Here is a 144,179-nt window from a genome sequence, read left to right on the forward strand (position 1 = left end):
TACATTTATTTTATCGATCCCTTTTTAAAATTTTCTATACCCCAATTAGATCCCCTCACCTTTCTAACCTCCAGTGAGTGTAAGCCCAAACAAACTATTAAATCTCTCCTCATACGTCAACTCTTTCAAGTCTAAAATCAATCTGGTGAACCTCCTCTGAACTACCTTTAGTGACACCACATCCTTCCTCAAATGAGATCAAAACTAGACACAATACTCGAGAACTGATCTCACCAACACCCTGTACAATAGCAATAACACTTGTCTACTTTTATGTTCCAAAAACACTTCTCCACTTTTAGCTCCATGATGGTCACTGGGAGTGGGAGAAGACCGAAGGTGGGGTTCCACTGAGCTGTGTCTTCTCATGCCCTTTGAGGAGCGAGCACTGGAGCTATCAGGAGGCCAAGGACAGAGCTATCTCTGATATCCAGGTCAACATGCGCCATGGAAATGAGGATCCACAGAACCTTTGTTCATATAACATATCTCTACTACTTGCCCCTTCCTTGCACAGAACCATGTGTCTTTTGTTGCAGGAAATGACCCCAAAGAGGCTGGCCCATGAGGAGTCGCTGCCATTCCCCTGCTGTTCCTGCAGTGACACCCAACAACAGCACTGATGACACCTTAGAGGAAGGCTCGAGGAAATCTGAGGAAAGCATGTTGCATTCAACACACGCTTCCAGCACCCAATCCATTAGCACAGTCACAGTCATCTCGGTGGCATATGTTAGCGGTGAAGCTTCTGGGTCAGTTCCTGGTGTGCACAACACAGTCTTAAATGCACATTGGGTAGAGGCTGGAACTTCTGAGGTCCCAGGCACACGGAGGTCTGCCAGAACTGAGGAATCAATTGGCCCCCAGCCAAGTGCCAGATCACTGGGATTAGTTCTCCTGAAGCTGCTGCAGACGCAGCAACAGTGCTGGGGATTGCAGGAGGAGCTGTCGGTAACGCTGCAGCAACTGCGAGGCAGTTTGGAGGTGCAGGAGGTGGTGCTGGCATTGTGTGGCATTCAGGCCAACACTATGAGGGTGTGCAATGGAAAGCCTGGGGCTGGATATAATTGTCATGGGTAGCAGGGTCCAAGGCATGGTGAGCCTCTGAGGACCATGCTGAGGCTGTTGGGGACTCTAGATTCAGTGGGCCATGGCTGTGTCCCTCGAGAGCTTGTCCCGGCCTCAGAGCATGGAGAGCATCCAGACCTTTGTCTAAACTCCAGAGGGCCATTGCTGAGAGCTCGCACACCATGCGACAGTTGCAATTGGGCCTCCAGGACTGGCAGAGCCACGTGATGCTGAGGCTTTTGGAGCTCACTCCAGCTGCCCTGCCATCCCATGAAGGGAGGGAAGAAGGGCTGGAGCCTATGCTAGAGCTTTCCATCCGGGAGACCCTGCCAGACCTTCCGATTTCCACCCCACCTTCCAGACACTGGAGCATCTTTCAGGCAGTGGGATGAACCATGACTACATCCGTGTCATCCTAAAATTGGCCAGGGCTCTTGAGGTTCCAACCATCCTAGGAGACATCCACCAAGGACATCACAGGCCATGAGTTGTGGAACGCAGCTGATCCCCTCCACTTCTGTTGTGCATCCTGGGGGGATACCTAGACAAAGTGATAGGCCACACCCAAAGATGTGCAGGTTAGATGAATTGGCCAAGCTAAATTGCCCCTTAGTGCCAGGGGGACTAGTTAGGGTAAACACATGGAATTATGGGGATAGGGCCTAGGTGGGATTGTGGTTGATGCAGAACCAATGGGCTGAATGGCTCCTTCTGCACTGTAGGGATTCCGTGAATCTATGTAAAATTAAGAAGGCGTCTGCTATTTGGGGTTAGGATAATATGCAGTGTTAAAAATCACCAGTAAATGTTACTGCACCCACAGCTGTGACTTCTGTGTCTGTCATCTGCCTCCTACAGGGATGACTGTACCCCAATTAGACTCAGAGAGGCTGAGACACCATTCTGTGTGAGAGAGGCCCATCAGCCCTCCAAGTATGCAATCCCCAGTTCAAGTCAGGGATTTTGCCAAATCCCTGACTCTGTGATACTCCAAGCACACAGCCCTAGCAGTGGAGGGAGGGGGGGAGGGAAGGATGCTCTGTAGGTCCACAGTGACAAACAGCCTGGAATGGCATCTCCAGCACCCACTAGACCCTGGGGATTGGCCTCACCCCAAGCCCTTCAACCACAATTCCCAAGGTATTGGACTGCATGGTGGTACCCCCAATCCTCTTGCAGACATAGTCATGCCCTGACATACAGAGGGCTTCTGTCTCTTCATGAACGCACTTGCGCAGGGGAGGACTGACAGATGGCACAGAGACCTGGAAGGACTTTGCGGTGTAAGGTTGAGGGCTGCCATGACCTTCACTGCCACCAGGAACGAGGTGCCAGATACACAAGGACCTGGCCCAGGTGCTGCACTGTCTTCTTGCTGAGACACAGTCTGCAGTGGCACACAGCACCCATCAAAGGAAATAAAGGTCCAGTACACCCAGGGTGTCCATCTCCTCCATCCCTTGCTGCCCCCACGAGCAAATGGGCAGCCACGTGCTGACCCGACCATGAGGGCTGTCTATCTTCCTGCTGCAGTCTCTGACCTGAACTGCCCTTACTTTGAGCGAGATGTTTTCCTCCTCCTTCTCAACAGCTGCAAGGATGACCACCAAGGATGGCCCCAAATCCGACATTCATATTCGCCAGGGTTATCCATCCTGGGCTCCTTTGTCCCTCCCAGCAACTTGTGTCATCATGAGTCTGGACACTGGCAAGCCCACACCATGTGCTACCTCAATGTGCACATCCTCACCATTGGCAGGCATGGAGAGCAAATAGGTGGCTGTGAGGGGATCCCCATTGGGAACCATTGAAGCAGAAGCATGGCTGCACCCATCTGGATATCTGGTCCAGTGACTTCCAGGAATGGCTTGCAGTTCAAGGAGACAGTGGAGAGGCAACCTCATGACTATTACGAGATGGCTTCCTATCTGTAAGGGGAAGAAATCCCAATAGTTTAGTAGATTTTTAAATGATTAGATATTAAGATACCGACAAAACTACCAGCATTGAGTCAAATGATTTTAAAATAGACTTATAAACAAAGAAGCAGCTTATACACATGAAATGCAGTAAGAGATTTAAGCAAGTGATTATGATTATTTAAAAAACATATGCTGATATTTCGAATGTGTTAATGTATTTTTAAGAATCATCATTCACTTTAGCCAAAGGCAGATTGCTGCAAAGCATCATGACAAAGGGCATTAGAACAAGGCCATATTCCAAGGGAATACTGAAACCTTGGAAATGTGCAAGTATTATCAGCAAAGTTTCTAGTGGTAAGAACATTCAGAATACTTCATGAATAACGTTTATTCACTATCCAGATAAGATGGATGCATGCCCAGACATGGAACCATGTGTTAGTCTGACTTGACAGTGACCTGGAGGTAAATTTGTGAGAATGAACTTATTGGCCAGGCACCTGTGCTAAGAGATACAGGATACTGGGTTAGCCAATATGGGTGGAAGCGTTTGGATTCCAAGGATGAATGAAATGCTATTATGCCAGAAGGTAAGATGCAATTGGCTAAAAGATATGACAGGGAGAACATAAGAACATAAGAAATAGGAGCAGGAGTAGGCCATCTGGCCCTTCGAGCCTGCCCCGCCATTCAATAAGATCATGGCTGATCTGTCGTGGCTCAGTTCCACTTTCCCGCCCTCTCCCCATAACCCTTAATCCCCTCTCTTATCAAAAACCCATCAACCCGCTTCTTAAAAATATTTAGCGAGGCAGCCTCCACCACTTCAACGGGCAGAGAATTCCAGAGATTCACCACCCTTTGAGTGAAGAAGTTCCTCCTCAACTCCGTTCTGAACCGCCCCCCCTTTATCTTGAGGCTGTGCCCCCTAGTCCTACTGTCTTTTTTGAGCGGGAAGAGTCTTTCCACCTCTATCCTATCCATCCCATTCATCATCTTATACGTATTGTTGATTAAAGTGAATGGAAGGCGGGAGTAATTGATAAGAAAATCTATAATTGATTTGTTTTGAATTATAGACATTAGAATTCATTGGCGAGGTCTAGCTGCTCCGCCTCGGGAGTTGCTCTCACCCTTTGATGGTTCTCCTTGTGGCTGCTGGTCAAAATAAAGGTTACATGTTTAAACTGAGACACTGGCTTTGTGTGTTTTGTATTGTGTGATGGTACCCAGCCACTTTGAAAGCCCCACCTACACCATCGAAGGCAGCACTGCAGAGTTCATGCAGTGTGAGGAGACGTGTTACCACCTGCTAAGCTCCCCTGATTGGAGCAGCTGATGACGACAGGGCTGCTACTTGTTACTGTTAGCGGGGCTGGGAAAGAAATCTGCGATGAACCACAGAGCCTGTCCAGCAGACAGATGGCGGGGCAACCAGAGCAATATTCATGGGGTCGGAAGTCGACCTCATGTGAAACCCCTCGGGGGTCACTCAGCAGCCAGGGAGCGTGAGCGCAATGCGAGTCCCAAGCCAGCAGTGACCGCTAAGCTGAGGTCTTCCAGACCGGTATGAGCCCCTCACCAACCCCACCCCCCCCACCACCACACTACAGAAGTTGGTGCTCAGTAACACTGACCTCCACATTCCTCTTCATTACTGCTGAGCCCGAACCAGACTTTTATCGAGTAGTTGTGAATCACGCTTGCGTGACGTCACGGCAACGAGGTGGGGAACATCCAGGAGGAGAGGAAGCAGCTGTGCCAATCTCGCTAATGGTATTGAATTCCATTCAAATACATGCTAATAAATTTCGTGCCCATTTTGGATGCGTGGTTGTTCACACCAGTAAAATGTTGCTGAGAAGATACCAAACCATTTGATGCTGGGTGCGAGTCTGATTTTTTTTAGCATCGCGTGCTATTTTCTGGCCTCGCCATGCTAATCGACAGATGGGACAGAGTGGTAAGATCATGCCCTTAGAATTGTTTTGAGAAGATTCCACTCTAAAGCTTTAGGTTTAGTATTCATTCTAACTTTCCATCTAGAAAAGTGCTGTAGGTTAATACAGATTGCACTAAACCACCCATCCTTAGCAACAATTAGAATAATTACTTTACCAGGGTAACAATAACCTCAAAACTTACAGCTGGAATACAGATTTACAGGAACATTAATAGATATTTCTTGGGCTTAAGTTGTTTAAATAATTCATACCACATTTCAGTTAATAAGATCAGTCTTGCAAACATTCACAGCACCATTGTAATTCCGGCTCGGTCAATACAAATACATTATAATGACAGAAAAGTGCAGTCAACACTCAAGGGCTGACTTTTCATTGAAGGAACTTTTAGATGGTGGGTGGAATTCTGATGTGGAAGCCCCCCAACACATCCCACCACCCCCATATCTCGCTATACCCATCTTACTCACCATTTAACTGGGTAAATGCTTCTTAAAAGACAAAATTGTACCCGCCTCTTCTACTATCTCAGGCATCTTGTTCTAGACACTCACCACCCTTTGTGTGAACAAGCTGCCCCTCTGGACCCTTTTGTATCTCTCCTCTCTCACTTTAAACCTATACCCTCAAGTTTTAGACTCCCCTACCTTTGGGAAAAGATATGGACTATCCCTCTGATCTGTGCCCCTCATTATTTTACAGACCTCTATAAGATCACCCCTCAACCTCCTACGTTCCAGAGAAAAAAGTCCCAGTCTGTCAAGCCTCTTCTTATAACTCAAACCATCAAGTCCCAGTAGTAAATTTCTTCTGCACTCTTTGTAGGATGCAGTGTGTGATGTGAAATAGAGGCAGCATGAACACATTTGCTGTTTACTTGATTCAGAGATGAATATTATTGTAGAATCACAGAATCCTTACAATACTGAAGGAGGCCATTCAGACCATCGAGTCTGCGCTGTCAACACCCCCCTAATTTGTATCTGTAACCCCATGTATTTACCCTGCTATTCCCCCGAAACTAGGATCAATTTAGCCATGCCAATTAACCTTAGCCGCACATCTTTGGACTGTGGGAGGAAATTGGAACACCCAGAGGAAACGCACGCAGACATGGGGTGAATGTGCAGACTCTGCATAGACAGCAACCCAAGCCGGGAATTGAATTCAGGTCCCTGGCGCTGTGAGGGAGCAGTGCTAACCACAGTGCTGCCCAAGCGATCAAGTTTTTCATGAAGTTGAAAAATACAAAGGGAGACCAGATTGAATTATAGAGTCATAGAGGTTTACAGCATGGAAACAGGCCCTTCAGCCCAACTTGTCTATGCCTCTTTTTTTTAAAACCCCTAAACTAATCCCAGTTGCCTGCATTTGGCCCATATCCCTCTATACCCATTGTACCCATGCAACTATCTAAATGCTTTTTAAAAGATAAAATTGTACCTGCCTCTACTACTATCTCTGGCAGCTTGTTTCAGACACTCACCACTCTGTGTGAAAAAATTGCTTCTTTGAACACTTTTGTATCTCTCCCCTCTCACCTTAAAACCATGCCCTCTAATTTTAGACTCCCCTGCCTTTGGGAAAAGATATTGACTATCTACCTTGTCTATGCCCCTCATTATTTTGTAGGCCTCTATAAGGTCACCCCTAAGCCTCCTATGTTCCAGAGAAAAAAGTCCCAGTCTATTCAGCTTCTCCTTGTAACTCAATCCATCAAGTCCTGGTAGCATTCTAAAAAATCTTTTTTGTACTCTTTCTAGTTTAACAATATCCCTTCTATAATAGGGTGACCAGAATTGCACACAGTATTCCAAGTGTGGCCTTACCAATGTATTGTACAGCTTCAACAAGATGTCCCAAGTCCTGTATTCAATGTCCTGACCAATGAAACCAAGCATGCTGAATCCTTCACCACTCTGTCCACTTGTGACTCCACTTTCAAGGTGCTATGAACATGTACCCCTAGATCTCTTTGTTCTTTAACTCTCTCCAACGTCCTACCATTAACTGAGTAAGTCCTGCCCTGGTTCAATCTACCAAAATGCATTACCTGGCATTTGTCTAAATTAAACTTCATTTGCCATTTGTCAGCCCACTGGCCCAATTGATCAAAGTCCTGCTGCAATTGGAGATAACCTTCCTCGCTGTCCACCATGCCACCATTCTTGGTGTCATCTGCAAACTTACTGACCATGCCCCCTATATGCTCATCCAAATCATTAATATAAATGACAAATGACATTGGGCCCTGCTCTGATCCCTGAGGCACACTGCTGGTCACAGGCCTCCAGTTTGAAAAACAACTCTCTACAACCAGCCTCTGGCTTCTGTCAAGAAGAATTGAATGGGAAGAGGTGCTAGAGACTGGTGGTCTGTGAAGGCTCTGTAATGGAAGGTTAAGAAAATTAGACTTTCCCCATTTGTAATGATCTGTGAAGAATGTGTAAGAACTCAGGTAGGTTACGGATGACGGTCAGAGAAAAAAAGTGTTTTCGGATATTCAGACTTTCATTGTTTCTCAAGGAAGGTACAGCATGAGGTTAAATACAGAGTAAAGCTCTCCCTACATTGTCCCCATCAAACACTCACAGGACAAGTACAGTATGGGGTTAGATACAGACATAAGCTCCCTCTAAACTGTCACACAGCAAACATTCCCAGGACAGATCCAGCACAGGGTTGGATACAGAGCAAAGCTCCCTGTACACTGTTTCCATCAAACACTCCCAGGACAGGTACAGCACGGGGTTAGATGCTGAGTAAAGCTCCCTCCAAACTGGCCCCCTCAAACACTTCCAGGACAGGTAGAGCACGGGGTTAAATACGGAGACCAGCGTTTTACTTACAGAATTCAGAACTTGTCCCAGTTACATTCAGCACAGCAGTGTCATGGATCAGACACTGACAGCTGCCTAGTCTGGGCTGTGTTCCTCACAGCCAACACAAGGCCATGCAAACTACTCATGGGACATGAGTACATACGGTGAAGGTGAGCTCAGCGACAGATCTATCACATGGCCAGAATAGTTTCTGTGACATTGCGATTGTGTCAGCATTTGTGTTGATTCTCACATCTGTTTCAGATTCCAACCTGTGACATTGCGATTTCTTTAAAATAGAAAACAAAACAGGCCCCAAATGACTATAAATGAAGTTGGTATTTTGATTCATTCTTCAGTGGTGGCTCCTGTCAATGGGTTTGAAGATCAGGCTAGCTGCCTACTTGCTCCCCATCAGTGAGCCAATCTAGGCCCTTAAGTGGGAAGTTAACCAACTGCCGCTGAGATTTAACCAGCGGCACGTGAGGTCCCACACCGACTGGGCAGCCTGGTAGATGTCCCTGTATAGGCTAGTGGCGGCAGGTATGTTCCCTCTTTACTGGACCCATCAGAGATTCTCCCCCCACCAAGATTTCATCCCACACAGTTTTATCCCACCCAGGTTGCTCTCCCCCCATTGACCTCTCAAAACCCCACCCACTTATGGTGCACAAGGAGGGTGTCAACCGGACACCTGGTGGGACCATTGTATATTTGCCTAAATCCTGGTTCAATACTGCAAACCTGTGTTGAAAGTGATTTCAAAGAAACCTTTGCAGAATTGTCTTGGCAGTTTCTCCTTTTGCTTGTGGATTCATTATTTCTCTTCAAGCTCCTTTTTCTCCCAATAATCTACCATTGGGAGAGAAAAAAACATCTTTTTGGTTTGCATTTGGTTTGCTACTGATCGTGAGATCATTCAAGTTCAGCCTGGAGGTCATAAAAATGGAACTATGCACATGAATTACCCATATGTGTCTCAACCTATGATGATGTGCACAACATTTACAAGTGGTGCATTCTTCTTAATTTTAAAACTTATTTGTTTAGAATTTATAGATTCTGATCTTGCAAAGGAAAACTTTGGGGTTTCAGAGTATGTACTTCAAAAGTATCAATTCCCATATGCCCCTTGCCATCTTCCTCCCCGACCTTGGCAATGGTCAGCCACTCTGTATTCCCCTAAAGTTAAAGTTTATTTATTAGTCATAAGTAGGCTTACATTAACACTGAAATGAAATTACTGTGAAAATATCCTAGTTGTCACACTCTGGCGCCTTTTCAGGGTAGAATTTAGCATGGCCAATTCACCTAACATGCACGTATTTGGACTGTGGGAGGAAACCGGAGCACCTAGAGGAAACCCATGCAGGCACAGGGAGAACATACAAACTCCATGCAGGCAGTGACTCAAGCCAGTAATCGAACCTGCATCTTTGGCACTGTGAGGAACAGTGCTAACCACAAGATGTGTCCTCCAGATACCCAATCTTTCCTCCAAAACTCACAGAATTTGCACTCTTCTTTCCTGCCAATCCAGTTCAAGGAATGTTTATCATTGGGTAATGAATTTGTCTTTAATCCTTTTTAGAGAATTAGGTTGGTTTTTATTTTATATTCATTAAGGGGCGGTGGGTGGGCATCAATGGCTGGGCCAGCATTTATTGCCCATCCCAAATTGCCCTTAGTCTGAGTGGCGTTCTCTGCCATTTCAGAGGGCAGTTAACAGTCAACCACATTGCTGTGGATCGGGAATCACCTTATGGCCAGACCAAGTACGGATGGCAGATTTCCTTCCCTAAAGGACATTAGTGAACGAGGTGGGTTTTTACAACAGTCGATAATGGCTTCATGGTCATCATTAGACTTTCAATTCCAGATTTTTATTGAATCCAAATTTCACCATCTGCCATGGTGGGATTCGAATCTGGGACCCTAGAGCATTACCCTGGGTCTTTGGATTATTATTCCGATGACTGGCTACTGCCTCCCCATTTTCTTATGATGCCCAAGGTTCATAAATTGCCAAAACTTAATTCACATTTTAACTTATTATATAACCTAATATAAAAGTATATTCACAGCTACATAAACCAAACCAATCACAACAGGGACATGGATATGGGCGGCATAGTGGCAAAGTGGTTAGCACTGCTGCCTCACGGCACCAGGGACTCAGGTTTGATTTCCGATTTGGGTCACTGTCTGTGTGGAGTTTGCACATTCTTCCCATGTCGGCGAGGGTTTCCACCCTGAAAGATTTGCTGGTTAGGTACATTGGGTACACTGAAGGAGAATTTAGCACGGCCAAACAGGCACCACAGCTAGGGGATATTCACAGTAACTGTATTGCAGTGTAATGTAAGCCTACGTGTGACACAAATAAATAAATAAAATGAATAATATGCCACTGAGTTAAGCATAATATTATTTAACAGTGATGCATTAAGTATTTTACTACTTTGTAAGCACAGTTATAACAAAATGACTACCACAAGGTTAAGCATCAAGAATTAGAAGCCAAAATTCTCACAGCAAACTCCAGAAGCAGCAGCCAGTTTCAAAGGTATAAAGTTGGCACATGCTTGCCACAACACTATCACAACACGGTAATTGTTTTTTTTTCTTCTTTCCCTCACTCCTTCTCAAACTGTAATATTCTCAGGTTGTGGCGAAGTTATAACCCTGATGCCTTAATATTTTTCTTTTTACAGATGCTGCCTGACTACACGAACAAGAGTTTCCTTCTCAGATTTCCAACATCTGCAGCAATTTTGTAATCAGTGCCTCGTCACATCCCAGATACATCCTCTCATTCTTTTAGTTTAATATATAATCACTCCAGAATTCTGAGGAAAAAAACTTGTTAAATATCTTCTAATATTTGTATTTAAATGTTTAAATAAATGTAATCATTGCAAAACATTAAGTTAAATTACAAAAAGGCGCAGGTGCTGGTTCTTGAACTGGAATCATTTATTGTAATTCCATAACTGAATATTTTCTTTTGCAGTCTATTTTAAATTGTAAGTGTCTGTCTCAAGAATGCTAATAATTTAGGGGAGGCAATGGCCTAGTGGTATTATTACTAGGCTATTAATCCAGAAACTCAGATAAAGTTCTGAGGACCCAGGTTTGAATCCTGCTACGGCAGATGGTGGAATTTGAATTTGATTTTTTTGAAAATTTGTAATTAAGAATCTATTGATGACCATGAAATCATTGTCGATTGTCAGAAAAAAAACGTCTAGTTCACTAATGTCCTTTAGAGAAGGATATCTGTTGTCCTGGTCTAGCCTACGTGTGACTCCAGAGCCACAGCAAAGTGATTGACTCTCAGTTGCCCTCCGAAGTGACCAAGCAAGCCTCATTGTTCAAGGGCAACTAGGGATGGGCAATAAATGCTGGCCAGCCGGCGATGCCCATGTCCCACAAACAAATTAAAAAAAAAACATTTTAGGTTCTAATAACTCTGTTCCATTTACTGAGCCTGGTCAGTAACCTGACTAATTTAGTCTTAAGATCATGGAACTTTAGAAGAGTTACAGCACAGAAGGAAGCCATTCAGCCCCTCTTGTCCATGCAGCCAGAGGACACCCAGGTGCCCTTTTTAATTGCACCTTCCTGCACTGGGCCTATAGCCCTGTAGTTCACAGTACTTAAGGTGCAGATCCAGGTAATTTTCAAAAGAGTTTAGGGTCTTTGCCTCCACCACCAACTCGGGTATTAAATTCCAGACAGCCACCACTCTTTGTGTAAAGTTCTTTCTCATGTCCCCTCCATACCTTCTGCCACTTATCTTGAATCTATGTCCCCTGGTTCTAGAATTCTCTGTAAGAAGTCTCACAACAGCAGGTTACAATCCAACTGGTTTATTTGGTAGCGCAAGCTTTAGGAGCACTGCCCCTTCATCACCTGATCTTTTCATGAAGAACTGCAGAATTGATATTGGCTGCCTCAATTTTTCTGCCCCTTTCAATCACAGTGACTAATCTGCATGAAGGATTTGACGGCGAGGACCCTTCTCATCATCAGCCAAGCTATATCTGAAAATTCTGGTGATGAGGCATTCTGCTAATCACTTGGGCGGGATGCACACACAAGCATGTGACCAGATTCACTTTCTCCTTTCCTACAGAGCTTCAAAGACACTACATGCAGATTACTGCCTATTGGACTTGTGGTCAAACTTGATCCACAGACACTTCCAACTGGAACATGTGATAGGGCACAGTCTAACTGAATGGAGCATTCTGTGGCAATCTGGCTAGACCCATCCTTTTCGACATTGGCATTTATTCACACAGAAGTCTCGCAACACCAGGTAAAGTCCAACAGGTTTATTTGGAATCATGAGCTTTTGGAGCGCTCCTCCTTCATCACTAGTGTTTTGAAAGCTCGTGATTCCAAATAAACCTATTGGACTTTAACCTGGTGTTGTGAGACTTGCTACTGCACCTGCCTCAGTCTAACGCCAGCATCTCCACATCATGGCTATCATTTGTTCACACAGCATTGGTCATTTCCTCAGCTCAGAAAGTGCCATGCCCAGAGAAACAGCAGACCTTCATTAATCACCCGGGGTTATTTTCTTAGCTTTATTATGCGTTATTATTGTCTCAGACGGTATATTTCCTTGCAAACCTCTTTAAAGTGCAACTCTCAAGTAGATTGAAAAGAGAAAACTGAGTGAAATTCTGCAGCAAATGAATGGGGAAGGAGGGAATTATAAAATCTAAGTTGCAAATTGAGGGGAACCAAAGAACATTACAAAGACCCAGTGGTGTGTTCCTCGCATTGATAACCTCAACACTTGAGTGCATGTGACAGCAGTTCCCAACTCCTGGGTTAGTGTGTGTGTGTGTGTGTGTGTGTTGGGCTGTCACTCCGGGAGGTGATGGTTGGCCATCAGGAGCGGGTCAAACCCTGAGTAAGGAGCTGCTCGGCCCCCCTCCCTCTCCCGGTCGCCGGGACAATGGCGGATGTGAATGAGGAGCAAATCCGTCTGAAGAGCCTCAGATATGAAGGGAGCTTCACCGTGCCGCCCGAGGACAAGGTAGCCGCGCTGGGGAAAGGGCAGGGAGAGATAACACTCAATCTGCAGCCCAAAACTGTCTGAACCATTCACTAATTCCCCCCCCCCCCCGCATTGCCTGGTCAGCCCCCTGACATACAGTCCAGCCTTCTCCATGGGGACATGTTTACTTGCATCTCCCTGTTGAATGTCTGCTGCTGTTTGTTCTATAACTGAAGCATAATATATTTACTTCTATGTTCATAACAAAGACTAGCATTCCAAAACTCTCAAGTAGTCATTTCCAGTCTACCGGAAAGACAAGACTTTTTAAGGTCCTGGATCCCTGTCCAAGTTCCTTTGGCTTGTTTGACCTCCCTAAATCCATTGTTTTTTTTTAAAGTTTACTTATTTATTAGTCACAATTAGGCTTACGTTAACACTGCAACGAAGTTACCGCGAAAATCCCCCAGTCGCCACACTCTGGCGCCTGTTTGGGTACACTGAGGGAGAATTTTAGCATGGGCCATGGGGCGGCACAGTGCCCCTCAGCGCCAGAGTCCTGAGTTTGATTCCTGGCTTGAGTCACTGTCCGTGTGGAGTTTGCACGTTCTCCTGGTGTCTATGTGGGTTTCCTCCGGGTGACCCGATTTCTTCTCCCAGTCCAAAGACGTTCGAGTTAAGTGGATTGCCAGACTAAATTGCTCTTTGGTGTAAGGGAGTCTAGCTAGGGTAAATGCATGGGATAATGGGGATAGGGCCTGGGTGGAGGCTCAATGGACCGAATGGCCTCCTTCTGCACTGCAGGATTCAATGATTCAATGCACCTAACCAGCACATCTTTCGGACTGTGGGACGAAATCAGAGCACCGGAGGAAACCACGTAGACACGAGGAGAACGTGCAGACTACGCACAGACAGTGGCCAAGCTGGGAATCGAACCTCGGTCCCAGATGCTCTGAGGCAACAGTGCTAACCACTGTGCCGCCCCACACCTCTCTTGGTTGAACTCCAATTTGCCACTCTTCTGCCCATCTGACTAGTCCACTGATATCTTCCCGGCAATCTACAGCTGTTGTCCACACAATCAACCATGGCCATTTTCTGTGTCATCTGCAAACTTCTTGAGATTTTCCCCCACTGACATCCAAATCATTAATATATTATTACAAAAAGCAGGAAACCTTGTATGACCCTGTGGATTCCTACTGGAAATAGCCCTCCAGTCACAAAAACGTACAACGATTTCCCTTTTTTCCAACCATTGAGCTAAATTTGTATCAAGCTTGCTGTGTTTTCCATGGGCTTTTTTTAACCAGTCTGCTACATGGCATCTTGTCAAAAGCCTTGCTAAAATCCTCAAACAGCATCTTCCAAAACTACAACCACTGCCATCTTGAAAGACAAGGGCAGCAGATTTGTGGGAGCATCACCACCTGGAAGTTCTCCGCCAAACCACTCACCATCCTGACTTGGAAATACATTGCCATTCCTTCACAGTCCTTGAGTCAAAACTGTGGAACTCCTTCCCGAGCAGCATGTACACCACGTGGACTGCAGCAGTTCGAGAAGACAGCTCACCACCACCTTCTCAAGGGCAATTAGGGGTGAGCAATAAATGCTGGCCTAGCCAGAGAAGCCCACATCCCATGAATGAATAAAAATGCGTGCCACATCAACCGCACTGCCATCATCAGTCTTCCTTGTTACTACCATAGAAAATTTGATCAAGCTTGTCTGACATGACTTGCCCTTAACTGAGCCATGCTGATTATACTCAGTCTGGGGTTGGAACAAAAAATACATAGGAGCATGCAAGTTGATTGTATCGTCTCCAACGTTCACGCAACAGGGAGGAATAGAATTCATGAGATACAATCTTTACAGTTTAGCACTCATATACTTTGCTACAAGTAGCAGGGGTACGGAGGCACCATGGCTAGCATTGCTGCCTCACAGCACCAGGGATCTGGGTTTGATTGGGTCACTGTCTGTGTGGAATCTCCCTGTGTCTGCATGGGTTTCCTCCAGGTACTCCTGTTTCCTCCCGCAGTCCAAAAGATGTGCTTGTTAGGTTGACCATGCTAAATTCTCCATCAGTGTACCTGAACCGGTGCCAGAGTGTGGCGACTAGGGAATTTTCACAGTAACCTCATTGCAATGTTAATGTAAGCCTACTTGTGACACTAATAAATAAACTTTATGCTTTAAAACTTAGTGGCTTCTTCTTAGATTTTCCTCTGTTATTGTACAGTCACCCTTGGATACTTTGTGCAATATTTCAGTGTAGAAATCAGAGCTATTTACTTGGAATTGATGTATGTATGTCTTTTGGGTTTTGATATTTGTAGAATATCAATAGCTTCCAGAGGAATTGATCAATTTAAGATACCTGAACAATTCTTGGCTTTGTTCGTTTGCTGCAGGAAGTATCTTTTAGGATGGAAGAAATTATGTCCACGTGTAATACAAAACCCTGGACTGAAATGCATTGTTTGAAATTAATTTTTGATGTTTTTATTTGCAGTTGGGAAGAGGCAGAAGTGTGAAAGAATTTGTAAAATTAAATCGCATTGGTGAAGGGACCTACGGTATTGTGTGTATGTCCAGTTTAATATTTTATGATTGTCTCCAAGCGTGCAGTAATATTTAAATGTGCAGAAAAGATAGTATGTTCTAAGTATATTTTTTTGAGGTGGGGAGGGCGATTTGTTTAAGTGCATGCTCCTTTAAGCTTTTTTAAAGGTGATCATTTGAAGCAGCCAGCCCACGCGTGGCTGGTGCGGGATCTTTACGGTCGCAACCATATAGCTTAAGGAACATTGCTTACAATCATGCATGATGTTTGGGGACTCAGTGCAATAGAATTCCGAACTGAGTATTCTTGGTCACATCAAACCGTTCCAAATCAAAATAGTCATTTCAGTTGGAGACTCTTTTTATACATTTCTCTCACCCAACTGTGATAATTTTACACACTCCTGCATTAACTGATTACATCAAAGGTTAAATTAAGAGGATAATCTAATTCCATCTTTAGTTTCACAATAACTTAAGTTATAACTTTACCACAAGCTACATTTCTGTTGGGATAGCGAGAGCAGTGCAACTCTAATATCTTATCAGTTATTTAACTTGTGTTGGTACAATTGCTATTCTCTCTCGCTATACATTTATTTTCTCATTGAGACTCATTGTGGCAACCTGTCTACTACCATCACCATGAGAATCCAGCTAAACAATTCCAGGAGTATATATCTCTTAATTAAATTAGAAAGCGATTTTGGGCTGCTCCAACATTGAATGAAAAGAAAACAACTAAATGGTCCCCTTTTCACAGGGCTAAGACTAATTAAAAAAACTTACCAAAGACGAAGAAAACTTCTGAATTAAATAATATCTGCACTACACCCTCCACTCCCTGTAGTGCTCTGTGGTCGCTGAAGACTCCAATGTACCGTTAGACATCACATACTCTTTCTGTAGGATCACTTGGATAAGGGTGTGGAAGAGGTGGGGGCAGCCAGAGCAGCCACTCCCATGGGGTGTATCCAGAATTATTTGTGTCTCTGCCTTGCCATGGTATATAAATATTAGACAGATGGTCTGTAAAGTCTTTCCCATTTGCAGAAAACAGCTAACAGTAACTGTTCTTAACCATGTGTTAAGTTTAAGTTTATTTATTGATGTCACAAGTAGGCTTACATCAACACCCCAATGAAAGCACTGTGAAAATCTCCTAGTCACTGCGCCCCGGCGCCTGTTCAGGCACATTGAGGGAGAATTTAGCATGGCCAGTACACCTAACCAGCAGATCTTTTGGGCTGTGGGAGGAAACCGGAGCACCTGGAGGAAAACCAGGCACTGGGAAAACATGCAGACTCCACACAGACAGTGACCCAAGCCGGGAATCAAACTTTGCTCTCTGGCACTGTGAGGCAGCAGTGCTAACCACTGTGCCACTGCTTGGGTCACTGTGCGGAGTCTGCATGTTCTCCCTGTCTGTGTGTGTTTTTACAAATAACAGAAGTAAAATTAATAGTTTTGATGAGATTTTTTTCCACATTTCAACAAAACTAGAACTAAAATGGTAGTGTCATTCAAATGAGTCGCATTTCTAATCAGCAATATGATCTTAGTTAACATAAATGGCAAAAGTTCATAAGAAGGGTTGTTGTGTTAATCAATTTGTTCATACTGGTGAAAGTCTTCAAAGATTTGAATTAAGCACTTTATTGGAGATTTACGTACTTGACTTGCTTTATATGTTTATACCTGTCGTGGGAGTATTCATTGTTGTTACAAAGTATGAACAATAGAGAAAGTCCTTCATTAAGGATTCTGCCCTTCCAACAGTACCAAAACTGCTTTTGTAAAAGTTACCAACATCACACATGACTGTAACTTCACCTCATTGTCCCTCCCTGATCTGTCTGCTGCCTTTGAAATTGTCAACCTTTCTGTGCTCCACAAATGTCTTTTCTCCATAGTCCACCTCCTTAGTATCGCTTCAGTTAGTTTCCCCCTACTGTACCAGCATGGGTTCTGCCTTTGACCTTTTTGCTGTTTTCCTGTTACTGTTAATTATGTAGAAGTTTGGGCCAGATTTCACATGTACGTTCTTATCATTGAGCTTCATGCTGTCTCCATAAATCCCATAGCTGTTGCCACTAGACTTTGTGCCATTGTACTTGGATGAACCCAAACCACCTCCAGCTTAATGTTGGCAGAAACAAAGCTATCTTCTTTGACTTTATATGTATTATTTGAACTTCATCTCTCTCCTCAAGCTTAACCTGGAAGTGTGGAACCTTAAGATTTCATTCAACCCTCAGTTTGGCTTCCTCCATCAAATGCAATCTGCCACCGGCAGCACGGTGGCACAAGGGTTAGCACTGTTGCCTCACAGCGCCAGGAACTCTGGTTCAGTTCCTGCCTTGGGTGGCTGTCTGTGTGGAGTTTGCACGTTCTTTCTTTGTCTGTGTGGGTTTCCTCCGGGTGCTCCAGTTTTTTACCACACTCCATAGATATACAGGTTAACAATGGATTGGTCATGCTAAAATGGTCAACTGGTCAACACTAAATCCCCCTTAGTGTCGGGGGGATTAGCAGAGTAAATACATGGGGTTACGGGGATAGGATCTGGGTGGGATTGTTGTCAGTGCAGGCTCGATGGGCAGAATGGCCTCTTTCTGTACTGTAGGGATTCTGTGATTCTATGACTCTGTGACTATGAAAACTGCTGTCATTTACTTTCAGACTCTTGCTCACCTTCACCTTAACTCTGTTCCTTTGCTGCTGAAACACTAACCCACACCTTCATCATTTTTCAACTACTCTACCATCCTCTTCTAATTGACCTTTCACTTTTACAATTCACCAATTACTAGATACCCTTATCCCCTTCCACACAAAAGCATGCATCCCCATCACTCTTCTACTTGTCAAACTCCACTAACCACTTAGACAAGGTCTGAGAGTGCTAATCACACGTTTCCTATCTTCAACTTCAGCAGTCTCCAGAACTTCATGCTGTGCTACTTTTATAGTCCCCTCCAGCCTCATGTCACAATGTAAATCTTCTATCTCCAGCTTCCCCTTTCCTTCCACCTGCTTCCTAAGTTGACTTTCCTCAGTCCTTCATGGGGATGAACCCCTCCCTCAGAATTTCAACCACACCAGTCTCCAATTTGACTTCAAGATTCTCTTTAAGACTCTTTTTCTTCACTGTGTTTCTGACATCTCCTGATTCTCTTCCCAATACCCCAGCCCACCCCACACTGAATGTCCATTGCATTGTAAACATTTTGAGTTGTCTCTGTATGTATAATGAGCGGTTTGAAAACCTTTGTTGTTGAGTTCTTAACTCTAGCGCCTAGGAGTTGGTGGACAACAAAATTTAAGTAAGACTTGCATTTATTTAGTGCCTTTCAGGATCACCAAATGTCTCCAGGTGCTTTGCAGCCAGTGCAGTACTGTCACTGCAATGTAGAAAAAGTAGCAGACAATTTTCACACAGCAAACTTATACATAGTAGTGATAAGCTACAAGGTAGTAGTTTCTGCATTAACATTTTATGTTGCTTTAGACCGAGCCCATGACACAAAAAGCGATGAAATTGTTGCCCTGAAGAAAGTTCGAATGGATAAGGAGAGGGATGGTAAGTCAGAAATATTATAGTTAATATAAGTGCTTATTTAAGTTGTTATAGCTAAGTAAATTCATGTTTTTAAAGCTTGCTAAATCTTTAGCAATAATGTTTGAAACCAATTGCACATCAAATGTATATTTTGAAATCTGTACTACTTTGATATGTTGAATTTACCAGGAGCCTCTAAAAGAAAAAGAAAGACTTGCATTAACATAGCATCTTTCTTGACCTTGTGACTTCAACCTTCTGACCCACTGAGACATGGTTGACATTATGTTCTTGCTGGGACCAAAAGGCAGCTTGTTCATTTCAGTAAGGGAAACATAAATTGGGATGGGGGTGCAAGTGTGCACAATGTCTTGTTGTGTAATTTTAAAATTGACCTAATTATTTTCATTTGAAGTTGTGAAAATAATAAATGAAAATGCTACTAGACTCTAATAATCTCTAGTTGAGTGTGTACTAAAGTAAAATTGAGATCACTTTCTGTGATGACACAAGTGCCAAGCGCATGAAGGGTTATAGTGGTGTCCTTGAAATGATAACTTGTAGCTAAAATGGCTATTACTTATTCTATTAAGCTTTAGATTTATCATTGATAATGTCTGTTCACTCATCATAGTTAATAATGTTGCATCACTCTGCAAGCTGGAATGCTAATGTGAATTAATAATTATTAAAACAAAAGTTTCTGATCTTGAACTATTGTTTGTCACAAAGTCTTGGAGCCTGCATCTAAAATTTGAATCAATCTTCCTCAACCTCAATTTGCTGTTATTAGTAGATCTTGGACTTGCAATTTTGGATCTTTCAAAATTCTTCCATCGGATGTAGGCATCTTTGGCTAGACCAGCATTTACTGCCCATTCCTAATTGTCCTTGAGAAAGTAGTAGTGAACATCAGGGGGCCATGTGGTATAGTATACCCAAAGTGCTGTTAGGAAGGGAATTCCAGGATTTTGACTCAGTAACAGTGAGGGAACAGTGATGTAGTTTTAAGTCAGGATGGTATGTGGCTTGGAGAGGAACTTGCAGGTTGTGGCCTCCCCATGCATTTGCTGTCCTGTTCTTCAAGATGGATGATGCTGTTGAAGGTTCCTTTGTGCATTGCTGCAGTCTACCTTGTAGGTAGCAGTCACTGCTGTCAGTTTGCAGCAGGGATGGAGGAAGTGAATGTTTTAAGGTAGTGAATGGAGTGCCATTCCTGTGGGTTATTTGCCCTGGATGGTGTCAAGCTTCTTGCTTGTTGTGGGAACTGCACTCATTGAGGAAAATGGAGAGTATAGCATCACATTCGTGACTTGTGCCTTGTAGATAGTGGACAGACTTTGGGGAGTCAGAAGGTGAATTACTCCGCAGAATTTCCAGCCGCTGGCCTGCTCTGGTTAGCTTTGGTTTTAATTTGGATGGTCTATTTATCCATCAGTTAGGTAACAGCATTAAAAAGGCTCTTTCGAATCCTCCCAGTCCACTGTTGTGGAAAAAAAATGTAGAAAGTAAGTATAAGTGTAAATGGGTGCAATAATTGTTTTTTAACTTGTTGAAGGGGAGTTACTGTTGTAATTTAATAATGTAATGTAATAATAAGCACAAATAGAATTGGGTGAAATAAAATCCAATCTGCTACAAGTATAAGCTTCTGTGTTTGTTTTGTTCATTTGCAGGTATTCCCATCAGTAGTTTAAGAGAGATTAATCTGCTCCTGAAACTGCGGCACCCAAATATTGTGGAGTTGAAAGAAGTAGTGGTTGGAAACCATTTAGACAGGTCAGTGATTTGATTCACAGCACAAACATGCCGACTTTTCATCTGCAGCCAGGAAGATTTAAACAAAAGTTTGAAAGATTAAATTTGAAGATTTCCAGGTTAACTCGTTATTCCTTGGCTTCCTTTTCTTTTTCATAGAATCCTTACAGTACAGAAAGAGGCCAGTCGGCCCATCGAACCTGCACCAAAAACAATCCCACCCAGGCCCCATCTCCGTAACCCTATGTATTTACCCTGCTAATCCCCCTGACACTAGGCGGCAATTTAGCATGGCCAATCAACCTAACCTGCACTTCTTTGGACTGTGGGACGAAACAATAGCACCTGGAGGAAACCCACGCAGATGTGGGGAGAATGTGCAAACTCCACATAGACAGTGACCCAAGGCCAGAATTGAACTTGGGTCCCTGGTGCTGTGAGGCAGCAGTGCTAACCACTGTTCTGCCCAAGGAGGAAAAATAACTGTTACCACTTTGAGATTGCCCTACTTCATTTACTATCCTTGATGTAGAGGATAGCAAATTTTGTGATGGGGAATTTATAGCTGTAATATACAGTACATTAATTGTCAGTACATTTTAGGAATCTCTCTTTTTCCTAAAGGCCTACAGAATCAGACTGACAATTCGGGACTTGTGCTATTACTTACCAGTGGTAGAAATTATATGTATTATGTAATAATAACCTACAACGAGTGAATGTTGCATTGTAACTGTCTTTTTTATGTTGTTGCTTTTAACCTCCTTTAGCTGGTCTGGCCTTTGCTTTGCTACCCTTGAGCAGTAGTTCTCGAACTAGGATTCACAAAACCAAGGGACTTCCCAGGGTTTTGCAAAATAAGGTGAACGAGACTTGTTGCCGAGATGGCAGAGGTTGACATTCCCCCCTCTGCTTCAGCTGTACAGTGCAGCTGAGAGCTCACTCATGAGGAAGTTCTATGTCTCACACACAGGGAGACACTGATCGGTTATTGCTGGGCGGGCACTGCGGCTGAGACAACTCTGGAAACCAAAATATAACTGTGTTACAGGGGCCTTGGACTGAACAGGAGACAATTGGCTCCACACACACAGAGAATTTATTTTAAAAAAACACTCCGAGTTTTTGTGCAACAAATGTTTATTTTATTCCATTAGCAATTTATAAAATTATAGAATCCCTACAGTGCAGAAGGAGGCCATTTGGCCCATTGAGCCTGCACTGACAACAGTCCCATCCAGGTTCCATCCCTGTAACCCCACATATTTGCCCTTCTAGTCCCCCTGACACTAAGAGGCAATTTACCATGATTAATCCACCTAACCTGCACATTTTTGGACTGTGGAAGAAAACCGGTGCACCTGGAGGAAACTCACACGAGCACAGGGAGTGTGTGCAAACTCCACACAGACCCGAAGCCAAAATTGAACCTGGGTCCCAGGCGCTGTGAGGCAGCAGTACTAACCACTGTGTCACCCTGCCACCCAATTTAAAACCATAAATTCCACAGATTCACCACCCTTTGAGAGAAGTAGTTTCTCCTTATCTCTGTTTTAAATCAGATACCTTTTATCCTGAAGTTATGACCTTTTGTTCTAGATTGCTTCCTCTTGTGGGGCATCTGATCTACATATACGTTGTCAATACCTTTTAACATCTTGTATACTTCTATTAGATCTCCCCTCATTCTTCCAAACTCTAGAGAGCCCGGACCTAAAGTGCTCAATCTCTCTTCATAAGACAAACCCCCTCATTTCTGGAATCAATCTAGTGAATCTCCTCTGAACTGCCTGTATTGCAACTACATCCCTCCTCATTAAGGGGACCAAAACTATACACCGTGCTCCAGGTGCGGTCTCACCAATGCCTTATATAGTTGCAGCAACACTTCCTTACTTTTATACTCAATTCCTTCAGTTGTAAATGCTAAAATTCTATTTGCTTTCCTTATTGCCTGTTGTATTTGCATACCAGTTTTCTGCAACTCATGCACAAGGATACCCTCTGCACCAAAGTGCCCCAAAGTCTTCTTCCACTTAGATAATTTGCCTTTCCGTTTTCCCGACCAAAATGGATAGCCTCACACTTATCCACATTAAACTCCATCTGGCACATTTTGGCCCACTCACCTAACCTATCTATATCCATTTGTAAATTTCTTTTACACGTTGCAGGTTACTATCCCTTTATTTTATTGCCATCTGCAAATTTAGCTATAGTACCTCCTATTCCTGTATCCAAATGATTAATATAACTTGTAAACACAAGGACCGAATCTTGTGTTACCCCACTAGTTACATCTTGCAAACCAGAAGAAGAAACATTTATCCCCACTCTCTGCCTTCTGTTAGTAAGCCAGTCTTCTATCCAAGCTAATAAATTACCCCAACCCCATGTGATCTTACCTTTTATACAGCACCTTAACAGATGTCTTTCTGAAGTACAGATATACTACATCTACAGTATCTACACTACAGTATCCCCATTATCCATTTGGCTTTGTTACATCTTTGAAGAACTCTAGCAAATTAGTTAAACATGATTTATCCTTCATAAAGCCATTCTGACATTAATGTTTATCATTATCAGAAGTGCTGAACTATGGTTAGTAATGAAGTAATGCCTTATCTACCTGGGTATTAAAAGCTGCAAAACATTTTAAATACTCTTAGGAAGGATGTGTTGTCATGTAATGCTTTTACTAAGGTAGAACATGAAGATCGTTAAGCGATAGATGAATTTTTCACTTCTTTATCACGTTTTTCCACAGTATTTTCCTGGTAATGGGATACTGTGAACAGGATCTTGCCAGTCTTCTGGAAAATATGCAGTCACCATTCTCAGAGGCTCAGGTAAACATAAGTTTAAGCTTTTAGAATTTCTATCATAGTTTGTTAAAAGAGTTGCAAAGTCCTAGGTTGATAACTTCATTCCCGAGTGAAAGCACCACGTTCTCACTTTTAGTTCTTATATGTTCTCATGGTTTTATAAAACACTTTACAGCCATTATTCCTTCCTATTGAATTACTATTGGATTACTTCTCTTTTTCTTAAGGTGAAATGTATAATCCTGCAGTTATTGAAGGGACTGCGATATCTACACGAAAACTTCATTATTCACAGGTGAGAGAGAGTTGAAAAGCTAAGTATCATTGTTTCTTTTAACATAGACTTGAAACGGCAAATCACTTTAACACTGGGGAGTAGAAGACCAAAGAGCTGCCTTTAAAAAAGCTGCTACTGCACAAAAAAAAGGAGACAATGCTGGACTGTAGCTGGAAAACTAAACACATTGGGCTCGATATTTGGGGCAGTGGTGCTAAATGACAAGTTTCGAATTGGCTATCCATTATACATGGGATCTAACATTTGGTTTTATTTCTATCCCGTTAACTTTCACAAATGGGTTGGCTTTTTTATCTTTCAGCTTCCTAAAGTACGGAATATGATCAAACCTTATGTGTTGGAATGTGCAATTTTGCAACCCAAAATTGCTCTTGGTTCTTTGTACATGAAGTTCAAACCTTAGTTCAGCAAAACTTTGTGCCTGATAGCCTAGATTTTATGAGCATAAAATAATTTTAGCACAACATTTTGCGTTTTCTTGCCTCAAGTGGCCTATCCCAAAAAAGGCCAAAAAGTCAACTATTAAGTGGGTTTGGAGTAATGTATTGGCTAGATTGCAGGATTATTCTCTGAAGGAAAGAATGAACTAATTGGATCTTCACAACAATCCTTCAGTATTTAAGTAGATTTTTCTGGTGGTGATTCATAAATTACTAAATTTACTGAATTCTGTTTTTAACAATTGGTACAATCTGAGCTTATGACCTCCTAGGTTGCAAGTCCTAAGACACGAGTGATTACACATGGGGGTATGTCATTGATTTACCTAATGGCAGGGTGAAAATCACACATTCTTCATATCAGATTAGACTTTGCCAGCTTATCTTTTACAGAAATACTGAATACTTTAAATGATATAGCTCCATGAAACTTCTTTTAATGTGGTGCTGATTTTCATGAAATTATGCCAATCATTTGTTAGCAGTTTGGGGCACTAATTGCATTCATTGTTTGCTGGGTTATGAAATTTCTTTCCCACTGATGTTGTGGCCCTCAATGTAGTACAGCAAGGCATGGCTCAGTTGTTGAACTTGAATCAGAAAGTTGTGGATTTAAGTTCCACTATAGGGTTTGAGCACAAAATTCAAGGCTAACACTCCAGTGCAGTACTGAGGGGAGTGCAGCATTGTCATCGGTACTGTCTTTTTGTGATGATATGTTAAGTAAGACCCTTCTGTCTTTTTAGATGGATGTAAAAGTTTCTGTTCTATAGGGAGTTATTGCCAGTCCCCTGATCAATATTCTTTCTTTCACCTGTCTGCCCCATCGATTCTGGATACATTGGTTAGAATCTCTTTGCGTAACTAGAGCTTAACAGCAAAGTTACGCCACTTTTTCTAGGGATAATCACACATGATAGAATTAGGTTAGCTCTAAAAGATACAAAAGTTGCGAGGTCACATACCAACCGACTCAAGAACAGCTTCTTCCCTACTGTCATCAGACTTTTGAATGGATCTACCTTGCATTAAGTTGATCTTTCTCTACACCCTAACAATGACTGTAACACCACTCTCTTGTTTCCTTCTCCCCTTTGTAGTCCAGGAACCATATGCATAGTGTGCATGAAACAATACCTTTCACTTTATGCTAATACATGTGACAATGATAAATCAAATCAAATAAAGTCAAATATTGCTATAGCAGCTTTACCTGTTTGTTAACACTGCTTCCAATATATCTTCCAAAATTCTCTGCTACTTGTTTCCTGAGCTGGGCATCGCCACATGTATGACCAACAAAGGTCCTGAATTTATGCAGTTAATGTGATGCTGCACATTTAATCCCAAATATTTAAACATAGCAGGACCTGAAATCGGCACAACAACAGGAAAATCTGCATTCACCGGGCATGAAGCATTTTCTTTTAGGAAGGAAGCATTTTTATAATTATTGACACTTTTCATTTCAAAAAATCAATTTTTATTTCTTTCTGTATGAATCATTCTAACTGTTAATTATAAACTGTAATGCCTTCTGGGAGATTAATTGGAGCAGAAATCATTCTGTTTAGCTCGGAGTCAGTGCTGTTTAGTAACAGAGACTTGGACCTTGGGTCCCATCTACAGCTCTGAGATGAGCTTTTACACGACTTCAAATTGGTAACAAATCCTTTTTTTTCTGTAGGGACCTTAAGGTATCCAACTTACTAATGACCGATAAAGGGTGTGTTAAGATAGGTAAGATTTGTAACCTTCTATTTATATTTAATGTCGTTGGTTCCATTAGCTTTTGGTCTCATAAAATTGATTTAACCATTTGAAATTGCACAATAACAACTTTCATGAATTCTTTATATTTTAAAAAAAAATTAAGGTGGGCTTTCTTCAGACTGATATAGGCTGTGCTTTGTGGGACCATTGTTTAATTTGTAAATTGAACCTACCTTCACTGGTAGGTGAATATATGTCTTGGGATGTCAACAGTAGTACATTGGTTAGCATTGCTGTCTCACGGCTCCAGAGACCCAGGTTCAGTTCCCGCCTTGGGTGATTGTCTGTGTGGAGTTTGTACATTCTCCCCATGTCTGCATGGGTTTCCTCTGTTTTCTCCCACAGCCTAAAAATTTGCAGATTAGGTGGATTGGCCATACTAAATTGCCCCTTTGTATCCCAAGATATGTAGATTTGATGGATCAGCCATGGGAAATGTGTGGGGCTACAGGGATAGAGCGAGGGAGAGAACCTGGATAAGATACTCTGTTGGAGAGTTGATGCAGACTTGATTGGTCAAATGGCCGCTTCTGCACGCTAGGGATTCCATGATTCCAACAGCTTCATGAGCTATGAAGTTGGCCTTTTCAGCCATCTCATAAGTAAGGCTGGAGCTATTTGCTCTTTGCTAGTTTGATGCTGAAATAGGGCACATCAAAACCATTCTGCATGATAATGGTACCCTGATCAGGTCATTGCTTGCTGTATGTCAGATAAGCTCATGAAAAGGCCTAAGGTGTCCAGTCTACCTCAGAAATTTGAGCAACAGGTGCAGCTCGCCATTTGTCGCTGTACCTATGAAGGAGCAACACTCTGCTTACAGGATGCTGCTGTCAAGCCAAAAAGATGTTCTACCTGTTACATGAATGGGCAATGTGGTAGATGAATTTCAGTGCTGCTGTGATGCTGGGTATGTAAGCCAAAAATCCCATCAACTGGCGGTGATTGGATCAAACATCGTGAAGCTTTGGCTGTTGGTAGCAGACGATGTACTGTCCTTACCCAACCAGTCTGTGCTTGCAAAACCAAAAACATACTGCCCAACATTAAATGTGATTTTTTTTCTTTTACTGGACAACACTTGCTAAACAATCCTGATCATGCAAAGAATGACTCTGAAAACTAATTTAAGAATATCTATGGGGCATGCATTGAGGCTCAATTTTTCGTACTAGAAGCCACATATATTCAAACACAAGGCCGTGTCTTTGCAGAAAGAATGAGCATGCCCAAGCATTGCATCTTTTTCCACTAAACAAAAGCTTAGGAGGTCAGCCAATTCCTGGTTCATTCCCCATGGTAATTCCTTGAGGAGTCAACCTGCCTGGTTTTGAATTTGAACAATAGCTTTGCAGTTAACTATTCCCTACTATATTCTCCAGGACCTCACCTCTACCGAACTTGTTAACCAATCAACACTCTCTTCTCATGGGATATAAATTGCGATCTGAATGATGAACGCAGGATGAAAAGCTTAAACAGCATGTCTCTCTTTTTCAGCAGTTTGTTCACTATTCACACTCCCTGAATTTAGGTATTCTGCTCCCACATGCGATCTGATCATTTAACTCTTGGCTTTTCATGGGACCTTAGTGTGAACATGTTGACTGCCACAATAGTGACTACATTTCGAAATAATTATTTAGCTATAAATTGCTTCAGCGTGTCCTGAAGCTGTCAAAGGCACTATAATTCTTCCTTTTGCATCTTACGCTGTTTAGATGCTGCATATCTTTCCTGCTTTAAATCTTTTAATGGTGTTATTCTTCATTGCAGCGGATTTTGGGTTGGCACGCGCATATGGAGTGCCTTTGAAGCCAATGACTCCAAAAGTAGTTACACTATGGTAAGTTAGTTGGCACAGATTAATCTAGGTCCTATATTTCTATGATTGTGATATGATTTGATATTAAACTGTGTGTAGCTTGAAGACCCTTTTTGGAGTGTATTCGCTATCATCCCTTCATGTTTTCCTCAGTTCCACATATTTATTTCCAAAAGCACTTCTTGACTCAGATTCTATAAACAGTTATCTATTATGCATTATGATGCATAATAGATTTGTTGAGGACGTTGAGGGAATACTGGAGACAAGCGTTTAGAAGATTGTATCCTGCCTTAATCTAATTCAGAATCTTTGCACAGCTCACAGACATCTTTTTCATCCAGAGTTACCAGAAACTTCAAGACACAATAAAAAAAACCCAATGTGACTGTTGCATTGCAAATTTTGGTTAAACATTAGAGACCAACCATTATGAAGTACATTATGTCGAAGTCACCTTACTCCACACCACCTCGGATAGAGTCATAGAGGTTTACAGCATGGAAACAGACCCTTTGGCCCAACTTGTCCATGCCACCCAGTTTTTACCATTAAGCTATTCCCAATTGCCCGCATTCAGCCATATCCCTCTATACCCATCTTACCCATGTAACTGTCTAAATACTTTTTGAAAGACCAAATTGTAACCGTTTCTACTACTGCTTCTGGCAACTCGTTCCAGACACTCACCACCCTCTGAGTGGAAAAGTTGCCTCTGTGGATTCTTTTGCATCTCTCCCCTCTCACCTTAAACCTATACTGTCTAGTTTTAGACTCCTCTACCTTTGGGAAAAGATATCTACCTTATCTATGCCCCTCGTTATTTTATAGACCTCTATAAGATCACCTCTAAGCTTCTTATGCTCCAGGGAAGTCCCAGTCAATCCAGTCTCCTTATAATTCAAACCATCAAGTCTGGTAGCATCCTAGTAAATCTTTTCTGCATTTTTTCTAGCTTAATAATATCCCTACAAACCAATTTTCAATAATCTCACTCTGTCAGTCATTTCTTGTGATTAATGTTTCAAAGCTTCATGATCTAGCTTCTTAAAAGCAGCCACATATCTAATCTAATGCTTTTATGCAGTCAGATCTCGATAACTGACTCAAGATCAGCTTCTTTCCAGCTGCCGTCAGAATTTTGAATGAACCTACCATATATGAAACTGATCTTTCTCTACACCCTAGCTGTGATTGTAACACTACATTTTGCACTCTCTCTTCTCCTCACCTGTGTTCTCTATGAATGGTATGCTTTGTATAGTGCAATACTTTTCACTGTATCCCAATACATGTGACAATGTTAAATCAAATCAATATGTGACACTCCAACTCCTGGTGCATGTAATTTTGACAATCTCAACACTTCAATCCCAGTCTCTTTTCATGCTGCTAGTAGTGTTAAAGATCTTTCTGGCTCTCTAAAAAGAATATAAAGTTTTCTGGCACTGTAGGTGTTGCACAATGATGTCCATAACTTGCAATGTGTTATATGTAATGATGCAGCTTCAGTGTTCATTTTCATATTAACGAAATAATATCAAAGAAATAAAACTCACAATTTGTCACTTACAAAAACTACAGACTTGTTAAAAATGTTGTTGTTGTTAAAAATTGTTTAATGTTTGCTACTTCAGTTTTTCAAAACCAAAGACCCCTTATTTAAAGCAGTTATAATGGATGTTTTGACTTGTGAAACATTTAAACATTGAGGTTACTTTTCATATTTGGGAGCTCACAATTTTTGATTGGATTTTGTATACTTGAATTCTTAGGTACAGAGCACCAGAATTACTATTGGGAACAAAGACCCAGACTACAGCTATTGACATGTGGTAAGTACCTTAATTGATTAAAATAAAAGACCATAAGATGTAGAAGCAGAAGTAGGCCATTAGACCTGCCAAGTCTGCTCCATCATTTAATGAGATCATGACTGATCGAATATGATAATCCTCAACCCCACTTACCTGCCTTGTAGAACTGCTGCTTCACAGTGCAAGGGACCTGGGTTTGATTCCCAGATTGAGTCACTGTGTGGAGTTTGCGTATTCTCCCCATGTCTGCGTGAGTTTCCTCTGGGTGCTCTAGTTTCCTCCCACAGTCCAAAGATATGCAGGTTAGGTGGTTGGCCTTGCTAAATTGCCCCTTAGGGTCAGGTGGACTTTCTAGGATAAATGCATGGGGTTATGAAGATAGGGCCTGGGTGGGACTGTGCGTGATGCAGACTCGATGGGCCGAATGACCTTCTGAACTGTAGGATTCTATGATTCTATGAACCCAAGCAGTATAAGCTGGAGATACGCAGCAAAAAGGCAGCCTCTCTCTCTCTCTCTTTCTCGAGTGAAGTCTCTTATTGTGCTAAATCTGTTTGAGGTTTTCTCATAATCTTTTCTTTTTGCTTATATAGGGCGGTGGGTTGTATTCTTGCAGAGCTGTTGGCTCACAAACCTTTGCTTCCAGGAAGCTCCGAGATCCATCAGATTGATTTGATTGTTCAGTTATTAGGGACTCCTAATGAGAATATATGGCCAGTAAGTCATGTTGTGAATACATCAGAGGTTTGCTTGTTCACTATAAGTAGAGAAAATAACGTATTTATGAAGGTGCAATAAATGTTGTGGAGCACAACTCTTGAGTACATAAGCTCAGAAACTTGAAGTGTAAATTCAATTTGTTAGCCTTTTAGTGTCATCCTTCTAAAGCCAAGACACTGTTAGAGCAGTCAAGATATTGGATATCTAGTTAAAAGCCTCCTCTTCTGTTAATGACAGTCACTCCCAATTAGTTAAGCTTAATGGAATATGTAACTTCAAAGAGCATGGCCTCAATTCTCAAGCTGCGTTACGTCCACACCTGGTGCAGAACACGTTAGAGCAGAGTGGGGCTGGAAAGTCATGGGTTTAACACGTTCTGTACCAGCGCCAAACCTCATCGGGTATCGTCCCACCCACTGCTCCAGGACATAATCTGGTTCCTGCCCAATTAGGCAGTGACAGGGCCAGGGGGTGGAGCTTGGAGGGACTGTGCAGAGCCGGAAGCAGGAAACGGAGGAGCCTTGAGGGGATGGGGAGGGATGGCATCACAATGTGGGTGGTCATGAAGGCGGGACCCATTGAGAAAGCCCTGATGCCAGTGATTTGTTATGGAGGGGGTGGTGGGTGGGAAAACATCCCTTGAATAAGGGGAGGACAGGGTGGGGTCCCCTGATAACTGTGGAGGAGGCAGGGGCCCCTCAGTTTCAATTTGACATCAGACCACCCGATCTCTGAAGCTGGGATTACCTGTCCATCTCAGAATCAGTGCAAAACTCACCACTCTCCCAAGAAAATGACTAAGTGTGGGAAAATTGCGATCTGATTCAATCACATCAGTGTTCGCACCCGGAATGACACTTAGTAATTTTTTGTGAAAATTCCATCCCATGTTTGCATTACAGATAGATTTAAAAACACATCTTTTGGATTTAAGTTATTGTTCCGGTAGAAAATTCTATCTGGATCACAGTTTAAAGAACATTTGTTGTTCTGTTTCTGACGTGGACCAGTGCCTTAGTGATTTTAATGACAATTATTCTGTTTTAAGTTTCTCTAGTTTTGTGGTAGTAAGTGCTGAAAATAGTTGTAATAAATGAGAAAGAAAATGCTGGAAATAATCAGCCGGCCATCCTGCAACACTTAGTGGGGGGAGAGAGAAACAAAATAAATATTTCAGGTCTGGGATCTTTCATCAGAACTCCCTTTTTAATGTTACAGGCTTGAACATCGGGCTGAATTTTTATCTGGGGAATCCCAAGTCCGATGTATTTCCAGGTCCTAAGCCTGAAGTCGGATGCAACTTTTGACTAGGAGGCCAATTAGTGGCCAGAAACTGCTTGCTGTGTAATTAATGATAGCAGGTGGCTCCCAAGACTAGAGGGCCAATAGGCGATCCGACAGCATGCAAATCAGCAGGCCCCTATCAGAGCTGGGGGCTCTTTGTGAAGATCAGAGGGAGGGAGGACACCTAAAATTGGGAGGCATGCTCTGAAAACTTACAAGGAAGCCACATCTGCCATGCCATCATTTATGGAAGGAGTGCAGGGTGGCGTGTAGCTGCAGATATAGCCATCTTGCAATGGTGGTCACAGAGGGAGGAAGGAGAGGGCAGAGTTGAGGTTAAGGGAGCAGTGATGACCTGCTTTGCTGCAGGCTGCCACCCCCGTTCATTACTTGGGATTTGGTCTAAATGGGGTGTCTAACTGTCACCTGGAAAATTCCAGTCAGCATTTGCACAGTTACCTTTATAGCCCATCGGTTTCTATAATTGGTTTCTGGTAACTCGCCCCCCAGAACCAGCATATTTAAAAATAGCCTGGTAGCAGGAACATGCAAGCAAACCAACACGTTAGCCTATAGTGGGAAATGCAGGGTCTGTTTGCCTTCATAGTTCTCAAAATGTTTGATCTGTTAGCTTGCTTCTTCCTCCACATATGGTGCCAGAGTGGCTGAGATTTTTTCCGGATTTTCTGCTTTTTAAGTTCTCAGCATTTTGCTTCTGTATCATTGAAAAAAGCTGCAGGTTTTAAACAGTTTTAATGTTATTTTTCCACATGTTGAAGTCTGTTTAAGCTTTTCATTCTGTTTGAAGAAGGCTCTTTTTTTGTGTAATGTTGAATAAAGAAGATCAGGATTTGATTACGATATGGCTTGAAATAAATAGGAAGAAGTGTTCATCTTCTGCATAAATGGTGTTACCAGCTGTTATCACAATGCTCTTGATGCTCCTTTCATATTATCGAGTAGCTATTTACCTGTATTTATGATGTGGTCTAGGGTTTTTCCAAGCTGCCATTAGTGGGTCAGTACACTCTGCGAAAACAGCCTTACAATAACCTGAAGCACAAGTTTCCATGGCTTTCGGAAGCAGGCCTTCGACTTCTCAACTTCCTCTTCATGTATGACCCAAAAAAGAGGTATTTTAACATTTGTTGTTTTGTATGTGGTAAGAGATTCATGGAAATAGTTTCTAACGGGAAAGTTAGTGCTTTCATGTGTTAGATCTTTATCTTTGTTGAAATAGCATTCAGAGTAAGGTCACATTATAAGTGTAGGTCTGGTGATAATATGGGAGTCACATTGATTGGGATTAGATTGTGCCCTCTCATCTAAAAGAATTCTTACCCATTCTGTTGTTGGATACACTTCCAAGCTCTCTGCTTTGTTCTTTAATTTTCAGCATGCATGGTGCTACAGCAAGAATTTATATTACAGTAATGAATTTATTTAAATGTTGAGAGCATTTTTCAGTGTTGTATTTGGTCAGTTTTAGAGTAATACTGCTAATCCTGACCTTGCTTTACTTTATTACTGTAATGTTAACACTTCATAACAAAAATAAATTTATTTTTAAGTTTCCTCCAACTCAGTATGTCTTCCTCTACCCTAGTTATTTATTTCAATTTTTGTTTAGGTTTCACTTTTATTAAATGCCTATCCATTCCACAACTTTTTTTCTCCTGTTTCATGGATGCCTCCAGTGAAGGTGGGAGTCCCTTTCAAAAAAGCTGGCTTGACTGTAAACTGGCAAGAGGATTTTCTCAGCTTGTCTTCTTACAACAAGTAGAGTAATTTAGGTTAAAAGGGCTGAGGTGCTAAGAGCAAGTCCAACTTCGAATGCAAGGAAGCCTCAGTTAACGGTGTGTCACTTGGAAATCTTAAACCAGTAAAAAGTCTGACAACACCAGGTTGTTGGACTAAAACCTGGTGTTGTCAGACTTTTTACTGTGTTTACGCCAGTCCAACGCCGGCATACCCACATCAATCTTAAACCAGGCAGAGGAGAGATGTTTAATATGAGTGAGGGGTGTGCAGAGTCTATTTTTGCTGCAGTGGATGTAGATGGTACACAAATTAAGATGGGGGTGGACACAGGACCTCTGCAACAGTGATCAGTGAGGAGACCTCCAAGAAGTTTTGGAACTCTAAATCAGGCACCAGCCTTTACTTAGGCAGAAATCAATCTTTGGATCTACACCAGAGAGACCATACCATTGCTTGGGGCATTAAAGGTGGATATTGCGTACACCACCACCAGAAAATTCACCTCCAAACCACACACTATCATCAGCTGCAACTATATCACTGTTCCTTTACTGCTATAGGCTCAAATTCCCTTCCTAACATCACTGTGGCTCTACCTAAACCAGATGACCCATTGTGCTTTAAGAAGGTAGCTCACCACTACCTTCAAGGCAATTGAAGATGGCCAACAAAAATACTGACCTGGGCAGTGACGTCAGTATTTCATGAAATTAAAAAACTGATGCAGATAAGTGCATTGTATTATTTACACATCTCCACAGCCAAATTTCCTAATTGTCCTCTCATCACTTAGTTCAGGGGCTGCTCATTTTTAAAATTTTGCCCCACTGTACTTTCAGAAGCTGAAGTGCTGAAGATGTCAATAATTTGCCATCAGCATGTAAATCTGTCTGTTGGATTGAGCTTTGAATTAAAACGTTATAACAAGAAGTTAATGGTTCTGTGACTTTGCATCTTGAATGATTAAGAATATAAGAACTAGAAGCAGGAGTAGGCCATCTGGCCCCTCGAGCCTGCTGCGCCATGCACTAAGATCATGGCTGATCTTTTGTGGACTCAGCTCCACTTACCCACCCACTCACCACAACCCTTATCTATCCTTGCCTTAAAAACATTCAATTAAGATAGAATTTTACAAAGAACTGGTACTGGTATAGTAAATTGCCACTAATGCATTTGTGTTTTGTACTATTGTGATTCTGTACTTGGCATATGATAAAGGGAATGATGGATGTTATTCAATGTTAAAGGGCAACAGCAGAGGACAGTCTGGAAAGTTCCTATTTTAAAGAAAAACCATTACGTAAGTAGTTTTAGAAATATTTTGCACTGATTTTCATTTTTCATGGTATTTCTGTACATGACAAAAACAAACTAATTCTGAACATATCATTTATTTTCACATAGAAATCACATTTGATAAAGTAAAATTTGGTATTTGAACGCCCCTAAAAATTGATTCTAATAACACTCTGATCTTGTGGTATAACTTACATTGAATAAAGGGCATAAATCAAAATTTTCCCATCCCTGTTTAAAAATAAATTATCGACTTCATGTTGCTTGCCTACCTTGTATTAGAGTTGTATATCCATCCTTTCATGCCTACAGGCAGATGAAGTAGACAAAGCACATACTCTTGTCCGTTCTCATGGCTAGAATTTCTTGGGCAGGTTGCTAGCTTTTCACCACCTTGGCCATCAAATCCTGGAGTGTGACTCAAACCTGGAGCACCCGACTCGGAGGCAGAGATGCAAACCACTGCGCCATTGGACCTCTCAGAATTACATATTTTATAATATCACAACTCAAAGATGCATTGATAATATTTAAGTATTGTTGCCTTCTGCAACAGTTTCATTTATTTTGGTGGCTCAACACTTTATCCCAGATTTTAAAAAGCAGTTTCTGAAATTGCAACCATCCGTGAAATGGTATATACCACAAATCTAACAATTGTACCTCAGTATTGTGAGGTTATTCACTTTGGAAGCAAAAATAAGAAGGCAGGTTACTACCTGAATGGCTGTAAATTGGGAAAGGGGATTGTGCAGCAGGACCTGGGTGTCCTTGTGCGTCAGTTACTGAAGGTAAGCACGTAGGTGCAGCAGGTGGTAAAGAAGGCAAAATGGCATGTTGGCCTTCATTGCCAGCTGTTTTGAGTGCAGGAGCTGGGATGTGTTGTTGCAATTATACGGGGCCTTGGTGAGGCCATACCTAGAGTATTGTGTGCAGTTTTGGTTTCCTTTTCTGAGGAAGATGTTCCTGCTGTCAAGGGAACGCAGTAAAGGTTTACCAGGCTGATTCCAGGGATGGTGGGACTGATGTATGAGGAGAGATTGATAGATTAGGATTGTTTTTGCTGGAGTTCAGATGAATGGTGGGGGTGGGGGGCGGGGAAGAGAGAGAGAGAGAGGACTCGACAGGGTAGATATGGGAAGGATCTTCCCGGAGGTGGAGGGGTGGGGGGCATGGGGGTGGTCACAGGCTGAAGATTCAGTTTATACCATTTTAGGACCGAGGTGAGGAGACATTTCTTCACCCAAAGAGTGGTGAGCCTGTGGAATTCATTACCACAGGAAGTAGTTGATGCCAAATATTGAATATAGCACTTGGAGCAAATGGAATCAGTGATTATGGGGAAAAAACAGGATTAGACTATTGAGTTGGATGATCAACCATGATGCAATGAATGGCAAAGCAGGCTCGAAAGGCTAAATGATCTCCTCCTGCTCCTATCTTCATTGTTTCCACATGTCCTGGCAGTCACATTAGCTGCCCAGCACCTTCTCTGGTCCACGTTGAACAGTAGGAAATACCACATTCAAAATGTTTATGTTCAAGCAAAAACTGTATTTAGTATATTTACACATGCAGACATACATCAAGTGAGTGGCAGTATAATGATTGACATTCCCAATGCGCAAAATCCAAAATCTTTAGTTCTTTCCTGAAATATTTTACTGAATCACTGGTAAACATCCTTCACTCTTGACCACCTTGTATTAAAAATGTTAAGAGAAGCATGGAACTGGAAGACCCATCCCTTGAACACATTCCTTTTGAATCTCTAAAAGGCAGATTACCTCTGCAAGTAAAATATTTTCTGTCAATTGTCAATCAGAATATTAATTTCTACAACACAAGTAGATATGATATAAATAACAATTTTTTGATCAAGTGCTGAGCTGTTTCTCCCCTCAATGCCTGACTGCAAGAGTGTCTGTCTAATGGATATTCTGATTTGCCAGCCTTAACATTTCAAAGTATGGACTAGTCAAATAACTTGGACATTTTCAATTTTTGGGCAGGCAGTAACATCAACACAATAACTGGCTGCCTTCTCAGAACACCATTGGGCCAGATTTTACTGTAGTAGGAAAATTAATGAGACTTTCTCCTGCATCTTTTGGCCCACAAGATTTCTGAAAGTGCAAATTGATAACCTGCAATGAAGAGAAACCAGACATCTGGGATCTGAGAATAGAGCAAGAAACTAATTCTCCTTAATCAGATTGAAATAATGAGAAACAAATAGTGCAAGGACTACAAAGGAGGAATAAAGAGCGGGTGAATTCAACATCAAATTGGGTGCAGAAAGAGAATTAAAGATGGAATGAAAGATTGGATTAAGGGAAAAATTGGGCAGCATGGTGGCACAGTGGTTAGCACTGCTGCCTCAGTGTCAAGGACCTGGTTTCAATTCCAACCTTGGGTCACTGTGTGGATTTTGCATGTTCTCCCTGTATCTTTATGGGTTTCCACCCACATTCCAAAGATGTGCAGGTTAGATTGATTAACCGACCATGCTAAATTGCCCCTTAATATCAGGGAAATTAGCGGGGTAAATACATGGGGTTACAAGGATAGGGACTGGGTGGGGTTACTGTTGGTGCAAGCTTGATGGGCCAAGTGGCTTCCTTCTGCACTTTAGGAATTCTATAACTTCTAAATTTTTTTTCTATTTTAAATTTAAAATTCCAATACAACACTTCCTTCTGGGACTCTTGAAAAAAGCGTGGACACGACAAGCAATGATGTATCTGTGTAACCAGGGTGAAGAATTAACATAAGAACATAAGAAATAGGAGCAGGAGTAGGCCATCTAGCTCTTCGAGCCTGCCCCGCCATTCAGTAAGATCATGGCTGATCTGAAGTGGCTCAGTTCCACTTTCCCGCTTTCTCCCCATAACCCTTAATTCCCTTGCCTACCAAAAACCTATCTACCCGCGTCTTAAATATATTTAGCGAGGTAGCCTCCACCACTTCAATGGGCAGAGAATTCCAGAGATTCACCACCCTTTGAGTGAAGAAGTTCCTCCTCGACTCCGTTCTAAACTGCGCCCCCCCCCCCCCCCCCCCCCCCCCTTTATCTTGAGGCTGTGCCCCCTAGTCCTGCTGTCCTTTCTGAGCCTCAATTATCATTGAGGCTTTCACAGTCTGAATCAGGAGCTGCCAGTTGGAATAGTTAGTTAAACATCAAATCATTCACAGGAAGCAACATTTTGAGAGATATGAAAGAAAAAGTTAAGTATTTTTAAAAATGTTTCCAATAGTAATTAAAATCTAAAGAAATTAAGATAGGGTCTTTGGTAGTATTAAGATTGTCCATGCATTAAACTATTACTCATACAAGAGTAGATGAGTCCCAACTTTTATTGCCACATTTAGTGGGCACGAGGCATCTAAGTACAGCAACTTCATATCCTTCTGTGTGTTTCAGTAGAGTTTTTCAATAGGAGGCCAGTATAGTGAAGCTTCTGGAGGAGCAGAGTAACTTGGACGGCAGCTTCCTGATAGCCTCCTCATTACTTATGATGCAAATATGAATAAGATGACCGATTTTCAAAATTGGGATGCACTAACCAGCACCTGCTCATTTTGAGTTTCAAATTAGGGGGAAATGCAAGTCTGTATAATTGTTCTCCACTCCATTGTGCAAGGGCTGTTTCTTCCTGGCTTCCTTGCTGAGCACGTCTACTTGCAGCTGCCGCAGAGCAACCTTGAGCTCAATGATCATCAGATCCCTGCAGTGCAGAAGGAGACCTTTCAACCCATTGAGTCTGCACCGACCACAGTTCCACCCAGGCCCTATTCTCGCAACCTCACATATTTACCCTGCTAATCCCCCTGACACGAGGGTCAATTTGGCATGGCCAATTATCCTAACTCGTGCAAGTTTGTACTGTGGGTGGAAACTGGAACACCCAGAGGAAACTCACACAGACACAGGAGAACATACAAACTCCACAGTGACCTGAGGCTGGAATTGAACCCAGGTCCCTGGTGCTGAGGCAGCAATGCCAACCACTGTGCTGCCCATGATGGCAGAGAATAAGAGATGCTGTCAACACCACATCTGGGAGAGTGGCCTGGATAAATTGGAGCGCAAGCCAAGCTGGGGGAGTCTCCCTAGGATCAGCTGTCAATAATCCCAGGGTCTTCCCCCAATCTGGCTGTATCTTCTATTGCCTTGTTTCCAATAGTATAGTTTCAAGATTGTCCAAAAAAGGAAAAGCTAAAAATTTAGAGACTTGAATAACTTGAGGAAATTGTTGGGATACCAGGATGTTTAATGAAAATCCAGGATTGTTCAGGCAAGACCTAGATATAGACCAATCAGTACACCACCCTGAAGTGCATTTTTCTATTATAAATGTAAAGAACATAAGAACATAAGAACATAAGAAATAGGAGCAGGAGTAGGCCATCTAGCCCTTCGAGCCTGCCCCGCCATTCAATAAGATCATGGCTGATCTGTCGTGGCTCAGTTCCACTTTCCCGCCCTCTCCCCATAACCCTTAATCCCCTCTCTTATCAAGAACCCATCAACCCGCTTTTTAAAAATATTTAGCGAGGCAGCCTCCACCACTTCAACGGGCAGAGAATTCCAGAGATTCACCATCCTTTGAGTGAAGAAGTTCCTCCTCAACTCCGTTCTAAACCGCCTCCCCTTTATCTTGAGGCTGTGCCCCCTAGTCCTACTGTCTTTTTTGAGCGGGAAGAGTCTCTCCACCTCTATCCTATCCATCCCATTCATCATCTTATACGTCTCAATGAGATCTCCCCTCATTCTTCTAAACTCTAACGAGTACAAGCCTAGTTTATTCAGCCTCTCCTCATAGCTCAACCCCCTCAACTCCGGTATCAGCCTAGTAAACCTCCTCTGCACTCCCTCCAGGGCCAAAATATCCTTGCGCAGGTGCGGCGCCCAAAACTGCACACAGTACTCCAGCTGCGGCCTCACCAATGCCCTATACAGCTGCAGCAAGACCTCCCTACTTTTATATTCAATCCCCCTCGCTATGAAGGCCAGCATCCCATTCGCCTTCCTGACCACCTGCTGCACCTGCAAGCTGGGTTTTTGCGACTCATGCACAAGGACCCCGAGGTCCCTCTGCACCGTCGCCTGCTGCAGTTTTTCGCCACGTAAGTAATAGTCCTTCCTACCATTCTTCCTACCAAAGTGGACCACCTCACACTTGCCAACATTAAATTCCATTTGCCATTTCCTGGCCCATTCGCCCAGCCTATCTAGATCCTTCTGCAGACTCTCCACACCCTCCGCACAATTTGCCTTTCCCCCAATCTTGGTGTCATCAGCAAATTTCGACACCCTGCACTCGGTTCCCTCCTCCAGATCATCTATATAAATGGTAAATAGCTGAGGCCCCAGCACCGACCCCTGGGGCACCCCACTAGTCACCAACCGCCAATCCGAATAGCACCCATTGACCCCCACTCTCTGCCTCCTATTTGACAACCAATCCTCTATCCACGCTAACACCCTACCCCCAACTCCATGTCCCCTGACCTTCTGCAATAACCTCTTGTGAGGTACCTTGTCAAACGCCTTCTGAAAATCCAGAAAGACCACATCCACCGGCTCTCCTCTATCCACTGCCCTAGACACATCCTCATAGAACTCCAGTAAATTTGTCAGACACGACTTCCCTTTAATGAAACCGTGTTGCGTCTGCCCTATCAAGCAATTCCCTTCAAGATGCCTCGCAATTTCCTCCTTAATGACGGATTCCAACATTTTACCTACCACAGACGTTAAACTAACCGGCCTATAATTCCCCGCCTTTTGCCTGGCACCCTTCTTAAACAACGGCGTAACATTAGCCGTTTTCCAATCTTCCGGCACTTCCCCGGAATCCAGCGACGTCTGGAAAATAACCACCAAGGCATCCACTATAACCTCCGCCATTTCTTTCAGAACCCTCGGATGCATTCCATCCGGTCCTGGGGACTTGTCCACAATCAGCCCCTCCAGTCTGTCGAGCACCACCTCTCTAGTAACAGTAATGTCATTAAGACCCTCCAGTCCTACCACCTTTCCATCGCTAACACCCGGCAAATTATTCACGTCCTCCTCCGTGAAGACAGAAACAAAAAAGTTATTCAAGACCTTCGCCATATCCCCATCCCCTACCACTAGCTCCCCTTTCTCATCCTCTAAAGGACCAACGTTCACCCTAGCCAGCCTCTTCCTTTTTATATATTTATAAAAACTCTTGCTATCCTTTTTTATATTAAGCGCTAGCCCAGCTTCATAGCTTCTCCTACCCTCCTTTATCAACTTCTTTGTCAATCTTTGTTGACATTTAAACCTTTCCCAATCCTCTTCTCGCCCACTGCTCTTAGCTACTCTAAATTCCTCCGCTTTTAATTTAACACTTTCCTTCACCTCCTTCGTTATCCACGGCTTATTACCTCTCCTCCTACTGTCCTTTTTGACCATCGGAATAAATTTCTGCTGAGCACCAAGAAAGATCTCCTTAAAGATCCTCCACTGCTCCTCAGCAGACCTACCTTCCAACGCGCTCCCCCAGTCCACATTCGCCAATTCTTCTCTCATCCTACCATACTCCCCTCTATTCAAACAAAGGACGCGTGTCCGGGAACCCACTTTCTCCTCCTCCATCTGCAACAGAAACTCCACCATGCAATGATCACTCTCTCCAAGAGGATCCTTCACCGCAAGGTCCCTAATTCTACCCGCCTCATTACATAGCACCAGATCCAAGATAGCTCGCTCCCTCGTCGGCTCCAACACACACTGTTCAAGGAAATTATCCCGGCAGCATTCCAAGAACTCCTCCTCGAGCCCACCTCGTCCAACATGGGTCGACCAATCAATATGCAGATTGAAATCTCCCATAACTACTGCCGTCCCATTCCTGCACGTCGCACTTATTTGCGCGTTAACAGCCCGCCCCACCTCCAGATCATTATTTGGGGGCCTATAGACGACACCCACCAGCGTCTTCCTCCCTTTGCTGTTCCTAATCTCCACCCACAACGATTCCACTTTCTGCTCTTTGGCTCCGATATCATCCCTTGCTACCACCTTGATACTATCCTTAATCAGCAGAGCTACGCCACCCCCTCTTTCCTCCTGCCTATCCTTCCTAAACACTTGATAGCCCCGTACATTCATCTCCCAGTCCCTGTCACCTTGCAGCCACGTCTCTGTAATGGCCACCAGATCGTATCCATTTGTGTCGATCTGCGCCACCAGCTTATCCACTTTATTCCGAATGCTTCGTGCATTCAGATAAAGCGCTTTCATCCCAGCCTTCACCTGGACCCTATTTGCCGTAACGCCACCAATTGGGACATCCTCGGCCTCTTCCCTTACCTGTACCCTATCCTTAACTTTAGACCTCGTAGCGTCACCTACCCTCGCACCCTCCCCCCCCCTAATTAGTTTAAAGCCCTGTCTACAGTCCTCTTTACTCGATTCGCCAACACTCTGGTCCCAGCACGGTTCAGACCCACCCCATCCCGCCCGAACAAGTCCCACCTACCCCAATACTGGTGCCAATGCCCCATAAATTCGAACCCATTCCTCCCACACCAATCCCTGAGCCACCCATTCACTTCCTTTATCCTGTCAACCCTACGCCCGTCTGCACTCAGTTCAGGCAGTAGCCCAGAGACGACCACCTTGTCGGTTCTACTTTTTAATTCCATTCCCAGCTTTTCATACTCCCTCCCCAGATCCTCAGTCCGCACTTTGCCTACGTCGCCGGCACCCACATGTACTACAACGACCGGGTTCTCACCCTCCCACTCCAGATTCCTCTGCAGCCCAGCTGCGACATCCTGTACCCGAGCACCAGGCAGACAACACACCCTTCTGTGCACTTTGTCATTGTGACAAAGGACAGTGTCAATATTCTTCACCCCACTATCTCCAATCACTACTACGTTCCTTTTCCCCTTCTCTTTGCCTATGTCCTGCTGCATCACTGTACCGTGTGCAGTTTGCTCACCAACCTCACCTGCCTCGTCCTCTTCCAGACTGGAAGCAAGAACCTCAAACCTGTTATGCAGATTAAGAGGCTGAGGCCTCCGCTCCTCACCCCCCTTCCTCCTCCCAGCAGCCCCCTTTTGTCCCTGACCCTTAGATTTAGCCAGTCTAGCAGGGGTGGATGTCACTTGCACCCCATTGACAATGGCACCCTCTCTCCCCCTGATGAGCCTCAGTGTCTGTAGCTCAGAGGCCAGCTCATCCACCTTGAGCTGGAGCTCCTCCAGCAACCTGCACTTACTACAGACATGGTCACTGGGAAGGACCCTGGGGTCCACCAGTTCCCACATCATACAGAAACCACACATCACATGCCCCTCCATTATTCACTGTAATTTTTTTATGGGGAAAAAAATTTTTTTCCTTGTTTCCTGCTGTAGTAGTTTTGAAAAAAATTTTTTTCCTTGTTTTTTCAAACAAACTCACCTGGCCTTTTTTCCTCCAAGCCCTTTTTGATATTAAGCCCTATTAACTCACTCTGCTTCCCACTCACTCCGCTGCCCGCTCAGACGCTGCCCGCTGTCTACACCAGGCCTCCTTTTAAACCTGGCGCTGATTTAAAGCAGGCTGGTCCACAAATGCCTTTTAACCACTCCTTCAGAATTCTTAAAGCAGTAAATACAATAAATAAATGCTTTAAACAGTTCTACAAAGAGTAAAGTGCTTTAAACTTATTTTAAACAGGTTTTTAACAGGTAAAATCTTAGCTCTCTCTCTCTGCTTCAGCAAACAATGGAAGGCTTCACCGTGTGGCCCCTTGATAATTAAAGCAGGCTGGTCCACAAATGCCTTTTAACCACTCCTTCAGAATTCTTAAAGCAGTAAATACAATAAATAAATGCTTTAAACAGTTCTACAAAGAGTAAAGTGCTTTAAACTTATTTTAAACAGGTTTTTAACAGGTAAAATCTTAGCTCTCTCTCTCTGCTTCAGCAAACAAAGCTAAACTGCAAAATCAATTTACTGTTCCGGATAAAACTTATACAAATACCTGTCTGATTAATAGAAAAAAAAATACAATTTGAAACTAAATCAGAAACTCTCTCTCTCTTAAAGCATGTGAACCAGAGCTGATGCCTACCTTCCCTCATCATCGTAACAAGCGAGCTGCTTCTAGTGTGGATAATCAGCAAAAACGTCTCAAAGTGTAATGCAATGTATTTGATGCCTAAGGACATCTAAGGTACAAGGTCACTTATTATCTTTCAGATGTGGGTGCTGTGTCTTTTGTCAGGCCTATTTCTACTGTGTATGTGCGTGTGTGTGTGTGTGTGTGTGTATGTATGTATGTATGTATGAGTGAGAGAAACAATTCCAAGATTGTAAGTAATACTGCCAGGTTACATCTCCTGATGCAGTCACATCTTAGTTTGGTGATTGGGTATTTTCCTCCTCTTATCTCTTAACATTTTCCCTCTAACTTAATTGTATTTACCAACTGTCCAAAAGCATTCAAGTAAATTCCTTAGTTAATAGTTAACAATACAGTTAATCATCAGGCGGGTGTTGAAGCAGTGCTCGGAAAGCTTATGATTTCAAATGAACCTGTTGGACTATAACCTGGTGTAGTGACACCTCATCATCAGAAAAAATATACATCCCAAACTGCAGTTGTCAAAAAAGTCACCTCAATTTTATAGTTTGCACAAGTTGAAGTCTGACCCACTCCTGATCTAGGTTGTAAAGAAACCTGCATTCAATGATTGCTTATTATGAAAACAAAAATCTTGGCTGATTTTTTTTGTTCATTGTAATTTTGCTATTCTTAATCCATATTTTAATTTGGTCAACTTCTATGCAAGTCTTTTTCATGCATGATAGATTGTGTACTTCTAAAAGTTTAATTTTTTTATAGTTTAACTTATTGCTGTTGCAGCATTGCAACATTCGAATAAGAAAGTGCTATAATCTAGTGTTCTGTGATCACAGCCTATTATCATGGAAACCTAAATAAATTGTCAAAAAGCTTTTTTTTCCCCTCCCCCAGCTCTCTGTTTTACACTCAGATTATTGCTCAAGAGACAAAGAAGAACGTGCTCTTCCTAATGTGCTGTATCCCATGTCGTACAAGCTGAAGTGGATGTTACGAAGCACAAACCTACCAGGAGACAACGCTCTGGCTGAAACAATGCTCAGGAGTGGCAATGATCCAGTGGCAATATTGAATTAATCAAACTGACAATTGTGTGCAATGACAGAATAACAACACTATTTAAAATGGTACAGGACAAAAAATAAAACATCAGACTACTCTCAGACGATCACTGACTGTTGTATAAAACCAACTGATGTCTTTCACAACACATTGCAGTCAGTGCAACTGATAAATTTGCACACATCTAATTGCGATACATCTCTTCCAATGTGGGTCCTTTTCTGAATTTTATTTCCTCTTTGTCAAATTTGTTTTTGACTTTGTCTGAACAAGACCATTGTTCCAAAAAAGTTTAGTTAATTTATAGTGTAAGTAGCTAATGTTATGTCATACATATTGTATATGTGGTAATGATCTTCACAATAAAAATGTGATATGCTGACAGAAATATATTGAAGTCTCAACTCCATCTGCTGTTGTTGATTTCTGATGACTTAAGAATATGCACAATAATTATCTATGTAAGTGTTAAAAATTTGAACTGATTGGAATCTATTTGGTTTGGTGTTTATTTGTGTCAACACATAACTTCCTGTATGTAGACAGCTCAGATTCAGCTTCCTATCAAAAATCAATAACAGTTCTCAACAAACCTAGTAGTGTTTCTGCTCTTAAATGCAAGACACTGCATCAAACCATGAGATACTTGGATAAGTGATCAAAGATTGGGAAATGAAGAAGTGGAGCACGGCTGTGTTTAAGGAGAGAAATTCCAACGCAATGGATGGAGTTAGCTGAAGATATGGCTGCAAATGGTGGGCTGCATGAATCAGAATTAGAACCGAGTTCTCGGAGGACTGTAGGGTTGAAATTGATAGACACAGAGAAGGGCAAGACAATGGTGGATTAGAGTCACAGAGGTTTACAGCATGGAAACAGGCCCTTTGGCTTGACTTGTCCATGCTGCCCTTTTTTTGTAAATCCCCTAAGCTCATCCCAATTGCCCGCTTTTGGCCCATATCCCGCTATACCCATCGCACCCATGTAACTAAATGCTTTTTAAAAGACAAAATTGTACCCGCCTCTACCACTGTCTCTGGCAGCCTGTTTCAACCACCCACCACCCTCTACGTGAAAAAATTGCCCCTCTGGATACTTCTGTATCTCTCTCCTCTCACAAATCTATGCCCTCTAGTTTTAGACTCCCCTACCTTTGGAACACATGGAGAATTTTAAAGTTGATGTGTTGCTTAAGCAGGAGAAAGGGATAAAGCATTGGTCAGACATCATTGGTGAACATGAATTGGTCAGAGTTACAACACAAACAGCAGAGTTTACAAAAGGTATGCATGACAGGACGCTGAGTCTGGTGGTTGCAAGTTAGTTTTAGCAGCAAGTAAGCTGTGGTTCTTCAAAAAAACTTAAAGCAGAAAGCAATTGGCTTGTCAGATTTACTCCCAGAATGTTCTGGGATTTTTTTTCCAATTTGAACATTTTCCAGGTGAAGCAAACTTTAAGATGCATACCAAACACCAGGTCAGAGATTTTGAAATTTTAGGAGCAAAATACAACTCAAGCATTTGAAAACCTCTAGCAGGCAAAGTGGGAGAAAAATAATTGGGTGATTTAATTACCATGTAACAGAATGCCTAAGTATTCAAGACTACTGACAAAAACAGCGCAAAGAACAACCCAGCACGGGAAACAGGCCCTTCGGCCCAACGAGCCCGCGCCGCTGCATCTTCCCACACCTACCCCGCCCTGCGTGTCTGCGAGTGGAACCCCTAACTTAGCCAGATTCAGGGGAGAATAGTGTCAGTTTGGTATACCAATCAGCCTAAGAACACATCTTTGGGGTGTGGGAGGAAACCGGAGCGCCCGGAGGAAACCCACGCAACCACAGGGAGAATGCGCAAACTCCCACTGACACAGGCCCAAATCCATGTATCTGCACAGCCAGCAGTGCTAGTCACTGAGCTGTTGCGGCGCCCGTCTACCGGTCCAGGATTAAGCACACACACCGACACGAAGTACTAGGCCACTCCCGGAACCTCCAAGAGCAGCCCACGCACGACCCACCGTGTGCATGCCCCTTGTTTGACAACAAGGTGGACCGCCACCCGCGGAATAAAAAGACAAAAACGTTAACATGTAAGTCTGCATTTCCGGTGTGTCCCGTGGCTCTGACCCTATTTAATACCCCCTACTATAACCCTCCATCCTTGTTTCACTCGTGTCTATCTAAGTAAACCTTAAACAAGTCCAACGTGCCTGCCTCCACCATCCTACTCGGTAGCGCGTTCCATACCCCCACGACCCTCTGCGTGAAGAACCTTCCTCTCATATCCAAATTATACTTCTCCCCCCTCACCCTTAGATCATGACCTCTCGTGATTGTACCCAATCTAGGGAGCAGCCTATCACTATTGACTCTATCTATTCCCTTCAGTATCTTATATACCTCTATCATGTCTCCCCTTAATCTCCGTCTTTCCAAGGAGAACAGTCCCAGTTTCTCTAACCTTTCCTCGTAACTCAGTCCTTCCATGCCAGGCAACCTCCTGGTAAACCTCCTCTGCACCCTCTCCAGAGTCTCCACGTCCTTCTGATAGTAAGGTGACCAGAACTGGACGCAGTACTCCAAATGCGGTCTAACCAACGTTCTGTACAACTGAAGCATTAGATGGCAGCTCCTATACTGTTTATTACATTTAAAATTCAAAGCCAAAATTCTTGCTGAGGTGGGTGTGCACCTGACTCAGAAGCACATGAAATTGCACAAACTATACAGTGCACATTGCAACATTAGGCGGTGCGGTGGCACAGTGGTTAGCACTGCTGCCTCACAGCACCAGGCACCTGGGTTCAATTCTGGCCTCGGGTGACTATTTGTGTAGAGTTTGCACATTTTCCCCAACCTCGTAAGTTTCCTTTGGATGCTCTGGTTTCCTCCCACAGTCCAAAGATGTGCGAGTTCGATGGATTGGCTATGCTAAATTGACCCTAGCGTAGGGACGTTAGGTTAGCAGGGTTACAGGAATAGGGCCTGGGTGGGATTGTGGTTAGTGCAGACTTGATGGGCCGAATGGCCTCCTGCATTGTAGGGTTTCTATGATCGTGGCACAATAGCTCAATCAATTTGCAGGCATGAAATTTAATCAACACATCTACTTTCTCAGTAGGCCAAGGCAATGTGGCACGTTTGCTATGATTCTCACTAATCTTGACAGATGCACCATAGAAAATATCCTTTCTGCATGTATCATAGCTTGATATGGCTCCTGCTCTGACCAAGATCGCAATAAATTACACAGGCTTGTGAACGTCACCCAGTCCAGCCTCCCATCCACTGACTCTGTCTATGCTTCCCGCTGCCTCGGCAAAGCAGCCAGCATAATTAAGGACCTCATGCACCCTGGCCATACTCCCACCTTCTACCATCATGAAAATGATAGAAAAATTTGAGATCACGTACCAACCAACTCAAGAACAGCTTCTTCCCTCTCATCAGACTTTTGAATGGACCTGCCAATATATTAAGCTAATCGTTCTCTACACCCTATGTCTAGTTGCACACTGTATGCTGCATCCTCTCCTTTCCTTCTCCCTTATGTACTCCATGAACAGTACGTTTTGTCTATATAGTGTGTAAGGGGCCAACTGAATGCAATTTTATGTGGCCCATCTGCTTTTACAGTAGGTGAGCAGACTTTGGTTTAGTTGGAACCTTCAGGGCAGATGAAACGCCGGCTAAAATAAAAGTTTTTAAAAAGTCTGGGGACTTAGGTTCGTGCTTGGACATGCTGCCTGGACATTCCTGCAGTGTTTCTCCATTGCATTTTGTTTTTCCAGGGTTGCAGCTCCCTGCCATAGCTCCGCAGAGGCAGTCTCCTCTGAAGAGGCACATTACAAGCACCAACCTGCCTCTTTTCCCGCCAAACACTGATCAAGAATTTTGCTCCAATGTATTACAAATTGACAGCAACTTAACAATGCATGTGTAGAAAACTGAACATTTGATCTGCATGTAACAATCCTTGGTTACCAAAATTTCAAGTGACAGGCAGAAATTGCTACCAGCAAATATGGTGTTAAACATTTATGTTAATAACTGACAAAAACAGCCATACTTTACTAACCCATTACACAAAATTACTTTATTTGTAAATGGATGAGTGCTCATTTTATTGAATAGCAACTTAGTAGTGATGCGGTTTAAAGTCGGAATTTAAATTTTGAAAATGTTACTTCCACATTTGTTACACAACAAAACATTTTTATAGCCACAATGTCCACACAAATTTATGCCACATGTACAATGAAACCTTATAGCAAAACCTCTACAAAGCTCACAGTTTGGATTTGTTTTTAATACATCTGCATATGATGGCTGCTTTAAGTCATTCGTAGAGGCTTCAGCATTTTGCAGACACGTCAAACCTTCAGCACCAAAAAATCTAAGGGAATGACCATCACACTGTTTCATATCTTTACACAGAATGGTGTGCACTGTCTGACATGTTTCACAACAGAAGTGAGCAGATTCACCATTATCAAGGCAGCCATGCAGTTCATAGTTTTTATCGTTAATCTCTTCAGGCAACACTGTTTTCGTATCTCCATCAGCGTGTGAATTACTATTGTCAGGGTTAAACTCACATCTTTCTTTAGCCTGATCTTGGGACTCAAGTGTACTGTCGTGATGGGCCACTGAATGAGCAGTGTTTGTACCAGAGACTCCAGTAATGTGCTTGCTGTAGACATCATCCTTGTATTGGTGAACAACGGCAGATTTCATTGATCTCCATGGTGGTGAAAGGATTGCATTTCTTCCATCATATTCCCTTTGAGAAGGGGAGTCTGCTTGATTCTTTTCACTAGAAACCTTTTTTGGATCCACATCAAAACTTTCCCCAGTCGAAGTAGTTTTTTTGAGATATCTTTCTCTTTGGCTTCCATCAGCAGCAGGAAGGCATCTTCTTAGTTTATTGACACAAGCGTCAATGCTTTCCATCAACTTTCTTTCCCGAAGCAACTCATCAACCAAAATTTTGTAATGCTCCAACTTTCCCACTATTTCCAACAGAATTTCACATTCAATTCTTGTAACAAAGAATTCAAAAGCCAGCCTGATTAATCCTGAAGAATGTGGTGGGTCTTCGATTTCTAGTTGGAGGTTATCCTTTAGTGTATAACCCATTTTCTTAAAAATTCTCATCAGGTCATCATTACAGATTGCAGGTTTTAGGTAGTGCACATAAGCGCCTGAAAAAGTCTGAGGAAAAGATTAAGACGTTTATTTTTCTGGAGAAGTAAGAAGTAGTATTCTCTCGAGTAGAACCCCGATTGATAAACAACCTCACCCCAATAAACATTGGAAATTAGTAGATAAAGAAAAGTGCCCAAATGTTGGGCTGGCATACTTAACACAGTAATAATCAAAGCATGCGGATGGAGAGGGGCACAATGCAGTTAATAACTAATCTTAATTTTTTGTTCAATAATGTTTTACAATATCATTTCAATCTCTCAACATGTTGCGATGTATTCTGTGCAAGACAACATACATGACATAGTAACTATGGATATTTAATAAGGAACTTACTTTTATTGTTTTGAACTCATTTCTCCATGGGTACTGAAAGAGGTTGACTGCAGCCAACTCCAACAACTCAAAAGCCCCAATCAGCAACTTTAACGTACGTGCGTAATTCACCGAATTGTGCAAAGCCTTGGAAATAGTTTCAACAAGTTCATGCCGTAGGAAGACTGCTATGTCCGCAGTATTCTTTATTAACTGCAGCCTGGCTAATCCTTTTAATTCTTCATCATGGCAGATTCCATTGTGTCCTGGATGACCACCTTCGCAAAATGTTTTATATTGTTCGTAAATAATTCTAAATCCAGTGCTCATTCTGAAAGAAAGAAATCTGATACCATTGACAGATTTTCAGTCAGTAAGAAGTCTCAACACCAGGTTAAAGATTTTCAGTCAACGGATTTATTTCCAGTAATCACTTCCGTTTGGTACTGAAGGGTGAATGTACCAAAGTTAACCAACAAGAAGACAGAAAAGCTTTCATAAAGTCTTCAGAACACACCTTTCATATGAATACCTTAATTTCTCTCTTTATGAATGGAGTGCAGCATACATTTGCAGCCTTTATTTAGTGCAAATGCTTAGATGTCAATGTAGTCTTTTTCGAATAGATTCCTCTTTTGATCTGGATAGAAAACAATAATTTTTGTTGGTGCTTGCCAACAAATGACAAATGTTAGCTTCAAGTTGATTAATTATTTCCATATTACCGCATAGCACCTATCATACTGTCACATATCATCTTTTAAAGTGCTCCTTTTCTTTGTTAGCTGACTGAAAGGAATGCATTTATATCTCTTTGCAGGAACTTGCCTAATGGCTTGTTGAATGAATATGCAGAACACTACCTTCTCCCCACCCCAAACAAGAACAGGCAATGTGACTGTACTTCAGAAATACGACTTTAAGACTGAACTAGTTCCCAGTCCAGTACATATGGCTGGTGACTTAAAGCAGTGTTTCCCATCCCGCAATGTGAAGGCCCCAAGTGTGCCGCAAAATAAGAGTCAAAATGATCCAACATTCATGTACGTAAACTAAACTAACTTTAGGCTTCAATTCCGTGTTTGGCGTGTCCATGTCCCGATGACCTTTGGGCCTCCTGTGCAGATGCTAGTTAGGAAAGGGCCATACTTGCGCGGTTTGGATGTTTTTACATTGCTCAGGCAACCCCACGTGATAAATAAATACCAAGGGCCACTGTATTTAGTCCCAAGTTAGATGATGCAGCACACTTTGTGACAAAACGACCAGTGGCATTATAGGAGACACTTTTGTGATGATCATATTTACCATCCTATTAAGCACAATTCACAGAATCTTTACTTTTTTTTTATTCCAATTCAATCAAATCAAGTCCAATTCAGAGTCTCAACGAGTTGGGACATTCCCGATCCAAGCTGACATACAGGGCTCTCACCTCCTGTCTGGGGCTTGATCTACTTGATCCAAGCTGATTGGAGTAGGCGTAGCTCCTCCTCCAAGGCTTGATCTCATCTGCATCTTAGTTAACCGGCCGAGACGCTGCTTTTAAAAATTGCTTCAAATGAAGCTGAAATGGAACCCAATGACTTCAACCAAGCCTGTTGATTATACACTTGCAGGAGAACTACTGACAGTATCAAGTCTCTAGTAAATAATTAACTTAGTGAACAAGGGTGTGAAGTACCGTCACCTACTTTACACATCTCACTGTTTAAGGATGGGCTAATTTTGTATCCATGTCAATTCTGAATATTAGATTATAAGATAAGATATTGTGAAAGGTATTTAGGAGGCAATGGCGTTGTAGTATTATATGTGGATTATTAATAATGAGACCCTGAGGAATGTTCCAGGGAACTGAGGTTTGAGTCCCACCACATCAAATGAATTGAAATAAAAAAATCTGGAATTACAAGTTCAATGAAGATCACGAATCCAATGTCGTAAAAACCCATCCAGTTTGTAAATGTCCTTTAGCGAAGGAAATCTGCCATCCTCACTTGGTCTGACTTACATGTGATCCACAGCAAGGTGGTTGACTCTTAATACACTCTGAACAAAGGCAATTAGGGATGGTCAATAAATCCAGCAATGCCCACCTCCTGTAAGTGAATTTTAAAAGCTGTTTTATTTTTCTGAGTTTGTAAAGTTTATTTTGTTTGTTCAAAATCTTGAGTCTTTATTCTTCGGCAAATATCTGAGATCTCAAACTTTGGGCCTGATTTTACTATTTTTTGTTGTTAGTGCTGAGTCTGGGCGTAATTCAGCTCTGACTTAGAAATCTGCTTTCAGGCGCCCCCATTACGCACTTAGCCCGTAAAACAAAATCGCGGGTCCCATTTGTGCTGTGGGAGGGGTTTAGTGCACCCGAAACGTTGTCTGGTGCTCTGAACTGTGCGTGTGCAGTTAGAACAAAATTTGAAAGAGCGTGCCTGTGTCAGTTCGCTCCCGGGCCACAGAAAGCAGCCCAGGATCGAAAAGTGGGAGACACAGACATCACTGTCCCCTTATCCACCCACCCTGCTACCCACACACATCGATGTCCCCCTTATCAATCCCTCCCACTACCCAGACTGATCATGACTCCCTGCCCCCTTCCCCACCCCCTCCAAAACCGATCACCCGCAGAACAGTAGCGGAGCCCCCTGCCCCCGGAGATCCATCTGACCACACCCCCCCCCCAGTGAGCAATTGGGCCTCTGCCCCCACCCACCAGAGATGCATCTTACTCACCTCACTCCTCCCTCCCCTCCGCCCCCCAGAGAACTATCTGGCCTCACTCCCCCCTGGTCTCCCGCAGAGAACGGTCTGGCCTCACTTCTCACCCCCACCCCCCCCCCCACCCCCATGTGGCCTCACTCACCCCACCCTCCCAGAGAACGATTTGGCCTCGCTTCCCACAGTAAGAAGTCTCACAACACCAGGATCAGGTCCAACAGGTTTACTTGCAGCAAACGCCACTGGCTTTCGCAACTGGCTGTTCTATCGTCAGGCGAGACATCTTACTGCGTTTACCCCAGTCCAACGCCGGCATCTCTGCATGACCACTATCGACACTCACTCTCCCCACCAGAGATACATCTGACCCGCTTCCTCCTCCCTTCCCACCAGACAACGATCGCCACCACCCCCACCCCCACCCCCCCCCGCAACCTCGCGCTGCGCCACCCCCCACCACCAGACAACGATTGGGCCTCCCTCCCCGCCTTTCCCCACCAGATACATCTGACCCATCTCCTCCTCCCTCCCCCACCCTCCCCCCAACCAGACAACAATCTGGCCTCACTCCCCTACCTCCAACCAGACTAATCGTCCTCCCTCCTCCCCCCACGCACCACTGATCTGAGTCAGAGAGCCATTGGACGCTCTGAACTCGCTCTTCAGCAGCTGGAGCGCCCGATTCAGACTCTTATTCAGCAGTTTCATTTTGGCGCGATTCCAGATCAGCGAACATGGTGGTAAAGGGGGAAATGCTGATGAAGTTGACCGGTTCGTTCATTAACTCAACTGAAATACAAGCAAGTACATTTAAATCGCTGTAGCGCCCGTTTCAGGCACGAAGCTAATTGCTGCCATTCCTGGGTTTTGGTAAAGTGGCAATCTGCGCGGACGCGGGTCCCATTCGCACTCTGGGCGGGGCTTCGCGCTCCCGAAATGATCGGACCTCCGAACTGCACACGCGCAGTTAGAAAAATATTTGAAAAAGCGCGCCCGTGTCAGGTCGCTCCCGGGCCGCAGAAAGCAGCCCAGGAGGGAAAAGCGGGAGCAACGGCCCCCACAGACATCACTGTCCCCTTATCCACCCACCCTGCTACCCACACCAAAAACAGCAATGGTAGAATAGGGCCCTATGTCTACTTTAAACAAAATGTTACTGGTTCTTAACCAGGTTCTCCCAAAACCTTGGGGGTCTGGTCCAGGACCATGACAAACACTATTCTTAACCTCTGGAGTTAGCCACATTCTGGTCACTTTATCCACAGACTTTTTTTTATTGCTCAGCAGAGTTCATATTCATTGAGAATTGTTAAATATTTCTATAAATGTTTACCATTAGTTAGTTATTTACCATCTTATCTTTTAATCTGATTTACCAATCTCCCTTAGCCAACTGACTGGCTTTAAATTTAATGATCTAGTTTCAGATTTAAGTACATCACTCTCACACTGGATGCAATCGCACTATGATCACTCATAGGATCCATACAGTGCAGAAGAAGCCCATTTGCCCCATCGACTCTGCACCGACCAGGCCCTATCCCCATAACCCCATGCACTTACCCTAGCTGGTCCCCCTAACACGAAGGGGCAATTTAGCGTGGCCAATCCCCCATACATCTCTGGACTGGGAGGAACCTGCAGGACCCTGAGGAAACCTATGCAGACACGGGGAGAATGTGCAAACTCTGCACAGACAGTGACCCAAGCCGGGAATTAAACCTGGGTCCCTGACACTGTGAGGCAGCAGTGCTAACCACTGTGCCACCATGACGTCCCACGTTTTCCCACAACCTGTGCCAGTGCACAATAGATTCATCCCTGGTTCTTTCAAGGACGTATTGTTCTTGAAAACTGTCTCAAATCCATACAGTGAAGAAGGAGGCCATTCAGCCCATTGAGCTTGCACCGACAACAAACCCACCAAGTCCCTATCCCCATAATCCCCCTGACACCAAGGGGCAATTTAGCATGGCCAATCAACCTAATCTCACACCTTTGGACTGTGGGGGAAAACCGGAGCATCCAGAGAAAACCCACGTAGATTAAGGAAGAATGCACAAACTTCACACAGTCACCCAAGGCCAGAATTGAATCCGGGTCCCTGGCGCTGGTGAGGCAGCAGTAGTGCTAACCATTGTTAGCACCGTGCCTTTCTGAAACATTTACAGGCCAGACTATCCAATTCCCAGTCTATCACAAGGTAACGGTTTCCTGTCAGAACAAATACAAGTTATTCAACCTTACTGTACACGTGGGTATGAACTAAAACCTTCAAATACATTACCAACTCGAAATCGCACCAAGTTACACGTCATCTTAAAAATCTGATCCAAGCTCCATTCCTAGAATACCTCTTTGGAATCAATTCCAACTTTCTCATTCATCTATCTAGAATGTGAACCAGTCCTCTAAGTTCTTTGCCTATTGATTTGTTCAAATTCCTTTGATAATTGCATATGTTCCTTATTCCAACAGTATAACAACTGTAAAGACCTGTCAACTATTCCTACCAATATTTTACGTCCCTGCTCATATTTCATCTCCCCCCATACTGATTCACCTGTTCTTTCAAATCCCTCTTCCCTTTTCTTTTATTAATGTCACAAGTAGGCTTACATTAACACTGCTATGAAAATCCCACACAGTCGCCTGTTTGGGTACGATGAGGGAGATTTTTTTTTAAACATGGCCAATGCACCTAACCAGCATGTCTTTCAGACTATGGGAGGAAACTGAAGTACCCAGAGCAAACCCACACAGACACGGGGAGAATGTGCAGGCTCCGCTCAGACAGTGACCCAAGCCCCTGGGCAAGACTAACAAAACAGTTCCTCTCTGCCCTCTCCCAAATCTGCTCCACATCACATGGACCTCTCGTCTCTCCTCAGATAGTCAATCCAAGGTCCCGTTACTCCAGGTACGCACCCATCTCTAGGGCTGCCTTGTCCTCAGTGCCCACCCGGTAATCACTCGCCAGCGTCCCCCCTCCCTGCTGTGTGAGTGCACCAGGCTCCAGCCCTGACAACAAACTCTCTGGTGCGCAAGATCTCAGCCATTACACACCAGTGGGTAACAAAAAACAAAATAGCAGTTGACAGCACAAACCCAACCCCATGTCATCACAGCAAAAGCTTCACGTTTCATTCACACTATTTCAATCTCCCTGGGAAAATCTGTATAGAACTCCACTCCACTACCCCCCAACAATCATCCCATCCCACCCCAACCACAGATCCCAGTTTGAGAACTACTCCCATAAAATATCTCGATGGGGTGGCCCAAGTACAGCTGGGGGCAACACTTCCATTCTGTGGCCATGACCAGTGGCACAGTGGTTAGCACCGGTGCTCACAGTGTCAGGAATCTGGGTTCGATTCCCAGCTTGGGTGACTGTGTGGAACCTGCATGTTCTCCCTGCGTGGGTTTCCTCCGGGTGCTCCGATTTCCTCCCACTGTCCACTGGTTGGGTGCACTGGCCATGCTAAATTCTCCCTCCCGGAGCATGGTGACTGGGGGATTTACACAGCAACTTCATTGCAGTGTTAATGTAAGCCTACTTGTGACAATAAAAAAAAATGCCACAAAGGCAGCTTCCATAGGCCAATCTAATCTCCGACAACGCAAGACCCATCTGTCCCCTTTCTGTGTGTGCCGTGGCTGATTAGGCACAATAAGAAGTCTCACGACACCGGGTTAAAGTCCAACAGGTTTATTTGGTAGCAGAAGCCACTAGCTTTGGAGCACTGGCTGCCCTTCCTCGGGTGAGAAGGGGCAGCCAGCGCTCTGAAAGCCACTGGCTTTTGCTACCGAATAAACATATTGGACTTTAACCTGGTGTTGTGAAACTTCTTACTGTGTTTACCCCAGTCCAATGCTGGCATCTCCACATCATGAGGAAGCATATCCGTGGGCAGGAGTTGGAACAAAACTCCTGGAAGAATGGGCTACCCAAGCCATTTGCTTGACTCTTTAGAAAGGAACCAAAAAAAAGGGGGGGTGAGTGGAGAAAGATATCCAGGCGACAAATTGCTTCATGCAAGGTTAAATCGAACACAACCGTTTGCCAGCTTTATATCACACACACACACACACACACACACACACACACACACAAGTCCTGCTATGGGCAGAGACAAGTTGGCAGCCAGAAAAAGACAAGTCAAAAGTGCTCCAAGTTTCACTTTTCCATTGCCCCCAGCTAAGTGTTCTTCTGTGGGTGATAACAAGAAGTTATTTGCAGCTGCAGGACCTTTACTCACTCTACAACGAGCAGGATGGAGAGGTCAGGTAGAAGTCTCAGGCAGCATCACCCACAGGTTACTGGGGACCTCCTGAAACAGGATCAGGTGAACGGAAGAGAAAGGGAAATAATGGAGTTGATCTCGAAACTGCCAACAGCAGCAAAAAAAAACCAATCCCTCCTCCAAACTTCCTGATTTACAATTTCCCTTTGAGAAATTTAAACCACATCTGAACATACTCGCCAATCAAGTGTTAAAAGCCCTTCCGCAAATGCACGTCTGGAGAGCTGGTAAAGGGGTCAGAACTCTCTGCTCACCTAACTCCACTCACCTGTAAAATCTCAGCACACAATGTTTGGTCTCCGACAAAAACAGTTTGCAGCCAGCTAAAGTTCGTCTACTTGCAAAGAGAAACTGCTCAGCTCACTTCCCGTTCAGCAGCATGTGATACAGACAAGTCCCTACCTCCAGAGAGACTCAGTGGTGGAAAGAATTGATTGACACTCAGCCCTGTGTTTGCTGCCCCTGTGTGTGTAATGTTGCCTGCCCAGTGTCACTGCTCAGAAGCGACTGCCAAATAATTTGCTCTTAAAAATAAAACTCTCCAAAGCTTTCTTTTCATGCGTTGTGTTTGTTTTGCAAAAGCGAGCCTGTAGTTAATTACTCAGCCACTCAGATTACAGTGCAGAAGGAGGCCATTCAGCCCATCCAATTTGCACCAATTCTGCCACAAAGCATCTTACCTAGGCCTATCATCCTTGCCTTATCCCCGTTAACCCCATTTAGCCACTAATCCACTGTAACCTACAGATCTTGGGACACTCAGAGGTAATTTAGTGTGACCAATCTGCTTAACCTGTACATCTTTGGACTGTGGGAGGAAACAGGAGTACCCGGAGGAAACCCACGCAGACACTGGAAGAATGTACAAACTCCACACAGACAGTCACCCAAGGACGGAATCAAACCTGGGTTCATGGCGCTGTGAGGCAACAGTGCTTGCCACCGTGCCAGTCCTTATGGATATAGGCCACATGCAATTCACAGAAGCAGGCTGTTTTGGTCTATGTTGGTGTGTCTGTGTATGTGTGTGCACACTTCGTATCAGCATATCTCCAGCCCTATCTGTATATCTTTCTGTGCCTTTATTCCTCAGGTACTTTATCCAGCTTCCCCTTAGCAACACCTGTGCTGCTGACTTCAAATACTCACGTGCTCAAAAGTTCCACATTCTTTCATCGAGTTGTTCAAAATGCCAAACCATGAGAGGCGGCATGGTGCTTAGCACTGCTGCCTCACAGCAACAGGGACCAGGGTTCGATTCCCGTCTTGAGTCACTGTGTGGAATCTGCATGCTCACCCACTGTCTGCATGGATTGCCTCTGGGTGCTCCGGTTTCCTCCCACAGTTTGAAGGATGTGCAAGTTACGTGCACTGGCCATGCTAAATTCTCCCTCAATGTACCTGAACAGGTGCCAGAGACTAGGGGATTTTCACAACAACTTCATTGCAGTGTTAATGTAATCCTATTTGCAACACTAAGAAATAAACTTTAAAGTTGCATTTATTTGGTGCCTCTCTTGACCTCAGGTCAGCTAGTAAATTATTTTTAAAGTCCAGTTGCTGTTCTAATGTTGAAACCGTGGCAGCCAGTGTATGCACCCCACAGATGCTAAATTAAATAAGCAGATTCTTTGTTTTTAGGCGTTGGTTGAGGGATCAATCGTTGGCCAAGGTACCTGGCGAACATCCCTGTTTCTCTTCCAAGAGAACAAGACCTTTTGAATCGATAAGGGCAGGCGAGGCTTGAATTCCATACTACACCTGAAAGATGGCAGCTCCAGTAGCATTGTGTTCTGGTAAGTAACAAAGATCTATATTGACTTGTATGAGTCAGTAACCAGGGTGAGGGTTGAGTCCATGGAGAAGGGACAATGGGGGACAGAACATAAGAACATAAGAAATAGGAGCAGGAGTAGGCCATCTAGCCCTTCGAGCCTGCCCCGCCATTCAATAAGATCATGGCTGATCTGTCGTGGCTCAGTTCCACATTCCCGCCCTCTCCCCATAACTCTTAATCCCGTCGCTTATCAAAAACCTGTCAACCCGCGTCTTAAAAATATTTAGCGAGGCAGCCTCCACCACTTCAACGGGCAGAGAATTCCAGAGATTCACCACCCTTTGAGTGAAGAAGTTCCTCCTCAACTCCGTTCTAAACTGCCCTCCCTTTATCTTGAGGCTGTGCCCCCTAGTCCTACTGTCCTTTCTGAGCAGGAAGAGCCTCTCCACCTCTATCCTATCCATCCCATTCATCATCTTATATGTCTCAATGAGATCTCCCCTCATTCTTCTAAACTCTAACGAATACAAGCCTAGTTTATTCAGCCTCTCCTCATAGTTCAACCCCCTCAACTCCGGTGTCAGCCTAGTAAACCTCCTCTGCACTCCCTCCAAGGCCAAAATATCCTTGCGTAAGTGTGGCGACCAAAACTGCACACAGAACTCCAGCTGCGGCCTCACCAGTGCCCTGTAGAGTTGCAGCAAGACCTCCCTACTTTTATATTCAATCCCCCTCGCTATGAAGGCCAGCATCCCATTTGCCTTCCTGACCACCTGCTGCACCTGTATGCTGGGTTTTTGCGACTCATGCACAAGGACCCCGAGGTCCTTCTGCACCGTTGCATGCTGCAGTTTTTCGCCATGTAAGTAATAGTCCTTCCTACCATTATTCCTACCAAAGTGGACAACTTCACACTTGCCAACATTAAATTCCATTTGCCAGTTCCTGGCCCATTTGCCCAGCCTATCTAGATCCTTCTGCAGACTCTCCACACCCTCCGCACAATTTGCTGTTCCACCAATCTTGGTGTCATCAGCAAATTTCGACACCATACACTCGGTTCCCTCCTCCAGATCATCTATATAAATGGTAAATAGCTGAGACCCTAGCACCGACCCCAGGGGCACTCCACTAGTCACCAACCGCCAATCCGAATAGCACCCATTGACCCCCACTCCCTGCCTCCTATTTGACAGCCAATCCCCTATCCACGCTAACACCCTACCCCCAACTCCATGCCCCCTAACCTTCTGTAATAACCTCTTGTGCGGCACCTTATCAAACGCCTTCTGAAAATCAAGAAACACCACATCCACCGGCTCTCCTCTATCCACCGCCCTAGACACATCCTCATAGAACTCCAATAAATTCGTCAGACACGACTTCCCCTTAACGAAACCGTGCTGCGTCTGCTCTATCAAACAATTCTCCTCAAGATGCCTCGCTATTTTCTCCTTGATCACGGATTCTAACATTTTACCTACAACAGACATTAAACTAACTGGCCTATAATTCCCTGCCTTTTGCCTGCCACCCTTCTTAAACAACGGCATAACGTTAGCCGTTTTCCAATCTTCTGGCACTTCCCCGGAATCCAGCGATGTTTGGAAAATAATCATCAAGGCATCCACTATCACCTCCGCCATTTCTTTCAGAACCCTTGGATGCATTCCATCCGGTCCTGGGGACTTGTCCACAATCAGTCCCTCCAGTGTGTTGAGCACTGCCTCTCTAGTAACAATAATGTCATTCAGGCCCTCCACTCCTACCATCTTTCCATCGCTAACACCCAGCAAATTATTCACGTCCTCCTCCGTGAAGACCGAAACAAAAAAGTTATTCAAGGCCTCAGCCATTTTCCCATCCCCTACCACTAAGTCCCCCCTCTCATCCTCTAAGGGTCCAATGTTCACCCTAGTCAGCCTCTTCCTTTTTATATATTTATAAAAACTCTTACTATCCTTTTTTATATTAAGCGTTAGCCCAGCTTCATAGTTTATCCTACCCTTCTTTATCAACTTCTTCGTCATTCTTTGATGATATTTAAACCTCTCCCAATCCTCTTCTCACCCACTACTCTTAGTTACTCTAAACGCATCCGCTTTTAATTTAATACTTTCCTTTACCTCCTTCGTTATCCACGGCTGATTATCTCTCCTCCTACGATCCTTTTTAACCATCGGAATAAATTTCTGCTGAGCACCAAGAAAGATCTCCTTAAAGATCCTCCACTGTTCCTCAGCAGACCTACCTTCCAACGCGCTCCCCCAATCAACATTCGCCAATTCCCCTCTCATCCTACCGTACTCCCCTCTATTCAAACAAAGGACACAGGTCCTTTGTTTGTATTAGGTGGGATGCAAAATGTTGATTTCCCGGGAGCAGGGTGGAATGAAGGGATTAAGTCAGTAGTGTGTTTGTACTGTGTTGGGCCTCATGTCTACCATGAATATCTGACACCGTAAAACATTTAAAACTAAAGTTCTAACTTCAAGATAAAGTCAGCCGCATGTAAGAATCTCGTCATATCTGTTTAAATGCAGTGTGCACCAGGCAGCTTTGTGAGGCTGTGTCTGAGGCCAGCGGTCATCCTTATTTAACTCTGCAAATATATACATGGCAGATGTATTTGAAACGTGTCCCAGGCTCCCTGTGTGATACTCAGAGATTTTAACAACATGTAGGATATTTCAATTCACACAGAAACAGAGTTAGAACAATTCATTAATATGCTCGATAATTATCATTCCAACAAACTTATCACAGGGCTTTAAACTGATATAAACTGGACACCACCTCAAAGGAAAGAGACACTGAATTACAAAATTGTCAGTTTATTACCAAATGGTTTCAATCAATACATAAGATAGGACAGTTATCATCCAGACTTAAAACTGAAAATGCCCATAAAAATCTCCTGCCTGACAGGATTCCCAATCCCTATGGGTATTGTAGAAGTATTGGGTTGTAACAGCCAGGGACTAACAGCAATAACGGTTTATTTATAATATTGAGCAACTCTTCCATGCCGTCTGCCTGCCCGCACCCAGGGGAGAACTCTTGCACTCCTGAGACGTGAACCCTTTTGTACCTGTGTCATCCCAGCATCCACATAATTACCTAGTCACATTTTCCCTGTTTAATTTGGGACAACGGATAGCCCTGAAGTGTGACAGTGTAAGAGAACAGTCACAACGTATCAACTGTTTGCAACACACAAAGCTGAACAGGGCTAACACCACATAACTACTTACATTGTGCAGAACACTTAATGGGCTGCTACAGCTGGCACATAGCCCAACATGTGTGTGTGTGTGTCCACCATTTTAAAAGAATAATGTCCATTTTTAGACTAGTTCATCACATTGTCCTTGAACCTTGTATCTGGTTTACACGTGCCCTGAGTATGTGCTTGTGCTAGTTGGTTGTGCTGTTGATACTCTCAGATTGGTGTTCTCATTATGGATGGCATCAGGTGTTCTTACAGTGTAGCTAGTGGTTGCAGGGTTTGATGTGTTGGCCTCTGGAGGAGCTTCCATTTTCATTGATGTAGGGGCTTGGATGGCAGGCTGAATGCATGGGGCACTGTGGTGGCGGATACCTACAGTTGGTGAGGCCAGTTTCCTGTGTCATAAGCACTGTCCAAGGCAACTACATAGCTGTTTGGTAGTGGGACATGGCTGTGTAACCATTGCCATTTTGTCATGGTTACATTGCTCTGGACCATTTGACCAGGTTCTAAAGGGCAGAATATGCAGGCACTTTGATTGTGACACCTCTTTCCCCTCCATAGCTGTGTATAAGGGCACCACCTACATTGATTTCAACTTTTGGTTACGACCCTACCAATGGGGATCATGGTCCTAATGCACCTGGGGAGTATTCACTGTGCTGATGAGGGCAGACCCGAACATTTCACAGGCTGAGGAGTGCAGGCATAAATCTGTGAGCTCTCACAAGTAGTTTCTTGGCTGAGTGTGATGCCAATTCTGCCAGGCTGTTGGAATGTGGATTCAGGGGTCTACTCATAATGTGCTGAAAGTCCCATGTGTGTACAAAGTCCCTGAACTCCCTGGCGATTAACTGGCGAGTGTTGTCCTTCATTATCCTCTGGGGGATGCCATGTGTGGCTAAGTGTCTCTTGAGCTTGTCTATGACAGTGTTGCTCTTCATGTGTGGCACGTGATTGATTTTGAATCAACCAAAGTTCAAGTTGACTGGGACTAAGTGCTGGTTACTGTTCCATTGGATGGTACAAGCCTCCGTGAGCAATCCTTGGGGATTCAGGACCTCATCCAGGCGCGGTGGTTCTTTGGCTTGGTGCAGCTTGATCATGCTGACTGAGTATTTCCCTCTCCATGTCCAGATACATGGATGACTTACAATGATCTGGGAAAAAAAAGCTCAATAATTCCCACTTTCGCAATCTGAGGCACATTGTGGGTGTGTCCTGACAGGAAAACATCACAAATTAGGGGAGGAAGTGGCATTGTGATAATGTCACTGGACAAGTAATTCAGGAGCCAAGCTAATGCTCCAGGGAACCAGGTTTGAATCCCACCACAGAAGCTGGTGGATTTGATTAATAGAAATCCAATTCATGGAATTAAGAGTTAGTCTTGGTCACAGTGAGCATTATTGGTCATTATCGATTGTTGTTAAAACCCATCTGGTTCACTAATGCCCCTTTAGGGCAGAAAATCTGCCATCCTTTGCGGGTCTAGTCTACATGTGACTCCAGCAATGTTCTCTGAAATGGTCTAACAAGCCACTCAGCTGTATCAAGCTGCTACGAAGTCTGAAGGGAATGAAACCAGACAGAGCACTTAGCACTGGAAACATGGCATCAAGCCAAGGAAACCTCCTGCTATTTAAGAACTATCTTAATCCTCCCAGCTAATGGCGGAGAACTCCTCCATGTTGAACACAACTTGCAAAAAGCACTGAGTGTGCCAAGGGCGGATACCCACCCACTTTGGGTGGGTGTCCATCACCAAAATTGAATCAGTGGCACCACTACTGACTGAGCCAAACAAATCCGAAAGGATATAATTGCTAGATTGGATCTGTGGCAAGTGGTGAGGGAACCGACAAGAAGGAAATATTTACTTGATCCCAGCTTCAACAATCTACCTGTTGCAGATGCATCTGACCACAACAATATCAGTAGGAGTGGGTGGCACAGTGGCATTGCTGCCTTACAGCGCCAGGGATCTGGGTTCGATTCCCAGCTTGGGTCACTGTCTGCGCAGAGTCTGCACTTTCTCCCTGCGTCTGTGTGGGTTTCCTCCGGGTGCTCCGGTTTCCTCCCACAGTCCACAGGTATTGTGTGACAGGTGGATTGGCAATGCTAAATTGTCCCTTAGTGCCAAGGGGACTGACTAGAGTAAGTGCATTGGGTTATGGGGATAGGCACTGGGTGGAATTGTGGTCAGTGCAGACTCAATGGGCTGAATGGCTACCTTCTGCACTGCAGCATTCTCTATGAACTGTGATTCTAGATCTATGACCTGTGAATGACGATCACACAGTCTTTCTGAAGACAAAGTCCTGTCTCCACAGTGAGGATATCCTTCATCATATTGTGTGGCACTACCACAGTGCTAAATGGGACAGATTTTGAATAGATTTAGTGATCAGAAACTGGGAATCCATGAGATGGGCCATCAGCAGCAGCAGGATTGTACTCAACCACGATTTGAAACTGTAAGGCCTGGCATAGCCCCACTCTATCATTACCACCAAACCGGGAGATCAATCCTGGTTTAATGAAAAGTTCAGGAGGGCATGCCAGGAACAGTACCAGATATACCTAAAAATGAGGCATCAACCTGGTCAAGCTACAAAACAGGACTACTTGCAAACCAAACAGCAAAAGCAATATGCGATAGACAGAACTAAACAATTCACAACCAATGGATCAGACCTGCCATATGGAGTTGTGAATGGTGGTGGACAACTAAAAATGTAACTGAAGAAGACGGCACAAATATTCCCATCCTCAAATATGAGGGAGCTCAGGACAACAGAGCGAAAGAGAAGGCAATTGCAGCCATCTTCAAGTGGAAGTGCTGAGTGGGCGATCTTTCCTGGCCTCCTCCTGAGCTCTCCAGCATAATAAATGCCAGTCTTCAGCCAATTTGATTCACTCCATGTGATATCATGAAACAGCTGAAGGCACTGAATATTGCAAAGGCTATGGGCCCTGAATATATTCTGGCGCAAGTTCTGAAAACTTGTGTTCCAGAACTAGCCGTGCTCCTTGCCAAGCTGTTCCAGCATAGCTACAACACTGGCATCTACCCAGCATTACAAAAAATTTGCCCAGGTATGTCCTGTGCACAAAAAGGACAAATCCAAATGTGCCAATTACTGCCCCCCACCCCCATCAGTTCCTCAGATACTGTCCTTGCCCCCATCATCTTTAGTTGTTTCATCAATGACCTCCCTTCCACCATAAGGTCAGGAGTGGTGTTGTTTGCTGATGATTGCACAATGTTCAGCACCATTCGTGACTCCTCAGATACTGAAGCAGCTCATGTTGAAATGCAGCAAGACCTGGACAACACTCAGGCTTTGGACTCATTCGCTTCACTCAAGTGTCAGGCACTGCCCCTCTCTAACAATAGAGAATTAAACCATCTCTACTTTACATTCAATGGCATTATCATTGCTGAATCCCCATACAGCAACATTCTAGGGATTACTATTGATCAGAAACTGAACAGGACCTGCTATATAAATGCTGTGGCGACATGAACAGGTCAGAGGCTAGGAAATCCTGTGATAGGAAACTTCCTACCTGATCCCCAATGCCTGTCCCTCATCTGTAAGGCACAAGTCAGGAGTGCAATGTAATACTCTCCACTTGCCTGGATGAGTGCAGCTCCAACTTCACTCAAGAAACCCAATGTCATCCAGGACAAAGAAGCCCACTTGATTGACACCCCATCCATCATCTTCAAATTCACTCCTCCACCACTGACAAACAGTGTGTACCATCTACAAGATGCACAGGGTGGAACTGTGGTCAGTACAGACTCAATGGGCCGAATGGCTACCTTCTGCACTGCAGCATTCTCTATGATCTATGATTCTAGATCTATGATCCAACTTCCGTCCATGTCTCCTTCAACAGCATCTTCCAAAGCCACAACCTCTACCACCTGGAAGGACAAGGGCTGAAGAGAGTGATATGAGTGTGCTGGACTGGTATTTAAACATGGGCGCTGGGATCTACAAGCCCATCAGCTGATGGCGGGGTGACAAATCAGCTGCCGGCTTATCAGGGTATTCAGAGGGGAACTCACCTGTGTATAATTAATAAAGTTCCAAGCGCAGAATCTGGCATCCCACCAATCTGGCCAACGGGAAAGACACTACTGGAGCCGCACGCCACTGCACCTATTCTCAAAAATAATGAATTCCACCCAGAGTATTCTGGATGGATGTGTGACTGAATGGGAAGTGTGTGTGTACACATCTCTGTGTGTTTGTATGTGTTTGTGTGTGTGTTTGATTGTGTGTGGGGGGGTGGTGGGATTGGTGGGAGATGTGGATGGCTGTGTATGGGGACATGGATGTCTCTGTATGTGTCAGGGATGTGTGTGTGTGTGTGTGTTTGTGCTGTGTAGGTCTGTGGAGAGGTGCATGTGGGTGTGTGTGCATGTGGAAGAGTCATGGATGGGTGTGTGTTTTGGTGAGTGTGAAAGTGGATGGTTTGGGTGTTTGTTTTTTCATGTGGGTGTGAATGTGTCTGTGCGTATTTGTGTGTCTATGTATTTATATGTGTCTGTGTGTGTTTACATTTGTGTGTGTGTGTGTGTATGTATGCATACATGTGTGTATGTATGCATACATATGCATACATGTGCATACATGTGGCTATCTGCGTTAGTAACATCGATTTGTTTTGATATCATTTAATTTATTGTCACATGTATTGGTATACAGTGAAAAGTATTGTTTCCTGCACACTATAGAGGCAAAGCATACTATCCATAGAGAGGAGAAGGAAAGGAGAGGGTGCAGAATGTAATGTTACAGTCATAGCTAGGGTGTAGAGGAAGATCAACTTAATATGAGGTAGATCTTAAGATCAATTTAACATGAGGTAGAAGCTGTTTTTGAGTCGGTTGGTACGTGATTTCAGATTTTTGTATATTTTTCCTGATGGAAGAAGGTGGAAGGAAATATGTCCGGGGTGCATGGGGTCCTTGATTATGTTGATTGCCTTTCTGAGGCAGCGGGAAGTGTGGACAGAGTCAATGGATGGGAGCCTGGTTTGCGTGATGGATTGGGCTACGTTCATGACCCTTTGTAGTTTCTTCCAGTCGTGGTCAGAGCAGGAGACATACCAAGCTGTGGTACATTGGAAAGGATGCTTTCTATTGCGCCTCTGTAAAAGTTGGTGACAATCATATTGGACATGCCGAATTTCCTTAGCCTCCTGAGAAAGTAGAAACATCGGTGAGCTATAGTGTCAGCGTGGAGGGACCAGGATGGGTCGTTGATGATCTGGACAGCTAGAGACATGAAACTTTTGCCCATTTCCACCTCGTCCCCATTAATGTAGATAGGGGCAAGTCCTCCAGTACACTTCCTGAAGTAGAAGACTATCTCCTTCGTTTTACTGACATTGAGGGAGAAATTATTGTTGTCGCACCAGTTCACCGGAATCTTTATCAAGAAACAGTAGCCTAAGGTACAGGAAATCTAATTACAGAAGAACCATTAGGAAATAGAACTTTATACGTGGATTGATTTTTATTCTGTTGCCTAATTAAAAGCTGATTAACAAAATGCCACATTTACTGCAATTAGGTTCAGCCTCCTATCTTAACTGATTGGTTAACATCCAATAGAAAGAAGTAGAATTAAATTTGGGAAATAATTCAATGATATTATTTCCTACTTTTGAAAATATTGAACTCAAAGAAATCAGAAAGTTAAGACAATAACAATCACAAGTGTCCTATAATGTTATTGGCCAAAATAAAAAATGCTCTGAGTCTGGAAAGTTATGGCAGTTCATGTCGGTAGGATTTTCCCATCCTGCTGCAGTGGACGGAGATTTGGCTGGGCACCAAATTCTCCGACTTCGCTGCAACGAGAGCGTGGCGTGAATGGCCAGTTGGATCACACAAGAGTTTGGGCACATCATCCAAAGCACTTCACATCACTGTACAGGAGATGGAGCTCTCTGTACACGTTTCAATGGATTGGCTCTTACTGTTCTCAGCAACCAACAGAATATCAAATATTCTGTATGAAGATTAAAATATTTATAAACTTTTAAATAAATTCATTTCTATCCATCGAATTTAAATTTGAAAAATAAATTAAAATACTTCCCAATTTTTTTTTCTGTTCCTGTCTTCTGTAACTGTTCCAGAGTTACACAAAGCAGTCTGATTGTGTGAGAGAGTTCATGGCCAATTTGAGAATTTGGTCTCAAAAATAAGCAGTGCATAATGCTACCCTAGAAGTTAAAATATTCTCATTGGAATGTGAAACACTGATTTCATGTTTAAATTTTATTAGCAATAATTTTGTTCAGTGGTGGTTGTCCAACTGGCGGCACGGTGTTTAGCACTGCTGACTCACAGTGCCAGAGACCTGGATTCGATTCCAGCCTTGGATCACGGAGTTTGCACATTCTCCTCGTGGCTGCATGGGTTTCCTCCAGATGCTCTGGTTTCGTCCCACAGTCCGAAAAGGTGTACTGGTTAGGTGCGTTGTCAACGCTAAATTCTCCCTCAGTATACCCAAACAGGTGCGATGAGGAGATTTTCACAGTAACTTCATTGCAGTGTTAATGTAAGCCTATTGTGACACAAATAAATAAACTTTTATCGAAATTATTGAATGTATTTTAGTAACAAGCTAAACAGAAGAATGCTATTCCACTGGTAAACAAAGTACAACAACTTCCTTGTGTCAAAAGAGCAAGTTGTTTAGGAGGTAACGACTTCTTAAAAAATGTATTTTTTCATTAGTCCTGGATGTGCATGTCCCAGGTAAGGCCAACATTCATTGTCCATCTCTAATTAACCTTGAGAAGGTGGTAGTGAGCTGCTGTGTTGAACTGCCACTGTCCAAATGGAATACACAGACTCACACAGACACAGACACACACACATTCACACACACACACACACACACACACACACAGATACACACACACATTCACACAGACACACACAGATACACACAGACACACACACTCACACACACAGATACACACACACACATTCACACACACACAGACACACAGTCAGACAGCCACACACAGAGATACACTCACACACATTCACATAGACACACACACACAGATACACACAGACAGGCACACACACACACTCACACAGACACACAGACACAGACACACACACAGATACACACAGACACACACACTCGCACACAGATACACACAGACACCCACACTCACACACACAGATACACACACACATTCACACAGACACACACACACAGATACAGACAGACACACTCATACACACAGATACACACACACACACTCACACACAGACACACACACACACACACACAAACACACAGACACACACACACACATTCACACAAACACACACACACACACAGACACACACACACACACACACATTCACACAAACACACACTCTCACACACACACACACACACACACACACACATGCGTGTTACCGGCCTTGTGCTGAGATTTGCACGTGCCAGGAATGCAAGTGCATCTCCCAGAGCCGGTGAACAGTCGCTGGTCAGACCGCGCTGGAAACAGGCGGGAAGGTAGGCAAGTCACTTGAATCTTTTTTAGACACATTTTAAATGTATTTTAAACCTAATTGTTGGAAACCTTCAGGTCCTGATTGAATTTCCCACCCCGCCAGGAATACTTCATTCCTGCGGGGTTTAGAATCGTTCCCCACGTTTGGTGAATTAGCGGGAAACCCCCCTGCTGGAATGAAGAAGGGGGCATTTGGGGTCCCCTAGGGGGGGTCAGGCAATGGGAGGGCAGTGCCGGACTGCCCCTGGCATTGCCCAAGGGGCAAAGTGCCCATGCCCAGGAGGCACCTTGGCACTGCCCACCGGGCATCAGGCAGTGCAAAGGGGACAGGGTCTATTGTGTGCGGGGCCTAGAGGCGATCGGCGGGCATCCCGCTGCCACTCTGCAGACAGGATCAGTCTAGGATGGAAGGAGGACAGAGATTGGGGCAGGCTCGGGGGGGATGGTCTGCTAAGGCGGCTGCCTCCTGGGGAGGGGGAGGTCTGACCCCCAGGGAAGGTCAGTGGGGGTGGGAGGTCTACTGGGTTGAGCAGGGTGGGGCAATTGCCATTGCTGGGGGTGGGATGAGCTGTGCATTGGGGCATTCCGGGGTGAAGGAGGGTTAGGGCTGGACTGAGAACTATTGTGGGGGCCACGGTCGGAGTGGGGGGGGGGGGGTGCTGGAGGGGCAGCACTGTAGGGGTCTCGGGCTGGTCAGTGATCAAGCTGGCCAGCAAACGGGGAAACTGGCAGATCAGGGCCACTGTGCATGCGCAGATTTCCAGAACTGTCAGATTCTGGTGCGAATAGACCCTGCCGCACCACCGCCCCCCCACCCCCCCACCCTCACCCCTCCCCCGGGTTTCTAATGAGGTTCACAACTGGGACCTCTGCAGTGCACAGAGTGCGGAGATTCGGGTGAGAAGCTGAACTGACAAAACAGTCACGATCTATAAGTTTTCCTGCCAATTCAGCGCTTTTGGGAGAATCGCGGCCAGTATTTCCAAGTCAGGATGATGCGCAATTTGGAAGGTGTTCTCATGCATCTGCTATCCTTACTCATCAAGGTGACAGAGGTCGAGCATTTAGGAATTCATGTTGGAGAAACCTTGGCCAGCTACAGCTAATATATTGAACGCACTGTAGCTTTGTTAGGGGAGGCAATGGCATAGTGATGTTGTCACTGGATTAGTGACCCAGGGTAATGCTGTGGGGACCCGGGTTCAAATCCCACCATGGCAGATGGTGAAATTTGAATTCAGTAAAAAAAATCTGGATTTAAAAGTCTGACGATGACCATTGTCAATTGTCGTAAAAACCCATCTGGTTCAATAATGCCCTTTAAGGAAGAGATTCTGCCATCTTTACCTGGTCTGGTCTACATGTAGCTCCAGATTCACAGCAATGTGGGTGATTCTTAATGTCCCTTCAATAGCAATTAGCAATGGGCAACAAATGCTGACCCAATCAGCGATGCCCACATCCCATGAATGAATACAAAGAGTATTGCACCAATGATGGAAGGAGCAAATGTGTGAGTTGCCGGTATGGTGGTATTTAATGGTTTAAACCCTATCCAATATAACTCACAACATAACTTAGTGAAAAGAAAAAAATGGACAGCGTGTGAAACAGGAGAACTTGATCGCATCAGTTTCCTGGCAGGCAGATTTATTTACCTTTTGGCTTTATTGAAACAGGCAATACAAGTCACATGCCAGTAATGATCTCACTGAGTTCCAGTAATCGATGTGGATTATTGGACAGCATTTCTGTTCTATTCCAAAAGAGAAAATGCTTGAAAATTTCAGCAGGTCTGGCATCATCTGTGGGGAGAGAAAGGAGCTGACGTTTCGAGACCCTTTGAAAGTGTCATCCGATCTCGAAATGTCAGCTCTTTTCTCTCCTTACAGATGCTGCCAGACCTGCTGAGATTTTCCAGCATTTTCTCTTTTGGTTTCAGATTCCAGCAGTACTTTGCTTTTATTGCCATTTTCAATATCTGTTCAGATGTCTGATAGAGCCCTTGCCCTCTGATCTTCTGTTGGAGAGCAATAAGATTTCTAATTTCATCATTGGTTAGCTGTTGCAAGGTCACAATTTAATTACATTTGGCCCAGCTATTTTACCCAATCAGAGAGATGCTGACACCTCCAGCTCGCCGCTCCCTCATTGTACAAATCTTTGCTTCCATTACCCTGGTTAGGAGTTTATTCCATACATTGATCATTCTTTCTGTGAATAACATTGTCCTCATATTAGTCCTCAAATTATCTTTTACCAATTTGAGCATTTGTTTCTTAATTGTATTCCCACAAATTAATTTGAAGTAATATTCTAGATTAACTTTTCTTGTGTCCTTAATGATTTATATATCTGTATAATATCAACTCACACTCCTTTCCAGGTGGGAAAAAGTCCACATTTATCCGTTTCTTTTCCTAACAGATCATCGAGGTTTACAGCATGAAAACAGGCCCTTCAACCCAACTGGTCCATGCCACCCCTTTTTAAATCACTAAGCTAGTCCCAATTGCCCACGTTTGGCCCATATCCCTCTATTCCCACTTTACCCATTTAAAAGACAAAATTGTACCCACTTTTACTACTATCTCCGGCAGCTAGTTCCAGACATTCACCATCCTCTGAGCAAAAGAACTGTCCCTCTGGACCCTTTTGTATCTCTCCTCCCTCGCCTTAAACCTAGTTTTAGACTCCCCTACCTTTGGGAAAAGATATTGACTATCTAGCTGATCTATGCTCCTTGCTATTTTACAGACCTCGATAAGATCAGCCCTTAAGCCTCCTACGCTCCAGAGAGAAAAAAAATCCCAGTTTATTTAGCTTCTCCTTACAACTCAAATTATTAAGAAAGTAGCATCTTAGTAAATCTTTTCCGCACTCTTTCTGGTTTAATAATATCCTTAGTTCAGAGACTTGTGACTATCCTCTCCACTGCAATCAGAGTTTGTTTCTCTGTATTCAGAACCAGAAACTATCTCAATATACAGTCTTAACCAGGGCACTTAATTTGTGGTGCAGGTCGGTTTGAATATTTATTAACAAGAATGCAATTCAATGTGAGAAGAAATACAATTTATTCTGTTCTATGTGCTCAGCGCCACATACAGCTCCTCATCTATTCCAGCCATTAAATTGTGAAATTGTGAGAGAAACAAGTTTGATGTTGCCTTTCATTCACAGTGAACTCTGTTTATTTTTAGTGCATATACTGAATTATTAATGGCCATTTGACACCCGTAGTATTAATGTTACCAGCAGAATGCCCCTTCAGTGGTAAAACAAGGAATTATTAGTCTGTGTTCCTTCCTGGTATGCAGGAAATATTGACCAAGTTGTTTACTTCACACCGATCGCCTTCCACACACAGGAAAGAATCACAGAAGCAGAGCCTGTCCATCATCTACAAGGCACAAGTCGAGAGTGCAATGGAATATCCTCCACTTGGGTGAGTGCAGCTTAAACAACACTCATAGAATCATAGAATCCCACAGTGCAGAAGGAGGCCATTTGGCCCATTGAGTCTGCATCAACAATCCCACCCAGGCCTTATCCCCATGTATTTACCCCGCTAATCCCCCGACACTAATGGCGGGATTGCTTGGAAAATTCTACTTGAGGTCAATGGCCCTTTGCATGGTGCATCCCCTGCCCTCTTCCTGTGGTGAGACAATTCCCTCCCAGGGTCAGTTTAGCATGGCCAATCAACCTAACCCACACACCTTTGGAGTTTCACAATTTCAGAATTTCATTAAATTCAGGCAATTTTTATGCAATGAATATCAGAGATATCAGATTAGAATATTTTCCCAGCATTTTTGTCATTAGATATAGGGGCAGCACGGTGGCATTGTGGTTAGCACTGCCGCCTCATAGCGCCAGGGACCCAAGTTCGATTCCTGGCTTGAGTCACTGTCTGTGTGGAGTTTGTACATTCTCCTTGTGTCTGTGTGGGTTTCCTCCGGGTTCTCCAGTTCCCTCCCACAGTCTGAAAGACGTGCTGGTTAGGTGCATTGTCCGTGCTAAATTCTCCCTCAGTGTACCCGAACAGGCACCAGTGTCGCGACTAAGGGAATTTCACAGTAACTATTGCAGTGTTAATGTAAGCCCTTACTTGTGACTAATAAAGAAAAAAAATATAGTTTGTTGTATGGTGCTACTGTATTGAAAGTTGAGATGCTATAATGCATAGATACTCTGCTTTGATTCTTCATTGGCTTACATCAGTATGAGAATGGGAGTGAGAAAGATTAGTCTCTTGAGTGAAGATCTGGTGCACAATGAAAGGGAATGGGAGATCAAAGACAGACATTTATTGCCCATCCCTTGTTGCCCGAGGACAGTTGAGAGTCAACCACATTGCTGTGGCTCTGGAGTTACACATAGGCTAGACCAGGTAAGGATGACAGATTTCCTCCCCTAAAGAGCATTAGTGAATCAGATTTTTTCGACAATGGCTTCATGGTGATTAGTAGATTCTTAATTCCAGATTTTTTTATTGAATTCAAATTCCACCATCTGCTGTGGCGGGATTCCAACCCAGGTCCCCAGAATGTTAGCTAAGTTTCTGGATTAATAGTCTCACGATAATACCACTGGACCATCACTTCCTCATGTCAAGATACTATCATTGTGCTTCCTTGAAGGCTTCTTTGAAATAAAAAGTATTCTTTTAGTCCATTTTTGAGATGATCAATTTTTTACTGTAGGCATCAGAATTGGTCATGTTAATGTCACAAAGCTGCCAGCTTTTGTTTGTGTCTAATTTTTGGTTCTGTAATATAAACCACAAGAATCTGATAATCATCTTGTGTTCAAAAAAATGAAATGTTTAAAAATTAATTGAATTTGAAACATAATACTTTCACAGGTAAACTACTAAGCACCTACCTGAGGCACAACAAAGGGATTACATAGTACTGTGGCTTTACGAATTCCATCTCCATGCATAGAATCAACTCTCAAGTGGCTTGCAATACAGAACTGATGGACCTTGGATCCTTCTACCACTTGTGCTTAGAGTGTACAATTATTTGCAGGGAACACTTTTTAACCAAAACCTCAATCATGATGACAGTCCCTATTTACTGATTTAGTAACATTATTTAGTGGTAACATTATTTACTGATCTGAACTGAGTGTGACTTTCGAATAATATTCAAACCTTTATTAGCTGGCTGTGTTTCACAATCATCAAAAACATTTTCAAAGTAAAATAGCCATCTCCCTTCCACCCCCAACACCCATCCCTCAGTGTACCTGAACAGGCACCAGAGCGTGGCAACTAGGGGATTTTTCACAATAACTTCTTTGCAGCGTTGATGTAAGCCTACTTGTGACCCTAATAATAAATTAATTTAAAATTTTTTTAACTTAAAAAAAAACTTTAACATCCTCGATGAGTTCAGCACCTGAGTGTAAAAGACAAGGACAAAACATTTGCAATCACTTCAGCTAGGAGTGATGAATGGGCATCCAACTTGGATTCTGCCTGAAGTACTCATCATCAAAGGGAACATTCTTCACCAATTTTTATTTACTCCACGTGATATATAGAAACAATTGAACACATTAGATGCAGCAAAGACAACGAGTACCTATAATAGTGGTCAAGATTTGTGTTCCAATACTGGGAATGCCCCTAGCCCAGCTGTTCCAGAACATTGCAGCATTGGCATTTACCCAACGATCCTCAGGCATGTCCTATCTACAAAAAGCAGGACAAATCCAGTCTGGATTCTTATCACCTGATCCATTTCCTCTCATCCATCACTATAATAATGGGACGTGTGGTGAACTGTGCTATCAAGTGACACTTACTCGCTAATGACCTTTATTTGGGTTTCTCCAGGACCACTCAACTCCAGGCCTCATTGCAGCCTTGGTCCTTGAATGGATAAAAGAGGGAGTTCCAGAGGTGAGGCAAAAAGGCTGCCCCTGACATCAAGACAGCATTTGACTGTGCGCAACATCAAACAGCCCTAGTAAAATGGAAGTCAATAGGAATCAAGGGGAAACTCTCCACTAGTTGGAGTCATGCCGAGCACAAAAGAAGATGGTTGTGGTTGTTAGAGCCACAGGACATTACTATACCCCAACCATCTTCAGCTGCTTCATCAATGAACTTTACTCCATCATAAGGTAAAAAGAGGGGATGTCAAGCTCTTGATTACGCATTGTTCGTTCCATTCTCAGCTTCAACTATTGATGTTGTCTATACACATATGCAGTAAGACTCATCCAGACTTGGAAATACTTCATTGTTCCTTCATAGTTAGGTCAAAACCTTGAAAATCTCTACCCAACATGACTCTGGGAATATCTTTACTCCAGGGACTGCAATAGTTCAAGAAGGCAGTTCACCACAACCTTCTCAAAGGTGGACAATAAATAATGGCCTTCCCAACACATCCTGGGAATGAATAAATAAAATATAATAATGAGCCACATAAGGAAATATTCGGCCAGATAACCAGAAGCTTGGTCAAAATGAATAAATTTGTGGGTTTCCACCAAGTAGCCCATTAATTTTTCTCATTTTTGCAAGGGTGTAGATCTGCCATCACCTCTGCCTTATATTTTATGGTGTGATTCGTTTCTTGAACATCATATGTGGTGAATGCCATCATTCTTAATCTGTTGTTCATGGGTGTCATGGAGATAAAACTGTGGAATGCTGGTTTCAATTCACAGGCATAAGTGAAAACCATAATATTTCTATCATGTGGGTTGTCTTTGGCTAGCTTTGGGAATGGCTGACTTTTTAACAATACAGATAAATGAAAATGGCGTGATGGTTGCTGTGTTTAATACTGCTGATCTATCAATAAGAATGTTGATTATTACTGTAAGCATAAATCACCACAGTAATTAATGTCAAGCAACTGACTCTCTTTAAGACTTAGTTGTCAACACTATTCATTCTTTCCTAAAGCTATCTGGAACTGTACCAAAATATATTGTAACCCAGAGACAGCTTTGAACTCTTAAGAGCCTGGTAAACAAAAGAGTGCAATATCACAAAGGTTTACTTTTAAACCAAGCCGAATCCTCAGCATTCCTTCACCTTTAACATTCAGAACATTATTATAATATCACAATGTTGAAAATAAAGAGGGTATAATGACAGCGCCTGTGTGACAATTCACAGTCCAATAGAGGAGTGAAACGGCGCTGCTTAGGATATGATAATTATACATAATTAATTTATGTTAATCAAGTCAGTGAGAAACTAGCATTCCCTAGGTATCGAAAGTCCTGTTGCTGGAACCATGGAGAGTATAATTGTTATGTCATTATAAATGATCCTTTAACAATTATACTAATTGAACTTGATATAGATGTGTGCCTTTAGGTTAATTTGAAGAGAAGCATTTTCTACATTTCAAAAATGAACCAATTCAAAATATTCTGAACATAATTGAACAAAGGTAAAAACACATTAATATCTCTCCATATTAACATGTCTATGGCAAGCCTAAGGTATCTGAGCTCGGTGCTGTTCCCTTTTACATATTTATCAGCCAGTTAAAATTAAAAGATTATATTCCCATAGGTATATAAGATCACCATTGACCTAATTATTATGGATAGTATCGTGTGTTACAACAGACGTACTCAGTGCTTCTTAAACTCTGGTATATCAAACTGGATCAGCAATCACTCTATTAAATAATGTCAATTAAATCAATGTCTTAAATTCCTTGTGCTGAGGATATTTGGCTCTATAATATATTCCCCAGCCACACTGATTTGTTTTACATGTTAAAGACTCCATAATTAAAGCCTGGCAATCAGCCAGTTTAAGAAGTAACCTTTCCTCAATTTTATTCTGTGGGTTGTATATCCTCCGTCAGTCAGTACCCAGATGAAGATCTTCTGTTGAAATACTGTAATTAATGACCTGCGCTCAATCATTGTCATTGTCAGTCTCTCAGAATGAGGATGGCATCTGCCAGGCTTTACGATTTGTGTGTCCTCGGGTAATTCGGTAGGCCATTCCTGGAGCTAATCCTGGGCAGACAGGACAAGCATTGCCCTGGTGGAAGGTCTCAAGTCTGGATGCTGCTCTCTCATCTTTTTGCTCTTGTTCCTCTGCAAGCAGAATTTACACAGTTACATTGTGACTATACTGTGGCTTGTTGAATCTGGTGCTGCCACATGGTACAGCTTATGGCAAGTTCCTCAAGACAAACTTGGCAATGTCAATTTGTCCCCTGTTCAGTGAGGTCTTCAGGGTGTCCTGAAAACTTCCTTGAGATCAGGTGCAGCCCTTATGTTCCGAAACAGGATTCAATTCAGGTGGCAATTATTTGGCTGTCAGGTGCAGTGCCAGAGCAGCAGGGTTGATTTTGGGTGATCATGGTTACACTGCTGGAGGGATTGGCATCAGTGAGAATGCTGGAGCATCTTTGACTATGCACATTCTGCAGAAACAGAGCTAGTAGAAATTCTCCAGTGCCCAGGATGTCTTCAGAGGTTTAAAGTTTATTAGTGTCACAAGTAGGCTTACATTAACACTGCAATGTTACTGCGAAAATCCCTTAGTCACCGCACTCCAGCGCCAGTTTGGGTACACTCAGGGAGAACTTAGTACAGTCAGTGCACTTAACCAGCACACCTTTGGACTGTGAGAGGAAACCGGAGCACCTGAGAGAAACCCAAGCAGACATGGGGAGAATGTGCAATCTCCACACAGACAGTGACCCAAGCTGGGAATTGAACCCGGGTCCCTGGCGCTGTGAGGCAGCAGTGCTAATCACTGTGCCACCATGCTGCCTCTCACTGTTTGACATTTTGAACAGATCACCCAAGCTTCACTACCACATTGAAAGCTAGTGACAACAATAACATTTTAGACTGAAGTCTTTACTTTATTATGGAAATCTTTGTTTTTCCAAACTTGGTTGTGCAATTTTTGGAAGGCTGTGCTGACACGGTCAATTCTGTGCTTGATGTTCTCCTCAGTGAAGACATTTTGAGAAAGGTGGCTCTTATGATAAGGGAAATGTCCAACAACATCAATAACAACAGCTGGAGGTGGAGGTTCTTGTTCAGAGGAGTTGTGGTGGGGGGTATTTTGATCTTACTGATGTTGTGTGAGAGACCAAACAGTTTAAATGCAGAGATGAAGATGTTGAGGGAAGTCTGAATGTCACGTGCGATACGAGCCACAAGTTATTAGCATGTTGTAAGTCATGGGTATGCTGGTGATCTTGGCTCTCAGCCTCTTGAAGTTGAAAAGCTTCTTGTTGAGTCAAAACTCAAGCATGACCGTTTCCATGACCAGGCTGAGGTAGATAATGAAGAGAGCTGGCACAATCACACAAACTTTCTTGATGCCCATTTAGAGATGAAAGGGCTAGGTGTCTATTACATTGTAAAAGATTGTTGTCATAATGTTATGCAGAAATCGCAGGATAGCAACAACTTTGCTGGACATCCAAGTTTCAGGTTACAAAGGGAGTATCTCCATCATATGGACTGCAATGGTTCAAGAAAATGGTTCCCTTTCTCAAGAGTTTCCAGTGGATGGAGTCAAAAGCTTCTCACAGTTCAATAAGAACCACACAAAGGTCTCTGCATTGTTCCAAACACTTTTCTCAGATTTGTCAAGAAACAAGTATCATGGGTTGGATTCTCTGGCCTCGCCCATGGCTGGGATTCTCCAGTACCGCTGCTGTGAATGGAGATTTGGCTGAGCACGAAATTCTCCATTCTCGCTGGCAGTTTTAGTGGGGCATTTGCAACTGAAAAATTCTGGCACGTATCCGTGGCTCCTCTAGAAACCACACTGAGTCTCTGAAAAGCTGCCTTTACTGATGAGTAAGAGGTGATTCAGCAAGATTCATGTGAGATTCTTCTTCAGAGTGGACAGCAGGTGTACAACGCCATAGTTTCCACAAATTGGTTTATTATCCTCCATTAAGAGGGACAATGATGGCATTGGGGAAGTTGGAAGGTCGTACCTCCTCCTAGATTTTTATAAAATGGCCTTAGAGTTTGAGTTCATGACCACCAGTTTCAACAACACTCAAGAAGCTTGATCATCTAAGATAAAGCAGTGCACTTGAGTAGCACTCCATCTTCCACCATCGTAAGCATTCACTCCCTCCACCACTGGTGCACAGTAGCAGAAATGTGTACCATCTACAAGATGCACTGCAGCAACTTGCCAAGGTTCCTTTGACAGAATTTTCCAAACCCACAACCCCAATAAAAGGATAAGTGCAGCAGATGTACAGGAACACAACAACTTCCAAGTTCCCCTTCAAGTCACACACCAACCTGCCTTAAAAACTAATCATAGAATCCCTAAAGTGCAGAAGGAGGCCATTTGGCCCATCGGGTTTGCACTGACCACAATCACACCGAGGCCCAATTCCCACGTCCCTACTAATCTCTCTGGCACGAGGGTCAATTTAGCATGGCCAGTCAACCTAACCTGCACATCTTTGGACATATATCTGTCATATAGCTTCGTTGTCCTGGATCCCCCAAACCCCAGCCCCCTATCTAATTATTACAAAGGGAGTGTCTTCATCACATGGACTGCAATGGTTCAAGAAAATGGTTCTCTTTCTCAAGGGTAATTAGGAAGGGGAAATAAAAGCTGGCATTGTCAGTGATTTCCACATGCCATGAATGAATATAGTTACAATTGTGGAAATTAACATGTTAAGTACATGTAGCTATTGTAGACATTAAGAATTATTCTGGTGGGCGAAGCCAGCTATTTTGGCGGTTAAAATTAAGTTATTATCATGCTCCTGCAGAATCAGACCCTGTTGATTTATGCTAAGTATTAACTACCATTAAAGATAGTGCTCTACTTTTGAACATAAATCATGATAGTTTTTTTTACTACTCATTGCAGAAAGGGGTAAAGCTGATTTGAAACCCAGCAGCTAATGCGAAATACCTTGCGAATATGAATCCACTATCTTAATATCTTGTGAATGTATGATTCCTTAAAAGTTTAGGAAGTAAATTTGACACAAAAATACACAGGGAATCAAATCATTTTGCATGGTACTTACGGGAAATGGTCATAACTACAATTAAATATTGCTGCAGTGGATTTCAAATGGAATACTACTTTGAAAAGTTTGTGCAAAAATTCATTCGCCTTGTTTTGCAACAAGGAATCTTTGTACTGCATTTTGGCAAACTGAAGCCAGAACCTACCCCTTTTGTGTGTCTTTGTGTGTTTTGTTGTTGAGGCTGGTTAAATCAACATTTAACCAGCCTCAACAACAAAATATATTATCAACATAATAACTAAAGTGTGATCTAGAATTACGCCAAAAACGTGGGTTCAAAGCCCACACCGGCTATGGTTAATTGATGGAGGCCCTGCTTTCTCACCTTATGACATGGAGATACTGACGTTGGACTGGGGTAGGCACAGTAAGAGATCTCACAACACCAGGTTAAAGTCCAACAGGTTTATTTGGCAGCACAAGCTTTCAGTCTCAGGCTCCTTCAGATGACTCACCTGAAGAGGGAGCTTGAGACTCTGAAAGCTTGTGCTGCCAAACAAACCTGTTGGACTTTAACCTGTTGTTGTGAGACTTCTTACTATTCTTACCTTATCCCATGTATGCAGCACGGCACCCTACAAGCTACAATCAAACTATCTCTCTGATGAAGGGACTATGGCTGGATATTTGTTTTGCTATTCATTTCCAAGTAAATGTTCTGCACTGATTCTCAGAATCATATTGCTGATAAAAGACATTTTGTCAAAGCTTTTTGTCTTGTACTCATCAGGATAATGACAGAAATATCAATGCTTTTTAGGACTTGTGCTTATTTAAGTATAGTCTAAGGCCTTTGTTGAGTCATGTACATAGCCTGTCCATCACTGAGCACTGGAAGTGTTTCAGGCCTGGACTGAGGAAACTCAAAATACACCAATCAGAATCTTCTGCTCTGTCATGTGTTGAGCTTGAAGATGGCAAGAGCACTTAATAAGGCAAGATGGTGGGGTACCTGAACCCTGCTACTGCCCTGCCTCTGCCAGAATGAAGTTATTTGTGGTAAGGCCCATGGTTGACCCTCCCACCATGCTGCCAATTAAAGCCCTTGATTGGCCAATTAATGACCGCTTAAGGACCTTGTCCCACTGGTATTAACTGAGCTGCAGGCAATCATGGCAGCTAAAGTCGTGCTTGTCATCTTTGGGGGAATAAGTTCCTCAATCAAAGGCATTCAGTGCCTAATGGAGGGACATGGCGTCAGGAAAGGGTGGGGACCATTGCTGAGAGCTACCCACCTTGCTGCCAACTGCTCTCCCCGTGACTCAAGAGAAAATCATGCCACTGGCCACATCACCGTCTAACATGGTTCAGTGAGCTTTCTCCAATGGAAGCAGCTCAGGTCTCTCATTGGTTCTCTCATTGGCTGGTAGGTGAGACCCCCAACAGCTCAGCTGGATTTCTACCATTGGTTTATTGTAGGCCTCTTCACCGCATAATACAGACAGTTGGCATTCATTCTGCTTCAGCACCCTTAGAGGCAGTCAGTTTATCATTAACCCTATATCTGAGTCACAGTGAACTAAAGATAACTTTACATTTGTATTTCCTGTGCAGAATTGGAAAGTACACATTATAAAAATGTTCCCATTTGATGGGGCTCTGTTTCTTTCAGGGCAATGAGCAGACGAATGTTTATCACATTTCTGTGGTATTCAGTCTGGTTTCTTAATACGGTCAGTCATCCATTAGTAATTATTTTAATTGGCTGACTAATGCTGCCTCCTGTCTTTAAGTTCCCCCGACAACATGAATGTATTAGGAAAGATTGACTTTATTTGGAAAAACGTTCCGATTGTTTCTCAACTTTCTTTACTCAAGCTGTGCCCAAATATGAAGAAGAAATTCGATATAGGTCTTGGAGCTAAAGGGATCAAGGGATATGGGGGAAAGAGGGATCAGGATATTGAATTTGGTGATTAGCCATGATCATAATAAAGGGCGGAGCAGGCTCAAAGGGCTGAATGGCCTACTCCTGCTTCTAGTTTCTATGGTAGGAGAAGGGTGGTTAAAAACCACAAACATGAACCAGAGAATTGTTAGTGTTAAAACAACAGGCAGGTTCAGACTTTATTGCTTTAAACTAATCTCTTTCAATTGCTTAACTGATTGACTAATTGGCCACAAACATAATTAAAGGGTGAGAAAATCAAAACTTATTCTGCTTTCTGATACTTTCCAGCAGGTAACCCTTAAGTCAAAATTGTAAGTTAATATATGTGATTCACTGCAGATCGACACTTGTTGCAACAACAGGTTTATTATCAAGATGGTCTGTCTACGTCTCTTAATTGACGTACAAGATGTATGGGTGTGTGATTAGGTAAAAAGTCTGACAACACCAGGTTTAAGTCCAACCGATTTATTTGATAGTACACTCGCTAGCTTTCGGGTTAGTCAGGGACTAACCCGAAAGTTTTTACTGTGTTTACCCCAGTCCAACGCTGGCACATCCACATCATGTGTGATTAGGTACAGGACAAGGCCATTCAGCAACTCAAGCTTCTTACAAAGGAACTGGAGTGGGCCATTCAGCCCCTCGAGCTTTTTTTTAATTCATTCGTGGGCTATGGGCATTGCTGGTTGGCCAGCATTTATTTCCCGTCCCTTGTTGCCCGAGGGCAGTTGAGTGACTCTGAAATCACATGTAAGCTAGACCAGGTAAGGAAGGACATTAGTGAACCAGATGGGTTTTTCCGACAATCGGCCATAGTTTCATGATCAGTCATCAGCAGATTCTTAATTCCAGGTATTTTTTGTTGAATCCAAATTCCACCATCTGCCGTGGTGGGATTCGAACCCGGGTCCCTAGAATATTAGCTGAGGTTCTGGATTAATAGTGTCATGATAATACCACCAGGCCATTGCCTCCCCATTCAATTAGATGATGGATGGTCTCTTTGCCAACTCCCTTTAGCATTCCCTATCTGCTATCTCATCAGTCTCAAGTCTGGAAAATGTCAAGTGGCCCAGCATTTTGCAGGAGCAAGTTCCAGATTTTTATTACCATCCATGTGAAAGAAATCAGCTGGAATTTTCCAATGGGGATTCCCATTGACAGTGGCGGAAACAGAGAATCCTGCCGCAAGAAAACAATACTCCACTTCCCGCTGACAAGAAACACATGACTGGGAGGCCGGAGAATCTCACCCATTTTGTTTCTGATTTCACTTCTAATTGGCCTAACTCTAATTTTAAGACTAGGCCCTCCTGCTCTGCGTTCCCCCACCAGAGAATAGAGTTTCACCATAAGGATACAATTAAATTCCTTAATCATTGTAAATGCCTCAATTAAATTACTACTCAACCTCCTTAAACTCAAGGGAATACAAGCTGAATTTATGCAATCTGTCCTCACAATTTAACTCATTAAGTCCTGATAGCTAATTATTGAATCTGCATTGTCGCTCTTCAAAGGCTAATTCCCAAGGTTTTGGGAATGCAGTATTCCTCTGTAGTTCCATTCAACTTGGATCATCAGTTCTTTTCAAATATTTCAAGCTCCAAGGTGGCTGAATGGATGATTTGAGCACATTTTAAATTTCTGTTTTAATGCTGAACAAGTTTATTTTGCACTATCTACAATTGTAGGACATCCTGGAAGGTGAATTAGCAGAGAAATAGCAAGGAATATGTTCCAACCTAATATAGCAATCAAGGTCCTTTTATTTATTTGATCAATGGATGTGAGTGTCACTGACATGATCAGCACCATCCATAATTGCCCATTAGCAAGTGATGAGTTATATTCTACAACTGTTGTCTACATATGCAGCAGTGGCATTGGCATACTGGTATTGTCACTAGACAAATAATTCCGAGATGTGGCGTAATAGTCTGGGGACATGGGTTCAATTCCCACATCGATAGTAAAATTTGAATTGAATAAAAATCTGGAATTGAAAATGACCATGAAACCATAATTGATTGTCAATTTTCCTTGATTTTCAGGTTTGCCGATAACACCACCGTAGTGGATTGGATCTGAAACAGTGACGAGACAGAGTACAGGGGTGAGGACGAGAATCTGCTGAACTGATGTGATGATAATAATCTCTCCCTTAATGTCAACAAAATGAAGCAAATTGTCATTGACTTAAGGAAGTGTAAAGGAGAACATGTCCCTGTCTACATTATGATGTGGAGATGCCGTCGTTAGACTGGGGTAAGCATAGTAAGAAGTCTCACAACAAGTCTTGTTGGACTTTAACCTGGTGTTGTGAGATTTCTTACCCTGTCTACATCAACAGGGATGAAGTAGAAAGGGTTAAGAGCTCCAAGTTTTTAGGTGTCCAGATCACCAACAACAAGGCCTGGTCCCCCTATGCTGACATTATAGAAAGCGCACCAAATGCCTCAACTTTCTCAGAAGGCTAAGGAAATTTGGCATGTTAGCTATGACTCTCACCAACTTTTACAGATGTATCATAGAAAGCATTCTTTCTGGTTGTATCACAGCTTGGTATGGCTCCTGCTCTGCCTAAGACCACAAGGAACCACAAAAGGTTATGAATATAGCCCAATCTATCATGCAAACCAGCCTCCCATCCATTGACTCTGTCTACACTTCCCGCTGACTCGGTAAAGCAGCCAACACAATTAAGGACCCCACACACCCCGGACATTCTCTCTTCCACCTCCTTCCATTGGGAAAAAGATACAAAAGTCTGAGGTCACATACCAACGACTCAAGAACAGCTTCTTCCCTGCCGCTGTCAGAGTTTTGAATGGACTTACCTTGCATTAAGTTGATCTTTCTCTATGACTGTAACACTACATTCTGCATTTTCTCATTTCCTTCTCTATGAACGGTATACTTTGTCTGTATAGCGCGCAAGGAACAATATTTTTCACTGCATGTTAATACATGTGACAATAATAAATTGAATCAAATCAAACCATAAAAATCGATCTGGTTCATTAATGCCCTCCAGAAATGGAAATTTGTGGAGCTTACCTCATCTGGCCAACATGTGATGCCAGATCCACAGCAATTTGATTGACTCTTAAATGTCCTCCGTTGAAATGCTCTAAGAAGGCACTTAGTTCAAGGGCAATTAGAGATGAACAATAAATACTGGACCAGCTAACAATATCCACATCCCATGAATGAGTTAAAAAAGTGCTGTAAGAAAGAGAGTTTCAGGATTATGACCCAGAGACACTGAAGGATGATACATGGCTTGGGGGCTTACATGTAGGTGTTGGTGTTCCCGTGCATCTGTTGCTCTTACCCTTCTGTGGAAGAGATCATAGGTTTGGAAGTTGCTTTGAATGAGCTTTGGTGAGTTGTTATAGATGGAACACATCACTGCTATTGTGACTGAAGGTGCGGGGAATGAATGTAAGGATGTGAATGGAGTGTTGATCAAGCAGCTGCCTTATCCCGGATAGTGTCAAGCTTCATGACTGTTGTTGGAACTGCACCCATCCAGTCAAACGGAGACCATTTCTCACTCTCTTAACTTGTGACTTGTAGATGGTGAATGGGCTTGGGGGAGTTTGGAAGTGAGCTACTTATCACAGGATTTCCAGAATTTTGCATGCTGTCATACTGCAGTATGTTTATGGCTGGTCTCGATAGAGTTCTGGTTGATGGCAACAACACCCCACCTCACCCAGAATATTGATGGTGGAGGATTCAGTGATGATAATACTGTAGAATGATAAGGGCATATTCTCTCGTTTGAGATAGTAATCGCCTGGCAGCTCTGTGAAGAACATAACTTGGCACTTATCAGTACATGCCGAGATGTTGTCTGGGTCTTGCTGCATACAGACTCGGACTGCTTCATTAACTCAGGAGTTGTGACTGTAATTGAAAATGGTGCAAAAAAATTCTTACTTATGATTTTTATATTGCAGGGCAGATCATCGATAAAGCATCTAAAGAGATTTGGATCTAATGCATTATCCTGAGGCACTGCTGCAATGATATCCCACAGCTGAAATGATTGGTCTCTAACAGTTATAACCATCTTTTTTTATGCTGATTCTGATTCCAAATAGTGGAGAGTTCTCCTGCTGATTTGCATTGACTTCAATTTTGCTTGGGTCCCTTGATGCAACACTCAGTCAAATGTTACCTTATGTTAAGGGCAGTCACTTATCCTCACCCATGAAATTCAAATCTGTTGTCCGTGTTTGTTGGACCAAGGCTGGAACAAGATCTGGAACTAAATGTCCCTGACAGATCCCAAACTGAGCATGAGGGGACTGGTAGTTATTGTATAAGATCCTGGGATATTTTGCATATTGTAAGAAACCTACCATCTGAAACAGGCAGGTGCTTTGGGCATCAGGCCCCCTCAAAATACCCACTGCCTACGTTGTTCCAATTAAAGGATCAGTAATGCCACCAACTACATTTTGAGGGTGTTACTGCTCCATTAATGCCAGGCACCTAAGCTCGAAAGATTATATCCAAAGTGAGATGGCAGTTGAGACTTGGTTGCTGATTCTCTGTGCCAGAGTAATTTGACCACCAAATCACTCACACATTGTACAAATTGTAACTGATTACATAGACGGGAGAGTACATGCATTCCATTCACGTCTTGCAATAAAATTTTCACTGTTTAGTTCATATTGCCACCATGTTCCTGTCCAGTTTAAATTCATAAAAACATGTTTTTTTCTGTTGGAGATTTAATCAGTGGTGAAGTTTTTGGTGTGTTATTAATTATTCTACTCCAGATGGTGGAAAAGCATTTCAAAATATGTAGCATTGCAAAATTTCCTGACCCTCCAGAATTTTATGGCCCCGTTGTGGCTGGAAAATGCAGTAGGCCTTTCGAGCGCCCATTAATGCCAATGGGAATTGAAGATCCCACTGGTGAGAGGAACCGTAAAATTCTACGCCAATCTTTTGCCAACAGCAAGCAGTGCGATATCATGACCCGGGGATGATAGTTTTATAGCAGTTCTTTGGATGACAGTGATGGCATTTAATCTTCTTATGCCCATTTGCAGCAATGATTTGGTGATGATATGAGATGTGAAGTTTGATTTTCCTCTGTGGATTATCAAGACACTGTGCTTTCAGAACCACGGCCTCGAATAATTTGTTGTTTGTCAAATGCAAGTTGATTCTACAGGCGACTGTTATCACTTATTTACAATGGGTTTAATTCTTAAAATGACCATTATCTTCACTGAAATGATTGCTCCATGGATTCCCGATGTCCCTGTGGTTTAAAGGGTGGCACTTGGCAGTACTGAAATTTGGCAACATTTTATGGTCTTTTTGTAACATTGCTAAGTATTCAGCCAATATTGGAAGCAGTTTTGATTTTCGCCATGTTGAGGGGCAGAGAGTTGTGAATTTAGAAATTTAAGATAGTAGACAGTCCAAAGATGTGTGGATTAGGTAGATTGGATATATTAAATTGCCCCTTAGTGTAGGGGAGCTAGCTAGACTAATGGGGATAGGGCCTGGGTAGGATTGTAGTCGGTGCAGACTCAATGGGCTGAATGGCCTCCTTCTGCACTGTAGGATTCTATGATTCCTCAGGGTGGCATGTTGGCACTGTGGTTAGCACTGTTGCTTCACAGCGCCAGGGATCCTGGTTCGATTCCCGGCGTTGGTGACAGTCTGCGTGGAATCTGCACGTTCCCCCCATGGCTGTGTGGGTTTCCTCTGGGTGCTCTGGTTCCTCCCACAGTCCAAGAGATGTGCTGATTAATATGCAGGCTAAATTCTCCCTCAGTGTACCCGTACAGGCACCAGAGTGTGGAGACTAGGGGATTTTCACAGTAACTTCTTTGTAGTGTTAATGTAAGCCTACTTGTGACACTAATAAATAAATTTTAAAAAGTTCAATTTTGTTTTTGCTGCTTTGTTTTCAATTAATTTTTTTTCTCAGTCTCTCTTGCCTCATATTTTCTATCATTTATGTTATTTAAGGACTCCAGCAGATTTGGCTGGTGCTATGGATACCAAACAAATTTCAGGGATTTACATATTAACGTCAAATTAAGGATCACATTTGACAGTTCTACAGTACCTTTTGAATTACAAAGTGAAGAGTTATAAAACACCTCTACAGGTGGCAGCTGTTTGCCAAAATAAATAATTTAAAGAGGCATCAGTGTTTAGCGCAAATCTATTTAGCCAGCTTTAGTTTTTTTTATAAAGACAGGTTTAGCAATCAGAATCAACCTGCTCCAAAGTTTGCTCGCAGACAACCAATGTGACGGCAAGGCAAGTTCACACTAGCAGGAGCTATGTGTGCTGGTGCATCGCTATGTTGATGCTTTGGCATGTTCGTGCTCCAAGACTGTCCTCTGTCATGCTAAAAGGTTGATGCAGGGCCAAGTTCACAAGGCAACATTAAGTTTTACACGCAAGCAAGCCACTGTCTTCAACACCACTAATTTGATATCCCGGTCGCCTCCCGGTACAGCTGGAGCTGTATATCTGGTGGCAATGTCATGGTATGTCCAACCTGCAACAATAGTCATATCTGTTGCCTTGCCCCATGTTGGCAGCATGACAAGGTGTAAGTTGATGCCCGGGTGCCTTTACAAGCTGCCACATCACCATGTTCAATGCACGCAAAGCAAATTTATAGAACTATTGCGAGAATATTAATATCCTGATTTTTATGAAGGTAAAATGCTAAATTTAAAGCAGCGCGTATGATTGAAATTGTGTCGACTTCATAGCGACCATGGCTTGTTAACATTATAAATAAGACAATGGCCCCTGTTCCTGCTGTTCACGCTGGTGGAATTTTTCCATCCCGCCACAATAAACGGAGATCTGGCTGCCTGCCAAATTCTCCAACTTCACTGCAGCAAGAGCATGGCTTGAATGACAAGTAAGATCACACCCAAATAGTAATACATTGTTTTCACTGGCCAGTAACCAGGAGCTTTATGACAAGCTTAAAAAGTGTTAAAAATGGCTGCAATGTTCAGGTGCCATATTGCATCCAAATTGTTGTCTCCATTGCATGAGCATGCTTCCTGTGTTTTTATAAAGTTTAAAGTTTTATTAGTGTCATATTAACACTGCAATGAAGTCACTATGAAAAGCTGCTAGTCGTCACACTCTGGCACCTGTCCAGATACACTGAGGGAGAATTTAGCACGGCCAATGCAGCTCACCAGTACATCTTTCAGAGCGTGGGAGGAAACCAGAGTATCCAGAGGGAACCCACACAGACACAGGGAGAATGCACAGACTCCACACGGACAGTGACCCAAGCTGGGAATCGAGCTTGGGTCCTTGGTGTTGTGAGGCAGCAGTGCTAACCACATGTGCCACCGTGCCACATGAGTAGACCCCATTAGATGCCATTTTGGCAGGTCAGCAGCACCAGCACTCAATGTGAGTGCAGGAAGTAGACAGTGTGATAACACTCAATGTTTAATGTTGATTTGATAGGGGTGAGGCCACTTTCATGCTCATCACACCAACTGATGTCCACTCTTAACACTGAAGAACAGTATAAGCATTCAATAGCTGCCCTGGGCCATTTAAAAGCATCTTCAACAACTTCCAGATTAATTGCTGAATGCTCTCTACTGCTGAGAAAGTAGAAATCCTTAAAGTTTATGTATTAGTGTCACAAGTGGGCTTACATTAACACTGCAATGAAGTTACTGTGAAAATGCTTGGTCATTTGTACTGCTACTTAAAGCTGGAGTGGTCTGCAAGGAGTCTTGGTTTTCACTTCAAGGATTCTGCCCAGGTCATTTGCTCCCAGTCATGGCAGCTGTACTCTCTAATCCCTTTGTCCTGCTGTATGATAGGATGAATGAACAGAGTGACATAAAGGAGGACAAGGTACTCATTGATGGAGGTGCAGGAGGAAGAAGGAGAGATAGTGTCTCAGCAGGAGGCCTTATTCACCCAAAATATTGAGGGAGCAATCCTGCTTCCTCAGCCTAAGCCAAGGACAATGTACACAATATGTCTGTTCCATTCAGGAGATGATCACTGAACTCTGCAGGCAGTGTACCTTCAAAGTAGGCAGAGGAAGGCCTTGCCAGTCGGTTTCTGTGGCCATAAACTTCTTTGCATCAGGTTTCTTCTCGGCTGGAGCAGAAGGTAAGTCTAATATCCCAAAGTTTGCCGTCCGCCATCAGGAAGGTGACACCTGCCCCGAATGCAAAAAAATGGGAAAACATTGCATTCTCTTCAGTGCCACAATGGTTAGAATGCTGCCTCACAGTGCCAAAGACCCAGATGCAATTCCTGGCTTGCGTCACTGTCTGTGCAGAGTTTGCACATTCTCCCCATGTCTGTATAGGTTTCCTCCAGGGGCTCCGGTTTCCTCCCACAGTCCAAAGATGTGCGGTTAGTGGATTGGCATTACAAAATTGCCCCTTAGTGTCAGGTTAAATGGGGTTATGGGGATAAGACCTGGGTGGCATTGTGGTTGGTGCAGACTTGATGGGCTGAGTCGCTTCCTTCTGCATTGTAAGGATTCTATGATTCTTTCTTTCCGTAGTGAAACAGATGGAATGTGCACATTAGTGGGTTTCCCCATGGTTCTACTGACTGCACACACATTATTTTGCAGGCACTGCATATTAATTCAGACAGATGATGCAACCACTAAGGTTTCCACTCCTTCTGTGTAGCTGGTATACGACCATATTCAATACATCATGCATGTCAATGTCTTCTACCCTAGCAGTAGTCTTGGTGCTTGTCATCAATTTGCTGTACCATCAGCATTTGAACCGCTGTGCAAAACCAGAGCATGGTAAGAGCTATCCACTGACCACCTGGTTTGTGATTTGGTGCGCAGGTCACACACAGAGGGGGCAGCATGTGTCTGGCAGCCATACTGCCACTGAAAATGTGATCAAGCAGACAATTGGGGTGCTTATGAAAAGCATGGGCTGCTTGGGATTACTCCAAAGGAGACCTGCATTACTCTCCAGAATGTGAGTGATGACTCACTGTGTCTCGCGCAGGAGGAAGGAGAGAGGAAGATGGAAGGGAAGGAAGAGAGGTGGCACAGTGGCACAGTGGTTAGCACTGCTGCCTCACAGTGCCAGGGGCCTGGATTCAATTCTGTCCTTGGGTGACCGTCCGTGTAGAGTTTGCACATTCTCCCCTTGTCTGCTCCGGTTCCCACCCACAGTCCAAAGATGTGCAGGTTAAGTTGCTTGGCCATATTAAATTGTCCCTTAGTTTCAGGGGTAAATATGTGGGGTTACAGGGATGGGGCCTGGGTGGGAATGCCGTCAGTGTAGATTCAATGGGCTGAATGGCCTCTTTCTGTACTGTGGGGATTCGTTAATTCTGTAAGAGGGGGAAAAGCATGAGGCAACAAGCCCATCTTCTTTCTGTCCAGACTGAGTCTGATTGGTTCATCTGACAGCAGTATCACTGAACATAACCCCAATTCTCCACTTAACAACAGTACCACACTTGACCATCCATCTGTTACAGAATATCACAACATTCTCTTCATCACAACGCTTAAGTAATTAACATCAAGAAAACATTCCAATAATAATATTCCATTCAGAAGTCAACTAGTCAACTTTGAGTATTGCCTTTATGACTGCCTTCAGTTGCCTGTTTGAATGTTCCTTCGCAGCACTACTCTGGAGGCTATGATGTGGAGATGCCGACATTGGACTGGGGTGGGCACAGTACCAGTTGGTACCATCTGAGGAAGGAGCAGCACTCCGTAAGCTCGTGATTCCAAATAAACCTTTTGGGCTTTAACCTGGTGTTGGGAGATTTCTTGGTCTACTCTAGAGGCTGCAGCATGGCTGGTGGAACACCAGACTGGGAGACATCAGATGATCTTGGAGGACGACCTCAAGCAGTCCTGGGCACAGAAGGCTGGCAGGAGGCCAGACCACTCCAGTTTGGCAGCAGCAATCTAAGGTGGCTATCTGACAACAAAGACAGGTACACTGGCAAAGAGGCAGTGGTGGGAAGGTGAACACTGTCATTCTGTGAGGTTCATGCTCTCTGGAGCCACTGCCAGTTCCCTAGCGTTTCAGGCAACCTGGTGGATCTGTGGAAGCACAAATTGCTGAACTGCTGAGAACCTGCACACCCCTTTGAAGACTAGAACCTGCAGCAATGATGGCAGCTGTCTAAGCCTCCATAGACCAATCACTTCAGTCTAAGTTTCCGCAGACACTGGCTGGATTTTACATGCCCCTGCCAGGCGTGTTTTCCACAGGGTATCTGAGGGCAGGTCTTCCTCCCCATCCCAGCGCGATATGGCTGCGGAATGGGCTTGTTCTGGTCATGTTGATTTCCAGCCAACTTTCCTTCCACCAAAGGGTGGGGGGAGGGTTGGTGTCAAGTTGTCAGTTCCTTCCCCATAAAATGCAACCCTCTGTGTGGCTTCTGCCTGTGCTGCAATGTTGGTCGAGACATTGACCATCACACACTGCATCATGTTCACAAGTCTTCTCAAAGGTTTGGCCACCACTTCCATGGCGGAAAAGCCTTGTGCCGAGTTGGTGCCAGAATCTTCTTGACAGCGAGTGTAGGATTTCTGGCAGACCTGCCAATCTAGCAAATATCCCTGTGTGAATGCCCATCGGCTCTGTCAAAATCCTTATCCGAGTCCTCTGCAACAGAAGCTTTGGGCAACCTCACCCTCTAGAAGCTGGGTGTGTGCACTACCCTTTCCCTGTGCTCTGACTGCAGGTCATTCTTGTGCCATGCCTCACCATGCGGAAAGCTCGCCTATAAGTTTTTGGAAATTTCTTTGATGGAATGTGAGTGCCACTGGCAAATCAGGGAAAGCAAGAGTGGCGTGCTTATGCCATGTACAGCTTGAAAACCAGCAGCCAGTTTGATTTGAGTGGGCAGTGATATGTGAGAGACAGCACAGCATCATCTTCAATAGTTCCAGCCCTGCAAATGGTCACTGCCTCATTGCAGTGATGGCAAGCACCATCTCTTCCATAGGATTGGGACCTGTCTCATGTTGCCTGTAGCCGGTGCCTGTCTTGTGATGCCTGTCCCGTGGCACTTGTCCCATGGCACCTGTCTCATGGTGCCTGTCTCATGATGCCTGTCCCATGGTGCCTGTCCCATGGCACCTGTCCCATGGCGCCTGTCCCATGGTGCCTGTCCCATGGTGCCTGTCTCCGATGTCTGTCCTGTGGTGCCTGTCCCGTGGTGCCTGTCCTGTGCCAGTTATCTTCTGTCGCCTGTAGTTGTGCAAGAGAGAAGTGTATTAGTGAGCGTGGCGCAATCTGTTTGGATAGATCTACCTGTCATTGTTGACTCATTTACAATGTTTTGCAAGCTGTGAGATTTGGGTGGGAGGCTTGCTGCAGTGCTAAAAGTGTGAGAGTGAAAAGAGCTATAATTGTGACATATGGGTTGTGGTTTATAGAGATGGTTGGGAGATGAGTGAAAGGAATGTGGTAAATTGAGCAATGAATGAGGCTGTTGATTTACATATAAGGATATGGCATTCAAAAATATATTCGCTGACCTTGACCACTCAGGTGAGGTCATTAAAATTCTTCCTGAACTGCATCCAGGTTCTCAGGGCTACATTGCTTGCATCAACAATGATGGAATTCTGATCCTAGAATGCCGAGTTTATCTGGGGAGCTTCCTGTGGATCGAGAGTGTAACTCCATCCCAGCCACTTGCAACACTTGCTCCAGCCAGTATGTACCCTCCAGTATCCCCCACCTGCCCACCACCACCGTTTTAAAGGGTGCAGGTTGGTTTTAAGTACTGCAGGCTAGTCTTAACTAGTCATAAAAACAGAAAATGCTGCAAAATCTCAGCAGGTTTGACAGCATCCGTGGAGCAAGAACAGAGCTAACAGGGAGAATTTCCCCATCCTGCCTGTCTCAGGAATCGTAGCAGGTTGGGCCATACAAAGGTCCACTGACCTCAGGTGGGATCTTCCCGGTTTCGGGGTGAGCGTGGCCGGAATATCACGCCCAATGTTTTGAGTCAGGATGACCCTTCACCAGAGCCACTCTGACGAAGGGTCATCCAGTCTTGAAACATTGGCTCTATTCTTTCCCCATAGACATTCTCAGGCCTGCTGAGATTTTTCAACACTTTCTGTTTTTGTTTCAGATTCCAGCATCCGCAGTATTTTACATTTAGCTTTAGGTAGTGTTAGCCTTGGATGAACTTGGGGGCCCCCTGCTGAGGCGTGCAGTCAGCTGAACAGCCTTGGGTTTCAGTAATTGTCTTTCGAATTAGCAGGCAAGTGCCAAGGATGTGTATTATCTCCATTGAAAGGAAGGAGTGCATTGCCATCCTCATGCCTGTTTTGGGGGCTATCGAATTTTGCTCCAATATATTTGTACTGATATTAATTAGGTGGAGTTTAACATTGACTCCTCAGACTGTTGTTGAAGCAAGTTGGGCCACATTAAAGTTTATCAGTCACAAGTAAGGCTTACACTAACACTGCAATGAAGGTACTGTGAAATTCCCCCTGTCGCCACAGTCCCGCGTCTGTGTGGATCAATGCATCTAACCAACACGTCTTTCAGAATGTGGGAGGAAACTGGAGCACCCAGAGGAAACCCACGCAGACATGGGGAGAACATGCAAACTCCACACAGAGAGTGACCCAAACCGGGAATCGAACCGGGGTCCCTGATGCTGTGGGGCAGCAGGTGGTGCTTTGTGAAGTGCCAGACTTTGTCAAGGTTGATAAGAGAGGGATTGAAACCAGAATGTACTAAGGTTAGGGAGATATCAAAGTCTTGTTTATAAAACTGCAGACTGTAGAGTAGTGGGGGAGGGGAGGAGAGATTGAAAAATAATGGGAAACATGTTTAGCAAATGAGCTGGCTGCAGCGTGGAGAAGTCAGCCTGTACTTACCTGTCAGGGCAATCTCTCCAATCTCTGCACTGATTAAGAATTCTGACTCGCTCCTAACCAGCTCTCAGATCTCTGGCACATTCAGGCCAGTCATGTTCCAGGTGGAGGTTTTCACATCAGAATTCCAGAATCCGGGAAGGAGCCGTCTTGTGATCCCAAAAAAACATCCTGCTTGTTTGGTTTTGGGAGGGAGCATCAGTGTCAAAGTGTATTAGTCATTTCTCACAGGCTGGCTGGGAGAGTTTTGTTTTAACTTCTTCATCGGAAGGTGTCAGGGAAAGGTCATTCTCTGCCAGCGTGAATCTCAGTGGCGCTGTTGACAGGTAGAGGAGAGTGTTGTGTTTGCGGCTGGGATGTGTCAGTGTTGGGTGGAGGGTGGAGCATCGTGCCCAGGGTAGGCGGAGCGCCCCTCTCCCAGCCCGCTATAAGTCCAGGCGCCGTCTCCGTCTCGCCGCTCTGTTCAGTTCACTCTCAGAGGTTGCTAACACCACTCGCTCCGACCAGGATGTCTGCAGCCGAGCGCACCGTCCTTGTGCTGGGGGGAGCCGGCACTGTTGGCTCGGGGATTGTCAAAGTTCTGCTGGAAAAAGGTAGGTGGTGAATATAGGCACCTTTGGGATCTGAATTAGATGGGGCATCCTTCTCATGGCATTTATTAATCTTTGCCACGCGTTTAATGGAATAGTTTGAACTATTGTCTTCATTCTGCCATGGATTTATTTTGCACACCATTCTTGCCACTTCATTGAATCCCTGCAGTGCAGAAGGAGGCCATTCAGCCCATCGAGCTGGCACCAACTCTCTGGCAGAGTGTCTCACCTGGAGCCCTATCCCCATAACTCCATGCTTTTAACCCACTAATCCCCCTAACCTGCACATCTCAGGACACGAAGGGCAGGATTTTCTGCCTGCACTTGCCCCAAGATTGGAAAATCCCACCTGAGGTCAATGGACTTTTCATGGTCCTATTCCGCCCTCTACGATTCCCGGGCAGGATGGGAAAATTCCGCATTTAGGAGCAATTTAGCAGGGTCAATCCATGTAATCTGCACAATTTTGGAATTCCAATTCCCATTGTATATCTAAAGGAAAGGAATTATTGATGAAAGATCTGGGCTCAATTAACCAGCCTTTTTTCCACGGGAGAATGTAAGGTGAAAATAATGTTCCAAAAGGTGATCCATAGAATCAAATAACAGAGAAGAAGGCCATTTGGCCTGTCATATCTTTGCCAGCCGCCTGAAAGAGTTTTTTTTTAATTACTCCCCACCAAGGAGTATTTAAATTTTTCATGTGTATATACCCAATTCCCTTTGGAAAGTTACTATCGAATCTGATTTCGGCATCACTTTCAGGCAGTGTATTCTAGATTGTAACTGTTTGCTATAAAAAAACAATCCCCCCTGAGACTCCTACTCCAGTTACCATCCAAACATGTCGCTTGGACACCCCCTTTTGTTAACAAAGACTGTCGCTCCAAGTTTACTCTGTCACTGCCCTTCATAATTTAGGAAAGTTATTATAACTCCTCTTTAACCTTCTCAGCTCTCTGTAGAACAGTGCCAGCTTATTCAGTCTCTCATCCCTGGTATCATTGTAGTAAATCTCCTGTGCACTCTCCTCTAGACTTTGATGTCCCAACCTAAAATGACATACAGTAAAAAGTCTCTCAACACCAGGTTGAAGTCCAACAGGTTTATTTGGTAGCAAGTGCCACTAGCTTTCGGAGTGCTGCTCCTTCGTCAGGTGAGTGGGAGTTCTGTTCACAAACAGGGCATATAAAGACACAAACTCAATTTGCAGAATAATGATTGGAATGCGAGTCTTTACAGCTAATCAATTCTTAAAGGTACAGACAATATGAGTGGAGAGAGCATTAAGCACAGGTTAAAGAGATGTGTATTGTCTCCGACAGGACAGACAGTGAGATTTTGCAAGTCCAGGCAAGTTGTGGTTCATGTCACACTACCTGTAACCCCCACTATGTTTACCCCAGTCCAATGCTGGCATCTCCACATCATAAAATGACATACCACACATGCCAAGTGCAATATTGCAGGTCCAATCAGTGTTTAACAAGATGCAGGGCAGGTAAATTTCAGCATAAAAGCAGAATGGCAGGATTGTAGGACAGGCAGGTCAACATCTGAGAAAGGAGGAGAAAGATTTACATCTCCTGTAAAATGTCCCTTATAAATCGTGAGCAATTTAAAAAAAAACCTAGAGTGAGATCAAGCTACCTGTGATGCTTGATATCCACTTGCTATGCTGTGATTTCAGCACCCTGTTTCCATAACTCCCTGGAGTTTACTTTCAGTATGATGGTAAGGTCAAATCAACTTTGCCCAATCTTAAGAATATGTTAAGAATGGCATCACCTGGAAGAAAACAAAGTAAAAACTAGCATGATTAAGACATATATGGATCTCTGACAAGTTACTTCGCTGCTCCACTCCCTAATCACTTTGTGGCAATGGTTCGCCAGCCATGTTTATTACTTAAAGATTAAAAGAAAGGTATCTTGCCCTGGTCTTCAGTTGAATTGTCTTTGCTGCAAAGCGAAGCCCCCCCCCACCCCACCCCGCCCCGGGCAGATTCTAAAACCAATTGCTCAGGAATGTGACAAGTGCATGTTTGGTTCTGTGTGCCTTTCATCCAGCCATGAGTGACTAATTACAGCACAAAAGGCTATGTACTGCTACAGGTACTCAAAATTAGCCACCCAGACTGACTGGGGGACGGTCAGAGTGGATTATTTTCACTCTCTTTCTTGTTTGTTACTTGTGGTTTTGCATTAAGTGCCAGGTTAAGAAAAAAACATGAGGAGCGCTGAATTAGAACAGATTGCAGGATTTGAGTAACTGGAAAGATGTTACAAGTTGTGGTGAATTTGAACTCCAACAGAAAAAAATGGATAAAACTCGGCATCAAAGCTTAGAATTGATGGTATGTGGATCCCAAATGAGAGCTTTAAGAGACAAATAACCATTGCCATGTTGAACTCCTGGCCTTTTTAATTAAGAGTCACAAGAACTATAATCACACGAACTAAGAGCAGAAGTCGGCAATTTAGCTCCTCGAGCCTGCTCCGCCATTTAACATAATAATGGCTGATCTCACCTTGCCTTCAACTCCACCTTCCTGCCTGCTCCCCGTAACTCTTCAACCTGCTACTAATTAAAAATCTGTCCACTTCTTCCTTAAATTTACTCAAAGTCCTGGCAATCACCGCGCTCTGCGGCAGTGAATTCCACAGACTCGTCACCCTGTGAGAAAAATCATTTCTCCTCATCTGATTTAAACCTGCTGCCCCTTAGTCTAAAACTTTGACATATTCTAGATTGCCTTACAAGAGGAAGCATCCTCTTCCCGTCTACTTTGTTAATCCCCCTTATCATCTGGCATATCTCAATTGGATCCCTTCTCATTCTTCTAAACTCCAGGGAGTATAGGCCTAAATTGCCCAATGTCTCTTTGTACGTCAAACCTTCATCGCTGGAATCAATGTAGTGAATCTCCTCTACACCGCCTCCAATGCAAATACATCCCCCCTCAAGTAAGGGGACCAAAACTGTTCACAATATTCCAAGTGCAGTTTCACTAATGCTTTGTACAGTAGCAGCAACAGCAGTTTATTATTTCTATATTCTAATCATTTAACAATACCAAGATTTCATTTGCCTTCCTTGTTACCTGCTGTACTGCAAACTAGTTTTCTGCGATTCATGCAATTGTTTGGGTCTGTGCTGTATTCTGTTGTGATTGGCCTGTTATTATGATATGAAACATCATGATTTAATCATTTGTTCCCCATGAAATCCAGCCTGTTGTGAAATCAGAAAGCTTAAAACTGAGATACAGCAAAAAAGCAGCCTTGCTTAATTCACTTTTAAAATTTGGCTCTGCATGCTGTCTCTAATAGCATGCAGACTTGCGATACCTTCCGTCAGTGGGATATTTATCTCAGATAAGTTGTCTGATACAACACAACAGAATAAGAGATGAAAGGGAGTTATATTTCACCAATCAGCAGAATGCATTCTACTAATGGGCCATAGAAACCATAGTATTGAGTTGCCCTAGTGTAGGAGAACTAGCTGAGCACAATCCAGGGATTAACATCAAAGTGTCTTTCCAAAAGAGAGTTTCATTAAATAGTAAAAACAATTAACTTCAATTTCATTTAATATTTAACCGGTTATTTTTATATTAGTTACCTAATTTAATGATATTTGTTGATTCATTGTATAAATTAACTGGAAGAGTCTGATAATATGAGGAGAGATTAATTAACAGCAGATATTCAGCAATGTATATCCTCTGTCAGCCTGACAGGATTATTAATTTAACTAAGTGAGTTTCTCGATGGGACCATTGCAACGGCTTCATTTTTGTAAGCACCAGGTCAGCCTTCATGCCCACATAGCACTCAGTTCCTGTTGCTGCCGCTACAGTCACTGATAGCACACAACACTCAGTTCCTGACACTCCAACTTCAATCATTGATAACACACAACACTCAGTTCCTGTCACTCCAACTACAGTCATTGATAACACACAACTCTTAGTTCCTGTTGCTACCCTCACTGTCACTGATAACACGCAACACTCATTTCCTGTCACTCCAACTACAGTCACTGATAACACATAACTCTCAGTTCCCGTTGCTACTGCTACAGCCCACCAGGCTGACCGCTATTTACTGAATACATTGAATTCACTTTTAAAATTTGGCTCTGCTGTTAGATCTGTTAAAACTTGTCACTTAATTACAGATGTCAACTCAGATTTTAGTGAGGAAAGCCAATTTCTAATTTCCATTTTACACACTAGTTTCCAGCTATCTTCATTTTTCGTGTAAATTCATATTTCACATCAAATAGTCCTCCTATTCAGCGAGCATTATTATAGTAATGTATTTCTCAATTTCTCCATGCCAGCATGAGCAGGCGGTCACAGGAACGAAAAGAGCAAACGCAATCTCTGATTTATTGAAACTTCCAAAGGCAAGATTGAAAGTGGCATTGGCTTTTGTAGAATGGGGAGTTCACTACCCAGCATCCATAGTGATTGAGAAACTGTTCTACCCCTTGGAGTCAAATGTTTGTAGATGTGTACAGGGATAGAGTGGGTTCTCTGCTGCAGTGGATGCTGGGAAAGTAATTCTCCATTCCACAAAGACCACTTCTGTTACAAATCCATTGGCAAACACTGGCACCATGGAAGAGACCATGGCCAGGGCCACCACTTTGATCGTAACATTCCAGCAGTAATTTGCAGACCCCCAACCTTATTTTCAAAATCTTCTCTATCTATCCAGCTATTATTAGTGGTAAATCCTCTTCCTTAAGGTTAAGATTTTTCAGCTGTCAGTAACATGCTAAATTTCTAGAAGTTGAAAATTGAATTTATTCTTAATTTACCTTGACATTTAATTGGGAAAAAAAATCACATTCGTTTCATCAGTTATCACGAAGTTGATGGAGCTTCCTTTGTTTTCAGTGCTTTGGTAATATTATTGGCAAAAATCCAATGTATTGAGTTGCTAGATCATGGAATTCGCTGCATGTTTATTTGGAACACTTTGAAATGCCGAATTTGATTTATTATTGTCACATATATTAATAAACAGTGAAAAGTATTGTTTCTTATGCGCTATGGTATAATAAAACATAATAAGGAGTCTCACAATACCAGGTTAAGGTCCAACAGGTTTATTTGGTAGTGCAAGCCACAAACTTTCGGAGTGCTGCCCCTTCAGGTGAGTGGGAGTTCTGTTCACAAACAGGGCATACAAAGACACAAACTCAATTTACAAAATAATGGTTGGAATGCGAGTCTTTGCAGGTAATCAAGTCTTAAAGGTACAGACAATGTGAGTGGACAGAGGGTTAAGCACAGGTTAAAGAGATGTGTATTGTCTCCAGCCAGAACAGTTAGTGAGGTTTTGCAAGCCCAGGCAAGTCATGGGGGTTACTTTAACCTGGTGTTGTGAGACTTCTTATTGTGCTTACCCCAGCCCAATGCCGGCATCTCTACATCATGGTAAAGCATACCATACACAGAAGGAAAGGAGAATGCAGGATGTAGCGTTACAGTTCTAGCTAGGGTGTAGCGAAAGATCAACTTAATATGAGGTAGGTCCATTCAAAAATCTGATGGCAGCAGGGAAGAAGCTGTTCTTGAGTTGGTTGATACAAAAGTCTCAGGACATGTATCTTTCCTTCGAGTGTTCCGGTTTCCTCCCACAGTCTGAAAGATGTGCTGGTTAGGTGAGTGGCCATGCTAAATTCTCCCTCAGTGTACCCAGAGTGTGACGACTCGGGGATTCGCACAGTAACTTCATTGCAGTGTTAATATAAGCCTACCTGTGACATTAATAAATAAATTTAAAAGTTGTTGGATAGCTGGTATGTTAGAAAAGAGCAACTTGGAGGACATCAGTGATAGGTCTGTCAGGGAGTGGCTTTTCTAACATTAGTATGAGTTAGATTCCTTCTTGGTTACGGAATGTGGTCTGAGAGGTATTGTCAATTCTGAAAGCTAATACTCAACAGGAATTTTTACACTGTTGTCGACATCTCCTGTACAGCCCTGAGGACTAAGAATGATACCACTCTGCTACATCTATGAAAACTACATTGTTGACATTAGCTGAAAGCACTTTCCTAGCTTGAAACACAGCAGACAGCTCCCCATATGCTGCCGACAAGGAGATTAAATGTATCTTGTCTCTTGACAACACTCTGAATCAAAAGTCAATTTGTTTCAATGTTCTTTTCTGAGAGTTGAAATACTAACTGTACTTAGTATACCCATTCCCTTCCTCAAACAATTCGCTTTGGCGAAAGGAACATGTATAGTTCTATGTTTGCCTTTTAGTGGGATACACGGAGCATTCTTTCTTCCAGCTGTACGTGGTGTTTCTTCCCTCACTTCCTTTTCCGGTACATTGACTCTGTTAATGTTGTTTCCTGCTCCAGTCCTGAACTGAAAAATTCATCAACTTTGCTTCCAATTTCCTCTTAACTTTCACATCTCTGACTCTCTGCTTCCTTTCCTTGACTTTGCTTTATTCCTGGCAATAGACTGTTGACCAATATCTCCTATGAACCCACTGAATTCACAGCTATCTTGACTACATTTCTTCCACCCTGCTTCTTGAAAGGACTGTAAGTCCCAGATTCTCTGTCTCCATCACATGTGCTATCAATGCCACCTACCAGTATTTCCAATATATCTTCCCTTTTCCCTTGCACCTTTCTATGCAAATACAAGAGATGCAATACCTGCTCTTTTACAACCTCGCTTCTCTTGGTCTAGGACCCTGAACTCTGCTTCCAGGTGAAACAATGGTATACTTCTACTATCTTCAGTTTGGTACATTTATAGTTTAAAATGTGAGTTCCTCTGCACTGTGGAAAGGAAATGCAGATTAGGTGGTCACTTTGGAAATATCTTCATTCTGTCTACAAAGTGTGACTCTGAAGTTTCAATCCCCAGTCATTTTAATTCCCTAACTCACTCCCGGTCTGATTCTCTGTCCTTAACCTCCTACACTTTTCAGATGAAGCTCAACACAAACTTGAGAAACAACATCTTATCTTTCAATTTGACATCTTAAAGTCTTCCCGTCTCCAATCTTGAATTCAACAATTCTAATCCTAACCATTACTCCCATTTGTACCAATGACAGCTGGTGACAATGCTACTATTCTGATTTACACCTATTCTTGACCTACCTTTTTGTTTCTTTATTTGCCCCAAAAACATCTCCTTTTGCCTTGCACCATCATCCCTTTTGTCGCTGAATCGCTCCTGCCTGTTGTCCTTCCCTTGTCCTTTGCTTGTCTCTGCACTTGTTTGAAATGTTCTACCAACTCTAACTTCTGGTCCCGATGAAAGATCACCAAACTGAAAAGTTAACCTTGTTTCCCCATTCACAGATGCTGCTAAGTATTCCCAGCATTCTCTACTTTGATAACGATGGCTTGACTTTCCAAAGAGATGGAGCTGCTCTCTGTCTTTGACAAAATGGCACCAGAGTCTTGAACCCAGAAGTCTCAGGCCTGACCATTTTTGGAGGGGGTGGTTGGGGATGGGGCGGGTCAAACTTTGGACATACATGCTTCATGGAGCTATTAAACGTGTTAAAATGCAGCTACCTTCACTCAAATCTGACATTAAAATGAGGACTGAGAAATACGACTTGCGCACATTAGACCTGGTAGGAAAGCAGGTCCTTTGGAGTGGTAGGATACCCTTCTGGTTATGGTGCCAGGACACCTTGAACACCTAGGATACCCTTTGGGAGAGATCAAGTGCCCTTTGGGATTGTAAAAGTAAACATGAATTTGTGTAGAAAAGGGGATAAACTAATTGGAGCTGTCAGTGCGAGCTGGCCTGCTGTCAAGGCATTTTCAAGTCCTACTTTTCTTGGCATGTGATTTCAGTAGTTCATGACTCATCATGTATTACCTTAGTCTGTATTCATCATCCCACAAAGCCTTTCCTAAGCAGAAATTTGTCCAGCTCTTTATAAAGTTGTTAATCAATAACTAAAGCTAAATTAACTGAGCCTATTCCACATATTGAGAATGTGCAGATGGGAGAATATTACTCTCTGACCTTGCTTGATGCCTATTCATTTTATATTAATGTCCGCTAGATCTGTTATGCAGATGGTTGGCACGGTGGCACAATGGTTAGTATTGCTGCCTCACGCCAGGGACATCGGTTCAGTTCCTGCCTCGGGCCACTATCTGTGTGGAGTTTGCACCTTCTCCCCATGTCTGCGTGGGTTTCCGCTGGGTGCTCCGGTTTCATCCCACAGTCCAAAGATGAGGGTTAGGTTGACTGGCCGTGCAGAATTGACCCTAGTGTCAGGGGATGTGTGAGGTTACAGGAATAGGGCCTGGATAGGATGTGGTCAGTGCAGGCTCGATGGGCCTAATGACCTTCCATACTCTAAGGATTCTACAATTATACAGTTAGCAGGGTGTGAGGAGTTATTTTGTCAATGTCATTTTAACAGAGACATTTGAAAACTGAGATTTACAATAACCCTTTTCTCTTAGCAGTTACCTCCTTGCCCAGATCATGTGTTGGCGATTTGGCCCAACAATTCCATGCTGGTGTTTTATGTCCCATCTGTAGAGTCCTCCCATCTTTTTTCATCTATCAGCATAATCCTCAATTTTTTCCTCCCTCATGTGTTCATCAAGCTTCCCCTCAAAAATATCCCTGGCCCAGAATTACTTTTATCAGGGGTGGAGGACAGGGGAGGGGTCTGTCATATCTTGGAGGTGATCCAGAAGGTATGCTGGGGGAATTCCGAGAAGTCCCCTTGCAAAGATTGCACGGGAATTGCCGGGGAAGTTCAAACTTCTGCTGGGCAATTGTCTAATACATGTATTTGTGTATTATTTAACTTTCTGTCAGTTGAGAACCAATTCTTATTGACAATGCTGATCTGGCCAAGAGGCTAACATTACAGTGACAGAAATGACGCAAAATACAATTCAATTTTTTCATAGGATGAGTTTCCAATTTAAGCCTTGCTATTGGAAAGAGACAATAAGTAGAGGGTCCTCTGACAGTGAGAGGGATAATGTTGATAGCTCAGTCTCCCGAGTCATTCCTGCATTTGCAGCAGCTTTTGTGCGGAAAGAGCCTGACCACACTCTCATTCCTGGAGTAAAAGCATGCCAACATGCCCTTTCTGCTTATGACAGACATTTAAATAAATATTTCTTTCAATCTGGACTGAATCTGGACAGCAGGTTTTTTTTAGGTTAGTTATTTTTATTCATGGGACGTGGGCGTTGCTGATGGCCAGCATTTATTGCCCATCCGTAGTTGCCCTTGGAGGGCAGTTGAGAGTCAACCACATTGCTGTGACTCTGGAGTCACATGTAGGCCAGACCAGGTAAGGACGGCAGATTTCCTTCCCTAAAATACATTAGTGAACCAGATGATTTTACCAACAATTAACAATGAATAGATTCTTAATTCCAGATTTTTTTTATTGAATTCAAAATCCAACACCTGTGTAGTGAGATTAGAACCTAAATCCCCCAGAACATGAGCTGAGTTTCTGGATTAAGAGTCTGGCGATAATACCATTGCCTCCCCGGGGCATCATGATCAGCAATGGCTTAGAGGGCCAAAGGGCCTGTTCCTGTGCTGTACTGTTTTTCATTCTTTGCTGCTGCTGAAGTTTAAATTTATGACAAGAACTTTCACATGCTCCGGGCATCCAAAGAGAAATTACTTTTGACGTAATCACTGTCCTTTTGCAGATAAGTACAGCAGTAACCTGCACAAAGTCCCACAAATGGTAAAATAGATTGTCAACAAAAGCCCTGGGATCCGGCTTCAAACTCCACTCTTCTGTTTGCAGGCAACAGAGCATTGACTGGGACAAACAGACATGTAACCAGACAGAAATTTTGGAATAATTATCTAGTTGAAATTGAAGATTATGCAGGCTTTTTATGGGGCTGCCAAATATCAACATTGTGCAAGGCCAACAGATGGGAGTTCCCAGTGTTTCTGAGTAATTGGTATGTTTAGTGTATCATGGAGACGTAATGTGTCATAGAGGTCTGCAGCAAAGTAAAATAGACTCTTTGACCTATGGAGTCTGCGTCAGTTAAAGATAAACCACCTAACTATTCTAATCCCATTTTCCAGCACTTGGCCCATAGCCTTGTGCCTTGGCATCGCAAGTGCCCATTTAAATGCTTCTTCAATGCTATGAGGGTCTCTGCCTCCACCACCCTTTCAGGCAGTGAGATCCAGACTCCCACCACTCTTTGGGTGAAATAGTATTTCCTCACATCCCCTTAATTTAAATCTATACCCCCTGGTTATTGGTCCCTCCAATCAGGAGAAAAGATTATTCTTGTTTATCTATGTCCCACACAATTTTATACATCTCAATCATGACCCCACCTCCTGTTCCAAGGAAAACAACCCCAGTGTATGCAATCTCTCTTCGTGACTAAAACCAGGCTTCATAAATCTCCTCTGCACTCTTTCCAGAGCTGAATCATTTTGATAAGTAATAACCCTGGTCTGATCTAAATCTGAGTTAATTGTTCTCAATTAACCAAAGCATTCCTGAATGAAAGAGAGCATTCATAGAATCCCTACAGTACAGAAGAAGGCCATTCAGCCCATTGAGTCTATACCGACCACAACCCCATGCGTTTACCCTGCTAATCTCCCTCACAATAGGGTCAATATAACATGGCCAATCAACCTTACCTAAGCATTCCTGAATGAAACAGACAAGAAATTGATTTGCCTTTCTGCATCCAACTGCAATCCACTGTGCATATGTTATTAAACTAGAAAGAGTGCAGAAAAGATTTACCAGGATGCTATCAGGACTTGATGGTTTGAGTTGTAAGGAGAGGCTGGGTAGACTGGGGCTTTTTTCCCTGGAGTGTAGCAGAGTTAGGGGTGATCTTATAGAGGTCTGTAAAATAATGAAGGGGATAGATAAGGTAAAGATAGTCAACACCTTTTCCCAAAGATAGGGGAATCTAAACCTAGAGGGCATAGGTTTAAGGGGAGAGATACAAAAGGGTCCAGAGGGGCAGTTTTTTCACTCAGAGGGTGATCAGTGTCTGGAATGAGCTGCCAGAGGTAGTAGTTGAGACATGTACAATTTTTTCTTAAGAAACATTTACAGTTATGACTCACACCTACCGTGTAAAAACTGGGCAACAAGCTCCTTGGGTGGGATTTTCTGGCCACGCTTGCCCCAAAACCAGAAAATCTCACCCGAGGTCAATGAACCTTTGCCTGGTCCCCCCCCCCACCCGCAATGTTTCCATGGCGGGCATGATGGAAAAATTCCCCATCTCATATCTGCTAATCTGTATGGCTGCCATGATCTGGAATGGGGCCCAGTTCTGCTGGATTCCTTCCTGTTTTTGTGGGGGTGGGGGGGGTGGGTGGTGGAGTGGGGGGGTTTGGTGGAGGGAGGGGGGGTGGTGGGGGGGGTGGGGTTGGGGGGGGATGGTGGGGGGTGGTGGAGGGGGGGGGGCTGGAGAAGGGGGGGGGTAGGATGGGGGGTGGTGGTGGAGGGGGTGGGGGGAGAAGTACAGTTCTTGAAGAGCAATTGATGATAAAAAGAGAAGTGGCAAATGTCAAATCTCTCATATTTTGAGACAGTTGAGTCTGTGGCACATAAAAACAAGTCACCCAGCGATTCAATTACATTTTCCAGCAATTGGCCCATAGCCTTGTATACCTTGGCATCGCAAGTGCGCTATCTGCGCAGAGTTCACACATTCTTCCTTTATCTGCGTGGGATCTTCAGGATCTTCAGTCAGATCTTTAACTGGGGCAACTCTTGTGAAGTGGCAAGGTGCCATTCTGAAATTCCTTGCCATTTGGTAAGGTAGGCCCCTAGGGAGTGTTGAAACTGGTGTGGAACCACCACCTTTATGCTAATTTCCTCACCTCTGGGATTTGGGTCAGGGTATGTGTTAAGTCTGACTGGTAGAATCGTAGAATTGTAAAGTGCAGATGAGACCCTTCAGCCCATCGAGTCTTGCCAATATGTGCAAAACACCTGACCTCCCACCTAATTCCAGGTAGTTATGAGATCTACCACTGCAGCAGGAATTTTAAGGTTACTGAGTCAGCATAAGGCGTGACTTTGCTCCAACAGTTCAATATCTTGTTGCAATTTACTTTCCAAGCACTGCCCTTTGTGTGATGTACTCGGTGCGTGTAATCACTTGCAGGACTGGCAGGGATAGGCAGAGAGTGGATGATGGAAAAAAAAACTCCATTGAACTAGTCCAATTTCGTTCATTTTACTGAAATTTTGCAGAAGGGTGTGGCTGGGTTAATGACTCAGCCGACTTCTGAATCTTAGTTATAAATACAAAAATTTTGTAACCTGCTTCACAGACACTTTGAGACACATTAGTAATTAATGTAATAAGTTGGGGAAACCAAACGGTGTCCGTAGTTTTTATTCTCAAAGAAGTTGAAACAAAATAGCAGAAAGAACACTTCGAAGGGTTATCATTTCAGTATCTTAAAATAATTCTCCTTAAATGCCGACAAGACTTGTCCGTCTTTTTAACAACATTGATAAATGGAAAATATGAGCAGTCTAAGCATAATTTGCTATATAATTAGGAGATGGGCCATTGAACAGAAACAAACCTGGTTTGTTACTGTGCTGACATTCCTCTTGAGTCCACGGTGATAGAAAATCAGTTCCTTGATGCAGAGCATTTTATATAGATAGGAAAAGCAGCCGGCATTGGCTGACATGCAATGCATGCATAGAGCTGACCCTTAGGGCCAAGCTGTTAGTTTATATGACCTGTGTCCTCAGCACCTCTGCTGTGAAAAATGGACGATTTACAGCTATCAAAAAAAAGAAGCTCAACAGTCTCCATCTTCACTGTTTGAAGCGCATTGTGAATATATCTTGACAGGACAAGTGGAGCAATCCTCTTCAAGGCAAAATACGCAAATTTGTTAGCTTTCCTATCTGTAGGAAGGAAGATAGTTGTGTACCTAAGAACTTTATGGATGGTGAGGTAGGTGGAGCAGGTAAGACTCCCATAGCTCCAGTACAAGGATGCTTACATGTGTGACGGGAGGACATTATCACATTTGGGAGACACGAACTGATGACAGGGAAATGGTGGCACCCCATGTGGGATAACATGCGCTACCAGAATGACCAGAGGCTACAGCGGCTTGGCAACAGGCGCTAACTTCAAAAACAACGGCATACAATGTCACTTAGTAGCTTCATGTGCGGCTTGGGGCAGAATCTGTCTCTCAAGGAGTGGTCTGTTCAGCCACCAGCACAGGTCCACCACATTAAAACACCCCTCGTGAAATGGATTTGTTTGCTGCATGTCCATCACCTTTCATGAATGGAGGGATGTCAAAGATCATTCCCCCATGATCTTAACACTTGTTAGCAAGATCAAATCAGATTATGCTGATTCTTAAATTATTTCAATTAAAATCATTGTCATCACATGTACAATTTTATCAAAAATGGTGATATTGTGCAACAGTGTTTGATATGAGCCTGTTACCTTGATATGAGCCTGTTCCCTGATGCAGAATGATGAGCAATGTTAATGTATATATTTGAGGTGAATTGGCGAATATAAGGAAGTATTAATGGTGCATCTTCAGTTTTGTTAACAGTTTAGTGTTTGGTTTATGGAAGAAGAATTTATAATTTCCGTGGCTGTGGTCAGTGTACCATGCAAAACAGCATTGGCCAGTAGAGTGGCACAGTAGTTAACACTGCTGCCTCACAGTGCCGGGGGACGGTTCTATTCCCAGCTTGGGTCACTGTCTGTGTGGAGTCCGCACATTTTCCCTGTCTGTGTGGGTTTCCTCCGGATGCTCCGGTTTCCTCCCACAGTCTGAAAGATATGCTGGTTATGTGTGAATTGGCCGTGCGAAATTCTGTGTACCCGATCAGGTGCAGGAGTGTGGCGACTATGAGATTTCCATGGTCACTTCATTGCAGTGTTAATGTAAGCCTACTTATGACTAATAAAAAATAAATAAACTTTAACTTTAATGGCAAGCAACCACAGCAGGAAATTTGGAAAATCCCATCCGATGATTCCCTTTCCCAGAAGTCTCACATAACATGATTGTACATTTAGACCAACTGAGCAATTCATCACATTGACAGCAGCTGAAAGGGCCTTAATCTCTGGTTTTTATGCAGTCCTTCTGTTTAAATCTGAGCATGGGACTCCCCACTTAGGTGCTAGCCAGTGTTTGGGTGTAATTATCGACCATTTCACTGGAAACATTGAGTGAGTCTGAGGTTGTTATCAACAAGATCAATCGGGGAATGGAATGTTTCTCAAGAGTCTTTGATTACAGGTCATTGTGTGATGTTGAACTTTCATTCTTCAAAAGAACATTGATTTGTTGGAGTGTTCGAAAAAGAATGGCAAAGTTGATTAAATGCCATAAATTCTAAAGACTGGGGCATAACAGGTGGGAATGCTCAATTTGTTTGTTTGAGATTCTCTCCATTTTTTCTCAGAGGCTTTAATGTGCTTAAAATAACTCAAGTACACCTTTGTTAAGGAGAGTAAAGGAACTTAAGGCGGGCATATTCATGGTTCACATTTTTTAACTCAATGTTATTTCAGGCCACTGTCCTACCATAGGGAGCTGATGGTGTAATGCTAATGTCATTGGATTAGTAAAGCAGAGATTCAGGGTGGTACAGTGGCACAGTGGTTAGCACAGCTGCCTCATAGCACCAGGGACCTGGGTTTGATTCCCAGCTTGGGTCACTGTCTGTGTGGAGTCTGCATGTTCTCCCTGTATCTGCATGGGTTTCCTCTGTATGTTCCGGTTTCCTCCCACAGTCCAAAAGATGTACTGGTTAGGTGAATTGGCCATGCTAAATTCTTCCTCAGTGTACCCGAACAGGTGCCGGAGTGTGGCGACTAGGGGATTTTCACAGTAAGTTCATTACAGTGTTAACGTCAGCCTACACTATTAAATAAACTTTATTTTAAAATTCATATAAGAGGATTGCTGTATTGGCCATATGAATGGAAAAGTAGCAAGCCTGTAGGGAAGAGTTCCATGCAAGACTGTATTTGGAACTGTATACAGTCAAAGTCTTCCAGTAAAAGACTAATTGTCCAATTCATGTGTATGTGCGTGTATAATATTTAATTAGATCCTGGGCTTGAGTAGTTTGGTTATTAACAAGGAGTTAAAGGGGGAGGGATGGGATGATTTGTAGTGATTGTCCTCTTAAGTCTTTTCTCCTTAGAGAGATGAAGGATGAGAGGTGATCTGATAGAAGTATATAAGATTTTGAGAGGTATAGATCGGGTGGATTCTCAGAGGCTTTTTCCAAAGGCTGGAATGGTTGCTATGAGAGGACACAGGTTTAAGGTGCTGGGGAGCAGGTACAGAGGTAAGTTTTTCACTCAGAGGGTGGTGGGTGAGTGGAATCGGCTGCTGTCGGTGGTGGTGGAGGCAAATTCGATAGGGTCTTTCAAGAGACTTCTGGGTGAGTACATGGAACTTAATAGAATTGAGAGTTATAGGTAAGCCTAGTAGGCATGGATATCATCAGCAGAACTTGTGGGCCAAAGGGCCTGTCTGTGCTGTAGTTTTTCTATGTTCTATGTTCTAAGTGCATCATAACAGAAGAGGGTCATCTGCCTTGGGACAAGAGTGGCTAATCACCCCAGGAGATGAAGTCCTCTTTTAGGAAGAAAACATGTAAAAGACATTTAGGGATTGTAGCAGCCAGTATGCTAATGGAAAAAAACTTAATTGGCTCTGCAATAGTAGGGCCTAGATGATAATGTTAGGTAAAATATATTCTGGGCATTTAAGAGTTCTGTCTATGTTTCAACTCACATGTGGCAATGTTCTATGACAATAACAGCACATCAGTATGCTCATATAAAACTTATATGCTCAGAGAAAATGCTGAAGCAGTATTTTGTTAAAATAGCTAAGTAACTTCGTATGGATGCTTTAACTCATTTATTACCAACAATATACAGATCAATTTGCCTGCCTCGCTTCAATGTTCACACATTTGTTTGTAGTCACACTATGGCACAGTAATATTTTCTGAATCAGTTTATTCTGTCTGTCTACCTAGACTGTGCATTTAGTATCCCTTTGTGCAGGAAAGAAAGATATATTCATACAAAACCTTTCACATGCTCTGCGTGTCACAATGTGTTTCATACAAGTTGCTTCCAAAGTGCAGTCACATTTATAATGTAGATCAGTGCAACAGGTAATTCTGTTCCTGGCAAAGTCCCATAAAAAGCATTAAATGAAACTAATAACCAACTAACCAATTTTGGACTAAATGTTGTCCGGGACATCACCATACTTTGCACACATTTTTTATAACACCTTTCTATCTTGATTGCCATTTTAATGTCAAATGTTCCAATTGGCAACAGTTAAGAATTTGTGTTGAGACAGATGCAAACTTGTTCATGAAAAGTTTTCCATTCTAACAGTCACCCCGCCCTTCTCCTTCTGAAAGATGATTTTTCTCTGCTTGCAAGGGGGTTGTGTTTGCGTTACAGTTGTTGAATCCTTGTTTGTATTTTTAGGCTTCCGGGTGGCAGCTATATCCCGAGATGCAGCCCGGTTGGAAAAACTGAAGAACTTTGTCCCGGCTGCTACCAGATCTAGGCTTTTTACGTTGGTTGGAGATGTCGGTAAGGTTTCTTCTTTTTGAGCAGTAACTCAAAAATGATCAAAATAAATGTCCTTACTCTTGGTGATAAAAGGAGGCTAGACAAAGATCAGCACGAAACCTCAACAAATTCTATTCAAGCTGGATAAAATAAATTTTAGATCAATTTGAATCTCATCGTTGGGGTTAGATGAGGACACGTGAAAGGAAACTCATAAACACTGGCTGGACAGGTTGGTCCAAATGGCCTATTTCTGTGCTGTAAATTCTATGTAATCTCAGTGCAGACTCAGTCCTTTACATTTTTTCTACATTATTCCATGGGATATTCTTCCAAGGCCTGCATTAGTTGCCTATCCCTCATTGTCCTTGAACTTAATGACTAGCTCAGTCATTGCAGAAGGCAGTTAAGAACCAACCATATTGCCTGTGGGTCTGGAGTCATGTGTAGGCCAGAACAGGCAGATTTCCTTCCCGAAAGTGAACCAGATGGGTTTCTACAACAATTGATGATAGTTCCATGATGGTCTGCATTACTGAGACTAGTTTTATCTTCTAGATTTATTAATTGAATTGAAATTCCACCCATTGTCATGGCAGGATTTGACATATGTCCTCAGAGCATTAGCCGGGCCTCTGGATTAATGGTCCAGTGACATTACCAATAAGTCACCATTTTCCCACATAAGAAGCTTAACATTGCTTTCAGTACAAACAAGCTATTCCTATCCTTTCACCCTTTTGGATTTTTAGTATAAGCACATCAAGGTGTCTGATTTAAGTTGAAGCATTAATAAAGCTTAAGTTTATTTATTCGGGTCATAAGTAGGTTTACATTAACAATGCAATGAAGTTATTGTGAAAATCCCCTCATTGCTACACTCTGGCACCTGTTCGGGTACGCAGAGAATGTAGCATTGCCAATGTACCCAACCATCATGTCTTTCGGACTGTGGGAGGAAACTGGAGCACCTGGAGGAAACCCACAAAGACACAGGGAGAACGTACAGATTCTGCACAGACAGTGATCCAAGCCGGGAATTGAACCCGGGTCCCTGGCCCTGTGAGGCAGCAGTGCTAAGCATTGTGCCATCATGCTGCCCCAGTTTTAAAGAGACTAGATCTGTAATAAACCCTTTATTATATTTTAATAAAATCAAAGGTAAGAAATAAAGCTGAGGAATGTTAATGCATTTTCCACTGTACTTTGTAGCATTGGTTTAACTTCTCAAAATGCTTCCAGGTTCTGAAGATGGTGCAGAAGCAGCTAAGAAAGAACTACTTCAAATTGTTGGAAAAGTGACGGATATTGTATCATCCCTGGGGTTCAGCTGGTGGCAGGGTGGTCCTCCTCACACTCAAACACTTGAGGAACTGAATAGGGTAAGTGTTAGGATTAAAACCTCAAACCTTTTGAACAACGTTGCACATTCAGACCATTATGAACTATTCCTTGCATGTGATTTATTGATGAGAGGTCTTGCAATGCATTGCTAGCATCTCTATCTTGCTTTATATATTTGCCGAGGACCGCGCTGGTTCAGAGCAATGTCCGTGCCCCTTTTAATTTAAAATTGTAGTCCCTTAATCCATTTGAACTGCCCTCAATCGTCCCCAGCCCTTGTTCAGTTTCCACATGACATTAAGATTAAAATATTTCCCTTTTTAATTGATATAATAATTTGGAATCATGATGGGATAATCACTAAATGATCACCTCACAGCCAAAGCAAATTCTTTCATGTTAGAATTCCTGTCAGAGTATGATATTGTCATAAGACATGATAAATAGGAACAGGAGTAGGCCATTCGGCCCTTCAAGCTTGCTCCGACATGCAATAGGATCAGGGCTGAACTCGATATTCCTCACATCCACTTATCTGCCTTTTCCCCTAGTCTTTGATTCCCTTACGGATCAAAAATGCATCCATCTCAGCCTTAAATATACAGAATGACTCTGGCCCCACAGCTCTCTGTGGCAAGGAGTTCCAAAGACGCACAACCTTCTGATAAGAAATTCTCCCTCATCTCAGTCTTAAATTGGCACCCCTTTATTCTGAGACTGTGCCCCCTGATCCCAGATACTCCCATCAAGAGAAACGTCCTCTCAGCATTTACCCTCTTGAGCCCTTTAACAATCTTATATGTTTCAATGAGATCACCTCCCATTCTTCTAAATTCCAATCAGTAGAATCCCAATCTGTTTAACCTCTCCTCATAAGACAATCCCTCCATAGCTGGGATCATCCTAGTGAACTTTCTCTAAACTGCTTCCGATAAAATAATAGTTCCCCTTAAATAGGGGGATCAAAACTGCTCATGGACTCCAGATGTGCCAGTACCTTGCACAGTTATAGCAAGATTTCCCTACCCTTATCCTCTACCATTCCATAAGACTTCCTGATTATTTGCTGCATCTGTGTGCTAGCTTTCTGTGTTTCGTGCACACATGTCCCTAAGTCCTTTTTGTGTTGCAGCTTGCTGCAGTTTTTCTCCATTTAAACAATACTCTGTTCTTTGTTCTCCCTCCATTTCAAAACAAACATTCACATTTTTCCACACTGTACTCCATTTTCTAACTTTTTGCCCACTTACTTTACTCATCAATACCTCTTCGTAAACTGTTATATCTCTATCTCGCAATTTGCATTTCCACCTATTTTTGTGTCATCTGCAAATTTGCCACAGAACATTTGCTTCCTTCCTCCAAGTCATTAATATGTATTGTAAACAGTTGGGGTCCCAGCCCTGATCTCTGTGGAACCCCCCTGGTTACAGGTCACCAACCTGAAAAAGAACCCCTTATTCCCCACTCATTGTTTCCTGTCCATTAGTCAGTTCTCTATCTATGCCAATATACTACCTCCAACACCATGGGCTCTTAGAAACCCTACAGTGCAAAAGGAGATTATTCGGCTTATTGAGTCTGCAACGACTACAATCCCACCCAGCCGCTATCCCCATAACTCTACCTATTGACCCCACTAACCTCCTGACACTAAGGGGCAATTTAGCATGGCCAATCAATCCAACCCACACATCTTTGGACTGGGAGCACCCAGAGGGAATCCATGTAGACACAGGGAGAACATGCAAATTCCACACAGACCCAGGTCCCTGTCGCTGTGAGGCCGCAATGTTAACCACTGTGCCACAGCGCCACTCCACAAGTTATCTTATGACACCTTTCTGTGAAGTACCCTGTCAAATGCCAAAGGATGCACTGAGGTATAATAATCTGCAAGGTGACAAGGCTTAGAGAAATCAAACCATCAAATCCAACAGGACCACTACTTTATGTGGCTTCCTTTGTGCACCTTTCCCCATGTATGATTTGAGTGAGGAAGGCAAAGACTGGGACCTCCAGTACCTCCAATGTAAAACTCATGATGGAAACTGCAGGGTGAAATAAAGTCGAAACAGACCTCACAGGTAATAATGGACAAAAGCTTCAGAACAATGAAAACTGTGCAGCAACCTTCAAAACAAATCATTTACCGTGGCGTTAAATATATATATATTACATATTGCAGGTTCTGAACACCTTGGTGCTCAGCACATTCACATCTTGGAAGGCATTCTTCCCTTTGGTTAAAGATGACCAAAATGGATCATACACATTTATAACTGGTGAGTGGATTACTCCTGTCTCCATGGCGTGGCAACTTGTTCAAGAATCATATTATTTTGGATTCTTCAGAATTTCTACTGAAAAGTCTTAAGTTTTCACATGCCGAACTTCTAAATTTAGAAACTGCTTACAAAATAGGATGGTTTCTAAACGACAGCACAGTCAGGCACTCCATCTATTTCCCTCTTGATTGCAATGCCGCTGTTCCATTTCATTTAAAAGGTGTGTTTGTATGAATAGTTTGGTTATATATATTTTTAAAGAATGTTGTGCCGACCATTTGCGGAGGTGATGGCCTAGTGGTATTATTGCTAAACTATTCATCCAGAAACTCAGCTAATGTTCTGAGGGCCCAGGTTCAAACACAGCAGATGGTGGAATTTAAATTAAGTTTTAAAAATTCAGCAATTAGGAATCTACTAATGACCATGAAACTACTTTTGATTGTCGGGAAAAAACCCATCTGGCTCTAACGTCCTTTAGGGAAGGAAATCTGCCATCCTTACCTGGTCTGGCTTACGTGTGACTTCAGACCCACAACGTGGTTGATTTTCAACTATTCCCAAGCAACTAGGGATGGGCAATAAATGCTGGCTAGCCAGCGACACCCATGTCCCACGAATGAATAAAAAAGAAAATTTAGGATGAATGGTTTGTTTTTGTCCTGTAGATTCTATGAATAACTATATTACAGTACATATGAAAAGAATTACAAGATTTGCTTGCATAGAAGGCAGCTTGTGTATAAAGTGACTGAGCTATAAGGGAAACTAATATAAAGTGATGCTCACCACCAGAAATTCCACTGAAAAAAATTTCCCAACAATCCAGGGTTCTCAGTGTAAACACTGCTTTTTTTTGGAACATAGGTGAAATCAAAATTTTCACCTCCACATTGGTTACCCACAAAATAGCCACGATTCTCCTTAGTGCTGAATTGGTGGGAAAACTGTTCTAAATCCCGACTGTTTTGTCAGTTCAGCTTCTCAGCTGAATCTGCACACTCTGTGCACTGAAGAGATCCCAGTCATGAATATCATTTAAAACCCAAGGGGCCTATTCATGCTGGAGTTTGATGGTTCTGGAACTCTACGCATGCGCAGTGGTCCCCATCTGTCAGACTCCCTGTTTGCTGGCCAGCCCGGGACTCCCGCAATGCTGTCCCTCCAGGCCCCCTCCCACCTCCTGCAGCCTGATTGTGGTCCCCACAACTATTCCCAAGCCAGCCTGATGCACATCCCACCCCCTGCTCCCCCCTCCCCCACCCCCTGGCAGACCAGCCCGCCCCAGTTGCTGCCTTTCCTCCATCCTACACTGATCCGGTGGCAGCAGGACCCCCACCGATTGCCCCAGGCTCCACCCCTTGGCACTGACTAATGCCCAGTGGGCACTGCCATGGTGCCCCCCGGGCATGGGAACTTTGGCCCTTGGGCAGTGCCAGGGGGCACAGACTAGGGGATCCATGCCCAGGGGGCACCTTCCCCACTGCCTGACCCCCTGGGGGGGCCTCAATTGCCCCTTAATTCCGGCAGGGTCTCCCACTATTTCCCCGAACATGGAGAGCTAGTGTAAACCCTACTGGAATGAAGTACTGCTGGCAGGGTGGGAGATTCAATTGGGACCTGAAAGTTCCTGATAATGAACTGATAAACATACTTAAAATACATGTTAAAAAGACTCTATTTATTTACCTGCCTTCCCACTGGTTTCCAGTGTGGTCTGACTGGTGAGTGTTTGCCGGCTCTGGGAGATGCGCATGAGTTCCTGGCACACACACAAATCCCGGTACGAGACCGGTGACGCGCGTCTCCCACCGCGACCAGCCAGAAAACCAGCGGGTTGCGATGGGAGAATCGCGGCCAGTGTTCCTCTGTCTGATCTCAATACGCGTCTCCATTAATTTGTTAGCCCATTCTCGCAACGCTGTCGTATTTAAACCTCTCACCCAACCCCGCTCATCAGTCCTGATTTTCGATCTTCATTCTCAGTATTCACGCTGCTCGGCAATCCTCAATTTTAAATCGGCAGTGGGAATTTGAACTTATTTTGGGAGTTGGGGGGGAGATATGGAATGGAGAAATGAAAGACAGCAACTGGTGACAGGAAACCATTGATACAGCACCACTGCACTGTCTTTGATGAAATTCTTTTGCTGGCACCAATCCGGGGGGGGGAAGGGGGGGAATTAAAAACCTGACAGTGGATGTCATTCATGTGAAGGAAAAGCAATAGCCTTGCCTACTCATTCCTAAAAGAAGAACTTCAATTTCTAGCCTTTTGTACAGTGTATGCAGTAATGGTTCTGACATTCTTTTCAGATTTTTGTCTTTTCTGACATATATGTAATGGGCTATTATACATTCCTTTTATTTTTGGTAACAAATCTTTCTTTAATTATGTGCCGCCGGTTCTTTTACTCCAATTTTCAGTCCATGCATGGTTTAGCAATTTCTTTTGTTGCATTTCCTACATCGCGTGATGTCTGTGACATTAGCATCCCTGGATTGTTGCCACAGATATAATCTTGGTTTGTCGTCACGCGGATCTCAGGAAACCATCTCAAACATTTATGATAAAGAAAAAGATTATTCAGACACAAATGCCCAAGATCTGACATTTTTATCTACCCTTTAAATATCCCTTTTCCAAGCTCCCGTTACAGAATTGAGGAAAGACAACGGGGGCAACACGATAGCACAGTGGTTAGCACTGCTGCTTCACAGCTCCAGGGACCTGGGTTCGATTGCCAGCTCGGGTCACTGTCTGCGTGGAGTTTGCACATTCTCCTTGAGTCTGCGTGGGTTTCCTCCGGGTGCTCCGGTTTCCTCCCACAGTCCAAAGATGTGTGGGTCAGGTCGATTGGCCAGGGTAAAGTTGCCCCTTAGTGTCCTGAGATGCATAGGTTAGAGGGATTAGTGGGTAAATATATGGGGGTAGGGCCTGGGTGGGATTGTGGTCGGTGCAGACTCGATGGGCCAAATGGCCTCTTTCTGCACTGTAGGGTTTCTATGAAAATTATTTTTTAATTACTGAGCTCCATCTATACTCTAGTCATGAACAAAAACCAGAAAGATATTTAGTCAAGATTTGAGATGGAATCTACTCCTTGTAAAATTTATGTCTCGTTCACATTCTGCCGCTGGAGGCTAAATGAGACAGACGAGCTGAGCTTGCGTCTAAAATTGAAATTATGATCTTAGCCCACAGTTTAAGATCTCTATAGAATGCTTTGATTTTTATTCTTCCACTCAACATCACTGACTCTCTTGGAGTCAGCAAATCTTCGCTCTATAAACATGGGGGGGTGTGATTCTCCCGAAAGTCCTGAATTGGTGAGAACACTGGTCTAAATCACGACAGTGTTTTTTCAGTGCAGCTTTGGACCTGAATCTCCCCACTCTGTGCACTGCAGAGGTCACAATTGTGAATCTCATTAAAAATCCAGGGGACGGGACCTATTCGCGCCGGAGTCTGACAGCTCTGGAACTCTGCGCACGCGCAGTAGCTCCGATCTGTCAGCCTCCCCATTTGCTGGCCAGCTCAATGGCTGGCCAGACCGGGACCCCTGCAGTGCTGTCCCCTCCTGACACCATTGCGGCACTCATGAGAATTCCCAGGCCAGGACCAAACCCACCCCCCATTCCGGAGCAACCCGATGTCCAGCCCACCCCACCCCATCCCATTCCTCCCACAGGAGACAAACCCTCCCCAACCCAGCAGGGCAGCCCACCTCAATTACTGGCACCCCATACTGTACCCCATGCAGAGTGGCAGCAGGAACCCCCACCAATCGCCCCTCGGCCCTACTGACAATTGACCTGCCCCCTTGGCACTGCTCGATGGCACTGCCCATTGGACAATGTGCCTGGGATTGGGCTTGGGCAGTGCCAAGGGGCACAGGTTGGCACTGCTAGGGTGCTTATGCCCAAAGGGCACCAACCCCCACCCCTGGGGGGGGGCCAATTGCCCCCCTTCATTCCAGCAGGATCTCCCACTAGTTCTTTGAATGTGGTGAGCTACTCTAAACCTCATCGGAATGAAGTACTACTGTCAGGGTGGGAGATTCAATCGGGCCTGGCAAATTCCGTGTCAGGCCCAATGATCACATGCAAAATAGATTTAAAATACATTAAAAAGAGATTTAAATGACTTACCTCTCTTCCCGTCGGCTTTCAGCGCAGTCCTGACTGCAGCTGTTCCCTGGCTCTGGGAGACGTACGTGCATCAGGAATGCATACGCAAATCCCATGAAATGGCCGGCACGTGATTCTCCTGAGCGGACCCACCAGAAAACTTGCGAGTCACAATGAGAGAATGGGCCTCATAGGACAGGAAGGTACAGCCTCTCCTGCTGGCGGGAAGTTACGGCCCTCTTTTGCTGGTGGGACTTCCTGGTCCTGCCAAATGAATGGACTTTTGAACATCCCTGCCCACAACCAAGAAGGCTAAAAAATTCTGCCATGATCTTGGCAAATAAATTATATGTAAGGAAATCTCAATTTGTCTCCTACCCTATTCTACTCCTAAGATATTTCCCAAAAGAGTTGCATTTCCTATATGAATTGAAGTGGATTGAGCAAATTTTGTAGATTTGTTTGGAACATATCAGCCACGATTTTCATTAATAGAATTTTTTCAGCTGATTGTAGAGACTACATGCACCATGTGCTGTGAGGGTGACTTCTATGGTCTACGGAGGTTCCAGGTTTGATCCCTTGTCTATACTGAATCAGCTCAATATCGTGCAACAATTACACCCTCTACTGCTGAGCTGCAGATTAGAGAAACCTGCTGTTGTTCATGTCCCATCCTTGCTTATCTCTAGTGATCTTTGCTGGGAATGGCCTTGAATCCATAGTGGCTGTAGATAGCATTGGAGTTGGCTAAGGGAGAGGAACTCTAATAGTGTTGCATCTAAAAATAATACCATCTTATTTTGGTATCATACAGTCGTGATCCTTTTGTTGCTTGGCAATTAATCTCTCCAGCCATGAATGGAATATATTTCTATACCTGAGAACTAGATTAATGGGTTATGTACCTTGCGGTTCCAGTTTTGTAAGTGAAAAGCCCTAATGAACCCTTGCCAAAAGTTCAAGATGCAATGTGTGATGCCTTTAAGAAATGTATTTTATCATGTCTCTTATAGGGGGGTGTGTTTTTAAATTCAGCTCTGTTTTACATGGTGCGGATTTGTCTGCACCAGATAGCTCACAAGCTGAGAATGCACACTAATTGATTTTAGCTAGGGATATGTTTGTTTAAGCTGAGTTGAGACATTTTTGTTTTTTCTCCTGGGGTTTCAGGGTAGGGTTTTGATTAGGTTGATTGAGGCAGAGTCATGTGAAGGGGAGGAGCTAAGTTTGCAGGGAAAACACGCAATTCTCTTTTATTTTAAAACAATCATTTTCTGCCTGGTTCTGAAAGAAGTAAGGGATATCTTTCTGTCTGTGTGTCTCTCTCTGTCTTTGGAGGTTGTTGTTAGGGTTGTCAGAAGATGGGTGTTTTTCTATCTGTCCAGAGATGTTCAAAAGGCTCTGGGACTGTTAAGATGCCCAAGCTCGTAAGTCTGTGTGGTACTAACTGATTTTGAAGAAGAGTTTGTCTATCAGAGGAATATTGCTTGAATTGGAACGAATCAAGATAGGTTAGCAGTGAAGAACTGTATCTTGTCACGTTTAAGTATTGTTCAGTTAGTAAATATAAAGCTAATTCATATGTTATACGTGATGTGCAGACGCCAGTGTTGGACTGGGGTAGGCGCAGTAAGTAGTCTCTCAACACCAGGTTAAAGTCCAACAGGTTTATTTGGTAGCACGAGCTTTCGGAGCTCTGCTCCTTCATCAGGTGAGTGCTGGGAGGAGCAGCGCTCCAAAAGATCATGCTACTAAGTGTTGGACTTTAACCTGGTGTTGTGAGAGTACTTCATGTTTTATAGTTAAACTATATCGTTAAATTTTGTTCTGATAAAATCTTTCTCACGTGTCAATGGAATTACACTTGGAATGAAACATCTTATCCTCACACTAATGCCAAAGCAGCAAAGCTGTCAGGGTCTAGTTGGGCTTCATAAAATACTTTGGGGTTCCTGCTCTACTACCTTAACAAATGTCAAATTGTTCATTTCACCCCTACGCTGTTACTTTCTGCCTCTGTTGTAGGTGGTGCAGGCGAGCGTCTGTTGATGCCCGGGACTGGTTTCTTGACTCTGGGCGCTGCGGGAGCTCTGGCATTCTGTCAGGTTGTCAGAGAGGAATATCCTGATGTCCCATGCAAACTGAATGAGGTAAAGATTTCAATAAGAACTTGCTGTATGCCAAATTAAGGAAATTACCTTCTAAGTGTTACATCCTATTTATTACTTTATTAATTACTAGTCACAAGTAGGCTTGCAGTAACACTAAGAGGGAGTTACTGTGAAATTCCCTTAGTCGTTACACTCTGGCACCTGTTCAGGTCAATGCACCTAACCAACACGCCTTTCAGACCGTAGGGGTAAGCTGGAGCACCCAGAGGAAACCCACGCAGACACACGGAGAACGTGCAAATTCCACACAGACAGTGACTCAAGCTGGGAATCGAACTGGGGTCCCTGACACTGTGAGGCAACAGTGTTAACCACTGTGCTACCGTGCCGCCCAATAAGATAAAGTGAAAGCTACATTGGATTGTAACTGTTTTCTGTATAAACTTAAAGATCAGTATTTTGAAAAGCTGCCTTTTGATTTTCTTTTACATGTGAGATGTCTTAGAATTAAATAAATATCTCTATTTCTTACACTTCAATTTGAACTTTCTCTGCTCTCTTGCATGAAAGGGCATTAAAGTAGTTTCCATATTTTTCAGTTACTTCTGATATCAGCATTGCTGATTAACAGTTGAAAGCTGAGCTTAAAAATCAATGTCAGGACATTTGGAGTTGTGTTTAAACACAAAATGTCATGCACTGAAAGAGTTAAAACTGGGCCTGTGTAGAGTATGCCATCTAACTATAGTTGGGATAAAGTTGAAGCAACTCTCCCCAATTTTCATGTGAACATTTAAATGTCAGGATTGGGGATCTGCTTTAAAAGAAAGATATTTTTAAAGTCCCTACAAATCGGTTTGTCGGGTAAACATTGGACATTTTATGGCCTGAAATTTGAATTGGAAATGAAGGTGAAACTCTCAGTATTCACCTCTTTGAAGCTGACAGCTTCTTTTGGAGTCCACGTGCGTGCATTTAAACCTGGAAATCCAGAAGCTAACATCAGTTAATCTGGCACTTTTCTATAGCCTGTACTGTTGAAATCCTCACCGATTGCAATCAAGTAGAAATCATTGAACTGGTGAGAATGTGCTTTTTTGCACTATTAGTCTCTGTTTAAAAACTCTGGAATCATTGAAAAGATCATGTCCTGTAATGAGGTGTAAATGGGTTTCTAATTATGCACTATATTCATAGTTACTACTTTAGCAACCTCAGTCAACCTGAAAATCTATTTTATGTATATAGTTGCAGAGTATCAAATTTCTCCATTAAAATTTTTAAAAATCACTAAGTGTACGTATGATATTTCAGCTTCTACTTTAATCCTGTGTATATGTTCTAATCATTTATTTCATTTTCTGTAAGATTTTGATTGAAAGTGAAAAGGATCAGTGCATTTTGCCTCCAGGTTTACTGTCTGTGAGAATACTTCAATGTGATTGGTTGCTTACCCTGATTGATGACCTCTCTTTTACTGGATACCTGGAGATCCCCTTGACTTGGCGCCAGATTCAAACTGATGTCAGGAAAGGGGAAATCCGCATCACAGGCATTGCTGTGTCCCTGCGGGCAACTTTCTTTGAGGTCAGTTGCATGGTAGCTGAACACAAAATAGGGGCTGCGACATTTATTGTTTAGCAACATGGAAATTCCACTAATCTGTATCTCAGTGGGTTAATGTCTTTATTTATATTCTATCTGACAGGTGAAACTTAACATGGGTGTTGCAACCCCAGACCGGATTTCTCCGGGTTTTGTGAATCATTTGGATGTGGGCGAAGCAATAGCCACTGTCTTGGAGAAGAAATCTGTCTCACATCACGTGTTCTGTGTGAATACCCCAGCGGATCTCAAAACTTTGATTGTGGAAGGGAAAGTCTGAAAGTGGAGAAACTCCAAGCTGGCATGCCAAATCACCATCCCATCTTGCATGTATAGTTTATTTTAAAGTCCTATAACACTATAGTAGTGTGCACTTTACCATAGAACCAGTGATGTGTCTATCAGTGTGTGTGCCTAATCTTAGCACTGGGAGCTAAAGGAAGTTAAGTTTTGCATTTATACAGGTGATTTGTTTATTGTCACCATATGACAATTAGAAAGCTGATAGAAACATAATTAACATAGAGCCCAAAGCCATATGTTGTGTTCAACTAAATAGCCTGTTGAAAATAGCTCCACTTGTGTTGTCAGAGTGTTCTGATGTAGGGTAGAAGACTAAATCACATTTCAAACTTTTTTTGCTTTTCACTGTTGTTGTTAATATCAATGCTTAACAAAGTTCCAGCAATTTTACTTACACATCGAATCAGGAGGTAAAATTAAGTCAGATTTCTGCAATGGTTGAATTACATTTTTTGCTTTGCATTCAAAGACAGCATGCAGTCAAAATTAGTTTTCATTTTTGGCCTCAAGGGTCTGTAGTCAAATGAATGAATGACGAAGATTTCTTTTTCACTCTTGTAAATGAGCAAATAGTGCATTCACAATTTGGAGCTGTGTTTAAAATGCTGCTGTACCAAAGTGGTCCATGTCTGAGATGTATTGAGTCACACTGGAATGAAATAACTTTCACTGGAGTAGCAGGAGTGCAGCTTTTCTACTGCTGTCTTGTATCCACGTGCTGTAGATAAAACACCCAACATAAAGTGGAACTGTGCCTCATTCCTCCTGCATTTTTAATGCGGATCAGCATGACGTGACATTGGAACAAGTCTGTTCTGTTCAATGTGTAAATGTCAATTGCTTAGGAAGCAACAATGTGCCAACTGGTCCATGTGATAAGGTGAAAAGAGATATTGTGATGCCATTAAATTCAGACATGCATTCTCCAACTAAACTTAAATGAGTATTGCACTGACCAGAAAACATCGCCTAAAGTTCAAGGTCTGTGGGCAGCTTGCTAACCAGTATTGCCCTTGAGTATTACTTAATGGTGTGGCCAGAATGCTTGGGGATCATCTGAACTGCTTTTGAACTAATAGACCTTTTCGTAACACTCAGGAAACGAGAAACAATGAACCACTATGATCTAAATGAAAATGGTTTTGTTTCTGTCCTTAAGGGCCCTTGGCAAAAGGTGTGTTCCTTGCATGATTTCAAAAAGCTTCACCAGTGATACAGATGTCGCATTGTTGGAGTTTAGAAAATGGTTTGAAGCACTTCTTTTAGCCAAATATGTTTACAGCAAACTAAGTCTTCTTCTGGAAAGCCTAATATCCCTCTTTTTTTTAATACCATAGTTCCAGAAAATTTTAAGAAATAACAAAATCAAGGAACTTAGTTATATGTACTGACATCAATACTATCTTCCATTTCTAAGGCTACATCTTATTAGTAAATGTCAGACCAGATCAACACTCTCTCAAATGCACTAATAATCCAAAACATGAGAATGCTAATAAACATGCATGTCAACAAATAAATAAATCATTACTTTCAGTCAGGAGTTAAACAGGAACATTTAATTTAATTGTTCCAAATATGTAGCTTGGATTAATGAACTGTGGTTCATCTTTGAAAGGCACATCTTTTTCAGTATTTTGTAGTTTTAGTATCAACGTAAGTTGCCCGCTACTTTAGTTAACCTATAGGACTTTGGCCATTTGCCATTCTTAATGTGAGTTGTGTTTAACCAACATGTTCATTGCAGCAGATGAATAATTAGTCTAACTGTTGTGTTGCAACTTTTTAAAATAATATTTCCTCTGTAAAGTGTGGCTGATGTTCATCATTATTTGATGTAAATTGCTATTTGTCAATTCTGTTGCATGTTTTAATAAATATAATTTATAAAGGTAAATGTGTTTGTTTTAAATGTTAGTAAGAATAAATTATGGTCATTAGAATCATAGAACCTCTACGGTGTTGATGAGGCCATCCGGCCCATCATGACTGCAGTGACTCTCTGACAGAGTATTTTACCCAGGCCCTCTCGTCTGCCCTATCTCTGTAACTCCACACATTTACCATGGCTAATCCCATCTAACCTACACATTTTGGGTCACTAAGGGTCAGTTTAGCATGGCCAATCAACTACCTGCATATCTTTAGACTCTGGGAGAAAACTGGAGCACCTGAAGGAAGCCCATGCAGACATGGGGAGAATGTGCAAACTCCACACAGTCACCCAAGGCTGGAATTGAACCCGGGTGCTGTGAGGCAACAGTGCTAACCACTGTGCCACCCTGCTGTCCCTGAGCAAATTACCACATATGCTGGAATCTGAAGCAAACCAGCTCCCACTGCTCCCAAGGCTGGAATTGAACCCAGGTCCCTTGTGTATTGCGGCAGCAGTTCTAACCACTGCCACCATGCCGCCCCCTATTGTTGGATGAGGATATAATTTCCTGTTACTTTAAAATTCATCTTTTGGAGTTTGTGTTGGAACCTGATGTTTCTGGAATATGTTGCTAAAGTCCATTGGGAATCTCATTTTCTAGCTGGAGGGAAGCAGTTAGCTGAGAAATATAACAGAAGTATGTGTGGATAGATACTTGGAGTCTCCAGCGATAATGGTGCAGGAGTGGGAAGAAAAATCATTCCAAGTGATTCCCTGGCCATGGTTGAATAGAAAAGAATGGGACCCACTGGAGAGAGTCACAGGTAGCAGGACAATGGAGAACAGTCATTATGAACAGACATAATTGCTCAGCTCAGTTGACTGGACAGCTGGTTAGTGATGCAAAGCGATGCCAACGGTGTAGGTTCAATTCCCGTATCAGCTGAGGTTATTCCGGAAGGTCCGGCCTTCTTAACCTTGTCACTCACCTGAGTTGTGGTGATCCTCAGGTTAAAATCACCATCATTCAGTTCTCCTCGTCAAAGGGGAGAGCAGCATTTCATCATCTGGGACTATGGCAACTTTACCCTTACTTATAAAGGTATAGCGGGTGATTCTCCCAGCCCGCTATGCTGCTCTAGCAGTGCAGAGCAGGGGCACATCAGCAGAGGCCATTCAGCAGGCTTCCCACCAGGCGCCATGGTCTCAGTGTACCTCCAAGCCCTGGATTTCCAGCAGCGTCAGAAATATTTAAAGGAGAATTTTAATATCATTAATGGGTTTAGGACTGAAGTCTCTGGATCTGCTAGCCTCTTCCCCCCTGTCAGGAGTGGGGTTTGCAGCAACCCCTGGAGTCCCGACCCTGCTAAAGCGAAGGGAGGTTGGGGTATGAGGGGTCTACCCACCCCCATCATTGCTAGCCTGGCAGTGCCAGCCTGACCCATGGCACTGTCCAAGAGGCAACGTGGCAATGCCCAGGGGGCACCTTGGCACTGTCCATCAGGCATTGGGCAGTGCAAAGAGGGTGGGGCCATAGGAGGCGAGGCCTGTAGGGGAGCAGGCTCTTTAGAGGCTGGGAGATGGGTGGGGGTCCCACTTCCACTCTGCATTTGGGATCGGTGGCAGGGGGAGGGAGTACAGCGATCAGGGCTGGTCATCTGAGTGGGCAGATGGATGGTTAGACTGCTGGGGGAGTTGGGGCTCCGGAGGGTGGGGGGGTGGGACTGTGGGAGATGGTGTCCTATTGTTGGGGCGGGGGGGGGGAGGTGGTGGTGTGGGGGGGGCGGTGTGGCCAAGGTGAGGGGATTGGGAGATCAGGACTGCCGGGGAGTGGGAGGGCAGTCCTGATGCCTTTTGAGGAAGAGGTTGTCACAGTGCAGGAAGGCTTCAAATCTGTAGTTGTATCTTGCACAGGACTATCTCTGGATGGTGGCAGACAGGCCAATGAGAGTGTGAGACAATAGAATAAGGACAAATTAGCGATGATAACTCGCGCTGGCTTTTCAACTTGTTCCCACTACACGTAGGGGCACATAGAAAGAGGGCAGTAGCCAGAGTCAGCAAGTGTTTCTCAATAGTGTGCAGTCTGGTATCGCTCAGATCAACAGGGGTGTGATATTATCTTGCAAATTAAATATTCAAGGTCAATAAGCACAGTGCACTGCAACATATTGGGGACAGATGAAAAAGCAAGTTTCTGCATCAATGAACTTTCTCAATGCGCCAGCCAAAAGTTGAAAGCTCATCTTCCTCTCATGATGTTTGTTTATTTATCAGTGTCACGAGATGGCTTTGCTGCAATGAAGTTACTGTGAAAATTCCCTGGTATCACACAATGCTGATTTGCAAGGTCTCATTCCTGTGGAGAATGCAAAACTATATTTAGAGGGTCCTTGTAGTAATGGGCCCTTCTGACAACCGGTTTACCAACAGATAATAAATGCCCGATTTTACCAACACATTTTAACCACTTCAGTTCTCATTCCTGCATTGTATCTTTTTTCCCGACTTTTGATCACACTGAGGGCTAATCCTCACTCCAGTCCCCAGTTTTAATGGTTGACATTTATTTATTGATACATGGGACCAGGGCATCATTGGCTGGACCAGCATTTATTTAAACACATTTAATCAACCATGTTGCTCTGGCTCTGGAGTCACACGTAGGTCAGACCAGGTAAGGATGGCAGATTTCCTTCCCTAAAGGACGTTAGTAAACCTGATGGATTTTTTGGACAATTGACAACGGTTTCCGTGGCCATCAGTGGATTCTTAATTCCAGATATTTTTTATTGAATTCAAATTCCACTATCTACCATGGCAGGAGTTGAACCTGGGTCCTCAGAACATTAGCTGAGTTTCTGGATAAATAGTCCAGCAATAATACCACTGGGCTTTCATTAACTCCATTTGGTTATTTGGTTTGAATGCTTAATTTTACAAGACATAAGAAAGAAATAGGAGCAGGAATAGGCCATCTAGCCCCTCAAGCCTGCCCCACCATTCAATAAGATCATGGCTGATCTGTCGTGTCTCAGTTCCACATTCCCGCCCTCTCCCCATAACCCCCAATCCCCCTGCCTATCAAAAACTTATCAACCTGTGTCTTAAATATATTTAGCGAGGCAGAGAATTCCAGAGATTCACCACCCTTTGAGTGAAGAAGTTCCTCCTCAACTCCGTTCTAAACCGCCCCCCCTTTATCTTGAGGCTGTGCCCTCTAGTCCTACTGTCCTTTCTGAGCGGGAAGAGCCTCTCCACCTCTATCCTATCCATCCCATTCATCATCTTATATGTCTCAATGAGATCTCCCCTTATTCTTCTAAACTCTAACGAGTACAAGCCTAGTTTATTCAGCCTCTCCTCATAGTTCAACCCCCTCAACTCCGGTATCAGCCTAGTAAACCTCCTCTGCACTCCTTCCAAGGCCAAAATATCCTTGCATAAGTGCGGCGACCAAAACTGCACACAGTACTCCAGCTGCGGCCTCACCAGTGCCTTATACAGCTGCAGCAAGACCTCCCTACTTTTATATTCAAACAAGACAATGTACTTAGGTTAAGTAAACTGGTTTCCTCTACATCAGAGGCATAATTATTAAATTACAAACATGTATTATTTAATTTATGACACCAGAATTCTTGTTCTCCATAAAGGGCACAGGAAGATATGTTAAAAACCTCGGTGCCTGCAGGGGACAACATGCTCCTGACAGTAATTTTGAACATACAAATTAGGAGCAAAAGTAAGCCACTTGGCCTCTCAAGCCTGCTCTGCTATTCAATAAGTTCATGGCTGATCTGAATGCATCTTCAACCCCAAATTCCTGCCTAACCCTGATAAGATTCCACCCACTATTAAGCTAGAATCTATCCAGCTCTGCCTTAAAAATATCCAAAGACTCTGCTTCCTCTGCCTTTTGAGGGAAAGAGTTCCAGAGGTTTAGAGACAGGTGCCGGGATTTTGCGACCTCGCTTGGGTGAGGCTCGTAAAATCCAGCCTGATTCAGTTCTGCGAGCCTCACCTGCTCCGATTCCATGCCTGTAAAATTTCAGCCAGAGAATGAATTTGTGAAATTATCAGAATTGCTGCCCTAAATTATTTTTAAAATGGAAGGAAATGGGCCACTTGGTACTTGTGTCAAATCTTCCATCAGCAAGACTGATACTTTAGTGAGGTTGACAAAATGTGCATTTGCTAGACCACAAACACTGACTTGCCCAAACACATCCAAAGGTTATAAATGTTTAGTGTGTGTGAAACTTATTTTTGGTCTTCTGTATTCAGGCTCTGTTGTTTATACAATTCTTAACCATGGACTGGCATAGACTCCGCCCATAGACGATTGGCTGTAACATTTATTTCTCTATTTGTCATAACGTTTAGGAAACTACCGAAGATACAATCAGCCCAAAGGCTTAGCAGATGTCTTCATCACATTGTGCAGCTCCAATAGTGAGCGTCAAAAGTAGAATTCAGACTATAGTATCATAGTCCCCACTCATACTCAGATTTATATCTAGCAGAAATCCATACAAATAGTGGAGGGTCCCTCCAATACATGCTTTTCACTTTAAACAGCGAAGATAAGATTACCAGCTCAATAAATTACATCATTAATTTACAATGACAGCTGAAAGGATTCTCTGTAAAAAATCTAAATGTTTTATTCACAAGTTCTGTTGTATATCAGATGCATTGTAGACCAATTCCATTATGTTGTTTATAGGTATCGTGTGGACTCAGTATCTGGCTGAATGATTTGACTGGTGTGTAATGTTTAAACTTACGGTGGACAGCACCAAACAGTTTTGACGTGTGTACAGTAGTCTGCCGGTGTATTATTTCCCAACTTCTGGAAGATTCAAACGAATGAGATCGGCAAGCCCTCGGCGAGCAATATACTGCTATTAGAGCTTTCTTTAAGTCACCTGGACACACTGATACATTTGCAGCACTTGAAAGGATTTAAGTTTCAGTTCAGAGGGTCCACTGATGAAGATTGCTTTTCGTTCATGACACAAGGCTTGGAGTTAGATAACATTCCGAATGGTAACTGCTTTACAGCTAGCTGGTGAGCTTCAAACGCTGCAGCTCCCAGACACTGATTAATCACAGAATCGTAGGATCCCTACACTGTAGATAGAGGCCATTCAGTCCATTGAGCCTGCACTGAACAACAATCCCACCCAGACCCTCATCCCTGTAACTCCACGTTTTTATCCCGCTAATCCTCCTGACACCAAGGGGCAATTTAGCATGGCCAATCCACCTAACTTGCACATCTTTGGACTGTGGGAGGAAAACAGATCATCCGAAGGAAACACATGCAGAGAAAGTGCAAACTCCACACAAACAGTCGCTCGAGGCCGGAATCAAATCTGGGTTCCTGGCGCTGTGAGGCAGCACTGCTAACCATTGTACCGACCTCTATTTTCCCATGTATCTTACACCTTGCAGTTTATTTACACTTTCAGAGGGCGTGTGACAAGGTCGCAAGTAACAGACTGCTATGTTAGGTTAAAGCACATGGGATTGCAGGTAATGTATTGAGATGGATAGAAAGCTGGTTAGCAGACAGGAAGCAAAGCCTTGGGATATATAGGTCTTTTTCTGATTGGCAGTCAGTGACTAGTGGGGTTTGCAGGGATCTGTGCCAGGACTCCAACTGTTCACACCATATATTCATGATTTGGAAGAGGGAACTAAATATATTATCTCCAAATTTGCAGATGATACAAAGTTGGGTGGAAGATGAGCTATGAGGAGGATGCAGAGATGCTTCAGCGTGATTTGGGCAGGCTGAGTGTGTGGGCATCTGCATGGCAGCTGCAGTATAACATGGATAAATGTGAGGTTATCCACTTTGGTGGCAATAATAGGAAGACAGATTATTACTTTAATGGGTGTATGTTGAGAGACCTTGGATTCCTTGTGCATCAGTTGCTGAAGGTAACTGTGCAGGGTACAGCAGGCAGCAAAGAAGGCAAATAGTGTGTTGGCCTTCATAGCAAGCAGATTTAAGTATAGGAATAGGAATCTTTTATTGCAATTGTATAGAGCATTGGTGAGGCCACACCTGGTTCTTATCTGAGGAGAGATATCTTTGCTAATGAGGGGGGAACAGCAAAGGTGTTACAGGCTGATTCCTAGGATGGCAAACCTGTCATATGAGCAGAGATTAGTCAGTTAGGATTATATTCACTGGGGTTTAAAACAGTGAGAGGGGATCTCATAGAAGCTTATAAAATTTTAACAAGGTTAGACAGGCTAGATTTAGGAAGAAAGTTCCCAGTAGTGGGGCAGTCCAGAATTAGACCAAAGAACAGTACAGCACAGGGAACAGGCCCTTCGGCCCTCCAAGCCTATGCCACTTATTGGTCCAACTAGACCATTCGTTTGTATCCCTCCATTCCCAGTCTGCTCATGTGACTATCCAGCTAAGTTTTAAACGATCCCAGCGTGTCCGCCTGCACCACCCTACTTGGCAGTGCATTCCAGGCCCCTCTGCGTAAAAAACGTCCCTCTGATATCTGAGTTAAACCTCGCCCCTCTCACCTTGAGCCTGTGGCCCCTTGTGATCGTCACCTCCGACCTGGGAAAAAGCTTCCCATTGTTCACCCTCTTCCAACCTGGGAAAAAGCTTCCCATTGTTCACCCTATCAATATCCTTCATAATTTTGTACACCTCTATTAGGTCTCCCCTCATTCTCTGTCTTTCCAGGGAGAACAACCCCAGTTTACCCAATCTCTCCTCATAGCTCAGACCCTCAGATTTGGTCATTTTTCTATCTGCACTCTGATCTGTCACTTCCCCACCAGTCTGACAATTGAGGCTAATTGAGAAAAGGCCCTTAAGTGGCAAATAAATGGCCACTTAAGGACTTTAATTTAGAAATCCAACTGAATGGCCAAGATATTGGGAGGAATAGGAGAGACGATGATTTAAATCATAAATTAGTGAATTTGGTTTTGGGTCTTAAAATCTTGTACTCTTTGGGATAATAGGAAGATGAGGGAAATCTGTTGTCTTGAAGTCTTGGGAAAGAATGAATTAGAGTAGTTTTGGACCAGTGATTCAGAAGCCCAGGCTAATCCTCTGGGGACCTGTGTTCAAATAGCAGCTGGAGGAATTTAAATGCAATTAGTAAATCTGAAATTAATCTGGAGTTTATAAAAGAGTTAATCTCACAGTAATGGTGACCATGAAACTGTGTTTGATTGTCGTGAAAACCCATCTGGTTCAATGATATCCTTTAGGGAAGGAAATCTGTGACCCTTACCTGGTCTGGCCTACATGTGACTCCAACCCCAATGAACAAAGAACAATTAGGGGTTATAGTTTGAGGATAAGGGGTAAGCCATTTAGAAATGTGGTGAGGAGAAATTTCTTCACCCAGAGGGTGGTGAATGTGTGGAATTCACTACCACAGAATGTGGTTGAGGCCATAACGCTGCCCGATTTTAAGAAGAAATTAGATATAGCTCTTGGGACTAAAGGAATCAAGGGATATGGGGAGAAGCGGGGATCAGGATATTGAATTTGATGATCAAAATGAATGGCAATGCAGGCTCGAAGGACTGAATGGCCTACTCCTGCTTCTAGTTTCTACACTATGATTGCAAGAGTTTAAGGATTGTGTGATCATGCTATCGCTCACTGGTTTTCCCCTCAGTTCTGTGAAGAAATATGTAACATCTGTGCAATTTCTTGAGGCAATATGCATCTTGTATAATGATCTTTCTGAGGTCGGTCCTTTGGTAACAATGTTTCATTTTATTCCTAGGATAGCATTTGGACAAATTGATATACTTAGAACTGTACGTGAAATAAGCAAATGACCTTCATCGTAGATGATGGAAAGCACTCCCCTCCCCCCAGCGCCCACCCCCGCCCTGCCCCAACAAAGATAAAATTAATAGGAATAATGACAAAAATGACTTGAAGGAAATATACCACAAGGACTGCGGTGGTTGAAGAAGGCGGCTCAGCATCAATTAGGAATGGACAATAAATGTTTTTCTATTTTTCATGACTTTTCGGAAATAATTGCAGCTACAATCAGTCCAAAGGCTTAGCAGTTTCATCACACTGCATAACTTTAGTAGTATCAGACCTAGAACCCAGAACATAATATTATAGTTCCCACTGGTACTCAGATTTATATCTAGTGGAAATCCACACCGGTCCCTCAGATGCTCATACCCCATCAAAGAATTTTTAAAAAATCAACCTCTATGTCACTTACATAATCACTTAGCTATTGACTTTAGGTTTTAGCTTGAACAGTGCCTGCCAATTTCTAAAGCTGAGCACAATACATTTGCGTTCTAGGACACATTTATTTTTAAAATGCTTTTCTTTGGTAATCATTCCTCATTTCCTCACTGCGTTCTGACATTCTGTGAGCAAATTGTACTAATGGCAGGGTCTAACATTTGTGTAATTTTCATCAATGTCAGCTTCACAATCAAGATTAATTCAAAGGGGAAACCTCAAGTGAACACGCCTGTCTTTTGGGGGGAAACGGCCTGAGACAGGGCAACAAAACAACAGCGGGGGATAAGGATTTTTGATCTTCCGTAGCTTCTAAATTGATCTGGTGATTTGGGTGGGAAACGGCACTAATGGGCCAGCGGTGATGCTCGAAGCTAGAGAGTGATTTCAGAAACTGTCTGACTGTATGTACTCAACCCATTGACATTTCACCCCTGGATTAGCATTTAAGCACCCCGCTGTCTAACATGGCAAGATTGCCAGCTCCAGGTTAGTCCGAGAATGCTGTCTAATTAAAAGACAAAAGGATACACTGCAAAACCCTCCTTATATAATTCGTGCAGTCCTTAGCCCTAAAATCTTCTATTTACCCTTCCATCTACGAAAGATGATGAACTTACAACAAAACAAGTCTAAGATCCTCCCCAAGGCACACGCCATCCTAACCTGGAACCCTTTCACCGTTCCCTCACTGTGACTGACTTAAAATCCAGGACCTCCCTTCCTCTCATCATTATGAGTGTACGTACACCAGATGGACTACAATGGTTCAAGAAAGCAGCCCCCCCACTACCTTCAGATGGGTAACAAATGCTAGCCTTGCCAGCAACGCTCACAGGAAAAACATATTTAAGAATGTTCCAATTCCCTGCCCCCTAAATTTAGGTAATGGTCTAGTGACGTAAAATGGCCTGTGCTTTCTTTCATAAAAAATGAAAGGCAAAGTTAAAGTGGCATGGTGGCACAGTGGTTAGGCGGCTGCCTCAGAGCACCAGGGATCTGGGTTCAATTCCGGTGACGATCTGCGTGTAGTTTGCATGCTCTCCCCATATCTGCATGGGTTTCCTCTGGGTCTATAGTTTCATAGAATTCATAGAATCCCTATAGTGCAGAAAGAGGCCATTTGGCCCATCAAGTTTGCACTGACCACAGCCCCACCCAGGCCCTATTCCTGCAACCCCTCATATTTACTCGGCTAATCCCCCTGACACTGCCAATCACCTAACCCGCACATCTTTGGACTGTGGAAGGAAACCCACACAGACTCAGGGAGAATGTGCAAACTCCACACGGGCAGTGACCCAAGGCTGGAATTGAACCCGGGTCCCTGGCGCTGTGAGGCAGCAGCGCTAACCATCGTGCCATCATTTCCTCCCACACTCCGGGTCACGTTGATTAGCCATGCTGATAAATAGTTCTTTATGTCAAGGGTATTAACTTGGGGTTATACGAATAAGGCCTGTGTGGGATTATTGACAATGCAGGCCTGATGGGCCAGAAAAGGCCATTCTGTACTGTAGGGATTCTAGGATTCCATGATATCAATGTTATGAAACACTGAATATCTAGCAAATGAGGATAATTTGGGAAGTTTAGCCTAAACATGGCACTGTCCAAAAACAGGATTGAGTTAATGATCTAAATTATCTTATGACTTTGCATTAAGTCACTGCAGGATAGTGTAAAATTTGAATTCACTTTTGATCATTAACTAGGGCAGAATGTTTAGACATATAGGGCAGGATTTTCTGACCCCATCCCCACTCACCCCCCCAACACACAGTGTGTTTTTCCAGCAGCAGAGGGGCTCGTCATTAGCTGGCAGTGGGACCTTTTGGTTCCCCCCCACCCCCCTCTCCCTCCGATGTCTCTGGCATTTTGCATTGTCACACTGCCAGGGAACCCGCAATGGGCTGAGGTCACTTTTGGCGGGGTTGGAAAAGCCCACTGGTGGGAAGGGCCAGAAAACTTTAGCCCTCAATTTTTGGCCATCGGGACCATTTTCTCTGCTGCTAATTAAGAACCCACATTTAGTACGTAGAAGCAGGGGGGTGGGGGGGGGGGGATGTGGGGAGCGGTGCAGGAGGTCATTCAGCCCAATGCATTGTAATGACAGCCAGCGATCTTTACCACGTCTGCAATGAGAATGCTGTTGTGTGGAATGTGGCACGAGTGGGAGGTTTGCAATGACAGCATAGTCAATCTGATGGGAATGACTTCATTGATCCCAGCCCTATCAGAGAGATCAGTTTTCAGAAGCTCCTGGTGCAATGACAAGCCTCTGTCAGGGAAAGCAGCACCTTTGCATTTCTTTGCTAGAAAACAATGATTGCTCACGTTTTTCAGACACTGTGCACCTCCTTCTCAGAGACGTGGCAGTGCTGACGCATATAGTAAGGCCCGTGTGACACTGGGAAAATTACAATGGCAGTGGGAGATTGCAGTTAATTGCCCAATTATCCACCTCAATTGTTTTACCACCACTGCTGGCTGGGTTGCTAACTTCTGACTCAGCCCTCCCCCGATAAATGGCTGGAAGCAGGATCATGTCAGCAAACTGGTCAGACACATTTTTACCCCCATCCTGCTGTTAATCGGTACAGTGGCACAGTGGTTAGCACTGCTGCCTCGCAGAGCCAGGGATCCGGTTTGATTCCTGGCTTGGGTCACTGTCTGTGCACATTCTCTCCCGTGTGTGCGTGAGTTTCCTCTGGGTGCTGCGGTTTCCTCCCACAGTCTGAAAGACGTGCTGGTTAGGAGCATTGGCCATGCAGAATTCATCCTCAGTGTACCTGAACAGGTGCTGGAGTGTGGCAACCGGGGGATTTTCACAATAACTTCACTGCAGTGTTAATGTAAGCCTACTTGCGACACTAATAAAGAAACATTTTTCATATGAAGATGCACAGGTGAAGGACATTGGTTCTTTAAATACCTTTAGAACCCTTATAGATATAGTCTGCTGGGGCAAAGAAATGGGAGAGAGTAGGTAGAAAACAGATGTATATAATGTTGCATCCCGTAAAGATACGTATTAGCAAAGAAAAGGGTGGACATCTAGTTTCACTCTTCATCATCTGGCTTGGGATCTAATTAGATATCACTTTCAAAACCATCTCCAAGGCCCTGGTATCATACATATTACTTATAATCACCATGGTACAAAAATGCCCAGAAGTTAAAGAATATGTGATCCACATCAAAACGCTATAAGACGCACTTGTTTTTGTGGAGCTTCAGTAACGCAAATGCCCAGTTTGAAACAACTCTTCTGAAGATTTTCTTAGATTTGCTAATCCAACAATTCATGTGGTCCAATTATAATTTCAGCTGCCTGTTAACATAGGAAAATGACTGTCTGTTCTTCTTAGGTTGATAATGATTTAATGACAATAATGGACTGCGTAGTACACATATTATTGTTGATTATCTGAATTCCTCTAACAATTACTTAACCTAGGTCCCCAGGTAATGGATTTTGGCAAGGAGACGAGCTTAATTCCCCTGCTACTAATCTCAGTTTAAACCTGGATCTTGCACAAGGGCCTTTCATTTGTATACCTGGTAGTTCGGCATCACAATGGAAAAGTATTTGATCAAATATCCTATGTGTGCTGGGCTTTCTTGGATTAAGCTACTGGTATGTCCCATATTCACCATTAGATTTAGACCTCTAAATGGTAGTCACATCACTAACTCTTTCCATTGTACTGAAGGCAGACACAATTGCATGGTTGATGAGACACATTGACATTGGGAATGACAGCTAGTGTAAAGCATTTACCTGGAAGCTACATATGAGAGTATTTGCTCAAATATCAAAGGTCTGGTGCCTACTATGATTAAGTTGCAAGATTCAAACCATTGATGTTGAAGATCTGCATATCCGATTGATAAAACAATGGTTCAATGGAGGATGTGAGGCCATGTCACACTTAAGAGGATGGTAAATATGTATTCATAAATAATGTACTGCCCAGCTTGCCTTTTGTGAGGGGTTGTTGGTACTTGGTCTCATTTTAGTGATATTCCATTGCTCAAATTGTCAGTTACCTAGTGATTGACTGGTCATCATCCTTCTGGAGCCCTGGGTAAAATTGTAAAATATCTTGCCTGACAATGTATGGCAGACTTGGTAACTCAAGCTGAGAGTTGGATAGGTACAGTACTCCAGTGTGGTTCTGCTGATTCAATAAAGGGAACCTGAAAGGTAAATCAGTCACTGCGATCTACGATTCTTCTTAGTTTAGAGGTGGCACTGTATGATAATTTTCTAATAGCTGAGGAAGCCTTAGCTTGGACATTTGCAACCTACCCAGTTTTCATCGATATATCTATTGTCATTATTTCAATTTTTTAAATACGTTTTTTCCAATAGCATTGCAATTAAATATATCTCAGTGGATTACAATCCCCAAATACTGATATGAACTTGTCAGTGTGCTGAAGCCTTTGTCTGCGCTTTTGATCAATCATTCCAGTGGCTGGAATTCTCTGGCCATTCATGCCAGCAGGATTCTCCGGTCCCGCTGCAGAGAATGGAGATTTGGCTGAGCGCCAAATTTCCCATCCTCGCTTGCAGCAGCGGTGGGGCGTAAGCAGCGGAGATGTCTCAGCTTCCAAAACCTTGAGATCATCCAAACTCCTGCTGTCCATATTCTAACACATACCATTTACCCATCATCTTGCGCTCATTTATCTACATTACCTGCCTCTCCATTGTTGCCTCAAATATAACGTTTTCAAATAAAAACACAAAATGTTGCAGATACTCAGCAGATCTGGCAGTATCTGTGGAGAGAGAATCAGAGGTGACATTTTGGGTCTGTGAGTTTTCAACAGAACCATTTCATAAGATTCTCATCCTGTTTCTGTAACTTTTTTCCATCCAGTATAGAGTGGGTGAGGAGGAATGAGTTGGCTCCCCTTCAATTCAGGCCCTCAGTTGGTCTCAATATTTTCCCCTTTTCCAATTCAAAAGTATTTATTTGTTAATGAGGAGCCAATTAAATGAGTCACTCACTGAAAGAGCTGACAGAATTTTCCATTTTTTTCTAAGTGTTGGGCTGGGTGAAAAAGTGGTGAGAATCTTGCTGGCTGAACTGTCTGCTTTTTCTCGCCACTTTGTCCAACACTGGGGGAAAAAAAGTCCTGGAGGCAGATTCAATGCCCTCATGCCATGAGGGCTTTGATCTAAAACAGCTGACAACTCCAGCCTTCCAGAGATTGGGTCATCCTCTCGTAAAACCATCTGCCTGGAATTCTCTCAACCCACATGTCATTGGAATTTTAGTGGGCGGTTAGTGGACAATGTGAAACCCCATTGACAGTCGAACAGGAATTTCTGACTTTTATACCAATGCAGTGGCAGAATCCCGCACACTATCTTCTTCTTAGGTTGCCCCACAAACACATGGGGAATCCCTCTGTCTACACGGGGAAAACTCCATTGGACCTCCTTATTTATATACGTGTAGCACACTCAGCCTTCACGAACCCCACCCCCCCCAATGTACACCTTCCCCCATCAGTCTGGAGCTGCCCAGGGGAACCCTTGGCACTGCCCCCTGGTGACTTCACCTTGGCATTGCCTCCAGGTGACCTTCCTGGGTGGGAACCTCATTACATCAATGGCAGGGACACTTGCATCCCGAGACATCTTCGATGAGATTCTCAGTTTTGGCCTGTCGTGGGATTTTACACAGACATTGTTATTTGAGTGTGCAATGAACACAGGCATAAGATCCTGGTCTGTGAGTTTATTAGTTACTAAATCCAAGAAAAAATAATAAAGATGTGAAAGAGAGAGAAAAATATCTTTACTGTTTTCTTTGGGCAATGTTTCAGTGGACTGTCCTGTTTCTTTCTCTTCCTGCACTTTCTGCTTGCCAGAAATAGTTTTAAGAACTCTGGTCGGCATATCCCCAGAAAGGAATTTGGTTAGCATGCCTTGCAGTCATCATTGCAGACTGAGTAATCCCATTTTTTGACCTTTTGACGTCTGAAACTTTTGATATGATTCAAGATATAAATCAACAGCAGATGGGGTTATCTCATCCATCACAAGGAATTTTGAATGCCTTATGACTTTCTGGATGGTTAGCAGTTCCCATTGTCCTGACAGAACTACAGCTGATCAAAGTCCATTGCTTTGCATTTTGATGCCTTCCTTTCAAGAGAGTCCCTGTTTGAAGCAGACCTTGATGTGGAGATGCTGGCATTGGATTGGGGTAAACACAGCAAGAAGTCTCATACCACCAGGTTAAAGTCCAACAGATTTATTTGGTAGCAAACGCCACTAGATTTCGGGGCTTTTCCCCTTTGTCAGGTCACCTGATGAAGGGGAAAAGCTCTGAAAGCTAGTGGCATTTGTTACCAAATAAACCTGTTGGACTTTAACCTGGTAGTATGACACTTCTTACTGTGAAGCAGACTTTGTCTGCCCAGGTGTGAAATATCAACATATCTGCAGAGCAATTCATCTCAAAACTTTCCAGGGAATTGGTTAACTTACAGTATTGATCATAGGGTGACTAGTGGCAGCCATCCTTTGATTAGATATTTTTTGTATTTTTTAAAACAGGTCTCCTTCAAACAGTTCAATAGATCTGTGGTTAGCAGTTGAAATTGTAGGTAGATATCACTTAGGCATAATTTCCAGCCAGTCTTTAGGAATAATGGTAGGAAGGATTATTACTTACGTGGAGAAAAACTGCAGCAGGCGACAGTGCAGAGGGACCTCGGGGTCCTTGTGCATGAGTCTCAAAAACCCAGCTTGCAGGTGGTCAGGAAGGCGAATGGGATGCTGGCCTTCATCGCGAGCGGGATTGAGTATAAAAGTAGGGAGGTCTTGCTGCGGCTGTATAGGGCATTGGTGAGGCCGCAGCTGGAGTACTGTGTGCAGTTTTGGGCGCCGTACTTACGCAAGGATATTTTGGCCTTGGAGGGAGTGCAGAGGAGGTTTACTAGGCTGATGCCGGAGTTGAGGGGGTTGAGCTATGAGGAAAGGCTGAATAAATTAGGCTTGTACTCGTTAGAGTTTAGAAGAATGAGGGGAGATCTCATTGAGACGTATAAGATGATGAATGGGATGGATAGGATAGAGGTGGAGAGACTCTTCCCGCTCAGAAAGGATAGTAGGACTAGGGGGCACAGCCTCAAGATAAAGGGGGGGCGGTTTAGAATGGAGTTGAGGAGGAACTTCTTCACTCAAAGGGTGGTGAATCTCTGGAATTCTCTGCCCGTTGAAGTGGTGGAGGCTACCTCGCTAAATATTTTTAAGATGCGGGTTGATGGGTTTTTGATAAGAGAGGGGATTAAGGGTTATGGGGAGAGGGTGGGAATGTGGAACTGAGCCACGACAGATCAGCCATGATCTTATTGAATGGCGGGGCAGGCTCGAAGGGCTAGTTGGCCTACTCCTGCTCCTATTTCTTATGCTCTTATGTTCTTATCACCTCCTCCATCCTGTATCTGTAAATCTTCTCCATCCCATTTCTGTAAACCTCCTCCATGCTACCTCTCTAAATTCCTCCATCTTATCTCTGCAAACCTCCTCCATCCAGTTTCTCTAACCTCCTCCATCCTATCTCTGTAAACCTCCTTCATGCTATCTCGATAACTTCATTCATCCAGACTCTCTAATCTCCTCCAATCTATCTCTGTAAACCTCCTCCGTCCAGTCTCTTTAACCTCCTCCATCCTATCTCTGTAAATCACCTCCTTCCTATCTCTGTTATCTCCGCTATCCAGTCTTTGTAACCTCCTCCATCCAACCTCTCTATCCTCCTCCATCCAGTTTCTGTAAACCTCCTCCACTCTGCATTTGTAACCCCTATTGTTAAATCTTTCATCTATACAATTTTCTGAGAACTCCACCATGTCACCAACCTTAGTGTCATTCGCAAACTTACTAACCATGCCTCCTATATTCTCGTCCAAATCATTAATATAAATGACAAATAACAGTGGACCCAACACGGATCCCTGAGGCACACCATTTGTCACAGGCCTCCAGTTTGAAAAGCAACTCTCTACAACCACCCTCTGGCTTCTGTCAAGAAGTCAATTTTGTACCCGTTTAGATACCTTACCCTGGATCCCGTGAGATTTAACCTTATGCAACAACCTACCATGTGGTACCTTGTCAAAGGCCTCGCTAAAGTCCATGTAGACAACATCAACTGCACTGCCTTCATCTACCTTCTTGGTTACCCCTTCAAAAAACTTAATCAAATTTGTGAGACATGATTTTCCACTCACAAAGCCATGTCCCTAATCATTACTTGCGTCTCTAAATGCCTGCAGATTCTGTCTCTCAAAATACCTTCCAACAATTTACCCACCACAGATGTGATGCTCACTGGCCTGTAGTTCCCACGGCTTTTCCCTGCAGCCCTTTTTAAACAAAGGCACAACATTTATCACCCTCCAATCTTCAGACACCTCGCTCATGACTATCGATGATTCAAATATCTTAGCTAGGAGACCTGCAATTTCCTCCCTCACCTCTCACAATGTCCTGGGATATACTTCATCAGGTCCTGGGGAATTATCTACCTTGATGCTCTTTAAGGCTTCTATGTGCTGGAGTTAAGAATCATTCCTCATTTTAGAATTACATATCATTTTACTCACCATAATTTTCCATTTTGTATTCAACCTGCTTAACATGACCAAACAGGTATCTAAATTAATATCACACTTACTGAGAAGTTACTTATTAATGTTTACATTATGTTGCTTTAAAGGCATTGCCATCTCTTAAGAACTATCAAAAACAAAATGTAATTGAACAGAATAATCGATTCAAGTAAAAATGGAAAACGTTATTCCAGAGTCTGTAATATTACACTTGCAATGTAAAATTCAAGATTCTATTGATGTCTATTAGTGCAGGGTGAGGCTTTAGACTAATGCTTTATTCATCTTCCCCTTCATTTCATTCAAACTGTTGCAGTTACCAACAGTTTTCAGAAGCAAAATCTTTCCTTTCTCGTTGGATGTATAATAAACAGTTCTTAAAGCAAGAATCGGAATACATCGGGGATGTTGAGACAATGGTTAAAATATCTAATTTAATTATTTTACTCCCCCCATTTTCCAGAAATGCTCCTGAATTTAAGTGCTGAACTGTGA

General features: G+C 43.3%; 3 protein-coding genes across 11 annotated transcripts; 2 read left to right on the top strand and 1 right to left on the bottom strand.

The window, feature by feature from the left end:
• Nucleotides 1-12,737: 12,737 nt before the first annotated feature.
• Nucleotides 12,738-45,752, top strand: cdk10 (cyclin dependent kinase 10). 2 transcript variants are annotated; one of them, XM_080186769.1, is made up of 14 exons: nucleotides 12,745-12,835; nucleotides 15,321-15,393; nucleotides 18,882-18,953; nucleotides 20,609-20,711; nucleotides 23,461-23,542; nucleotides 23,746-23,813; nucleotides 25,944-25,996; nucleotides 27,806-27,875; nucleotides 29,630-29,689; nucleotides 30,265-30,388; nucleotides 32,669-32,808; nucleotides 34,687-34,739; nucleotides 43,815-43,941; nucleotides 44,746-45,752. In XM_080186769.1, exons 1-13 carry the CDS (start codon nucleotides 12,755-12,757, stop codon nucleotides 43,907-43,909), a joined length of 1,074 nt encoding a protein of 357 aa, XP_080042895.1. In that variant the 5' UTR covers nucleotides 12,745-12,754; the 3' UTR covers nucleotides 43,910-43,941; nucleotides 44,746-45,752. The 2 variants fall into 2 exon arrangements, with proteins under 2 accessions (XP_080042896.1, XP_080042895.1); XM_080186770.1 differs by lacking the exon at nucleotides 15,321-15,393 and having other exon boundaries at nucleotides 12,738-12,835.
• A 1,871-nt stretch (nucleotides 45,753-47,623) lies between these two features.
• spata2l (spermatogenesis associated 2-like) lies at nucleotides 47,624-57,832 on the bottom strand. Of its 8 annotated transcripts, none has more exons than XM_080186778.1 (4): nucleotides 57,731-57,826; nucleotides 50,970-52,539; nucleotides 50,459-50,783; nucleotides 47,624-50,128 (listed from the first exon to the last, which is right to left on the bottom strand). In XM_080186778.1, the coding sequence occupies exons 3-4, from the start codon at nucleotides 50,765-50,767 to the stop codon at nucleotides 49,082-49,084; spliced, it is 1,356 nt and encodes a 451-aa protein (XP_080042904.1). In that variant the 5' UTR covers nucleotides 50,768-50,783; nucleotides 50,970-52,539; nucleotides 57,731-57,826; the 3' UTR covers nucleotides 47,624-49,081. The 8 variants fall into 8 exon arrangements, with proteins under 8 accessions (XP_080042904.1, XP_080042903.1, XP_080042905.1 ...); XM_080186777.1 differs by having other exon boundaries at nucleotides 50,955-52,539; XM_080186774.1 differs by having other exon boundaries at nucleotides 47,625-50,128; nucleotides 50,459-51,077; nucleotides 52,452-52,539.
• Nucleotides 57,833-96,321: 38,489 nt separating this feature from the next.
• On the top strand, nucleotides 96,322-126,784 carry LOC145341818 (uncharacterized). Its single transcript, XM_080186780.1, has 6 exons — nucleotides 96,322-96,470; nucleotides 113,016-113,123; nucleotides 114,345-114,484; nucleotides 116,635-116,731; nucleotides 122,894-123,018; nucleotides 124,688-126,784. Exons 1-6 carry the CDS (start codon nucleotides 96,386-96,388, stop codon nucleotides 124,862-124,864), a joined length of 732 nt encoding a protein of 243 aa, XP_080042906.1. The 5' UTR covers nucleotides 96,322-96,385; the 3' UTR covers nucleotides 124,865-126,784.
• Nucleotides 126,785-144,179: the final 17,395 nt, after the last annotated feature.

The sequence above is a fragment of the Carcharhinus amblyrhynchos genome, chromosome 4 (genome assembly GCF_965287045.1).
Source record: "Carcharhinus amblyrhynchos chromosome 4, sCarAmb.v2.hapA, whole genome shotgun sequence".
Taxonomy (NCBI): domain Eukaryota; kingdom Metazoa; phylum Chordata; class Chondrichthyes; order Carcharhiniformes; family Carcharhinidae; genus Carcharhinus; species Carcharhinus amblyrhynchos.

Bases quoted from the DNA above. Each gene is read 5' to 3' on its own strand.
- cdk10 (XM_080186769.1), top strand. From the start codon at position 12,755: ATGGCGGATGTGAATGAGGAGCAAATCCGTCTGAAGAGCCTCAGATAT. The intron at 12,836-15,320 runs GTAGCCGCGCTG...TTTTATTTGCAG, and splicing joins CCGTGCCGCCCGAGGACAAG to TTGGGAAGAGGCAGAAGTGT. The intron at 30,389-32,668 runs GTAAGTCATGTT...GATGTGGTCTAG, and splicing joins CTAATGAGAATATATGGCCA to GGTTTTTCCAAGCTGCCATT.
- spata2l (XM_080186778.1), bottom strand. From the start codon at position 50,767: ATGAGCACTGGATTTAGAATTATTTACGAACAATATAAAACATTTTGC. The intron at 50,129-50,458 runs GTAAGTTCCTTA...TCTTTTCCTCAG, and splicing joins ATGAGTTCAAAACAATAAAA to ACTTTTTCAGGCGCTTATGT.
- LOC145341818 (XM_080186780.1), top strand. From the start codon at position 96,386: ATGTCTGCAGCCGAGCGCACCGTCCTTGTGCTGGGGGGAGCCGGCACT. The intron at 114,485-116,634 runs GTAAGTGTTAGG...TACATATTGCAG, and splicing joins CACTTGAGGAACTGAATAGG to GTTCTGAACACCTTGGTGCT. The intron at 123,019-124,687 runs GTAAAGATTTCA...TCTATCTGACAG, and splicing joins TCCCATGCAAACTGAATGAG to GTGAAACTTAACATGGGTGT.